The sequence below is a fragment of the Meriones unguiculatus genome (genome assembly GCF_030254825.1).
Source record: "Meriones unguiculatus strain TT.TT164.6M chromosome Y unlocalized genomic scaffold, Bangor_MerUng_6.1 ChrY_unordered_Scaffold_35, whole genome shotgun sequence".
NCBI classification, from domain to species: domain Eukaryota; kingdom Metazoa; phylum Chordata; class Mammalia; order Rodentia; family Muridae; genus Meriones; species Meriones unguiculatus.
Window position 1 is genome coordinate 1,147,662 of NW_026843712.1, and position 144,179 is coordinate 1,291,840.

Below are 144,179 nucleotides of genomic sequence, written 5' to 3' on the forward strand. Positions count from 1 at the left end.
CTATCTCCCAATGACATTAAGCATTCCCAGCCATAGAAAACAAGCAATCATCAATTCACATTCCCTGCCCAACCTAGGAAAATTTGACATCGTTCTCATGGATTTCTTTTAGCTGACATTTTGGACACACAGTATCCTGTTAGGGGACCCAAAGGATAATTGGGGAAAAATTGTTAATTAAGGAAGCATTAACATTTGTGGTCCATTCTTTGAATGTTGAGAAATTTCAAGCTTAATAGAAGTCCTGTTTGGAATAGTCTAAAATGCTGGACCAATTAATATTAGTAGCTTTTTTCAAAGCTCTTTTGAGTGCAGGCTTTGATGAGGAAAAGCAATTGAGGCAGAGACAAGCAGAATGCAAGATGCAAGAACATGCATGCAATATGCTGGAACAGATATGTCAATGTCGCAGCATGCTGGAAGGATTTGATCCAGTGTCAGGTTTGATCCAACGTCTCTAGGGTCCAATCCTTTGCAAACATATAATTTCTCAGTAGCATTTACACAGTTCTAAAATCATAAATGTATGAGATATTCAGTATGAAACTATACTGTAAACCATTTTTGTCTATTCTAATTAAAAGAATGGCATGGGGGATCCAAGGTGGCGGCGATCAGTGCGCACTGTTTATGAAAGGCAGAGGATTTGAAACTCTGAAAGTGGTGAGTGGAGGGGCAACTGAAATAGGAAAATCGACATTGTGGCTCCTGAAGGAGGGGGACACCACAGGAGCACAGAACTTTTTGATTCAGGTCAGACACAGACTTCTCTGTGAACAGAAAGGAGCACTTTCCTTCTTCAGGCCTCCCTCCCCACGTTGGAGGAGCTGAGCCACAGTGCCAGTGGCACAGATATCACTGCCTGAGAACTAAGACAGCAGAGGCAAGAATACTAGCACTGCAGCCTCACAGCCACCATCAACCGAGCCTGGAGCCCGAGATCCATGGTATAATCCTGCCTGAATCCCACACCTGTGAGTGGCTGGCCTTACTAACTCCATAGAGCCTGACTTGTAAGAGCTGCTCAGTCCCTCAGTGGCTGGGCATTCACCAAAGTCCAGCAGACCTTCAAAACCGACCAGGGGCACCAAGTACAAAGCTATGGTAGGGGCTACACAAGACTTCTTGGCAGACACCTAGATACACCAGTTCTGCAGCCACAACTGGATTCCCAGGTACAGTGGCTGCAATACCACTGAGCTGTCTGAGCACACATTTGGCTCAGCAGATCCAAACCTGCCAGTAGAGAACAGGAGGACCCCTGTGCATTTCAATTTGACCTGCTAGAGAGTGAGTGCACCCCTGAGTGCCTGCAGAGCCACAGATCCAGGGTGATTCTAAGCTAGCAGACAGACATCAGAAATCTCCCACTCACATATCCACGGTGTGAAACAGAGGGTTTCTTGGGACAAGGAAGCCCTGGCTCTGTGGAGGGACAAGGTTTTCTTGGGACAAGGAAGCCCTGGCTCAGCAGAGTTTAGACAAATAGCTCCTGGAGCTCAGTTAGAGATCATTACCTGTAGGCCACTGATGTACTTAGAGAATTTGTGCATGCAAATTCATCGCCAGCTCATGCAATAACTTCAGCACCCGCAACCCCATCAGTGACCACAAGGTCCCCCTCCCTCTCACTGAAGGCCTCTACATTCTCTAGCACCCTGTTCTGCAAGACAAACTTCTACACACACACACACAAACACACACTCACTCGCTTGTGTCCCTCTGCGCCTGTGGACTTTCCTCCCACAGGTACAGCTGAAGCACCAACACACAAGCTGATATCATTGGACCTCTCTCATCTTGAAGAATTCTTCAGATGCCAAAGAAAGATTGTACCAATCTGAACTGCAGAATCCAAGAACAAACAGTGCAGGATACTGTTAAGCAAATGGCCAGAGGTAGGTGAAAGAACACACCCAACAAAAATCAGGAAATAATGGTGTCACCAGCAACCCCCAAAATCAATGCATACTCCAATTCATCAGAAACACAGGAAAATGACCTTAAAGATACGCTTATCTAGTTATTAAAGTCACATTAAGAGGAAACAAATCTCTCACAGACATAGCCAAGCAAATCCAGACAGTTAAAAAGGAAACGAACATATCTCTAAAAGAATCGACTTCCCAGGTGGAGGCTAAGAAAGAAAAACTGAAGAAAGTTCACAAAGAAACACAGGCAAATATAGCCAAACAAATAGAGGGACAAATAGAGACAAAAAAAGAGGCAGATAGAGTAGAAATGAACAAAATTTGAGGTTATCATACAGAGATAGCATGCCACATTCAAACAGATGAAGGAAATGGTGCAAGGCATAAAAACAGAATTAGAATCAATAAAGAAAACACAAACGGTGAAATCCCTGGAGCTGGAGAACTTAGAGAGAAGATCAGGAATCACAAAAGTAAGCATCATCAACAGAATACAAGAGATGGAAAAGATAATCTCTGCTGCTGAAGATACACTTGCAGAAATTGATACTTCTCTCAGAAAAAAGTAAAATCAGAAGAGTCCCAAACACAAAACATCCAAGAAATCAAAGATGTCATGGAAAGGCAAAATCTAAGAATAATAGGAATTGATGAAAAAGAAGATTCCAGTCTCCAAGGTCCAGAAAATATTTTCAAGAAAATCATAGAAGAAAATTTCCCCAACTTAAAGAAAGAGATGTCAATAAACATACAAGAGGTCTATAAAACAACAAACAGACCAGTCCAGAAAGAAAATTCTCATGTCACATCATTGTCGAAACTAAACATACAGAACAAAGAAAAGATATTAAAAGCAGCAAGGGAAAAAAGGCTAAGTAACATGTAAAGGTAGACCTATTAGAATCACACCAGACTTCTCATCAGAAACTATGAAAGCCAGAAGGGCCTGGGCAGAGGTCATGCAGACTTTAAGGGACCACAGACGCCAACCCAAACTACTATACCCAGGAAAGCTTTCAATCAACATAGACGGAGATAACAAAATACTCCATGACAAAACTAAATTTGTACACAGCAAACCAGCCCTACAGAAGATACTAGAAGGAAAACTCCAATCCAACAAAAACAACTATACCCAAGAAATCATAGCATACAGATTATGTCCCTACAAAAAGTAAAAGAAAACAAGCAATGAATCACAGTAAGACCACCAACTCCACAATAAAAGGAACTAACGTTCATTGGTCACTATTATCTATCAACATCAATGGACTCAACTCTCCAATAAAAAGACACAGACTAACAGAATGGGTACAGAAACAGGATCCAACATTCTGTGGCATCCAAGAAAGGCACCTTTGCAACAAAGATAAACACTACCTCAGAGTAAAGGGCTAAAAAAATATTTTTCAAGCAAATGGACTCAAGCTGGGGTTCTCTGGATCTAAACTGGGACTCTAAGTTTATATAGCTATCCTAATATCTAATAAAATAGACTTTCAACAAAATTAATCAAAAAATATGTGGAGGGTCATTACATTCTCATCAAAGAAAAAATTCACCAAGAAGACATCACAATTCTGAACATCTATGCCCCAAATACAAGCACGCTTACATTTGTAAAGGAAACATTGCTAAAACTTAAATCATACATCGATCCCAACACCTCAATAGTGGGAGACTTTAACACACCACTCTCACCAAAGGACAGATCATCTAGCCAGAAGCCAAATAGAGAAATAAAGCCACATACAGAGGCCCTAATTCAAATGGACTTAATGGATTTCTACAGAACTATTCACCCAAACTTAAAGGAGTATACCTTCTTTTCAGCACCTCAGGGAACCTTATCCAAAATAGACCATATAGTTGGTCACAAAGCAAGCCTCAACAGATAAAGAAGATTGAAATAACCCTCTGTATTCTATCTGACCACCATGGACTAAGGCTGGATTTCAACAACAAAACAAATAACATAAAGCCTACACACACATGGAAACTGAACAACTTGCTACTCAGTGACTGCTGGGTTAAGGAAGAAATAAAGAAAGAAATTAAAAACTCCCTAGAATTCAATGAAAATGAAGGTACAACATAAACTAATTTATGGGACACAATGAAAGCAGTGCTCAGAGGAAAATTCAGCACTAAGTGCCTTCAAGAAGAAATTTGTAACATCTTATACAAGAAACTGGCCCTAGGGGGAAAAAAAAGAAGCAGATACACCCAAGAGGAGCAGACAGCTGAAAACAATCAAGCTCAGGGTTGAAATCAATTAATTAGAAACAAATTATTCAAAGAATCAATGAAACCAAGAGCTGGTTCTTTGAGAAAAATCAACAAGATAGACAAACCCTTAGACAAACTAACTAAAAGGCAGAGAGAAACTATCCAAATCAGCAAAATCAGAAATGAGAAAGGGGACATAACTACAGACATTGAGGAAATCCAAACAATCATTAGGTTGTACTACAAAAGCCAATATGCACAAAATTTAAAAATATAAAAGAAATGGACAATTTTCTTGATAGATTCCATCTTCCAAAGTTAAATCAAGGTCAGGTAGAAAGATTGATTAACCCTATATCCCTCAAGGAAATCGAAACACTTATCAACAGTCTCTTTCCAAAAAAAGCCCTGGACCAGATTGTTTTAGCGCAGAATTCTACCAGATCTTCAAAGAAGTGCTAATTCCAATACTCTTCAAACTATTCTACAGAATAGAAACAGAAGGAACACTACCACACTCATTCTATGAAGCCACGGTCATCTTGATTCTTAAACCTTGTAAAGACCCAACAAAGAAGGAGAACTTCAGACCTATCTCTCTTATGAACATTAATGCAAAAATACTCAAAGAAATACTTGCAAACTGAATCCAAGAACACATAAAAGATATCACTCACCATGACCAAGTACGCTTCATTCCAGGCATGCAAGGATAGTTCAATATACAGAAATCCATCAATGTAATCCACCATATAAACAAACTGAAGGAGAAAAACCACATGATGCTGAAAAAGCATTTGACAAAGTTTAACATTCATTAATATTTAAAGTCTCGGAGAGATCTGGAATACAAGGCACATACCTAAACTAGTAAAGGCAATAGACAGCAAGCCTGTAGCAAACATCAAACTTGAGTTTGATGGAGAGAAACTCAAATCAATACCACTGAAATCAAGGATAAGGCAAGCCTCCCTGTTCGCTCCATTTCTCTTCAATGTAGTTCTTGAAGTCCTTGCTAGAACAATAAGACAAGTAAAGGAGATCAAGGGGATACAAATTGGAAAGGAAGGGGTCAAAGTTCACTATTCACAGATGATATTATAGTATACAAAGTGACACCAAATATTCAACCAGAGAAAGAAATCAGGGAATCAACACCCTTCACAAATAACATAAAATACCTTGGGGTGACTTTAACCAAGCAGGTGAAAGACCTGTTTGAAAAACAAACAAACAAACAAACAAACTTCAAGTCTCTGAATTAAAAAAATTGAGGAAGATATCAGAAGTTGGAAAGATCATCCATACTCATGGATCAGTAGGATTAACATAGTAAAAATTGCCATCCTGCCAAAAGCAATCTACAGATTCAATGTAATTCCCATCAAAATACCAACACAATTCTTTACAGACCTTGAAAGAAAAATTTTCAATTTCATATGGAGAAACGAAAAACCCAGAATTGCCAAAACGACCCTGTACAATAACAGATCATCTGGAGGTATCTCCATCCCAGATCTCAAGCTGTACTACAGAGCAATTGTAATAAAAACTGCATTGTACTAGTATAGAAACAGAAAGGTGGATCAATGGAACCGAATAGAAAACTCAGAAATAAACCTGCACACCAATGAATACTTGTTTTTTGACAAAGAAGCCAAAACAATTCAATGGAAAAAAGACAGCATCTTCAACAAATGGTGCTGGTCTAACTGGATGTCTACATGTAGAAAAATAAAAATAGATCTATATTTATCACCCTGCACAAAACTAAAGTGCAAGTGGATCAAAGACCTCAACATAAAACCAGATACACTAAATCAGTTAGTAGAAAAAGTGGGGAAGAGCCTGGAACTCAATGGCACAGGAGACAACTTTCTGAACAGAACACCAACAGCACTAAGAGCAACAGTAGATAAATGGGACCTCATGAAAATGAAAACTTCTATAAAGCAAAAGGCACTGTTGTCAGAATAAAACGACAGCCTACAGACTGGGAAAGGATATTCATTAATCCTATATCTGACAGAGGGCTGATATCCAGAATATATAAAGAACTTAACAAGTTAAAAAGCAATAAATCACACAATCCAATTAAAAAATGGGGAACAGAGCTAAACAGAGATTTCTTGATAGAGGAATGTAGAATGGCAGAGAAATACTTAAAGAGATGCTCAATGTCCTTAGCCATCAGAGAGATGTAAAGCAAAACGACCCTGAGATTTCACCTTACACCCAGCAGAATGGCAAAGGTTAAAAACTCAAGTGACAACACGTGCTAGAGAGGTTGTGGAGAACTGGGAACCCTCCTCCACTGCTGGTGGGAATGTAAACTTGTACATCTTCCTCAAGATTAAGCTATACCACTCCTATATCCATAAGAAGTTCAAGTATACAACACGAACATTTGGTCAACCATGTTTGTAGCAGCTTTATTTGTAATAGCCAGAGCCTGGAAATAACCCAGATGTCCATTAATGGAGGAATGGATACAGAAATTGTGGTAATTTTACACAATGAATACTACTCAGGAATTAAAAACAAGGAAATCATGAAATTTGCAGGTAAATGGTGGGATCTAGAAAAGATCATCCTGAGTGAGGTATCCCAGGAGCAGAAAGACACACAAGGAATATACTCACTTATATAGACCTATAAGATAGGATAAACATGCTAAAAAATTGTGTACTTAAAGAAGATAAACAAGAATGAGGACCCAGAGTGAGATGATTAAATCCTCACTTAGAAAGACAAATGGGATGGACAGGGGAAGTAGGAGAAAACAAGTAACAGGACAGAAGCCTACTGAAGAGGGCTCTACCTAGCAGTGTATCAAAGCAGATACTGAGAGTCATAACCAAACCTTGGGCAGAGGGCAGAGAATGATATGAAAGAAGGGGGAGTTAGTATGACCTGGAGAGGACAGGAGCTCCACAAGGACAAAATATATCAGGGCACAGGGTCCCCCTATGAGACTGTTTCTCCAGCCAAGGATCATGTATGGATATAACCTAGAACCCCTGCTCGGATGTAGCCCATGGTAGCTCAGTAACCAAGTGGGTTTCCTTAGTAAGTGGAACAGGAACTATTTCTGACATGAACTCAAGGAATGGCTCCTTTACATCCCTCCCCTCCCTCGAGGGAAGAACAGTCTTGCTAGGCCACAGAGGAGGACATGGCAGCCCATCCTGAAGATATCTGATAAGATAGGGTCAGATGGTAGGGGAGATGGACCTCCTCTATCAGTTGACTTGGAAAGGGGCAGGGAGGAGATGAGGGAGGGAGGGTGGAATTGGGAGGAAAAGAGGGAGGGAGCTACGGCTAGGATACAAAGTAAATAACCTGTGAATAATAGAAAAATAAAAAATAAAAAACATAAAAGAATGGCATAATTAATTTTTTAAGATATTGTAGCATGGATTTATTGGCCACGTGTTGTTGAAGATCTGGCTGGAGACATTTTTTATGTCTCAATAAGTTTCAGATTTGTTCCCATGTAAAAGGATCAGCAATATAAGTTATCTCTGTTATTGAACCTACAATGATCTTCAATATTATCATATTGAAATCAAAACAAGGTTGCATATATCAAAATTTCTTTGTGTGTGTGTGTGTGTGTGTGTGTGTGCTCTTGGGCACCTGTTGTATTAGGCCAAGCTGCTACCTATTTCTGTAGAGAAGGCCTCCCATCAGGAAAACAAGCTGGTTGCCTTGAGCAATAGAAAAGGAATGTTTTCATTTATTTATTTATTTATTTTCTTTATTAATTATACTTTATTCCCTTTGTATCCCCCCTGTGGTTCTCTCCCTCCTCCCATCCCAATCCCTCCCTTCCTCCACCCTCTGCATGCATGCCCCTCCCCAAGTCCACTGATAGAAGAGGACTTCTTTTCCTTCCTTCTGGTCCTAGTCAATTAGGTCTCATCAGGAGTGGCTGCATTGTCTTCTTCTGTGGCCTGGTAATGCTGCTTCCCCCTCAGGGGGAGGAAATTAAAGAGCAGGCCAATCAGTTCATGTCAGAGACAGTTCCTGTTCCTATTACAATGGAACCCACTGGATACTGAACAGGAATGTTTTAAGTAAACTTTACATAAACTCCTTTATGATTTAGAGTTTAAACATACCCTAGCCATCTCATACCTGTTTAGAGATTGAGGCCAAGATTTTTATATATATTGTAGCTATTTTTGTCCTATCCTCTTTTTTATATAGAATGGGAAGTAATGCTTTCATAGAAAAAATTTTATATAAATTTCAGTTTACCTTTAGCATTTAAGTGTATCCTATGCATCTTGTATCTGGGCTTTACATTTGTTTGGGCTATCTTTGGCTTGCCCTATTTTTGATATGGGATGGAGGGTTCTGCATTTTAAACATATGAATTTTAAATGTGAGTTTTAAGGATTTAAATTGGCTGGTGTGTACTTTCCCCCTGTAAGCCTCCTGTGTCTTTTTTTTTTTTTTTTTTTTTTTTGCATCAGTCATGACTAACATTTGCACCCCATGAACATGTTTTACATTCTAAAGGATAAGCCAGTTTCCAGAGCAGTGTGGCAGCTTAAATTAGTCAGCATTTACAAGTTTTCTGACATGGGAGGCATGCAGTTTGCATGTTTGTCTCCCAGCCTAACTTTAAGTTCTTATATTGACCAACAAAACATATTTCTTGAGCCAAAATGTCCTTTGGCACCAGTGCTCCTGTAGAAGTCCCATTTTCTGAGATTGGCTGGCCTTTTCAGAGCAGTGTGACATCAGCTCTCATACATACAGCTAAAATTGATGTTTATCCAATCTTTAGAACAGTAAGGATATAATGTCTGTTATTAAGAAAATAGAGCTTACCTTAAGGAAAATTTTGTCATTTTGAATCTGAGGCTCTTTTTGCAAGTGGCTAAACAGCAGGAGTTGCTAACCTGGATTTTATTATGTAATTATGCTCATCTGGAACTCAGAGACCTGCTTGCTTATTTTTACTTTGTGTTGGGATTAAAGGCAAGTGCTTTTACCAACTTGTTCAAATATTCTTTTTCTCAAATCAATATTGCTGTAACTCAAAGCCTTGAAGTAAAAATCAAGCAAAGAGATAAGAAAATTTTTAGGTTTTGGGTCAGTTGTGCCAATTTAGGTTGTTACTAGCAAAACTCTGTTGGTTATATTTTGGAATTTACTTGTTATAGTAAATTGACAGGCCCTTACCAGAAAGAACTGACCAGTATCTTGCAGCCAAAGAGCTTTGAATTTTAGCTGTTATTAATCTGATTTTTATAAGGAAGAGTGCCCTTTCTATTGTCTGTAATTTAGCATTCTAATCCCTGGCTTTTTCCCCACTTTCTCATTGAACTTTCTTGGAGAAGATGTGGAGAAGAGCCATCACCTTTAAACATATTGCAACCAGATCCATGACTATGGCAACCAAAACAAAGCCAAAAGGGATTAAAATATCCTCTGCATGGCATTTCTTTTTTAATTTTAGATACAGTTTTAGGGCATGCTCTGTGTAGAGGTCTGTCTTCCTCCAGTTTCTTTCTTTCCATCTTTAGCTCCTGAAATTGTTATGACCTGAGCTGAGCCAGCCACAATATAAGGAAGCCATATTTGTGTACCCCTACTGTTAGACTGTAGTAGCAGCCAGTTTTGTTATGATAACTCTCAAGTCTGCCCAAAGTATCCTGTATTTCTCCAGGGCCTATTTAAGAGTCTTTTTTAAAGAGACAGTAATTGACATGTGAGTTTTTAGGTTTTAAGTTTGTGTTGTATCACTGGAAGCTTATTCCCCCCACCAAATTATGTTAAAAGCATGTAGATACTTAGATTAGTTGAGTGCCATTTGTTATTGCATATTAATATTTACTATTTATTTATTTTTATTAAATCAGCTGTTATTCTAAATAAGCTGAAACCCAAATCACAACACAGAGAGTAGGATGAATTTAATTAACCTAGAGCACAGTGCTGGGCAATAGTTATTCCATCCTAAACCTCCAAGCCCACATATTTTTCTGATTTCAGATTTTACCCATCATACTTGCTTTTAGTCATATCTTAGGTTCACTTTATCTCTCCATGTGGTTCCAAGTTCTCTCCTGTTGACCTCTCCCCTCCTCTCTTGATTCCTTCTCCTTCTCTCTGGGCAAAGAAGTTCCACCCTATTCTCTCCATTGCTCAGCATTGGGGCTGGTTGTTTTATTGACAACACAGAGAACAAATGGTGGCATGTTTACACAAACTTGAGACAGGTGATGCTTAGAATAAGCATCACAATGCAATGTCCAGATTGAAACCAGATAGTGGTGTGGAGAAATGAGCATTTGCATGTACAAGGGTACATTCCACAATAATATTATACCAGTACTCACCTGTGAGGGATCAACAAGGTTAGGTTAGTCTCTGGGAACACCTGTAGGGATCAACTAGATTAGATTAGTCTCTGGGCACACCTTTGAGGGATCACCCAAATTAGGATAGTCTTTGGGCCTACCTCTGAGGGATCATGTTTATTAAGCTAATTGAGGTTTGAAGGCCTTCTCTGAGCTCACCAACAGTTCTATTTCATTGCCTCTGGTCCAGGACTCAATGAAGAGAAAGCAAACTGAGCACACAGGTTCTGTCTCTCTGTTGCCCAACTTCAGATGTCATGTGACCAACCGCCTCAAACTCCCTCCATCATGGTATCTCTGACTTGGTGTGATGTCCTGTGAAATTAGGTGAGTCAGTCTAAACTCTACTCTTTTTTTTTTTTTTTTTTTTTTTTTTGAGACAGTCTAAACTCTTATGTGTTTACAATGACCTGCTCTGGGAACTTTTTCACAGTGGCAAGACAGATAACTCTTCCTTCTTCCCCTTTCCCTTCTCCTCTCTTCCCTCCCTCCATTTACTCCCCTTCCTCTTTCCTTTTCTTCTTCTTTTATTTTTGAATTTTTTAAGGCAGAGGCCCAGAGAACTGAAGTAAACAACTTAATTTGCCTTTAAGTTCCCATGCAGGTCCTTCACCCTATGCTATCAAAGTCCACAGTAACTGTACAAATTTGACTCTTAAGTGAGCTGCAGACACACACAAGCACACACATGAACATGCAAGCAGATACACATAGAGACACAAATATGTTGGCATTGAGAAACACAAATAGAGATACAGACACACACATGGACACACATAAACACACATACATGAACATGTGCACACACATATGCAGGAACACACACTGACACAAACACACATAGACACACACAGAGACACACAAATACAGACACACATGCATACAGGCTCCCACACAAAGAAACACAGTCATAGACACATATACACAGGGAAACACAGAGACATACCATTGCATGTGAACACAGACACTGATAATAAGACACTCACACAGAGAAACACAGGCACACAGATACACACACACACACACATACTCACACACACACTCTTAGAGGACAAAAGACACTATTGGATCCCCTGGAGCTGTAATTGTAGGTGCAGGTATGGCTGCTGGTACCCAACACAGAACCTCTGGAAGACTGCTCTTCCAGGCTAAAGTACCTCTCTAATCCCCCTGTCACTTTTCTAGCTCTTTGAGATAAGGTCTTCCTGAAGTTCAGGCTACCCACAACTGGCAGCAATCTTCTTTCTTTAGCATCCAAGTGTTGGAGTTATAATAATGCAAAACAGTGTTCTTGTCATAAAGATAGATCCAGGCTGGGGAGAGCATAGTCTTATATTCTGCTCTTTAACTCTCTACTATGATTCTTTTAGGTGGAGTTCAGTACTAATGAGGAAAGTGAAGTCAGAGAGGGAAGGTAACTTGTTCAAGGTCAGACAGCTGCTGCATTTCAAAGCAAAGAGAGCTAAGATTTGGATTCAAGCTCAGACTTAGCTCCCACAACAGCCATCCTGTCAGCTGGGCAGAACATGCTGTACTTTATAAAGTGTTAGATAAGGGCTGGCTCTACCCACAGGTGGCATATAGCCTTGGGCTGTGACCTGTCTGGCTGTCCCACTGCTTTATTTATAGGTGGCATGGATGTGACAGAACTGCACATAAGGTCCACTGCCTGTCAGTCATAGAAACATCCCACTGTACCCTCTCTGCATGCGCCTTCATGATCTAGTCTGTTGTCATGTGTCCCAAGTACACATAGGCACACTGGAAGAGAAGTGAAGCAGGTCTTGAGGGCTTGGAGAACTGTTTCCTTTTGGAGCACAATACCATGGAGGATGGGGGCCCCCATCCTCCCCAGCCCACTGCTGTCAAGTCAGAGCTGAACTGAACTCAGGATCACCAGTATTTCTCAGACTGCCAGGGAACTACCTTGGAGAGCTTACTATACCCCAGGAGAAGGATATATTGGTCCCCAGTGTGATTCCTATGTGTGTGTGTTGGGGGGGAGGGTACAGGGAAGTAGATGGTGTGTGACAAGACCAAAGGAGATGGGGAGCCCAATTTTCAATTACTCTGTGGTTGGAGATGTTAGCTGAGAAGTTTCTGACTTTCTGAAAACATTCTAGAATAAAGTAGGCAAGCTTCCTTCTGTTTGAAGAACCCCAGATAGGCTCAGGTGTTAATTCTCAACTTTCATTCACAGTGAAGCAGTTATAAGTCATTCAAAGCCCTGGATTAGCTTTTCCCTATCTTAACAACCACCTTCAAGTCCCAGAAGGCAGGTACATTCTACTCTGCAGATGCATAGGCAGAGGCCTTGGGAGCTGAGACAAACCACAACATTTGCCTCTGAGTTCCTATACAGGGACTTGAGCCTGTACTGTTCAACTTCATGTCTATAATGAGTTTACTGATACTAGGCCATAGTGTTAACCAGCACTTCCACAGCTCCTGTCATTTTAAACCTTAGCTACTTACCTTGCTGATGAATATCTAAATAGCTTTAAGTGGGGCTTAGTTCAATCAGAAAAGTCCTTGCTGTGGAAGCCTAAAGACCCAGGTTGGTCTTTAGATCCCACTAGAAAAAAACCAAAACAAACAAACAAACAAACAAACAAAAAACCAAACAAACCAGCCAAAACAAACCAAACAGCCAAACAACCCAGACATGGTGACCCGTGCTTGTAATTCTAGCACCTGGGAGGCAGAGACCTGGGTTTCTGGGATCATTGACTGATGAGGGACCCTATCTCAGACAATAATGTGATTGGTCCCTGAAGGAAAGACATCTGAGGATGACCTCTGCCCTCTACATGTGTATGTAAATATATATGTGCATACACATCCCCATGCATATGTACCCAGATGAATGTGCATACCTTCTCACACATGCATGTATGTGACACACACACACACACACACACACACACACACACCCCTCAGGTACTTGTTCATGAAGATAGAGGTAAGAAGGAGGGAGAGATGTGAAGTTTCTCAAAGGAAAGCTGCAAAGATTGGGTTTGAATACCATCTAACTGAAAGGCTCTGGGCCTTGCTCCAGCCAGGATAAAGGAGACAGGAGCCAACATAGACCAGTAGCTAGAGCCAACATCCAGGAAAGAATGAATAAACTCAAAGGAAAGAGTCTGGAAATCACATCTGGATTTAAAACAAAAATTAACTTTTATGCCATTCTAAGTAATCCAGGACTTCATTTGCAAAGCATAGGACTCCAGTGAGCACAGATCCATGACAGGGGCAAATCAGGAAGCCTCCTCCTGACCTGAGCCTCCACATCCCGCTGGAGATCTAACAAATGCCAAGGTTGTTGGGCTTTGCAATAAATTCCTGTTTTTGTCTCAGAAATTTTACTTGTCTAAGAGAACAAGCAGAAAGGACTGAATAACCCAGTGCTGCCATGCTTCCTGAGTCCTAGCCAAACATGCTGCAAAAGGGAAGGAGGTGTGCTTGTACCAAGTGGGTGGTGCTAGCATTTATGTGACTTTGTTTATTTGTTATTGATTAGACATGATCTCTGTGCTCAAAGCCCCCAATTATGAACACAGGCTGATATTATGAACAACCTGTGATTTATTCTTGGATTTTGTATCTCTGGCTCACAAGTCTTGGATCGAATATATTTAAAAAAATCTCCTGCTCTGTTCTAAATGTACTCATACATATTTCTTGTCAGTACTGCCTAAAATGTACAGCATGGCGATTATTTGTGTGGTGTTTATTTAGTATTTGCTAAGGTGTGTCACCTAGAGGGGATTCAATTGGGAAGATGTGTATAGGACCCAGACAAACACTATGCCTCTCTATATAGAGGAATGGAGCAGCTGCAGAATTCAGAAGCATTGAGAAGTGTTGGAACCAATTCCCATAGATGTCTGGGGCAACTGTCAACATTTTCTTCTGTTACACCTTTCTCAGGTCACACAGCCACTGGGGAAACAATAATATAGTTTTTGTTTAGTCTAACTTTACAGGAAGCCCTTACTGATTCATTTCTCTCTGTTAAGTTCTAATTTTAACTTCAAAACAGACATTTAAAATATATAGATATTTAAGTATACATATGATGACATTTTAAAGACTTTTTCTGAGAACATAGTAGGAGTGCATTTGTACATGCCTGTTGTGGAACTTTTGGTATGCCCTACAGACTAATGATAGATTTGTGAGTGAGGTATGATTTCTACTCTTAGAATAACATCAAATCAGTAAGAAGTAACAGTAGTGGCTATTACAATGTTTGCAGTATGTACTATGTGCTAGGAATGTCCTGGGGAAAGCTTCCCATATATATGTTAGTGGAATTTACAAAATATTTATTACTGCTATCACCCTTATTTTGCATTTCAAGGGTGCACTCATCCATCTAAGACCTTTTGTTTAGAGGAAGGTGGTGGAGGGGTAGACAGGTTTTATTAGTGTAGCAATGTCTGATCTAGAACTCACTCTGTGTTCCAGGCTGTTCTTGAACTCCCATAGATCCACATGCCTCTCTACCCTGTGTGCTGGGATTATGGGCGTGTGTCACCACCACCACCACTGGGCTGAGATCATAATTTTGAAATGGAAGAACTGATGGATAAGAGTGATTTGAAAGGGAGTAGATCTAGTTCTTGGAGTGGAACATGTCTTCATGGTCATAGAATGTAGTTTCTAAAGTGTAGTTGCTAAATGGGCAGTGCTAGCAAACCAAAGGAATGTATTAAAATGCAATTAATCAGTCATCCCAGAGAGAATCTGAACTGAGCACCTTGTACCTGCCTGTCTAACACATGCTATAGATAAGCAGCACTTAAAACCCCACTGTCAGGACGACACATGCTAAGCCAAATCCACAAGACACCAGGCCATACCATTAGCATGCTAAGTATGAGAGGGAGCCCATGGAAGGTTGCTTTAGATGCCCCACTTACTTCTGTTACAGTGAGGTCCATATCTCTTGGGGTCAGAGCAGAACTGACATTGGGAAAATGGAAGGTGTCCTCACTAATGCAGGTCCTATTTGCCACTATGAGCTATCTATGCACTAAGAGCAAAAGGAAGCCCCATAGCCCATTAGGATACATGTGGCAGTTACATTCTTGCTTTTCATTCATGGCTTGAATTTGAATTCAGGCCCAGTCCCATTTGAAGTGGCTTTGAATGCCTTGTGGGAGGTGGGGTCATCTTCTTTTCAGGTAAGATGTAAAAGCAGGTACCCAGCTTGGGCATCCAGATCTAGGACTTAGAACCTTAAGGGGCAAGGAGCAAGGGTGTATTGTGTGGCTGTATCCTCTGAACTAAAACATTCTGCATGTAGCAAGGCCCAGCATTCCAAAGGTTAACCAAATTGAGGAATCTCAGAACACACACACACACACACACACACACACACACACACACACACACACACAAAAACCACACAAGACTGGAGAAATCTAAACATTTATGACCCAAAGGGAGCCTCAAATTGTTTAGGTAAATAGCAAAAGCTTGCTGAGGCAAGAGGCTCTTCTTTGGGGTGGGAGGGTCTGACATTTGGGCAGGTAGTTCCTCAGTGTAGCACCTTTTGTGAGTCATGACTCTCCTGAGGTTGGTACTTTCTGTGATGTGGTTGCTCAGAGTCACTCCTTTTTTCTACAAGTTCTTTTCTTAAATTAATTTATTTGTATTGCAGTTTATTCATTTTGTAACCCAAATGTATCCTCCTCACTCTTCCCATCCCAATCCAACCATCCCTCTCAGCTCACCCCATGACCCTCCACAAACCCACTGATAGGTGTTTGCCTCCTCTCCTGTCATCTAACCCTAGCTTATCATTTTACTGGCTTAATATGCTCAAGTCTCTCAGTTTTTCTCCTGAATTGTGTATTTCACTAGATCATTCTCCCATAATTCTCCAGTTGCTTCTCATTTCATCTGGAGTAGGGGCTGTGTTCTCACCTTGACATTTGTCAGGACACACACTGATAATTTTAGGAGTGTTCAGCTATGGTAACCCTGATCATCTAGTCCCTCAAAAGAAGTCACTCTTTCCCAGTGACATTTACATAACAAACCATAATAATATAACACTGCCACTAGCACAACTAGAATTCTGGAGCTCTCAGGGAAAACTAGAGGCAGATGTCCTGAGGGAGTCTATAGAGTGGAGAAAGACATGGACACATGGCAGAAGGTGGAGGTTGTGGTGTTTTCCACTGCTCTGACTAAGTAGGCATAAGAGGCTTAGGTTTGTAGCATGCTTGAATGTACACAGGATCACATACCAAGAGCCTAATAATCAGGAGATTATCCTTTCAGTGAACATATTCTTCCACTATCAAGTCACAGGCTGAATAAATCTTTGCTGAGCCTGATTTCCCCCTTACTCAGCCTCTACTTTGTATTTGACTTTGGTCACTATGCCAGTGTATTATCTGTAAGTAATGACTATATATCTCAATTCCTCTGGTCCAGTTCTAGCTTACACCTGTTGTCTATTCATTCTCAAAAGTATCTTAGTGCAGATAATAAGGTACAATAGCTACATGCTGATAGTGTGACATATAGGGCTACACTACAGTAAGAATGCTGAGCTTTCTGCCAGTCACAAGGTCTAGAGGCAATGTTCATTAAGGCCCTGGGTAGGTCACAATGTGACCTTGAACAAGTCAGCCTCAATATCTCAGTGCTACCATGTTTCCCAAAAATAGAGCCTTGCAAGAAAAAAGATGGTCAGTTCCTGAATGACAGCACCATGTATATCAACATTGAGCTGTTATTATCATTCCATGTTCAGTTAGGACACAATCAATTTCCAAAAGCATTTTAGCCAATATTAAAAATAAAGTAGGTGTGCTTGAAAGAGCACTTTGTTTGAGTGTTGAAGTCGGGGTAACAATACAGTCTAGCTTCTATGTCACCTTGAGTCCTTTAACTGCTAAAGCTCAGTTTTTCTAAAAAAAAAAAAAGAAAAAAAAAAGAAAGATTAGCATGAATGCATTCTATAGCTTTGCTTCTACTAGAAGGAATCTCTCAATGAAAGAAAGACTCTCTCAATGGGAGAAGTCACTACTAAAGTCTAGTAAGTGTTGGGTTTATGACATAGGAAGAGAAGAAGGAAATGAATACAGGAACTCTCTGGTCATCACACTATTGTGTGTTAGGGTGCCCCATCTGGTTAGTGTCATTAGTGCCACCAAGCATCAGATAGATTGCTTCTATGTGAGATGGCTACTAGCTTTCACAACTCACTTCTCCTTTCTCACTTCCTTTTGATTAGTGTTGACTGTCGAGATAACTGAATTTTGAATCACTTAAGAGATGAGTGTTGAAGCATGCCTAAAGAGGATTGTCTTGACTAGTTAATTAATGTGGAAAGCCCCCTTTGAACAGTGGATTAGACCTTTTGCTGGGCTTGGGGTCCTGGATTGAACAAAATGGAGAAAGGGAGCTGGACACACAAATGTATTTGTCCATAGCTCTCTTCCTCTGACCACAAATGTTACATGGCCAGCTTCTTGTGCCTCAATATTTCTATCATAATGACCCGAGAATTAAAATCCACTCTTTCTCTTTTTAGCTAATTCTGTCAGAACTTCTTCATAGCAATGGGTAAATAAACTAAAACATGTCCTACTGTTTCATGTTAAATATATTTCAAGTCCTTTGGTGCCAGAAAGAGTGCTCTCTGCCAAATCATTAATATGACATAGAACTTTGTGAATTCAGTTCTTTTTGTTTCAGTTTCCTTCAAAAGAAATCTTAGAGCTTATAAGGCACACCTTCTGCTCCCATCACATTTATTTTTGTCTAGTTCAGTGATGGAGTACATGAAGGCTTGTCATCAACAGCCATGAAATGGTTTCTGGACTGAAACTGGGGTTCAGAGAGAAAAGAACTTTATTAAGGAAACACACTGCATAGTCAGCACTTGAAATGGGAAGATCCCCGGGGCTCTTCTCTGGAGATAAAGTTGAGTGATAGTAGTATCCTATGAAGAGAAGGAAACTTCCTATGTCGGAAATATTTTAGTCCATGAAAACTCTAGATGTGTAGAAGAGGTGAAAATTGCTATTTACTCTTCATAGTAATGGCATTGGTCATTTTTTTTTTTTTTTTTTTGCCTCAGAACAAAGAAGCCAGGCTTTATATTTTAGGTAGTCAGAAAGATCGCAGCTCTGGAGAAAAATAAAATCAAGGGCCAGGAGTAGTGTTGGTGCTGGCAAGTTTCTAGGTATAAACAGTCCTACAGACACAATGAGAGGCTATCAGTCTTTTTTTTTTTACTTTTTTATTTTTTATTAATTACAGATTATTCACTTTGTATCCCCCCATAAGCCTATCCCTCCTCCCCTCCCAGCTCTACCCTCCCTCCCCCTTCTTCTCACTTGCCCCTCCCAAGTCCACTGATAGGGGAGGTCCTCCTCTCCTTCCTCCTGATCTTAGTCTATCAGATCACATCAGGGATGGCTGCATTGTCATCTTCTGTGGCCTGGTAGGGCTGCTCTCCCCTCAGAGGGAGGTGATAAAAGAACAGGCCTATCATATTATGTCAGAGACAGTCCCTCTTCCCATTACTCTGGCACCCACTTGGATACTACTGTGCAGGGGTTCTAGGTTATCTCCATGCATGTTCCTTGGTTGGAATATGAGTCCCTGGGGAGACCCCCACTCTATTAGAATTGCTAATATCTGGGCCACAGAATGAGTGTCATGACTCACTAAGTTTAGGATTAAGAGCAAATCATATCATCTCTGGTCTCAGCTGCATCACATGCAATGGGACAATAATGCTGATGTCAACTCTCATCCCACAAACTAAGTTCCCAACTCAAATTTTGTATTAGATATGTCTCTGTGTCAAGTTTATCCCCTTGTCTTAGGCAATGCTTTGAGTGAGGGAAGACCAATGAGACCTTAACAGGCAAAAAAAACCCTAAAATCCTATATGTAGAAGTGGATTCTGAGATCATGCGGTAAGGAATATTTTAGGGGCTTATCCTCATGGGATCTCAGGAGCTTCTATGGTTCTTACCTATTTCCTTTTCTTCACCTGTTTCCTCCCTTTTCTTTGAGGCTAACTAAATGATGTCAGACTCACAGACCAAATCCTGAATCTTTTATCTATGAGCTATATGTTCTTGTCTTGTATTCCCAAGCCCCACAGAAATGAAGCTGATGATCTAGGTCCTTCCTAGATTTGATAGTAAATATTTATTTTGAAATCTTTAGGATCTAAAATATCCTAGAAGACAAGTCTCTGGGCATGCACATGAGGGATCATCTAGATTAATTAATCTAGATAATCTAGATCATCTAGGAAAAAATATATTCCTGAATGGGAACAGTACCATCCATGGGTTAGAATCCCAGACTACATAAAAATGAGAAAGCTAGCTAGCTAACATCTGGGCTTGGGGTCCTGGATTGAACAGAATGGAGAAAGGGAGCTGGACACACAGATGTATTTGTCCATAGCTCTCTTCCTCTGACCACAAATGTTACATGGCCAGCTTCTTGTGCCTCAATATTTCTATCATAATGACCCGAGAATTAAAATCCACTCTTTCTCTTTTTAGCTAAAAAGATCTAGAACTAGATCTCTGAACACTTATGCAATGTAAGAAGTAGCCTCATGCTGTTTTCCCTCCTGTGAAAACTGTGTCCCTTTGACCTGTGAGACAAAATGAATAACTCCTTTCTTAGGTTGCTTTTGTCAAGGAATTTTATCACAGGAACTAAAGAAGTAACCGTTGACCAGGGTTGCAGCACAGAGTGGATAAGATAATGTCTATCATGCAGCTATCATTGTGCTACCAAATTATTCTCCTGTTTTATGTTTAATAGTTACCCAAAGGATTGTGGGAAATGGCTGCATTAAGTATAACAAACTCTTGAGCACCAACACCTACTTAAGTGTAATGTTCTGCACTAGTAAGTATTTTCAAGTAGGAATTATGTTAATGATCTTGTCACTTTCCATATGATATAGTCTAATATTGAAAGACTTTCCCATTTGGGAAGGTCTTTCTTAAGAGGCAGAAATTTCTGTCATCTGTTTTTTTTTTTTAATACAGTATTTGGTGTATAACTAGAGATTGCTATACAAATGCATAAACACACATATATACATATAAATATATATGCTGAACTTCTCCAGTCAAAATACAAACCAATATCTTATTTATTTGTCCCATAATCCAGCAGTGTGACTAAGAGGCGATAAAACTTCAATAAACAACTGACAAATTCAATTTAGCAGAAAACATTTAATATACTTTCACTGTTACTTAATGAAATTTATTTTAAATCTTTTAATTTATTTACTTTTTAATTATGTGTATGTGTGTCTGTATGTGGGTACCCATGGAGACCAGAGGAGAGTTGGATGCCATGGAACTGGATTTACAGGTGGATATGAGCCACTTGACATTGCTGCTGGAAATTAATTTAAGTCCTCTAATGAAATGGCAGCCATGTCTCTTGCCTCTATTTTTTTTATTATTCGTTACATTTTATTAACTTTGTATCCCACTGTATGCAGCTCTCTCATTCCCTCCCAATCCAACAATCCCTCCCTCAACTATTCCCTACACCTTACCAAGTCCACTGATAGGTGAGCACCCCTCCCCTTTTATCTGACCCTGTTTCATCAGGTATCTTCGGGACTGGCTGCAAAGTCCTCCTCTGTAGCCTAGCAGGGCTGCTCCTTCTATGGGGGATGGGGAGGCCAAAGAGCCTGCCATTGAATTCATGTCAGAAGTAGTCCCTCTGCCCCTTACTAGGGAAACCCACTTGGTTACTGAGATACCACAGGCTGCATCCAAACAGAGGTTCTAGGTTATATCCATCCATGATCCTTGGTTGGAGAAACAGTCTCATATAAGACCCCTGTGCCCAGATATATTTGGTCCTTGTGGAGCTCCTATCCTTTCCACATCATACAAACTCCCCCTTCTTTCATATGATTTCCTGCACTTAGCCAAAGGTTTGGTTATGAGTCTCAGTATCTGCTTTGATACACTGCTAGGTAGAGTCTTTCAGAGGCCCTCTGTGGTAGGATCCTGTCCTGTTACATGTTTTCTCCTGTGTCCAATGTCCATCCCATTTCTGTTTATAAGTGAGGATTGATCATCTTACCCTGGGCCTTCTTTCTTGTTTATCTTATTTTGGGTGTATAGATTTCATTACGTTTATCATAACTTATAGGTCTATATAAGCTATAGAGTATATCTAAATATACTCTATACACACATGAGTATATAACATGTGTGTCTTTCTCCTTCTGGAATACCTCACTCAGAAGGATCTTTTCTAGATCCCACCATTTGCCTGAAAATTTTATGATTTCCTCATTTTTGATTGCTGAGTAACATCCCATTGTGTAAAAATACCACAATTTCTGCATCCATTCCTCCGTTGATGGACATCTGGCTTGTTTCCAGGTTGTGGCTATTACAAATAAAGCTGCTACAAACATGGTTGAGCAAATGTCCTTGTTGTGTACTTAAACAACTTTTGGATATGTGCTTAGGAGTGGTCTATCTGGGTTTGAGGAAGCACTATTCCTAATTGAGAAAGCACCAGATTGATTTCCAAAGTGGCTGTACAAGTTTACATTCCCACCAGCAATGGAGGAGAGTTCCCCCTTTCTCCACAACCTCTCCAGCAAGTGTTGTCATTTGAGGTTTTGATCTTCGTCATTTTGATGGGTGTAATGTGAAATTTCAGGGTCATTTTGATTTGCATCTCTCTAATAGCTAAGGGTGTTGAGCATCTCTTTAAGTATTTCTCTGCCATTCAATATTCCTTTACAGAGAATTCTCTCTTTAGCTCTGTAACCCATTTTTTAAATTGGATTGCTTGATTTTTAACTTGCTTTTTAACTTCTTTAGTTCTTTATATATTCTGCATATTAGTCCTCTGTCAGATAAAGGGTTGGTGAATATCCTTTCCCAGTTTGTAGGCTGTCGTTTTGTTCTGACAACAGTATCTTTTGCTTTACAGAAGCTTTTCAGTTTCCTGAGGTCCTATTTCTTGATTGTTGCTCTTAGAGCCTGTGCTGTTGGTGCTCTGTTCAGGAAGTTGTCTCCTGTGTCAGTGAGTTCCAGGCTCTTCCCCACTTTTTTTCCTAACTGATTTAGAGTATCTGGATTTACATTGAGGTCTTTGATACACTTAGACTTTAGTTTTGTTCAAGGCGATAAATATGGATCTGTTTTCATTTTTCTCATGTAGTCATCCAGATGGACCAGCATCATTTGTTGAAGATGCTCTCTTTTTTCCATTGAATGGTTGTGGATTCTTTGTCAAAAATTAAGTATCCATAGGTGTGTCAGTTTATTTCTGGGTCTTCTATTCAGTTTCATTGATCCACCTTTCTGTTTCTATGCAAATTCAATTTTTATTACTATTGCTCTGTAATACAGCTTGAGGTCGGGGATGGAAATACCTCCACATGATTTGTTGTTGTACAGGATAGTTTTGGAGATTTTTTGATTTTTGTTTCTCCAAATGAAGTTGAAAATTTTTCTTTCAAGCTCTGTAAAGAATTGTGTTGGAAAAAAAAAAGAATTGTGTTGGTATTTTGATGGGAATTGCATTGAATCTGTAGATTGCTTTTGGCAGGATGGCTGTTTTCAGTATGTTAATCCTACCAATCCATGAGCATGGGAGATCTTTCCATCTTCTGATTTCTTCTTCAATTTCTCTCTTCAGAGACTTGAAGTTATGGTCAAACATGTCTTTCACTTGCTTGGTTAGAGTCACCCCAAATTACTTTTTGTCTTAAATGGCTATTGTGAAGGGCATTATTTCCCTGATTTCTTTCTTGGCCCTTTTGTCTTTGATAGGCAGGAGGGAGTCTGATTTTTTTTGAGTTGATTTTTATCCAGGCACTTTGCTGAAGGTGTTTATCAGCTGAAGGAGTTCTCTGGTTGAATTTTTGGGGTCGCTCATATATACTATCCTATCATCTGCAAATAGTGACACTTTGACCTCTTCCTTTCCAATTTGTATCCCCTTGATCTCCTTTAGTTGTCTTATTGCTCTGGCTAGGACTTCAAGTACTATGCTGAAGAGATATGGAGACAATGGGCAGCCTTGTCATGTCCCTGATTTAAGTGGGATTGATTTAAGTTTTTCTCCATTGAGTTTGAAGTTGGCTATGGGCTTGCTGTATACTGCCTTTAGTATATTTAGGTATGTGCCTTGTATTCCTGATCTCTCCAAGACTTTTTTTTAATTTTTTAATTTTTTTTATTTTTTATTTATTTTTTATCAGTTACATTTTATTAACTCTGTATCCCAGCCGTGTCCCCATCCCACATTCCCTCCCAGTCCCTCCCTCCCTCATCTCCACCGTGCCCCTTTCCAAGTCCACTGATAGGGGGGACCCCCTCCCCATTCATCTGATCCTGTTTTATCAGGTATCTTCAGGACTGGCTGCAAAGCCCTCCTCTGTGGCCTAACAGGACTGCTCCTCCCTTCGGGGGTGGGGAGACCAAAGAGCCAGTCATTGAGTTCCTGTTAGAAATAGTCCCTGTTCCCCTCACTTTGGGAAACCAATTGGTTACTGAGCTACCACAGGCTACATCTGAGTGGAGGTTCTAGGTTATATCCATACATGGTCCTTGGTTGAATGTCAGTCTCAGAAAAGACCCTGTGCCCAGATATATTTGGTCCTTGTGGAGCTCCTGTCCTTTCCCCATCAGACTAACTCCCCTTCTTTCTTATGATTCCCTGTACTCTGCCAAAGGTTTGGTCATGAGTCTTTGCTTTGAAAACACTGCTAGTTAGAGTCTTTCAGATGCGCTCAGTAGACTCCTGTCATACGTTCAATGCACATCCCATCTGTCTTTCTAAACGAGGATTGATCATCTTACCCCATGTCCGCTCAATTGATTATCTTTTTTAGGTGTATAGATTTCATTATGTTTATCATATCTTATAGGTCTATATAAGTGAGTATATCCCATGTTTGTCTTTCTCCTTCTGGGATATTTCACTCAGAATGATCTTTTCTAGATCCCACCATTTGCCTGCAAATTTCATGATTTCCTCCTTTTTGATTGCTGAGTAGTATTCCATTGTACAAAAATACCACAATTTGGAGAGGGGCAAGATGGCGGCGCCGGGAGGACTCTCATTCTGAGCAGCAGCACAGCAGGAAACCAAGACTTGTGAAACTCAGAGCTACATTGTTGAGCTCTGGGGTCCTCATGGTCATAAGTGGTCTACAGGAATTTAGAATGTCTTCCTCAATGACAATCAAAAGGTAGGCTGGTTAGTATAATCAGGTCAGCACTTCCCTGAATCACATCTTTCTGAGTGCTCCTGCCTCTTCACATAGAGTCCATGACTCCTACATGTGATCCAGCCACTACAGAAGTCCCTGACCTGGATATTACCCATATTTCTGTCCCACAATATGCTTCTCTGATTCTCTCTTCAGAATGCTCATCCAGATATGCAGTGGATGACTCATTTGTCCAGTCTCCTCCTGCCTTAGCCCTCTTGACACTACCCAGGAGACCCTCAAACTCCATCTCTAAATGCTATCACTCCATTCCAACACTTTTATTCCAAGCACTCACCATTCCCTAGAATACTCTTTTATTTCCCATTTGTTTGTTTGCATATGGCAAGCTGCCTTGCAAATTCTAGGCAGAAACTCTACCACTGTGTGATTCTCCAGCCCTTTCATTTCAATATTTTGCATGGTGATTCTCCCAACTTCTCATATATTCTCTATAATCATAATCTCATTCCCTTGTTCAAACCAGAGACATCCGATAGATTGGTGGTAGAGTGGTAACAAATTCATAAGGTTTAGCAAATCAGAACACCCCTCCCTTGAGAAGTCACTGATCTCCTTGGGATACCCAAGGGCATCATATGTCTTTGGTACCTAAGTTTCTTTGGGCCTGACTGCAACCCATAGATTCTTGAATTTGTGTTCTGGAAATGGGCAGGTGAGTACAGCGCCTAGTTCTCACTGTTTCATGTTTATCTTTCTTAAGTCACACGGTAATGTTGCAAAATCCTTAGCCAAAAAGTGGCATAATGCTGGCCAGCTTTGCCAAGAATCAACAGATCTGTGAAAAAGGAGGTATCTTCTTCAGAGGAGTCTGGGCCTGGGGAGTGAAGCCAGGGATGATGTTGCTTAGTCTTGTCTTCCCTATAGTTCACCATGCGATCTTGGACAATTCAAAACTCTCTAGGCCTCACTTTCCAAATTGTGGATGATCCTAAGGGCTGAGATACTTAAAAACAATGATAATATTGGCCAGTGGTTGCTTTGTGTGTTTTTTTAAACCAACCTCAGAATCTAGCACATTGTAAAAGTCAAAGTTTAACTTTATTTGGAGGCAAAGAACAAACAAAGGAATCTAGAAGTAGCTGTGATCATGTAGAAAAACTATCAATCTGGGGATTTAATAGATCCACATATAAACTACATCTTTGCAAAGGGAAAGAAACACATGGATGACTTAGGAGGGATCTTACAAAAAAGTAAGAATAAGAGGATACTAGTACTAATTCCTGTGGTTTGGTAGTTAGTGGGGAAGACAGCAGTACCAATCTGGTCTTTCCAGGACTATACAGGCAGGAGAGCAAGAAAGCTTTACAATGGAGAAAAAACACTTCAGCATAGATCACAGCTCAGGAAGCAAGAGGATGGAGAGAGAAGACCCTGGTCTTAGAAGAAGGCCCCTGTCTACCTACTGCTATACCCTAAATATTATGTGAAGGGTCTCATTTTACATTTTAACCTTCTTATTCTAAGGAGATATAAATAGGTCCAGATAGAGTACTGACAACAAAATAAGGAAGAAAGGAAGGAAAGAGGGAGGAAAGGAATGAAGGAAGGAAAGAAGAAAAACAATTGAGTCAATCTTAGTGAAGCAATAACTTCATAATGTAGACAGCCAGAAGCAAGAGTGACTCTGAGCCACCACATCACAGAAAGTGCCCTCCCCAGCATGAGTCATGAGTCATGACTCACAAAAGCTGCATCCACTGAGGAACTGCCTGGCCAAATGTCAGACCAACCCAACAAAGAGCCTTCTGCCTTAGAAAGCTTTTGTTGCTTATATAAACTATTTGAGGCACCCTGTGGTTTATAACCATTTACCCTTGTTGAGACTTCTGTTTTGTGAGTTTCCTAGAAATTTTCTTGTTCAAGAACCACTGTTTTTTTTTTCTTTTTATTTTATTTTTTACTTAAAGAAACTGGGGTTTATAATATCAACTTTTGTTTTTCTGCTGTTTTGCAAAGTGTCTGTCTAATCAGGAATTTCCAAACTACACTTGCTTTGTTTATTATAAAAAAATATTTCAAGATTCTCTAGTTCCAGAAGTTCTCTAAGTTCCAGAATGTTTCAAACCTCGTAATACATCTTTCATTTTACCTGTAAACCTTTACACCTATGGCATGACACACATGAAATGCTGATTACTGGGGAATCACTCACCTCACATCCAAGGTTTTTTTTTTTTTTTTTTTTTTTTTTTTAATTGGAACCTGGTCATATAAATATCTGTGCTCAGGACCTAAAACCTCTGCTCAAATGTAACCCATGGACTCAGTGTTCAAGTGGGGTCCTTAGTAAAGGGAGCAGGGGCTGTCATTGTTATGAACTCAGTGGCAAGCTCTCTGAATATTCCTCTCCCCAAACCCTGCCATGGGTGCAGCCTTACTAGGCCATAAAGAAAGAGAATGCAGCCAGTCCTGATAAGAACTAATAGGCTAGATCAAATAGAAAGGAAACAGAACCTCCTCTATCAGTGGGCTCAGGGAGGAGTATAGTAAGAAATGAGGGAGGGAGGGTGGGGTTGTAATAAATTGTAATAAATAAGAAATAAACCCCCACACACATGCACACATGTACCCCCCCCCCCACACACAATGCCAAATCTGCGCCAGTGGTTTTCCTCCCTTAGGTACAACAACTTAAGCAGCAACACACACTCTCAAACCACTGGACCTCCCTGATTTTCCTGAAGAATACTCCAGAGACCAGAGAAAGAGTTCCAATTTGAAGTTCAGACTCAAGGAAAAAATAGCAAAGATCTCAGATAAGCAAATGACCAAAGTAAGAACTCACCCAACAAAAATCAGGACACCATGGACCCACCAGCAACCCCCAAAATCAATGGATATTTTAATTCAGCGGAAACACAGGAAAATGACTTTAAAGCTATACTTACTCAGTTATTAGAGGAACAAAAAGAGGAAATGAATGGAGCTCTCAAAGAATTACAGAAGACTATAACAGCCCATGTACAGGAACAATTAGAGACATATAGAGAAGAAACAACAACAACAACAAACAAGGAACCACATTCACTGAGATGAAGGAAATGGTGCAAAGCATGAAACCAGAATTAGAATCTATAAATAAAACACAAACAGAGAAAACCCTGAAACTGGAGAACTTAGAGAAAAGATCAGGAACCATAAAGGGTAAGCATCACCAGTAGAATGCAAGATATGGAAGAGAGAATCACAGGTGCTGAAGATACACTGGCTGAAATTAATTCCTCACTCAAAGAAAAGGTAAAATCAGAAAAGTTCCAAACACAAAACATACAAGAAATCAAGGACATCATGAAAAGACAAAACCTAAGAATAATAGGGATAGATGAAAGAAAAGACTTCAGGCTCCAAGGATCAGAAAATATTCTTAAGAAAATCATAGAAGAAAATTTTCCCAACTTAAAGAAAGAAATCATAAACATAAAAGAAGCTTAAAGAACACATAATAGGCTAGACCAGAAAAGAAATCCTTCACATCACATCATAGTCAAAACACTAAACCTACAAAACAAAGAAAAAATATTAAAGGCAGCAAGGGAAAAAGGTCAAGTAACATATGAAGATAGACCACTCATAATCACACAAGACTTCACATCAGAAACTGTGAAAGCCAGAAGAGTCTGAGCAAAGGACACGGAATCTTTAAGGGAATACAGAAGCCAACCCAGACTACTATAAACAGCAAAGCTTTCAATCAACATAGATGGAGAAAACAAAATATTCCATGACAAAACTAAATTTAATCAATACCTACACAGCAACCCAGCCCTAGAGAAGATACTAGAAGGAAAACTTCAGTCCAATGAAAACAACTACACCAAAGATAATATAGGTTACAGATAATTTCCCAACAAAAATTAAAAGAAAAAGCAATGAATCATAGTAAGACCACCAACTACACAATAAAAGGAACAAACAGTCATTGGTCACTATTATCTATCAACATAAGTGGACTCAACTCTCCAGTAACTCTCACAGACTAACAGAATGGGTGCGGAAACAGGATACAACATTCTGCTGCATCCAAAAAACACACCTATGAAAAAAAGATAAACACTACCTCAGAGTAAAGGGCTGGAAAAATGTTTTTCAAGCAAATGTACCCAGAAAAAAAGCCAGGGTAGCAATCCTAATATCTAATAAAATGCACTTTCAACCAAAATTAATCAAAAAAGATGAAGAAGGACACTTCCTTCTCAAAGGAAAATTACAACAGGAGGACATCACAATTTTGAACATCTATGCCCCAATTACAAGACCACCTACATTTATAATTGAACATTATTAAAGCAAAAATCACACATTGATCCCAACACATTAATAGTGGTAGATTTCAACACTCCACTCTCACCAAGGGACAGGTCATCCAGTCAGGAGCAAAACAGGGAAAGAAGGGCACTTACAGAGGCCCTAAATCAAATGAACTTAAAAGATGTCTACAGAACTTTCCACCCCAAATCAAATTGACAAATAATATTTATAGGGTAATATTACATTTTTACCTGTGAAATGACAAATTCAAGCTAATTAATGTCATTATTGATTCATTTACTTATTATTTCTTTGTGGGGTGACATAAAAATCTAGTATTAGCATTTTAAATGTACACGGGTTATTAGACTCTCTTGTATATAGTCCGGATATGTACTTAAACTAGGACTGACTTTTCTTAGATAACATAAAGTGTGTAACCTTGCCTGATCATTATTATATTTATGAGGATGAGCATTTCTTTAAGTGTTTCTCTGCCATTCGATATTCCTCTGTCGAGAATTCTCTGTTTAGCTCTGTTCCCCATTTTTTAATTGGATTACTTGGTTTGCTGCTTTTCAGCTTCTTTAGTTCTTTGTATATACTGGATATTAGTCCTCTGTCAGATAAAGGGTTAGTGAAGATTCTTTCCCAATCTGTAGGCAGTCATTTTGTTTTGATGACAGTGTCCTTTGCTTTACAGAAACTTTTCAGTTTCATGAGTTCCATTTATTGATTGTTGCTCTTAGAGCCTGTGCTGTTGGTGTTCTGTTCAGGAAGTTGTCTCCTGTGCCAATGAGTTCTAGGCTGATCCCCACTTTTTTTTCCAATTGATTTAGAGTATCTGGTTTTATGTTGAGGTCCTTGATCCACTTTGACTTTAGTTTTGTGCAGGGTGATAAATATGGATCTATTTTCATTTTTATACATGTAGACATCCAGTTGGTCCAGCACCATTTGTTGAAGATGCTGTCTTTTTTCCATTGAATGGATTTGGCTTCTTTGTCAAATATCGAGTATTCATAGGTGTGTGGGTTTATTTCTGGGTCTTCTATGTGGTTCCATTGATCCTCCTTTCTGTTTCTATGCCAATACCATGCAGTTTTTATTACTGTTGCCCTGTAGTACAGTTTGAGATCAGGGATGGAGATACCTCCAGATGATCTGTTGTTGTACAGGATCGTTTTGGAGATTCTGGGTTTTTTGTTTCTCCATATGAAGCTGAGAATCTTTCTTTCAAGGTCTGTAAAGAATTGAGTTGGTATTTTGATGGGAATTGCATTGAATCTGTAGATTGTTTTTGGCAGTTGGCCATTTTCACAATGTTAATCCTACCAATCCATGAGCACGGGACATCTTTCCATCTTCTGATATCTTCTTCGATTTCTTTCTTCAGAGACTTGAAGTTTTTCTCAAAGAGGTCTTTCACTTGCTTGGTTAGAGTCACACCAAGGTACTTTATGTTATTAGTGGCTATTGTGAAGGGTGTTGTTTCCCTAATTTCTTTCTCAGCCTTTTTGTCTTTGGTATATAAGAGGGCTTCTGATTTTTTTGAGTTGATTTTGTATCCTGCCACTTTGCTGAAGGTGTTTATCAGCTGAAGGAGTTCTCTGGTTGAATTTTTGGGGTCGCTCATGTATACTTTCCTATCATCTGCAAATAGTGACACTTTGACCTCTTCCTTTCCAATTTGTATCCCCTTGATCTCCTTTAGTTGTCTTATTGCTCTGGCTAGGACTTCAAATACTATGTTGAAGGGATTTGGGGACAATGGACAGCCTTGTCTTGTCCCTGATTTCAGTGGGATTGATTTAAGTTTCTCTCCATTGAGTTTGATATTAGCTATAGGCTTGCTGTATATTGCCTTTACTATCTTTAAGTATGTGCCTTGTATCCCTGATCTCTCCAAGACTTTAAACATGAATGGGTGTTGGACTTTGTCAAATGCTTTTTCGGCGTCTAAGGAGATGATCATGTGGTTTTTCTCCTTAGTTTGTTTATGTAGTGGATTACATTGATGGATTTCCATATGTTGAACCACCCTTGCATGCCTGGGATGAAGCCTACTTGGTCATGGTGGATGATATCTTTGATATGTTCTTGGATTCAGTTTGCAAGTATTTTATTGAGTATTTTTGCGTCAATGTTCATAAGAGAGATAGGCCTGAAGTTCTCTTTTTTTGTTGGGTCTTTGGGTGGTTTGGGTATCAAGGTGACTGTGGCTTCATAGAATGAGTTTGGTAGTGTTCCTTCTGTTTCTATTTTGTGGAATAGCTTGAGGAGAATTGGAGTGAGCACTTCTTTGAAGGTCTTGTGGAAATCTGCGCTGAAGTCATCTGGTCCAGGGCTTTTTTTGGAGGGGATACTGTTAATGACTGCTTCGATTTTCTTGGGAGATATAGGGCTATTCAGTCTTTCTACCTGATCTTGACTTAGTTTTGGTAGATGGAATCTTTCAAGAAAATTATCCATTTCATTTAGATTCTCAAATTTTGTGGCATATAGGCTTTTGTAGTATGACCTAATAATTGTTTTGATTTCCTCAGTGTCTTTGGTTATGTCCCCATTTTCATTTCTGATTTTGCTGATTTGGATAGTTTCTCTCTGCTTTTTAGTTAGTTTGGCTAAGGGTTTGTCTATCTTGTTGATTGTCTCAAAGAACCAGCTTTTTGTTTCATTGATTCTTTGGATAGTTTTATTTGTTTCTAATTGATTGATTTCAGCCCTGAGTTTGATTATTTCCAGCCGTCTGCTCCTCTTGGGTGTATCTGCTTCTTTTTTTTTTCTAGGTTTTTCAGTTGGGCCATTAAGTTGTTTGTATGTGATGTTACAAATTTCTTCTTGCAGGCACTTAGTGCTATAAAGTTCCTCTGAGCACTGCTTTCAATGTGTCCCATAAATTTGGGTATGTTGTGCCTTCCTTTTCATTGAATTCTAGGAAGTATTTAATTTCTTTCTTTATTTCTTCCTTAACCCAGCTGTCATTGAGTAGTAAGTTGTTTAGTTTCCATCTGCGTGTCGGCTTTTTGTAGTTTCTGTTGTTGTTGATTTCTAGCTTTAGTCCATGGTGGTCAGATAGTATACAAGGGATTATTTCAATCCTTTTGTATTTGTTGAGGCTTGCTTTGTGACCCACTATATGGTCTATTTTGGAAAAGGTTCCATGCGGTGCTGAAAAGAAGGTGTACTCTTTTGAGTTTGGGTGAAACGATCTGTAGACGTCTATTAGGTCCATTTGATTTAGGGATTCTGTGAGTGCTTTTATTGCCCTATTTGGTGTCTGTCTAGTTGATCTGTCCCTTGGTGAGAGTGGAGTGTTGAAGTCTCCCACTATTAATGTATTAGGATCAATCTATGATTTAAGCTTTAATAATGTTTCATTTACGAATGTCGGTGCTCTTGTATTTGGGGCATAGATATTCAAGACTGTGATGTCCTCTTGGTGGATTTTTCCTTTGATGAGAATATAGTGGCCCTCCTTATCTTTTTTGATTAACTTGGGTTGAAAGTCTATTTTATTAGATATTAGGATGGCCACTCCCGCTTGTTTTCTGGAACCATTTGCTTGAAAAACAGTTTTCCAGCCCTTTACTCTGAGGTAGTGTTTATCTTTGTTGCATAGGTGTGTTTCTTGGATGCAACAGAATGTTGGATCCTGTTTCCGTAACCATTCTGTTAATTGATGAGTTGAGTCCATTGATATTGATAGATAATAGTGACCAATGCATGTTAGTTCCTTTTGTAATGGAGTCGGTGATCTAACCCTGTTTCATTGCTTGTTTTCTTTTCATTTTTGTTGGAATATTATCTGTATGCCATGTTTTCTTGGGTGAATTTGTTTTCATTGGATTGGAGTTTTCCTTCTAGTATCTTCTGTAGGGTTGGTTTGCTGTGTAGATATTGTGTAAATTTAGTTTTGTCATGGAAAATTTTGTTTTCTCCATCTATGTTGATTGAAAGGTTTGCAGGGTATAGTAGTCTGGGTTGACATTTGTGATCTCTTAGAGTCTCCATGATACTTGCCCAGGCCCTTCTGGCTTTCATAGTTTCTGATGAGAAGTCAGGTGTGATTCTGATAGGTCTACCTTTATATGTTACTTGGCCTTTTTCCCTTCTGCTTTTAATATCTTTTCTTTGTTCTGTAGATTTAGTGTTTTGACTATGATGTGATGTGATGTGTTTCTTTTCTGGTCTACTCTATTTGGAGTTCTGTAGGCCTCTTGTATATTTATAGACATCTTTTTCTTTAAGTTGGGAAAATTTTCTTTTATGATTTTCTTGAAAAAATTTTTTGGACCTTGGAGCCTGGAGTCTTCTTTTTCATGAATTCCTATTCTTAGATTTTTGTCTTTTCATAGCATCCTTGATTTCTTGGATATTTTGTGATTGGAACTTTTCTGATTTTACTTTTTCTTTGAGAGAAGTATCCATTTCTGCAAGTGTGTCTTCAGCTCCAGAGATTCTCTCTTCCATCTCTTGTATTCTGTTGGTGATGCTTACTTTTGTGGTTCCTGATCTTTTCTCCAAGTTCTCCAGCTCAAGGGTTTTCTCATTTTGTGTTTTCTTTATTGATTCTAATTCTGTTTTCATGCCTTGCACCATTTCTTTCATGTGTTTGAATTTGGATTCCTGTCTCTCTACGATGGCCTCCATTTCTTTTTTCATTTCCTTTTTATATGCCACCAATTTTTCCTCTACTTGTGTATCTATTTGTTTGTCTATGTTTGCCTGTGTTTCTTTAAGGATATTGTCTATTTCTTCTTTCTTTGCCTCCAATTGACTGGCCATCTCTTTGAAAGACTTGTTCATTTCCTCCTTATGAGCCTCAAATAATTGGGCAAGCATAGCTTTAAAATCATTTTCCTTTGCTTCTGCTGAATTGGAGTATCCATCGATTTTGGGAGTTGCTGGTGAAGTCATGATGTCCTGATTTATGTTGGAAGTGTTCTTTTGCCTACCCCTGGCCATTGGCTTATCTGAAACCTTCCCTGTTTGTTTTTGGATTCTGCAGATCAGACTGGTGCTGTCTCTCTCTGGCATCTGCAGAGTTCTTCAGGAAGCTGAGAACTCTCAGCGTGTGCTGAGGACTAGCTGTACCTGTAGGAGGAAAGTACGCAGGTGCAAATGGGGCAAATGCAAATGTGTGTGTGCGCGCGTATGTGTGTGTGTGTGTGTAAGTGTGCGTGGACGTGTGTCTCGAGGGACAGAGTGATGGCTAATGTTGAACCCTTGAGTGTGTGGGAGGGGCTCTGCACTGTATATGTCACAGGCGCTAATGATGATTGCAGCACAATTTCTGGCATTAACTGCCTTAACTCAATTAGACCCATAGGGCAGGAACTTCAATGTTCCTAGTGCCCCTCTGTTTCCCAAAGTGGGTATGTGGGTGGGAGGGTGTTCGATGCCTGGCTTCTGTTTTAGAAGGACCCAGGATCTGGGGAACTGCAGATTCTCAAGGGTGCACTCACTTACAGGCAGGTCACTTGGCCGAGATCGTGGTATCCGGGGCTCTCTGCTCTCTGGTTTGGCCCTGCTTCTTTGATGTGCTCTGCCAGTTCTGTGCTGCTGTCACTGCCAGGTTCTGAGGTCTTGCTGCAGCTGGAGATTTCAGGGTGGTCACATCAGCAGGGATGGGGTTACGATGCTCTCTGTTTTCTGGTTTGGCCCTGGTTAGTCTTAAACTGGAGAGCTGTTGTGCCCCGCCAGCTCAGTGCTGCTCAGCCGCCAAGTCCCGCTGTAACTGGAGACTGGGTCGCTAGTCCTTATGCTTTCTGGGAAGCCCTGGAGTCTCTTCACTGTGCTCTCCAAGCTTGGGAGGCCCAGCGCCTGGTGTGTCCAGGTTGTATGATGTTTCTGCCTGGTTTTGGTGAGTATATAGGGTATTCTCTGTCACTTTGGGATTGGGCGGGCCGTACCGTCAGTGATGGTGATCCTGCGGAGCTAGTATGGCGTCTAGCAGATTCGCACCCTGGGAGGATGGTGCAGCCGCAGCAGGAATCTGGGACTCTGGGACACGTACTGCTGGCTTTTTCCTGCTGCTAAAGTGCTTGGGGCTTCGCCTCAGTGGCTGTATACCCCAGGCAGTTAGGTCTGCACTGAGAAAGATGAGTCTGCTGTGCTGCTGTGCCAAGGAGGAAGGAGGTCTGGGGGAAGGGAATGCCGCAAGATCAAAGGATCGTTTCTCTCCTTCCCCAAACAAGTCCCGGGGTGACCCGAGACCAAAGTTTTCACCTCCTGCGATGTTCCCTGTTGTTTAGAAAGCCTCACCGTGGTTTTCCTGGGTTGGGGTCCTTCCACTCACCAAGTCAGAAGTTCAGGTATCCCACCGCTCAGAAACTGTGTGTACTAGTCGCCATCTTGGCTCCGCCCCCCAGAAAATATTTTCATGAAAATTTTCCAAACTTAAAGAAAAAGATGCCCATAAACATACAAGAAGCCTACAAAACATTAAATAGAATACACCAGAAAAGAAACTATTCTCATTTCATCACATAATAGAGAAAACACTAAATCTACAAAACAAGCAAAAGATATTAAAAGCAGCAAGGGAAAAAGGCCAAGTAACATAAAAATGTAGACCTATCAGAATCACACCTGACTTCTCAACAGAAACTATGAAAGCTAGAAGAACTTGTGTAGATGTCATGCAGACTTTAAGGAACCACAGATACCAGCTCAGACTACTATACTCAGCAAAGTTTTTAATCAACATAAATGGATAAAGAAAATATTCCATGATAAAACTAAATTTAAACAATATCCACACAGCAACCCAGCCCTACAGAAAATACTAGAAGGAAAACTACAATCTACCACCACCAACAAAAAACTATACCCAAGAAAACAGAGGATACAGATAACTTCACAACAAAAAATTAAAAGAAAACAAGCAATGAATCACAGTAACATGACCAATTCTAAAATAAAAGGAACTAACATTCATTTGTCACTAATATCTATCAACATCAATGGACTCAATTCTCCAATAAAAATATATCTTCTTTAATTTTTTTTTAAAGTCCAAACATAACATGTCCAAAGGCAGACATGATCTGAGTGTGTACGAAAGGGAAGTTTTAGGAAGTTCTAAATATTTCTTCTCTTTCTAGACCTAAATAAATACTCTCCAGAGAATTTATTTTTACTTTCAAGATAGATACACAAGTGAAACTACCCTGACCTAAGAAGAGCAGGGAGATCTGACTTCAAACCTGGAGGAAATAGTGAATGTTAAAGAGCAGAAAAAGGACTCATTCTTAGAGCCTAATAACCAGGACATTATACTTTCAGAAGACATATTCTTCTATCATCAAGTCTCAGGTAGAATAAATCTTGGCTGAGCCTAATTTCCCCCTCACTCAGACTCCACTTGTCATTTGACATTGGTTTTGATGCCAGACAACCTGTGGTCATTATAGGTATGTAATGATCACTTGTCCCAGTTTGTTTGGTACAGTTTTAGCTTACACCTGTTGTCTGGCTGCTCTGTTCTCAAAAGTATCTTGGTGAAGATGATAAGGCTGCCACAGGAACAAGCTGATTAGTGCGGTGGGTAGGGCTGTGCAAAAGTACGAACACTAAGCTTACTGCCAGTCATGAGCTCTAGAATTAATGCTCTTTAAGGCTCTGGGTGGGTCACCATATGACCTTGAGTAAGTCAGCCTCTAGTGCTCAGTGACTCCATGGTTCTCAGAAATAGGGACTTGAAAAAGAAAACATAATCAGTTCCTGAATGACAGCACCACATATGTCTATGTTTAGCTGTTACTATCATTCTGTGACCAGTTAGAACATAGTCGGTTTCTAAGAGCATTTGAGCCCATAAATTAAAAATAAAGTAGGTATGCTAGAAAGAGCACATGACTTGAGTGTTGAAGTCTGGGTAGCAACAGAGAATAGAGTTTAGCTTCTATGTGACCTTGAATGAGTCCCTTAACTAGTAAGGGCCAGTTTTTCTCAAAAAAAAAAAAAAAAAAAAAAAAAAGATTAGCATGAATATCTTGTATAGCTTTGCTTCTACCAGAAAGAATCTCTCAATTGAAGAATTCACTTCTGAAGTCTGGTTACTGTTTGGTACATGACAAAAGGAAGAGAAGAATGAAACAAATACAGGAATTCTCTGGTCATTTTGTGCTTGTGTGATTAAGGTCTTCTATCTGGATAGCATGATTGGTGCCACCTAGCATGCAGATAGACTATGCTTCTACGTGAGATGGCTACTAGCTTTCACAACTCCCTTCTCCTTCTCACTTTCTTGTGACTAGTTTTGGGAATGTAGACATGACTGAATCTAGAATCACTTGGGAGATGGGTCTTGGGGCATGCGTGTAGAGGATTGTCTTGATTAATTAATGTGTAAAGCCCCATCTTAACGGTGAATGGGAACACTTCCTGGGCTCGGGTTCCTTGATTGAAGAGAATGGAGAAAGGGAGCTGGACACACATATGTATTTGTCCATGGCTCTCTTCCTCTGACCACAGATGTTACATGATCAGCTTCTTGTGCCTCAATATTTCTACTGTGATGAACTGAGAATTAAAATCCACTCTCTCTCTAGCTACATCTCAGAACATTTTTTCATAGCAATGGGTAATAATAACCAGGACATTATACTTTCAGAAGACATATTTTTCTATCAACAAGTCTCAGATAGAATAAATCTTGGCTGAGCCTAATTTTCTCCTCACTCAGACTCCATTTGGCATTTGACTTATTTACATTTAAATATGTAAAACATATTTAACTCCCTTAGGTGTCAGAAGGAGTGCTATCTACCAACTTGGCAATATGACCTAGAACTTTGTGAATTCAGTTCTTTTTGTTTCAGTTTCCTTCAAAAGAAATCTTAGAGCTTGCAAGGCACACCTTCTGCTCCTGTCATATTTTTTGTTTTGTCTACTTCAGTGATGGAGTACATTAAAGCTTGTCATCAATAGTCATGGAATGGTTTCTGGACTGAAACTGGGGTTCAGAGAGAAAAGAACTTTATTAAGGAAACACACTGCACATTCAGCACTTGAAATGGGGTCATTCTGTCTTCCCTGAGTATCTTTCCTGGAGATAAAGTTGAATGATGGCAATCTCACTATGAAGAGTAAGGAACTCCTCTGTCTGAGATATATTAGCCCCTGAAGGCTCTGGATGAATGGAGCAGGTAAAAATTGCTATTCTACTGTTCACTAGAAATGGCATTGGCAAATCAGAACAAAGAAATCAGGCTTTATATTTAAGTAGGCATAAAGATTGCATCTCTGGAGAAAAATAATATCAAGAACCAGGAGCAGTGTTGGTGCTGGCAAGTTTCTAGGTATAAACAGTCCTACACACACAATGAGAGGCTGTCAGGCTTACTGCATAGTATGAGCTGGATGAGATACATCCATACACTCACTTGGGAGCCAGAAGGAACCTGCTCCTGCTTGCTCTCTGAGGGTGAAACAGCTTTCTAAACAAAAGCAGAAAGTAGACTAGTTGATTTTTCTATTATAATTTGGCTTATTTTAGCTTTAGAGTAAGCCATTATGTAGCTGAAAACTCCTTATGTATAGTTTTCAAAGTAACAATATTCAGGAGGCCATATAACCTTACGGTTTTAATAATTTCCCATTATAACAACATTGTTTTTTAAAAATCACCTAAATTGAATAGGAGTTCAATTTAAAAAGTAAAACTACTTTTCAACAACAGCAAGTTTTCAGAAAATTCAAGCAAGACTTGTATTTGTGAGAAAAAAAATCCTTTCTAAGACTCCGGGGACCTGGCCTGTTCCTTGAAAACCCTTAGAAAAATCCTATGTGCTTAAAATGTGTTGACAACATGAGACATAGCAAGCATCTAATTTTTAGAAAAGGATTTGTTTATTTGTATGTATTTTATGTATATGAGTGTTTTGCATGCATGTATGTATGTATGTGCATCTCATATGTGCAGTACTCCAGACACCAGAAGAGGGAATCAGATTTCCTGGAAATTACAGATCATTGTTAGCCTCCATGTGGGTATCTAGAAGTGAACTTGTGTCCTCTAAAAGAACAGTGTGTGTGTGTGTGTGTGTGTGTGTGTGTGTGTTTTCCCCTTTGGCACTTCCAGAATGAAAGGTGTATCTGAAGGTATTCTAGCAAGGATTATATCAGGGTCAGCACAGCAGTGTGGCTGAGTCTGCCTGTACCAGAGTAGGTGTGCACCTGCAAGTCTGTTGCTTAGTGTCACTAGTCACAATGTTTAGGATCAGGACCTAGAACATGCTTTACAAGACTCAGAGTGATTCCTGACTACCTTGGGGGCCTGTGAATCACTGTTTTTAAAGAACTGGGCAGTTCTCACCTTCCTCATTCTGTGTTATCAATCAATCAATCAATCAATCCATTATCTATATCTATATCTATCTATCTATCTATCTATCTCTCTCTCTCTCTCTCTCTCTCTATCATCTCATCTACCTATCTATTGTCTATCACCTATCTATCAATAAATGTATCTATCATCTGTTTATATTATCAATCATCTATCTATCTCCTTATCTGTTTTTTTTTTTGTTTTTTTTTTTTTGTATGGAGAAATGTCAGAATGGTCTGGTACAGTGCATTGGTAACTGGGATACTATACCTCTGGAGAAAGGAGGTAGTAGAGGATGTCAGCCTTCATGTTATGCAATTCTTTATAGCTTGGGAAAAAAGGATATATAGACCACCAAAGCTATCCTCATCTAGGGCATATCCAACATTGGTTTCCTGAATTTGAAAAATTAAACAGTCTTTATTGAAAATAATAATTGAAGTAGTTACTTGAAAACTATTTAAAATTGATATATCTGCTGATTTTACAGAGAATTTGACTCCATATACAAAATGTACATACCTCTAATAAAAATCTGAACTTGCGAGGGGCAAGATGGTGGCGCCGGGAGGACTCTCATTCTGAGCAGCAGCACAGCAGGATCAGCACAGTGAACAGCAATCAGAACTCTCGGCCATAAAACACAGTCATTGTGTTTCCCAGGTGAGAGGATACCCCACGGTGGGGGATTCAATCAGCTTTTAACTCACCAGGCTAAACCGTGGAAGAGATCCCGGTTCGTTCCGCCAGACGCTTGGCTGCCGGCCGCCAGCCCCAGCCCCAGCCCAGAGCCACAAGTCAGTGTCTCTGGTCACGGTCCCAGACTGAACCTTGGGTACCACACTATCAGAGACTGGAATTTTCAGTCGAGAGATAACCCCAGGGTACAGGAAACGATTGGGACCGGCCTTAGGTCACCCAGACATCCCCTGGAAAAGACTCGGGCGGGTTCCACGGGCACCCCAGGAGCCAGCCCGGAGCCAGAGCCGGGGATCCAGGTTCTGGCACAGAGCCCTGCCTGCCTGCGCGCCTGATTCGCCGCCAGAGATAGAAACGGCGGGTCTGATCTCAGAGCACTCAGCTCACCCCCAACCTGAAAAGGTCCCCGGAAAATTACCCAGCTTAGGGAGCCACTCGGGCTCCCAAAAGCCACAAAGGCAGACACAGGCAGTTTCTGCGCACCAGACAGCTGGCAGAGACTGAGCCACCATCACACAGCTGTGCTCCAGGCACAGGCAAATTTCTGTGGCCAGCCAGCTGGCGGACACTGAGCAGTGTGCACCAGGGCAAAAAAAGACACTAGGAGTCCGTGTCTCCAGAGAATCCACGGGGAAGGAAGGAAACTGTACTGATCTAAATCACCCAATCCTTCCCTAGAAAAAGTCTAGCAGTCTAGTGGGGCCGAGGCGCCAGCACTCAGCTGTGCTCCAGACACAAGCACAAACAGTTGAGGCACGCCTGATGTCCAACTGGGTCACAGCAGCTGATCATTAAATTTGCAACAAGAAACCCAGAAACAGGGCAGCTGCCCGCAGGACTTCCCTGGGTGAGAGGAGAACCCTCTCGACTAACAAAGACCACAGTTACCACTCAGGTCTATATCCCTGAGGTGAGCAACTCCTGAAAAAACACCAGCCATCCAGGGACTATACCCAAAAAGCTGAGAAGACATCCTCACGCTATGACTTTCTTCAGACAGAAAAGGGATCTTGGAACTACAGCCACCATTGTTACTACCATCTCATTGACGGCTGTTGGAGCTACCACCAGGGCATTAGCCATGAGTCATACTGGGCAGACTGCTCAGACCCTGAATAATCATTTAGCCAATGTAGCTCATGCCTTAGTTGTACATAAAGGAATTAACGCTCAACTAAAAGGAAGCTTGATGGTGTTCAATCAGAGGATTGACCTCTTGCAGGAGCAAATTGATACCCTATGGCAAATCGCTCAACCTGGCTGTCAATGAAAGTATGCTGGACTTTGTGTCACTAGCATACAACATGAGATTTTTTCCTGTGCTGCAAATCTGTCTAAACAATTGTCGAGCTATATTTTAGGTAATTGGACTGGAGAATTCGATACTACGATGGAGCAGCTGAGAGTGGCCATTGTCACAGTAAATTCTACCGGAGTGGACGCAGGACTAGCCAGAGGATTATCAACATGGATTGCTGCAGCCATGAATCATCTGAAGGAATGGGCGGGCATGGGAGAGTTAGCAGGCCTTCTGGTGTTGGTCTCCTTGGTTTGCCTGTGGTATATATGCAAGATTAGAGTCTCACAACAGTGTGATGCAGCCATGATCATTCAGGCCTTTACAGCCATTGAAGCAGGACATTCTCCCCAAGCATGGTTGGATACCATAAAAAGCTAAAATGATACGCTCAGGATGCGAGGCTAAGCACTGCACTCAGGGTCAGCCACTTTGGACCCAGAGAAGAGCATGTCTGATTGCATGCGGGTTGATGCCCCAGGTCCCGCCTCTGAGAAAAAGTTATCGGACGGTCTGATGCTCTTTTGGTGGATGACACCTAAATGAACATCTGTACAAAGTCCCAATTTATTTCTAATATCAGAGATCAGACCTCTACTCTTGCCTGATGCGTCTAAAACAAAAAGGGGGAACTGTAGAGAGCTGCGGAATGCTATGCCTTAAAGATGGAGCTGGTTTCCGCCTTCCACCTTCCCGATGGTGAGTGCTCTCTGTCACGAACAACTCCACATTTGGCTAAGGCCGAGGATCTGGCTTGCTTCCATGTATGTGGACCTATCTGCATTGCCCCCGTGGCACGCCTGGGTTGGCTACCCAGAGGCTATTTAAGCTGTGGGCTGGCTTTCCCCGGGGTCCGAGGATTGTTCAATGTTCCTGAATAAACTGCATTGAAAAAAAAAACAGTAAAAAAAAAAATACTGATGTGATTCTAAGATAAAAAAAAAAAAAAAAAGAAAATAAAGTTTGAGAATAGATGAATGAAAAAAAAAATCTGAACTTGCCGTATCTTGGCCATAGTATTGTCATTATGGTTTGCTGAAAAGAGAGATAAAAATAATAATTAAGGGAATATTAGACTTCATGTTAAGAGACATGGCAGAGTTAAAATGAAAGTGTGAGTATGTATAAAAGGACCAAGTCGACTGCTATAGAGTTTTGACTGTTTTGATATAACCAGTCATCTGATCTGTGAATTCTGTATCAGTCTCTGGCCATATCAGACAGGTCAGAAAGAAGAAAGTCATTATGATTATGAGTGTCCTCCAGGAATCACAAGGCATGACACCAGGCAGAGTTGTCTGATATGGCCATAAGTGAAATAAAAAAAAAAAAGATTCATAAGCCTTCTTTCATCCCAGCATGCCTTCCTTTCTCTCTGAAGAAATACTGAATCACCAATTGAAACTGTACAAATCATCCTGCTTGAGACCCTCCTTATAAAACTTTCTTTTTGGTTGTATCTCTCTAGGCAGCTAAGAAGTTAGACATGGATTGACCTCACTTGTACCTGACTTGCCTCACTTGGTGGTGGCTCTCAAGTGTGTGCTCTACCTTGTACATGGCACTATTGAGGATATGCCCCAGCCTATCTGAAGCAACTATGTTCCACTGGATAATTTTCTTTCACTTTTTTGCTTCTGTAAAGTTTGAGCTTTGGTTGGTTGTCTTAAATACCAAAGAAAAAATTAATATGGTGTTCTAGAAAGAAAGATTCTGGAATTACAAGCCAGAAGTCCTGTGGCTATGAGACTTTGGAGAAATCACATGATGTTATATGAGGATGAAAGTGTCTGCTTGGGCCATTTGCTTGGTTTCCAATAAGTTCAGTGACATCACTGATGAATATCACATGTAAATTTTGGGCAGATCAGTGTATGCTCCCCTCCAATAAGTTGCAAGTGCCAACAATTCAAATGATTGTTAATATATCTCTTGCTTTAATACAGTGTTTCTAAATCTGTGAGTCATGACCCCTTTGGGGTTCTAACAACTCTTTCACAGGGGTCACATATCAGCTATACTGCATAAGAGGTATTTAGATTACAATTCATAACAATAGCAAAATTATAGTTACAAAGAAACAACAAAGTAACTTTGTGGTTGGGGGTCATCACATTGAGGTATTGTATTAAAAGGGTGCAGCTTTAGGATTATTGAAAACCACTGCTTTAATATATTACAAAAAGAAGGTGGGCAATACATGCATTTGTTGAGTGTGTAATGGTATGAATTGCTTTTTCCTTTCATGTAACTCCTAAGAATTACAGACAATAAATATGAATGAATGAATACATTAATACATGAATATATGTGTATCTGTGTCACATATATAATGCTCTAGCATATCTGTCATCCATTCTCACACTCATAGCATAGTGATTGTTGTCACTCAGACCCACACCAGAACCCTGGCTCAGATTTTTTTTCTGTGACCTTTCCACTGCCAATAGGAAAAACAATTATTCTGATGAGACCTCTTTTCCTGATTTTGTTTTTTACTTAACACAAATGAAGATTTATGCTTGTACTTATCACAGAAAGAACACTCATTTCTCTGCCAGATATTGACGGGAAATACCATGAAGAGCTCAGGACACAACCTAAACATGCTCACCTCTTAATCACATGTCACCAGTTTAGTCAAAAAACAAAAAGTTTGTGAAGAAAAATGAGGTAGTCTGATTAAAAAAAAATAACTGACAGAATAGATGGAGAAAATGGATCAATGCCAGCAACCCCTACCAAACACACTCTATTTTTGTAAAAGGAATGCTGATGGTTTAGAACCAGGGCTTTTAGGAAGTGGGCTCAGGGCACTTTGGCTTCATGGTGGTGACAAACCAGCCTGCCTTCATCTTATAGCCTTTCATCTGAAAGCCACCTTATAGTGAGGACAAAGTAGATTCATTACTCTAGTATTATCTGTTTCCTAAATATTGGGCTATAACCAACCTCTAACCTTAACCACAAATGGTACTATATTGCCTGTTCCAGGAAATGGCAACCATGATTGTTTCGAAAGGTTATTATGAACACCTATTGCTTTTATTTTTAATTTTTATTTTATTTGAGCTTATTTACTTTACATGACAAGGGTGTCCCCTCCCTTCTCTCCTTCCAGTCCTCCCACTGCCTCCATCCCCCTCCCTTTTTTTTCCCTGTGGAAAAGGACAATCCCCCCCAGCAACCTTCCACAGTACATCAAGTTACATCAGGACGGAGCATATCCTCATCCACTGAGGGCAGTCAAGGCAGCCCTGTCAGGGGGAAGTGATACAAAAACAGGCAACACAGTCCATGTGAAAAACAGCTCCCCCCCTCAACTCACCAGACAACCCACATGAAGAGCAAGCCATCCATTGGTCACATATATGCAGGGGGCCTAGGTTCAGACCATGCATGCTCCTTAGTTGATGTCTCAGTCTCTTTAGCCTCCATGGGTCTGGGTTAGTTGTTGCTGTTAGTCTTCTTATGGGGTTTCTGCCCCTTCAGGCCCTTCCATTTCCCCTCTCCCCCCCAACACTTCCAAAAGACACATGGAGCTCCTCCCCTTGCTTGGCTGCCATTGGCTGGGTCTCAGGTTGGGGCAATCATTTGTTGAACATACTCTCAAACTCTGTTCCCTCTTTATCCTTGCACTTTTTGTAGCTGGGTCCTGAGGTAAAACTATTCTCAGTTTACTGAGAAAGCACAAAGCTGATTTCCATAGAGGTTGTACAAGTTTGCACTCCCATCAGCACTGGAGGAGTGCTTTCTTTCCTTTCTCCACATCCTTGTCAGCATGTGTTGTCACTTGAATTTTTTGTCTTAGCCATTCTGACTGGTGTAAGATGGAATCTTAGAGTCATTTTGATTTATATTTCTCTGATGACTAAAGACATTGAGCATTTCTTTAAGTGCTTCTCAGACATTGAGATTCCTCTGTTGTGAATTCTCAGTTTGGCCCTGTACTACATTTTTTAATTGGATGATTTGATTTGTTGGTGTGTAAATTTGTTTTTTAATATTAGTTACAGTTTGTTAACTTTGTATCCCTGCTGTATCCGGCTCCCTCTTTCCCTCTCAATCCCACCCTCTCTTCCTCATCTCCTCCATGCCCCTTTCCAAGTCCACTGATAAGGGAGGACCTCCTCCCCTTTCATCTGATCCTGGTTTATCAGATATCTTCAGGACTGGCTGCAAAGTCCTCCTATGTAGCCTAACAGGGCTGCTCCTCCCTTGGTGGGGGGTGGGGAGTCAAAGAGCCAGCCACTGAATTCATTTCAAAAACAGTCCCTGTTTCCCTTATTAGGGAACCTACTTGGATACTGAGCTACCATGGGCTACATCCAAGCAGAGTTTCTAGCTTATATCCATTCATAGTTCTTGTTTGGAGAAACAGTCTCATAAAAGACCCATGTGCCCAGATATATTTGGTCCTTGTGGAGCTTCTGTCCTCTCCAGGTCTTACTAACTCCTCCTTCTTTCTTATGATTCCCTGCATTCTGCCAAAGGCTTGGTTATGAGTCTTAATATTTGCTTTGATACACTTCCAGGTACTCTTTCAGAGGCCCTTTGTGGTAGCTCCTATCATGTTGCTTGTTTTCTCCTATATCCAATGTTCATCCTATTTGTCTTTCTAAATGAGGATTAACCGTCTTACCCTGGGACCTCTTTCTCATTTATCTTTTTTAGGTTTATCTTATTTTATAGGTCTATATAAGTGAATATATACCATGTGTGTCTTTCTGGCTTTTGGGATACCTCACTCAGGATGATCGATTCTAGGTTCCAGCATTTGCCTGCAAATTTCATGATTTCCCCCTTTTTAATTGCTGATTAGTGTTCCATTGTGTAGATGTATCACAATTTCTGTACCCATTCCTCAACTGAGGGACATCTGGGTTGTTTCCAGGTTCTGGCTATCACAAATAAAGCTGCTACAAACATGGTTGAGTAAATGTCCTTGTTGTGTACTTGAGCATCTTTTGGATATATGCCTAGGAGTGGTATAGCTGGATCTTGAGGAATTGTCTGAGAAAGCTCCAGATTGATTTCCAAAGTGGTTGCACAAGTTTACATTCCCACCAGCAATGAAAGAGGGTTCCCCTTTCTCCACAACCTCTCCAGCATGTGTTGTCACTTGAGTTTTTGATCTTAGCCATTCTGATGGGTGTAAGGTGAATTCTCAGGGTTGTTTTGATTTGCATCTCTCTGATGACTAAGGGCGTTGAGCATTTCTTTAAGTGTTTCTCTGTCATTCTGTATTTCTCTACATAGAATTCTGTTTAGCTCTGTTCCCCATTTTTTAAATTGGATTGCTTGATTTGCTGCTTTTTAGCTTCTTTATTTCTTTATATATTCTGGATATCAGTCTTCTGTCAGAAATAGGGCTGGTGAAAATCCTTTCTCAGTCTGTAGGCTGTCGTTTTGTTTTAAGGACAGTGTCTTTTGCTTTACAGAAGCTTTTCAGTTTCATGAGGTCCCATTTATTGATTGTTGCTCTTGGAGCCTGTGTTGTTGGTGTTCTGTTCAGGAAGTAGTCTCCTGTACCAATGAGTTCTAGGGTTTTCCCCACTTTTTCTTCTAACTGATTTAATGTGCCTGGTTTTATGTTGAGGTCTTTGATCCACTTGCACTTTAGTTTTGTGCAGGGTAATAAATATGGATCTATTTTCATTTTTCTTCATATAGACATTCCGTTGGACCAGCATCATTTGTTAAAAATGCTGTCTTTTTTACATTGAATGGTTTTGGCTTCTTTGTCAAAAATCAAGTATCCATAGGTGTAGAATACCTATTGCTAATTCCACCTTGAATCCATGTCTTTGTTTCATAAGGTTGTTCTAACCACCATATTATGGTTATGTTTTACTTCTATAACCCTGTTATTTGCCTGCCAATTCCCACATTTGAAATCCCATTACTTCTGAATTATAACACTCCTTATCTCTGTACTCCATTTTTTAAACTGGATTCCTTGATTTGTTACTGTTTTTTAGTTTGGATATTAGCCCTGTGTCAGACATATGGTTGGTAAAGATCTTTTTCCATTTTGTAGCCAGTCATTTTGTTGTGATAATAGCGCCCTTTTGCTTCATAGAAGCATTAGGTCCCATTTGTTGATTTTGGTATTAGAGACTGTGCTTTTGGGAAGCTCAGTTTCCACATATGTTCTTTAGAGAGAACAGGGACAGTCACTTGCATGAACTCTGTTGCTTGCACTGTGATCACTTCCCCCATGGTTTAGTGGCCTTACTAGACTTCAGAGAAAGAAGTTCCAGCAAATCCTGGTAAGACCTCATAAGATAGGGTCAGATAGTAGAGGAGGAATTCCCCTTTCAGTGTACTAAGGAGGGACATAGCAGGGAAATAGAGGAAGAGTGAGATTAGAAGGAAAGTAGTCCGGGCGCTAAATCCAGGATACAAAGTGAATAAACTGTAATTAATAATGATAATAATAATAATAGTAATAAAATAAACTGAAGAAAAGGTTTGTAAATTGGTTTGTTCATAATGAATGGTTTCATGCAGGATAATTAGGATTAATAAATCATATTTATTGCTCAGAAAAACCTCAACTCCTAATTGATAAAAGATCTCAACATAAAGACAAATATTCTTTGTTTGCTAGAAAAAAATGGGGAATAAGTGCAACCTTTTTAGCCCAGGAAACTACTTTTTTTAAGATAAGGACTTATAGCATAGGCACCAAGAAAAGGAGTGTGACTTGGTGAAGCTTCACAGCTTCTGTCTAGCAAAAGACTATATTGTTCAAGCTAGGAAGCAGAATGTAAAAAGATATTCTTAGAAATTATCCTTTAAATAGACAATTAAAACCTATAGTATTTCAAGAATATAAAAACTGAACATCAATAAAGCAAATACTATAATTAAAGTGTTATAAAACTAAACATAGGTCTTGAAAGATAAAACAAAAATGACTAAGAAACACCAAAGAAAATATATTTTTGCCATCACAGAGATAAAAATTAAAACTAATTTTTAATTTTGAATATTTTATTTCTTCAAAATATATTCATTATCTATCACCATTGAACCCCCTTCCTCAACTACCTACAGTCCCACCACCAAAACTCCTTGTTCCTCCTATCTCCTTCTCCTAGTCCACTGGAATGGGGAGGTCTCCACTGTTATGATCTGCCCAAAGCTTGTCTCATCAGGACTGACTGGATACTCTTCCTCTGTGGCCTGGCAAAGACACATCATCAGGCTGGGGTCAATGATCAAACAGCAGTCAGCTGAGATAGTGACAGAGTCAGGCCCTGTTCACCTCACTCAGAGATGGCCATGGAGATTGAGCTGTCAATCAGCCACATATGTCCAGAGAGTCCCAGTCCTTTCCACTAATGGTCCTCCTTTGGTGCATCAGATTTAATCTCATGACAGGCAGATTGTTCACGATTAGTAAAACAAGCTACAACATATTCAGATGGTTTACAGTTGCATCTTTAAGCATAACCTCTTTCCCTAATGTGGCATGCTTATGGTGAAATACCTTAGGCAGGAAGAATGTCTAAGAGGAGTAGTAGGAATGTCATCCAGGAAACTACAAGTCCAAAAGGGCAGAGAAGAAAGAATTCACATAAGAGATAAATAGATACTCTTTGCTCAACCTCTGCTTGCCATGCTAACTCTAGTAGGTAGTTAGATAACAGGAAGAAAGAGATAATTTTTGAAATAAAACAAGATTATGTTTCTGTATATGATTAAACTTGTTTGCATGTTCCTGTGATGTTGTTGGTTGTGCTAGCTGTGGCAAAACCTGTTATTTCAGTGATCCTAGCAGCAAAGGGAAACATATAAGTATTGCTGGTAGGGGAGCATACCAGTTCAGTCACTATGAAACTTGTTGTGTAATTTCCTCATAACCTAAAAATAGATCTATTACATAATACAGTTATACCACTATCACCAATATATTGAAATGACCATAACATATGGAAAAACTACTAGCTTATCTATGTTTATTAGTGGACTACTCACATTAGCCAGAATTGAAAACAGAATTGATACAATCCATCAAGTAACAAATGGATATGAAAAATAATGTACAATTATGCAATAAAATATTATTCAACTTAGGAAAATGATATTTGCCAATAGATGGAGCTAGAAATAGTAATTACACTCTTCCTACTCTCCTTTCATTGCCTCAGGTACTTCTTCAAAATCTGGTGGAAACCCATCATACTTAGTGTCTTTAGAAACTTTCAGCCCCAACTATTACCTCATTTAATATCACTTTGGGTCAGGTGCTAATTCTGAGAAACGCTTTCATCCTGACATCCAAGCCAGGAAGGCTACACCTAGTTGGGACACAGATAGTTTAAAAGATCGTTCTAGTCATCCATTACCATCTCACTCACAGATCTGTGACAACCTTATTATAGATGTCAATCCTCCAGTCACAAATTGATTCATTTATGATGCTAACTCTTGGTTCAGACTTGAGTGCTCCAAGCCAGTTCTTCCCTCTTTTCCTGATTATTCTGTCTTTATCTTAATTACAAAGCTTCCCGGCCCACCACATCTCAAACTCCATGGAGGACCTGCCTTTTTTTTTTTTTTGACAGGGTCATCTTAGATCTTTCTAACATCCTTTGGGATTTTCACCATTGCCTTTTCTGATTACTTCTTTCATTTATCAACTCACAGAATGAATATCTACCAAGGATCGCATATATCTCCCACTTCCCTGAAAATCAGAGAGGACAATAAACACAAAGGATAAGAGCACACACACTGGGGGAGGCAGAGCCAAGATGGCAACTAGCACACATAGCTTCTGAGCTGTGGAAGAGCTGAACATCTGAGTTGGTGAGTGGAAGGACCTCTGAACCCAGGAAAACAACAGTGAGGATTTCTAAACAACAGGGAACATCACATGAGGTGAGAAGTTTGGTCTCAGGTCACCTGGAGACTTGATTGGGGAAGGAGAGAAATGATCCTTTGATCTCCCAGAACTCCCCTCACTCAGACCTCTTTCCTCATCAGCACAGTGGACTCATTGAGATTCTCAGCACAGACCTAACTGACTGGAGTCTGTAGTGGCTGAGGCAGAGCTCCTAGCTCTTTAGCTGCAACTGCCAATGGTACCGGTCCCAGACCTGCACTGCAGCATCATCCTCCCAGGGCCCGAATCTTCTAGCTGCCATACTGACTCTGCAGGATCACCCAATCACTGACTGTATGGCCTGCCCAATCCCACAGTGACAGAGAATATGCTATGTACTCACCAAAACCAGGCAGAAACACCATACAAGCTAGGTACACCAGGCGCTGGGCTTCCCAAGCTAGGAGAACACAGTGGAGAGCCCCCAGGACTTCCCAGAAAGCATCTGGACTGGCAACCCAGTCTCCAGCTACAGTGGGACTTCCTAACCTGGCGATGGAGCAGTGCTGAGGTTGTGGGGCACATCAATCCTCCAGCTTAAGACCAACCAGGGCTAAACCAGAGAACAGAGAGCCTGGTTACCCCAATCCCTGCTGATGTGACCACTTTGAGAGTGAGTACGCCTTTGTGTGTCTGCAGAGCCCCAGATCCACGTTCCTTCTAAAGTAGAAGCCAGGCATTGGTCCCCTCCCACCCACATCCCCACTGTGGAAAACAGAGGCTTACTTGGGACATTGAGGCCCTGCACTGGGGGTCCAGACCCATGGCACCATCATTCCAGAGTCTTGGGTCTGCTAGCCAACATACTGGCCCCACAGGGTCGCTCAGACACTGACTGCATGGCCTGTCCAATCCCTCAGTGACAGATATTACTCTATATACCCACCAAAGCCAAGCAGACCTGCCATACAAGCTAAGCACACCAGGGCTGGGCCTCCCAGTCTTGAAGAGTATAGTGGAGGGCCCCCAGCTCTTACCAGAAAACCTCTGGACTTACAGCTCTTACAGAAAACCTCTGGCAACCCAGTCCAGCTATAGCAGGACTTCCTAACCTGGCAGTGGCAGCAGCACTGAGCTGGCGGAGAACATCAAACAAGCCAGGCCAAACCAGAGAGCAGAGAGCCCGGATACCCTGACCCCTGCCAAGTGACCTGCCTGAGAGTGAGTGCACCCTTGAGAATCTGCAGATCCCCAGATCCAGGGTCCTTCTAAAACAAAGGCCAGGCATCAACACATACCCACTTTGGGAAACAGAGGGTCACTTGGGACATTGAAGCCCCTGATCTGTGGGTCCAATTGAGGAGTTAAGGCAGTTAATGACAGAAATTGTGCCCTGAACATTACTAGCACCTGCTACATATACAGTGCAGAGTCCCTCCTACTCACTCAAGGGTTCAAAATTATCTATCGCTCTGTCCCCCGAGACACACTTCCACGCACACTTCCACACACACACACACAAACACACACAAAGACACACACACACATGCCTGAATTTGCCCCATTTGCTCCTGTGTACTTTTCTTCCACAGGTACAGCTAGTCTTCAGCACACACTGAGGACATGGGACCTCTCTCAGCTTCCTGAAGAATTCTCCAGATGCCAGAGAGAGACAGTACCAGTCTGAACTGTAGAACCCAAAAGATAAGGCCATTTCAGATAAGCCAATGGCCAGGGGTAGCAAAAAGAACACTTCCAACATAAATCAGGACATCATGACTTCACCAGCAACCCCCAAAATTGATGGATACTCCAATTCATCAGAAGAACAGGAAAATGACTCTAAAGCTATACTTACCCAAATTATTTGAGACTCATAAAGAGGAAACAAACAACACTCTCAGAACAATAACCATGCAAAGTCAGTCAGTTAAAGAGGAAATGAACAAAACTTTCAAAGATTTGGCCAGTCAATTGGAGGTAAAGAAAGAAGAAATAGACAAAATACTTAAAGAAACACAGACAAACATAGCCAAACAGAGGCACAAGTTGAGATAAAATTAGTGGCATGTAGAAAGGAAATGAACAAAAAAAAATAGAGACATCATAGAGACAGGAATCCACATTCAAACAGATGAAGGAAATGGTGCAAGGCATGAAAACAGAATTAGAATCAATAAAGAAAACACAAAATGAGAAAACCCTTGAGCTGGAGAACTTGGAGAAAAGATAAGGAACCACAAAGGTAAGCATCACCAACAGAATACAAGAGATGGAAGAGAGAATCTCTGGAGCTGAAGATATGTTCTCAGAAATTGATACTTCTCTCAGAGAAAAAGTAAAATCAGAAAAGCCCCAAACACAAAATATCCAAGAAATCAAGGATTCCATAAGAAGATGAAAACTAAGAATAATAGGAATTGATTCAAAAGAAGACTCCAGGTTCCAAAGTCCAGAAAATATTTTCAAGATAATCATACAAGAAAAATTTCCTAACTTAAAGTAAGAGATATCCATAAAAATACAAGAGGCCTACAGAACACCAAATACACTAGACCAGAAAAGAAACACATCACATCACATCATAGTCAAAACACTAAATCTACAGAACAAAGAAAAAATATTAAAAGCAGCAAGGGAAAAAAGTCAAGTAACATACGAAGGTAGACCTATCAGAATGACACCGGACTTCTCATCAGAAACTATGAAAGCCAGAAGGGCCTGGGCAGGTGTCATGCAGACTCCAAAAGACCACAGATGCCAACCCAGACTACTATACCCTCCAAAGCTTTCAATCAATATAGATGGAGAAAACAAAACATTTCATGACAAAACTAAATTTATGCAATATCTACATAGCAAACCAGCCCTACAGAAGATACTAGAAGGAAAACTCCAATCCAATGAAAACAACTTCACCCGAGAAAACATGGCATACAGATAATATTCCAACAAAAATGAAAAGAAAACAAGCAATGAAACACAGTAAGACTACCGATTCCAATACAAAAGAAACTAACATTTATTGGTCACTATTATCTATCAATATCAATGGACTCAACTCACCAATAAAAAGACAGACTAACAGAATGGGTGCGGAAATAAAATCCAACATTCTGCTGTATTCAAGAAACACACCTATGCAACAAAGATAAACACTACCTCAGAGTAAAGGGCTGAAAAAATGTCTTTCAAGCAAACGGACCCAGAAAACAAGCGGGAGTGGCGATCCTAATATCTAATAAAATAGACTTTCAACCAAATTAATCAAAAAAGATGAGGAGGGGCACTACATTCTCATAAAAAAAATTCCACCAAGAGGACATCACAAATCTGAACATCTATGCCCCAAATACAAGAGTGCCAAATACATTCATAAATGCAACATTACTAAAACTTAAATCACACATGGATCCCCAACACCTTGATAGTGGGAGAATTCAACACTGCACTTTCACCAAGGGACAGACCATCTAGACAGAAACATAATAAGGAAATAAAGGCACTTGCAGAGGTCCTAAATCAAATGGACCTAATAGATGTCTACAGAACTTTCTACCCCAAATCAAAAGAGTATACCTTCTTCTCAGAACTTCATGGAACCTTCTCCAAAACAGACCATATAGGAAGTCATAAAGCAAGCCTCAACAGATACAAAAATATTGAAATAATCCTTTCTATCCTATCTGACCATCTTGGTCTAAAGCTGGACCTCAGCCATAACAGAAAGAGCAAAAAGCCTGCACATACATGGGAACTGAACAACTCACTACTCAATGACAGCTTGGTTAGGGAATAAATAAAAAAAGAAATTAAAGACTTCCTAGAATTCAATGAAATTGAAAGCACAACATAACCAAACTTAGGGGACAAAATTAAGGCAGTGCTAAGATGAAAGCTCATAGCACTAAGTGCCTTCAAGAAGAAATTTAAAACATTATATACAAGCAACTTAATGGCCCAACTGGAAGCCCTAGAAAAAAAAGAAGCAACTTCACCCAAGAGGAGCTGATGGCTGGAAATAATCAAACTCAAGGCAGAAATCAATCAACTAGAAACAAATAAAACTATTCAAAGAATCAATGAAACCAAGAGCTGGTTCTTTGAAAAAATCAACAAGATAGAAAAACCTTTAGCCAAACTAACTAAAAGGCAGAGAGAAACTCCCCAAATCAGCAAAATCAGAAATGAAATGGGGGACTTAACTACAGACACTGAGGAAATCCAAATATTCAGTAGGCCTATATGCCACAAAATTAAAAAATCTAAAAGAAATGCCAATTTTCTAGATAGAATTCATCTAACAAAATTAAGTCAAGATCAGGTAGAAAGATTGAATAGGCCTATACCTCCCAAGGAAATAGAAACAGTCATCAACAGTCTCCCTTCCAAAAAAGCCCAGGTCCAGATGGATTCAGTTAGGGAATTTGCAGGTAAATGGTGGGATCTGGAAAAGATCATCCTGAGTGAGTTGTCTCAGATGCAAATTATACCAAACCTTCAAAGAAGTGCTAACTCCAATTCTCTCCAAACTATTTCACAAAATAGAAACAGAAGGAAAATTACCAAACTCATTCTATGAAGCCACAGTCACCTTGATACCTAAACCACAAAAAGACCCAACAAAAAAAGAGAACTTCAGACCTATATTTCTTTTTTTTTATTCTTTTTTTAAAATTTTTCATCAATTTCACTTTATTCATTCTGCATCCCCCCTGCCTCCTCCCTTTGCTTGCATGCCATTCCCCAAGTCCTCTGATAGGGGAGGTTCTCCTCTCCTTTCTGATATTAGTCTATCAGTTCACATCAAAAGTGTCTGCATTGTCCTCTACTATGGCCTGGTAAGGCTGCTCCCCCCCAGGGGGAGGTGATCAAAGAGCAGGCCAATCAGATTATGTCAGAGGCATTCCCTCTTCACATTACTATGTAACCCAATTGGACTCTGAACTGCCCTGGGCTACATCTGTGCAGGGGTTCTGGGTTATCTCCATGAATAGTCCTTGGTTGGAGTATGAGTCTCTGGGAAGTTCCCTGTGTTCAAATTTTCTTGTTCTGTTGGTCTCCTTGTGGAGAACCTGTCCTATCCAGCTCTTACTATTTCCCAGTTCTTACCTAAAATTCCATTCACTCTGCCCAAAAGTTGCCCTTCAGGCTCAGCATCTGCTTTGATAGTCTGAAGGGCAGAGGCTTTCAGAGGCCCTCTGTGGTAGGTTCCTATGTTGTTTCCTGTTTTCTTCTTCTTCTGATGTCCATCCTCTTTGCCTTTCCGGATGGGGATTGGACATTTTTGTTAGGGTCCTCTCTCTTGCTTAGTTTCTTTAGATGCACAGGTTTTAGTGGGTTTGTCCTATGTTGTATGTCTATATGAGTGAGTATATACCATGTGTGTCTTTTTGCATCTGAGACAACTCACTCAGGATGATCTTTTCCAGATCCCACCATTTACCTGCAAATTTCATGATTTCCTTATTTTTCATTGCTGAGTAATATTCCATTGTGTAGATGTACCACAATTTCTGCATCCATTCTTCAGTTGAGGGGCATCTGGGTTGTTTCCAGCTTCTGGCTATTACAAATAAAGCTGCTACAAACATGGTTGAGCAAATGTCCTTTTTGTGTACTTGAGCCTCTTTTGGATATATGCCCAGTAGTGGTATGGCTGGATCTTGAGGAAGCGCTATTCCTAGTTGTTTGAGAAAGCGCCAGATTGCTTTCCAGAGTGGTTGTACAAGTTTACATTCCCACCAGCAGTGGAGAAGGGTTCCCCTTTCTCCACAACCTCTCCAGCATGTGTTGTCACTTGAGTTTTTGATCTTGGCCATTCTCATGGGTGTAAGCTGAAATCTCAGGGTTGTTTTGATTTGCATTTCCCTAATGGCTAGTGAAGTTGAGCATTTCTTTAAGTGCTTCTCTGTCATTCGATATTCCTCTACAGAGAATTCTCTGTTTAGCTCTGTTCCCATTTTTTAAGTGGATTACTTGGTTTGCTGCTTTTCAGCTTCTTTAGTTCTTTATATATACTGGATATGAGTCCTCTGTCAGATAAAGGGTTGGTGAAGATTCTTTCCCAATCTGTAGGCAGTCGCTTTGTTTTGATGACGGTGTCTTTTGCTTTACAGAAGCTTTTCAGTTTCATGAGGTCCCATTTATTGATTGTTGCTCTTAGAGCCTGTGCTGTTGGTGTTCTGTTCAGGAAGTTTTCCCCTGTACCAATGAGTTCTAGGGTATTCCCCACTTTTTTTTCAAGCCGATTTAATGTGCCTGGTTTTATGTTGAGGTCTTTGATCCACTTGGACTTCAGTTTTGTGCAGGGTGACAAGCATGGATCTATTTTCATTTTTCTACATGTAGACATCCAGTTAGACCAGCACCATTTGTTGAAGATGCTATCTTTTTTTCCATCATATGGTTTTGGCGTCTTTGTCAAAGATCAGGTGTCCATAAGTGTGTGGGTTTATTTCTGGGTCTTCTGTTTGGTTCCATTGATCCACCATTCTGTTTCTATGCCAGTACCATGCAGTTTTTAAAACTGTTGCTCTATAGTACAACTTAAGATCAGGGATAGAGATACCTCTGGAAGGTCTTTTATTATAGAGGATTGTTTTAGCAATTCTTGGTTTCTTGTTATTTCATATGAAATTGAGACTATTTCTTTCCAGGTCTGTAAAGAATTGTGTAGGTAATTTGATGGACACTGCATTGATTCTGTAGATTGCTTTTGGTAAGATGGCCATTTTTACTATGTTAATCCTACCAAGCCATGAGCATGGGAGATCTTTCCATCTTCTCATATCTTCTTCTAATACTTTCTTCAGAGATTTGAAATTTTTTGCATAGAAAAATTTTGACTTCCTTGGTTAGGGTTACTCCGAGGTACCTTATGTCATTTGTGGCTATTGTGAAGGGTGTTGTTTCCCTAATTTCTTTCTCAGCCCTTTTGTCTTTTGTATATAGGAGGGCTACTGATATTTGGAGTTAATTTTGTATCCGGCCACTTTGCTGAAGGTGTTTATCAGCTGCAGGAGTTCCCTGGTAGAGTTTTTGGGGTCACTCATGTATATTATCATATCATCTCCAAACAGTGATAATTTGACTTCTTCTTTTCCAATTTGTATCCCCTTGATCGCCTTCAACTGTCTTATTGCTGTAGCAAGGACTTCCAGCACTATGTTGAAGAGATATGGAGAGAGTGGGCAGCCTTGTCTTGTCCCTGATTTCAGTGGGATTGCTTTAAGTTTCTCTTCGTTCAGTTTGATGTTGGCTATCGGCTTGCTGCATATCGCCTTTACTATGTTTAGATATGTGCCTTGTATCCCTGATCTCTCCAATACTTTGGACATGAATAGATATTGGATTTTGTCAAATGCTTTTTCATCATCTAGGGAGATTATCATGTGGTTTTTTTTCTTTCAGTTTGTTAATATGGTGGATCACATTGATGGATTTCCGTATATTGAACCACCCCTGCATACCTGGGATGAAGCCTACTTGGTCATAGTGGATAATATCTTTGATGTGTTCTTGGATTCGGTTTGCAAGCATTTTATTAAGTATTTTTGCATCAACGTTCATAAGGGAGATTGGCCGGAAATTCTCTTTCTTTGTTGTGAGGTTTAGGTACCAAGGTGACTGTGGCTTCATAGAATGAATTTGGTAATATTCCTTCTGTTTCTATTTTGTGGAACAGTTTGAAGAGAATTGGTATTGGCTCTTCTTTGAAGGTCTGGTAGAATTCTGCGCTGAAGCCATCTGGTCCTGGGCTTTTTTTGGATGGGAGACTTTTGATGACTGCTTCTATTTTTTGGGGGGATATAGGACTATTTAGTTGATTTACCTGGTCCTGATTCAGCTTTGGTAAGTCAAATCGATCAAGAAAATTGTCCATTTCATTTAGATTTTCAAATTTTGTGGCATATAGACTTTTGAAGTAAGTCCTAATGATTGCTTGGATTTCCTCAGTGTCTGTAGTTATATCCCCCTTTTCATTTCTGATTTTGTTGATTTGGGTGGTGTCTCTCTGCCTTTTAGTTAGCTTGGCTAAGGGTTTGTCGATCTTGTTGATTTTCTCAAAGAACCAGCTCTTGGTTTCATTGATTCTTTGAGTAGTTTTGTTTCCAATTGATTAATTTCAGCCCTGAGTTTGATTATTTCCAGCTCTCTACTCCTTCTTGGTGTCTCTGCTTCTTCTTTTTCTAGGGTTTTTAAGTGAGCCATTAGGGTGCTTGAATGAGCTGTCTCGATTTTCTTCTTGAAGGCACTTAGTGCTATGAACTTTCCTCTTAGCACTGCTTTCATTGTATCCCACAAGTTCGGGTATGTTGTGTCTTCATTTTCATTTAGTTCTAGGAAGATTTTAATTTCTTTATTTCTTCCCTGACCCAGCTATCATTTAGTAACAAGTTGTTCAGTTTCCATATGTGTGTAGGCTTTTTGTTATTTCTGTTATTGTTGAGGTCCAGCTTTATTCCATGGTGATCAGACAAGATACATGGGATTATTTCAATCTTCTTGTATCTGTTGAGGCTTGCTTTGTGACCCACTATATGGTCTATTTTGGAGAAGGTTCCATGAGGTGCTGAGAAGAAGTTAAATTCTTTTGTGTTTGGGTGTAAAGTTCTGTAAATGTCTGTTAGGTCCATTTGATTCATGACCTCTGTTAGAGATATTGTTTCTTTGTTTAATTTCTGTTTCGTTGATCTGTTCTTTGTTGAGAGTGGGGTGTTGAAGTCTCCCACTATTAGTGTGTGGGGATCTATATGTGGTTTAAGTTGTATCAATGTTTCTTTCACAAATGTGGGTGCCCTTGTATTTGGGGCATAGATGTTCAGGATTGTGATGTGTTCTTGGTGGAATTTTTCCTTTATGAGTATGAAGTCTCCTTCTCCATCTCTTTTGATTAATTTTGGTTGAAAGACTATTTTATCAGGTATTAGAATGGCTACTCCTGCTTGCTTCTTGTATCCATTTGCTTGAAAAGTGGTCTTCTATCCCCTTACCCTCAGGTAATGTCTATCTTTGTGACTCAGGTGTGTTTCTTGTATACAACAGATTGCTGGGATTTGTTCAAGCATCCATTCTGTCAGTCTGTGTCTTTTTATTGGAGAATTAAGTCCATTGATATTGAGAGAGATTAATGACCAGTGCCTGTTAGATCTTTTGAATTTCATGTTGGCTGTGGTCATACAGTTGTGTGCTTGGTCGCTTTTTGTTTTACTGTAGTGGGGTTATTTATTTCCTGTGTTTTCTTGAATGTAGCTAGTTTTCTTGGGTTGTATTTTCCCTTCCAGTGTATTCTGTAATGCTGGATTTGTATGTAGGTATTGTTGAAATTTGTTTTTGTCAAGCCTATATGCCACAAAATTTGAAAATCTAAATGAAATGGATAATTTTCTTGAAAGATTCCATCTACCAAAACTAAGTCAAGATCAGGTAGAAAGACTGAATAGCCCTATATCTCCCAAGGAAATCAAAGCAGTTATTAACAGTCTCCCCTCCAAAAAAAGCCCTGGGCCCGATGGTTTCAGTGCAGAGTTCTATCAGACCTTCAAAGTAGTGCTCACTCCAATTCTCCTCAAGCTATTCCACAAAATAGAAACAGAAGGAACACTACCAAACTGATTCAATGAAGCCACAGTCACCTTGATACCTAAACCACACAAAGATCCAACAAAAAAGAGAACTTCAGACCTATCTCTCTTATGAACATTGATGCAAAAATACTCAATAAAATACTTGCAAATCGAATCCAAGAACATATCAAAGATATCATCCACCATGACCAAGTAGGCTTCTTCCCAGGCATGCAAGGGTGGTTCAACATACGGAAATCCATCAATGTAATCCACTATATAAACAAACTGAAGGAGAGAAACCACATAATCATCTCCTTAGATGCCGAAAAAGCATTTGATAAAGTCCAACACCCATTCATGTTTAAAGTCTTGGAGAGATCAGGGATAAAAGGCACATACCTAAAGATAGTAAAGGCAATATACAGCAAGCCTATAGCTAACATCAAACTCAATGGAGAGAAACCTAAATCAATCCCACTGAAATCAGGGACAAGACAAGGCTGTCCATTGTCCCCATATCTCTTCAACATAGTACTTGAAGTCCTAGCCAGAGCAATAAGACAACTAAAGGAGATCAAGGGGATACAAATTGGAAAGGAAGAGGTCAAAGTGTCACTATTTGCAGATGATAGGAAAGTATACATGAGCGACCCCAAAAATTCAACCAGAGAACTCCTTCAGCTGATAAACACCTTCAGCAAAGTGGCAGGATACAAAATCAACTCAAAAAAATCAGAAGCCCTCCTATATACCAAAGACAAAAAGGCTGAGAAAGTAATTAGGGAAACAACACCCTTCACAATAGCCACTAATAACATAAAGTACCTTGGTGTGACCCTAACCAAGCAAGTGAAAGACCTCTTTGAGAAAAACTTCAAGTCTCTGAAGAAAGAAATCGAAGAAGATATCAGAAGATGGAAAGATCTCCCGTGCTCATGGATTGGTAGGATTAACATTGTGAAAATGGCCATACTGCCAAAAGCAATCTACAGATTCAATGCAATTCCCATCAAAATACCAACTCAATTCTTTACAGACCTTGAAAAAAAGATTCTCAGCTTCATATGGAGAAACAAAAAACCCAGAATCTCCAAAACGATCCTGTACAACAACAGATCATCTGGAGGTATCTCCATTCCTGATCTCAAGCTGTACTACAGTGCAACAGTAATGAAAACTGCTGGGTATTGGCATAGAAACAGAAAGGAGGATCAATGGAACCGCATAGAAGATCCAGAAATAAACCCACACACCTATGAATACTCGATATTTGACAAAGAAGCCAAATCCATTCAATGGAAAAAAGACAGCATCTTCAACAAATGGTGCTGGACCAACTGGATGTCTACATGCAGAAAAATGAAAATAGATCCATATTTATCACCCTGCACAAAACTAAAGTCCAAGTGGATCAACGACCTCAACATAAAACAAGATAGCCTAAATCAATTGGAAAAAAAAGTGGGGAACAGCCTAGAACTCATTGGCACAGAAGACAACTTCCTGAACAGAACACCAACAGCACAGGCTCTAAGAGCAACAATCAATAAATGGGACCTCATGAAACTGAAAAGTTTCTGTAAAGCAAAGGATACTGTCATCAAAACAAAACAACTGCCTACAGATTGGGAAAGAATCTTCACTAACCCTTTATCTGACAGAGGACTAATATCCAGTATATACAAAGAACTAAAGAAGCTGAAAAGTAGCAATCCAAGTAATCCAATTAAAAAATGGGGAACAGAGCTAAACAGAGAATTCTCGACAGAGGAATATCGAATGGCAGAAAAACACTTAAAGAAATGCTCATCCTCATTAGCCATCAGGGAAATGCAAATCAAAACGACCCTGAGATATCACCTTACACCCATCAGAATGGCCAAGATGAAAAACTCAAGCGATAACACATGCTGGAGAGGTTGTGGAGGAAGGGGAACCCTCCTCCAATGCTGGTGGGAATGTAAACTGGTACAACCACTCTGGAAAGCTATCTGGCGCTTTCTAAGACAAATAGGAATAGTGCTTCCTCCAGACCCAGCTATACCACTGCTAGGTATATACCCAAAGTTTGTTCAAGTACACAAAAAGGACACTTGCTCAACCATGTTTATAGCAGCTCTATTTGTAATAGCCAGAACCTGGAAACAACCCAGATGTCCATCAACGGTGGAATGGGTACAGAAGTTGTGGTATTTTTATACAATGGAATACTACTCAGCAATCAAAAAGGAGGAAATCATGAAATTTGCAGGCAAATGGTGGGATCTAGAAAAGATCATTCTGAGTGAAATATCCCAGAAGGAGAAAGACAAACATGGGATATACTCACTTATATAGACCTATAAGATATGATAAACATAATGAAATCTATACACCTAAAAAAAATAATCAATTGAGCGGACATGGGGTAAGATGATCAATCCTCGTTTAGAAAGACAGATGGGATGTGCATTGAACTTATGACAGGAGTCTACTGAGCGCATCTGAAAGACTCTAACTAGCAGTGTTTTCAAAGCAAAGACTCATGACCAAACCTTTGGCAGAGTACAGGGAATCATAAGAAAGAAGGGGAGTTAGTCTGATGGGGAAAGGATAGGAGCTCCACAAGGACCAAATATATCTGGGCACAGGGTCTTTTCTGAGACTGACATTCAACCAAGGACCATGTATGGATATAACCTAGAGCCTCCACTCAGATGTAGCCTGTGGTAGCTCAAAAACCAATTGGTTTCCCATAGTGAGGGTAACAAGGACTATTTCTAACAGGAACTTGATGACTGGCTCTTTGGTTTCCCCACCCCCGAAGGGAGGAGCAGTCCTGTTAGGCCACAGAGGAGGGCTTTGCAGCCAGTCCTGAAGATACCTGATAAAAGAGGATCAGATGAATGGGGAGGAGGTCCCCCCTATCAGTGGACTTGGAAAGGGCACGGTGGAGTTGAGGGAGGGAGGGACTGGGAGGGAATGAGGGATCGGGATACGGCTGGGATACAGAGTTAATAAAATGTAACTGATAAAAAAAAAGAAATTTGTTTTTGTCATTGAATATCTTGTTTTCTCTGTCTATGAGGACTGAGAGTTTTGCAGGGTATTGTAGCCTGGGCTGACATCTGTGTTCTCTTAGGGTGTGCATGATATCTGTCCAGGCCTTTCTGGCTTTCATAGTCTCTGTTGAAAAGTCAGGTGTAATTTTAATGGGTTTGCTATTATATGTTACTTGGCCTTTTTCTCTTGCAGCTTTTAGTATTTTTTCTTTGTTCTGTATACTTACAGTTTTGATTATTATGTGGCGGGAGGATTTTCTTTTCTGGCCTAATTTATTGGGTGTTCTTTTTTTTTTAATTTATTTTATTTTATTGTTATCAGTTACATTTTATTAACTCTGTATCCCAGCCGTGTCCCGATCCCTCATTCCCTCCCAGTCCCTCCCTCCCTCCCTCCCTCCCTCATCTCCACCGTGCCCCTTTCCAAGTCCACTGATGGGGGGGACCTCCTCCCCATTCATCTGATCCTGTTTTATCAGGTATCTTCAGGACTGGCTGCAAAGCCCTCCTCTGTGGCCTAACAGGACTGCTCCTCCCTTCGGGGGTGGGGAGACCAAAGAGCCAGTCATCGAGTTCCTGTTAGAAATAGTCCCTGTTCCCCTCACTTTGGGAAACCAATTGGTTACTGAGCTACCACAGGCTACATCTGAGTGGAGGTTCTAGGTTATATCCATACATGGTCCTTGGTTGAATGTCAGTCTCAGAAAAGACCCTGTGCCCAGATATATTTGGTCCTTGTGGAGCTCCTATCCTTTCCCCATCAGACTAACTCCCCTTCTTTCTTATGATTCCCTGTACTCTGCCAAAGGTTTGGTCATGAGTCTTTGCTTTGAAAACACTGCTAGTTAGAGTCTTTCAGATGCGCTCAGTAGACTCCTGTCATACGTTCAATGCACATCCCATCTGTCTTTCTAAACGAGGATTGATCATCTTACCCCATGTCCGCTCAATTGATTATCTTTTTTTAGGTGTATAGATTTCATTATGTTTATCATATCTTATAGGTCTATATAAGTGAGTATATCCCATGTTTGTCTTTCTCCTTCTGGGATATTTCACTCAGAATGATCTTTTCTAGATCCCACCATTTGCCTGCAAATTTCATGATTTCCTCCTTTTTGATTGCTGAGTAGTATTCCATTGTATAAAAATACCACAACTTCTGTACCCATTCCACCGTTGATGGACATCTGGGTTGTTTCCAGGTTCTGGCTATTACAAATAGAGCTGCTATAAACATGGTTGAGCAAGTGTCCTTTTTGTGTACTTGAACAAACTTTGGGTATATACCTAGCAGTGGTATAGCTGGGTCTGGAGGAAGCACTATTCCTATTTGTCTTAGAAAGCGCCAGATAGCTTTCCAGAGTGGTTGTACCAGTTTACATTCCCACCAGCAGTGGATCAGGGTTCCCCTTTCTCCACAACCTCTCCAGCATGTGTTATCGCTTGAGTTTTTCATCTTGGCCATTTTGATGGGTGTAAGGTGATATCTCAGGGTCGTTTTGATTTGCATTTCCCTGATGGCTAATGAGGATGAGCATTTCTTTAAGTGTTTTTCTGCCATTCGATATTCCTCTGTCGAGAATTCTCTGTTTAGCTCTGTTCCCCATTTTTTAATTGGATTACTTGGATTGCTGCTTTTCAGCTTCTTTAGTTCTTTGTATATACTGGATATTAGTCCTCTGTCAGATAAAGGGTTAGTGAAGATTCTTTCCCATTCTGTAGGCAGTCGTTTTGTTTTGATGACGGTATCCTTTGCTTTACAGAAACTTTTCAGTTTCATGAGGTCCCATTTATTGATTGTTGCTCTTAGAGCCTGTGCTGTTGGTGTTCTGTTCAGGAAGTTGTCTTCTGTGCCAATGAGTTCTAGGCTGTTCCCCACTTTTTTTTCCAATTGATTTAGGGTATCTGGTTTTATGTTGAGGTCCTTGATCCACTTTGACTTTAGTTTTGTGCAGGGTGATAAATATGGATCTATTTTCATTTTTCTGCATGTAGACATCCAGTTGGTCCAGCACCATTTGTTGAAGATGCTGTCTTTTTTCCATTGAATGGAATTGGCTTCTTTGTCGAATATCGAGTATTCATAGGTGTGTGGATTTATTTCTGGGTCTTCTATGCGGTTCCATTGATCCTCCTTTCTGTTTCTATGCCAGTACCATGCAGTTTTTATTACTGTTGCCCTTTAGTACAGCTTGAGATCAGGAATGGAGATACCTCCAGATGATCTGTTGTTGTACAGGATCGTTTTGGAGATTCTGGGTTTTTTGTTTCTCCATATGAAGCTGAGAATCTTTTTTTCAAGGTCTGTAAAGAATTGAGTTGGTATTTTGATGGGAATTGCATTGAATCTGTAGATTGCTTTTGGCAGTATGGCCATTTTCACAATGTTAATCCTACCAATCCATGAGCACGGGACATCTTTCCATCTTCTGATATCTTCTTCGATTTCTTTCTTCAGAGACTTGAAGTTTTTCTCAAAGAGGTCTTTCACTTGCTTGGTTAGGGTCACACCAAGGTACTTCATGTTATTAGTGGCTATTGTGAAGGGTGTTGTTTCCCTAATTTCTTTCTCAGCCTTTTTGTCTTTGGTATATAGGAGGGCTTCTGATTTTTTTGAGTTGATTTTGTATCCTGCCACTTTGCTGAAGGTGTTTATCAGCTGAAGGAGTTCTCTGGTTGAATTTTTGGGGTCGCTCATGTATACTATCATATCATCTGCAAATAGTGACACTTTGACCTCTTCCTTTCCGATTTGTATCCCCTTGATCTCCTTTAGTTGTCTTATTGCTCTGGCTAGGACTTCAAGTACTATGTTGAAGAGATATGGGGACAATGGACAGCCTTGTCTTGTCCCTGATTTCAGTGGGATTGATTTAAGTTTCTCTCCATTGAGTTTGATGTCAGCTATAGGCTTGCTATATATTTTCTTTACTATGTTTAGGTATGTGCCTTGTATCCCTGATCTCTCCAAGACTTTAAACATGAATGGGTGTTGGACTTTGTCAAATGCTTTTTCCGCGTCTAAGGAGATGATCATGTGGTTTTTCTCCTTCAGTTTGTTTATGTAGTGGATTACATTGATGGATTTCCGTATGTTGAACCACCCTTGCATGCCTGGGATGAAGCCTACTTGGTCATGGTGGATGATATCTTTGATGTGTTCTTGGATTCGGTTTGCAAGTATTTTATTGAGTATTTTTGCGTCAATGTTCATAAGAGAGATAGGCCTAAAGTTCTCTTTTTTTGTTGGGTCTTTGTGTGGTTTAGGTATTAAGGTGACTGTGGCTTCATAGAATGAGTTTGGTAGTGTTCCTTCTGTTTCTATTTTGTGGAATAGCTTGAGGAGAATTGGAGTTAGCACTTCTTTGAAGGTCTTGTGGAATTCTGCGCTGAAGCCATCTGGTCCAGGGCTTTTTTTGGAGGGGAGACTGTTAATGACTGCTTCGATTTCCTTGGGAGATATAGGGCTATTCAGTCTTTCTACCTGATCTTGACTTAGTTTTGGTAGATGGAATCTTTCAAGAAAATTATCCATTTCATTTAGATTCTCAAATTTTGTGGCATATAGGCTTTTGTAGTATGACCTAATAATTGTTTGGATTTCCTCAATGTCTGTGGTTATGTCCCCATTTTCATTTCTGATTTTGCTGATCTGGATAGTTTCTCTCTGCTTTTTAGTTAGTTTGGCTAAGGGTTTGTCTATCTTGTTGATTTTCTCAAAGAACCAGCTTTTTGTTTCATTGATTCTTTGGATAGTTTTATTTGTTTCTAGTTGATTGATTTCAGCCCTTAGTTTGATTATTTCCAGCCGTCTGCTCCTTTTGGGTGTATCTGCTTCTTTTTGTTCTAGGGTTTTCAGTTGGGCCATTAAGTTGTTTGTATGTGATGTTACGAATTTCTTCTTGCAGGCACTTATTGCTATAAATTTTCCTCTGAGAACTGCTTTCAGTGTGTCCCATAAATTTGGGTATGTTGTGCCTTCCTTTTCATTGAATTCTAGGAAGTCTTTAATTTCTTTCTTTATTTCTTCCTTAACCCAGCTGTCATTGAGTAGTAAGTTGTTTAGTTTCCATGTGCGTGTCGGCTTTTTGTTGTTTCTGTTGTTGTTGAGGTCGAGCTTTTGTCCATGGTGGTCAGATAGTATACAAGGGATTATTTCAATCCTTTTGTATCTGTTGAGGCTTGCTTTGTGGCCCACTATATGGTCTATTTTGGAAAAGGTTCCATGGGGTGCTGAAAAGAAGGGGTACTCTTTTGAGTTTGGGTGAAATAATCTGTAGACGTCTATTAGGTCCATTTGATTTAGGGATTCTGTGAGTGCTTTTATTTCCCTATTTGGTGTCTGTCTAGTTGATCTGTCCCTTGGTGAGAGTGGAGTGTTGAAGTCTCCCACTATTAAGGTATTAGGATCAATGTATGATTTAAGCTTTAATAATGTTTCATTTACGAATGTTGGTGCTCTTGTATTTGGGGCATAGATATTCAAGATTGTGATGTCCTCTTGGTGGATTTTTCCTTTGATGAGAATATAGTGGCCCTCCTTATCTTTTTTCATTAACTTGGGTTGAAAGTCTATTTTATTAGATATTAGGATGGCTACTCCAGCTTGTTTTCTGGAACCGTTTCCTTGAAAAACAGTTTTCCAGCCCTTTACTCTGAGGTAGTGTTTGTCTTTGTTGCATAGGTGTGTTTCTTGGATGCAACAGAATGTTGGATCCTGTTTCCTTAACCATTCTGTTAGCCTGTGTCTTTTTATTGGTGAGTTGAGTCCATTGATATTGATAGATAATAGTGACCAATGCATGTTAGTTCCTTTTGTAATGGAGTCGATGATCTAACCCTGATTCATTGCTTGTTTTCTTTTCATTTTTGTTGGGATATTATCTGTATGCCCTGTTTTCTTGGCTGAATTTGTTTTCATTGGATTGGAGTTTTCCTTCTAGTATCTTCTGTAGGGATGGTTTGCTGTGTAGATATTGTATAAATTTAGTTTTGTCATGGAATATTTTGTTTTCTCCATCTATGTTGATTGAAAGCTTTGCAGGGTATAGTAGTCTGGGTTGACATTTGTGATCTCTTAGAGTCTCCATGATACTTGCCCAGGCCCTTCTGGCTTTCATAGTTTCTGATGAGAAGTCCGGCGTGATTCTGATAGGTCTACCTTCATATGTTACTTGGCCTTTTTCCCTTGCTGCTTTTAATATCTTTTCTTTGTTCTGTAGATTTAGTGTTTTGACTATGATGTGACGTGATGTGTTTCTTTTCTGGTCTAGTCTATTTGGAGTTCTGTAGGCCTCTTGTATATTTATGGACATCTCTTTCTTTAAGTTGGGAAAATTTTCTTCTATGATTTTCTTGAAAATATTTTCTGGACCTTGGAGTCTGGAGTCTTCTTTTTCGTGAATTCCTATTATTCTTAGATTTTGTCTTTTCATAGCATCCTTGATTTCTTGGATATTTTGTGATTGGAACTTTTCTGATTTTACTTTTTCTTTGAGAGAAGTATCCATTTCTGCAAGTGTGTCTTCAGCTCCAGAGATTCTCTCTTCCATCTCTTGTATTCTGTTGGTGATGCTTACTTTTGTGGTTCCTGATCTTTTCTCCAAGTTCTCCAGCTCAAGGGTTTTCTCATTTTGTGTTTTCTTTATTGATTCTAATTCTGTTTTCATGCCTTGCACCATTTCTTTCATGTGTTTGAATTTGGATTCCTGTCTCTCTACGATGGCCTCTATTTCTTTTTTCATTTCCTTCTTATATGCCACTAATTTTTCCTCTACTTGTGTATCTATTTGTTTGGCTATGTTTGCCTGTGTTTCTTTAAGGATATTGTCTATTTCTTCTTTCTTTGCCTCCAATTGACTGGCCATCTCTTTGAAAGACTTGTTCATTTCCTCCTTATGAGCCTCAAATAATTGGGCAAGCATGGCTTTAAAATCATTTTCCTGTGCTTCTGCTGAATTGGTGTATCCATCGATTTTGGGGTTTGCTGGTGAAGTCATGATGTCCTGATTTATGTTGGAAGTGTTCTTTCGCCTACCTCTGGCCATTGGCTTATCTGAAACCTTCCCTGTTTGTTTTTGGATTCTGCAGATCAGACTGGTGCTGTCTCTCTCTGGTGTCTGGAGAGTTCTTCAGGAAGCTGAGCACTCTCAGCTTGTGCTGAGGACTAGCTGTACCTGTGGGAGGAAAGTACGCAGGCGCAAACGGGGCAAATGCAAGCGCGTGTGTGTCTGTGTGTGTAAGTGTGCGTGGATGAGTTTCTCGAGGGACAGAGTGATGGCTAATGTTGAACCCTTGAGTGTGTGGGAGGGGCTCTGTACTGTATATGTCGCAGGCGCTAATGATGATCGCAGCGCATTTTCTGGTATTAACTGTCTTAGCTCCTCAATCAGGCCCACAGGGCAGGAACTTCAATGTCCCTAGTGCCCCTCTGTTTCCCAAAGTGGGTATGTGGGTGGGAGGGGGGTTCGATGCCTGGCTTCTGATTTAGAAGGACCCAGGATCTGGGGAACTGCAGATTCTCAAGGGTGCACTCACTTACAGGCAGGTCTCTTGGCCGAGATCGTGGTATCTGGGGCTCTCTGCTCTCTGGTTTGGCCCTGCTTCTTTGATGTGTTCCGCCAGTTCTGTGCTGCTGTCACTGCCAGGTTCTGAGGTCTTGCTGCAGCTGGAGATTTCAGGGTGGTCACCAGCAGGGATGGGGTAATCAGGCTCTCTGTTCTCTGGTTTGGCCCTGGTTAGTCTTAAACTGGAGGGCTGTTGTGCCCCGCCAGTTCAGTACTGCTATGCTGCCACGTCCTGCTGTAACTGGAGACTGGCTTGCTAGTCCCAATGCTTTCTGGGAAGTCCTGGGATCTCTTCGTTGTGCTCTCCAAGCTTGGGAGGCCCAGTACCTGGTGTGTCCAGGTTGTATGACGTTTCTGCCTGGTTTCGGTGAGTATATAGCGTATTCTCTGTCACTGTGGGATTGGGCGGGTCGTACCGTCAGTGATGGCGATCCTGTGGAGCTAGTATGGTGTCTAGCAGATTCGCGCCCTGGGAGGATGGTGCAGTCGCTGCGCGAATCTGGGACTCCGGGGTACGTACTGCTGGCTTTTGTCTGCCGCTAAAGTGGTTGGGGCTCCGTATCAGCGGTTGTATACCCCAGGCAGTTAGGTCTGCGCTGAGAAAGATGAGTCCGCTGTGCCGCTGTGCCTAGGAGGAAGGAGGTCTGTGGCAAGGGAGTGCAGCAAGAACAAAGGATCTTTTCTCTCCCTCCCCAAGCAAGTCTCCGGGTGACCGGAGGCCAAAGTTTTCACCTCCTGCGATGTTCTCTGGTGTTCAGAAAGCCTCGCTGTGGTTTTCCTGGGTTGGGGGTCCTTCCATTCTCCAACTCAGAAGATCAGGTATCCCACTGCTCAGAAACTGTGTGTGCTAGTCGCCATCTTGGCTCCGCCCCCCAAGGACTATCTTATTGGGTGTTCTATAGGCCTCTTGTATTCTTATTGGCCTCTCCTTTAAGTTGGGGATATTTTCTTCAATAATTTTGTTGAAAATATTTTCTGGGCGTTGGTGCAGGGAATCTTCTTTTTCCTCTATTCCTATTATTCTTCGGTTTATTTTATTTTTTTTATGTTGTCTTGAATTTCTTGGATGGTATGTGTCAGGAATTTTTTAGATTTAGCATTTTCTTTGACAGATATATCTATTTCTTCCATTGTATCTTCCACACCTAAGATTCTTTCTTCCATTTCTTGTAGCCTATTGGTTATGCTAACCTCTGTAGTTCCTGCTTTCTTCCCTAAGTTCTTTCTCTGCACAATTTCTTCCATTTGTGTGTTTTTTTTTAATTTTTCCAATTTTATCTTCAGGTCTTGACCTATTTTGTTGGTTTCCTTTCCCTGTCTGATTGTATTTTCATGTTTTTCTGTCAATTCCTTCAGCTGTTTGTTTGAACAATCCACTGTTTCTTTTATTTCATTCAGTGATTTAAGCATTTCCTCTCTAAAGGCCACAGACTGTTTGGCTGCAGCTTCCTCTATTTCTTTTCTTATTTTACTTGTTTCCTCTGTTATCTTCTTCATGAGCATAGATGTTACATCATCTAATTGAATTTCATTTATGCTGGGGTGTCTAGGGCTATTTGCCCCTGGATAACTGTGTTCTGGAGATGCCATATTGCTCTGGCTTTTGTTGGTCGAACTTTTACGCTGTCCTCTACCCATTGGGCTATCTTAGTTGTTTGAATTTAGTTTCTGGTTGTTCCTGGACTCTTGTAGTGGAGAGAATCTCTTTGGCAGGAAGATGGTTTTTCCTCAAGGGAGCCTTCCCAGGTTTTTGGGTTTAGTCCCTGGATGTCTGGTTTTTTTCAGGAGTTGCTACAGCTCACCTCAGGCATAGAGACCTGGGCGGAAACTGTGGTCCTGATTAGTCAAGAGGGCTCTCCTCTCACCGGGAGAAGTCCTGGAGACAGCTGCCCTCCTTCTGGGTTTCTTGCTGTAAATTTAGTGATCAGCTGCTTTAACCTGTGTGTCCTGTGGTTTGGTTGGTTTTGTTAGGGATAACTGGTTGCCCCTTGTAGCAGTATCTAGGGGTTGATCTCAGGGTTCCCGGTCTTTTGTAGGTCTGAGGTTGGGGCTCTGTGCCCCAGAATCCAAGAGGTAATCTGTGGCAGGTGAGTACTGCTCTGGTGTCTTGGGGCACACAGTTCTGCCTGTAAGGAGTAGTTGGTATGAAGCAGGCCTCTGGGCTGGCGGAGCGTGCACCCACCTGCTAGTCTGCAGGAGCTGAGTCTCCAATCACTCTGTGCTCCCTGTTTGGGCCCAGACCTGTGATGGCTGGGTGTACTCACCTGTTTACGATCTGCAGTCTGCTAGACTTTCCCTAGGTGACCCCAGCAGCACGGTTTCTTCCTTCCCTGTGGGGTCTTCTCTGGACAGGGGTTCCCAGTTCCTGTTGTACCGGGGCACGCAGCTTGTCTGTACTTCTGAGCTGAGCATGCAGCTCTCTGCAGGGCAGGAGCTCAGTTTGATGGGGGCAGGTACCCGCCGTCATAGAGACCTTCCCCGGAAAGACTGGGTGACCCATGATCAGACTGGCAACTTTGCTTTTCCGTGGGGTTTTCTTGCGATTGGGACTCCCAGTCTCAGGCACCCTTGTGCCCATGGATCAGCCTGGAAAAGTGATTGGGACATGTACACTTGCGGCTCCAGCCCGGAGACCCAAAGCCCGCGTTACCCGGGATATCTTCCCGGTTCTGGCTGGGTAGCTGTGAGTGGACCCGACCAATTCCCCCACTGTGGGAGCCTCCCCTCACCTGGGAAACAGGATCGATGTAGTTTCAGGGCCCTGAGTTCAGTCTCCTGGTCGCTGCAGGGAGAGTGCTGTCATGCTTCTCAGAGGCAGTGCTCTCTCGGCACCGCCATCTTGGCTCCCTCTTGATTAGTTTCTTTAAGTGTACAGATTTTAGTAGGTTTATCCTATATTATTGTCTATATGAGTGAATGTATACCATGTGCATCTTTCTGCTTCTGGGACAGATTACTCAGGATGATCTTTCCAGATCCCACCATTTACCTGCAAATTTCATGATTTCCTTTTTTTTTTTTAATTGCTGAGTAATAGTCCATTGTGTAGATACAGCACAATTTGTGCATCCATTCTTTGGTTGAGGGGCAACTGGGTTGTTTCCAGCTTCTGACTATTACAAATAAGGCTGCTACAAACATGGTTGAGCAAATGTCCTTATTGTGTATTTGAGCCTCTTTTGGATATATGCCAAGGAGTGGTATAGCGGGATTTTTAGGAAGCACTATTCCTTGTTGTCTGAGAAAGCGCCAGATTGATTTCCAGAGTGGTTGTACAAGTTTACCTTCCCACCAGCAGTGGAGAAGTGTCCCCTTTCTCCACAACCTCTCCATCATATGTTGTATCTTGAGTTTTTTATCTTAGCCATTCTGATGGGTGTAAGGTGAAACTTCAGGGTGGTTTTGATTTGCATTTCCCTGATGGCTAATGACAGTGAGCATTTCTTTAAGTATTTCTCTGCCATTCCATATTCCTCTGCAGAGAATTCTCTGTTTAGCTCTACCACATTTTTTAATTGCATTACCTGATTTTTTGCTGTTTAACTTCTTTAGTTCTTTATATATACTGGAGATTAGCCTTGTGTCAGATATAGGGTTGGTGAAGATCCTTTCCCAATCTGTAGGCAGATTGTTCAGAGAACAGTGTCCTTTGCTTTACAGAAGCTTTTCAGTTTCCTAAGGTCCCATTTATTGATTGTTGCTCTTAGAGCCTGTTCTGTTGGTGTTCTATTCAGGAAGTTGGCTCCTGCGCCAATGAGTTCAAGGGTATTCCCCACTTTTTCATCTAAGAAGTTTAGTGTGTCTGGTTTTATCTTGAGGTCTTTGATCCACTTGGACATAAGTTTAGTGCAGGGTGATAAGTATGGAACTATTTGCATTAATCTACATGTAGACATCCAATTAGACCAGCACCATTTATTGAAGATGCTGTCTTTTTTCCATTGAATGAAATTTGGAATCTTTGTAAAATATCAGGTGTCCATAAGTGTGTGAATTTATGTCAGGGTCTTCTATTCAATTCCATTGATCCACTAGTCTGTTTCTATGCCAGTGCCATGCAGTTTTTAGTATTGTTCCTTTGTGGTATCGCTTGAGATCAGGGATGGAGATACCTCCTGAAGATCTTTTCCTGTAGAGAATTGTTTTAGCAATTCTGGGTTTCTTGTTGTTCAATATGGAGGTGAGAATTTTGTTTTCAAGGTCTGTAAAGAATTGTGTTGGTAATTTGATGGGAATTGCATTGAATGTGTAGATGGATTTTGGTAAGATGGCCATTTTTTTTTCAGTGCAGTTTATTCAGGAACCTTGAATAATCATCTGACCCTGGGGAAAGCCAGCCCACAGCTTAAATAGCCTCTGGGTAGCCAACCCAGGAGTGCCACGTGGGCAATGCAGATAGGTCCACATACATGGAAGCAAGCCAGATCCTCAGCCTTAGCCAAATGTGGAGTTGTTCGTGACAGAGAGCACTCACCATCGGGAAGGTGGGAGGCAGAAACCAGCTCCATCTTTAAGAGACGGCATTACGCAGCAATCTACAGTTCTCGCTTTTTGTTTTAGATGCATCAGGCAAGAGTAGAGGTCTTATCTCTAATATATTTCTAATTTATTTATTTCTAATATATTAGAAATATAATATAATATAAATATAATATTAAAATATATTATTTCTAATATATAAATTTCTCTAATTTATTTCTAACATATTAGAAATAAATTAGGACTTTGTACAGATGTTCATTTAGGTGTCATCCACCAAAAGAGCATCAGACCCATCCAATACCTTTTTCTCAGAGGCAGGACCTGGGGCATCAACCCGCATGCAATCAGACATGCTCTTCTCTGGGTCCAAAGTGGCTGACCCTGAGTGCAGTGCTTAGCCTCGCATCCTGAGCGTAACATTTGAGCTTTTTATGGTAGCCAACCATGCTTGGGGAGACTGTCCTGCTTCAATGGCTGTAAAGGCCTGAATGGTAATGGCTGCATTATGCTGTTGTGAGACTCTAATCTTGCATATATACCACAGGCAAACCAAGGAGACCAACACCAGAAGGCCTGCTAACGCTCCCATGCCCGCCCATTCCTTCAGATGATTTATGGCTGCAGCAATCCATGTTGATAATCCTGTGGCTAGTCCTGCGTCCACTCTGGTAGAATTTACTGTGACAATGGCCACTCTCAGCTGCTCCATCATAGTATTGAATTCTCCAGTCCAATTACCTAAAATATAGCTAGACAATTGTTTAGACAGATTTGCAGCACAGGGAAAATTCTCATGTTGTATGCTAGTGACTCAAAGTCCAGCATACTTTCATTGACAGCCAAGTTGAGCGATTTGCCATAGGGTATAAATTTGCTCCTGCACGAGGTCAATCCTCTGATTGAACACCATCAAGCCTCCTTTTAGTTGAGCATTAATTCCCTTTTGTACATCTAAGGCATGAGCTACATTGGCTAAATGATTATTCAGGGTCTGAGCAGTCTGCACAGTATGAGTCATGGCTAATGCCGCGGTGGTAGCTCCAACAGCCGCCAATGAGATGGCAATAACAATGGCAGCTGTAATTCCAAGATCCCTTTTCTGTCTGAAGAGAGTCATAGTGTGAGGGGCATCAACGGGCACAGGTACCCAGCGAGGCATGCGAGTAACCAGCTAGTAAATTTACTAGCGTTCCAGCATTGGGCAAAAAGCAAGTATCATTACCACAATTACTTGGTTCTATCTGGCTAATAATGAATAAAAATGGGGGATATAAAAAACAGGTGTGGGCTTATAGGAAATATTATGAGAAGCCTTAACCCCCTCGTTGGAACATCCTGCATCAGTTCTAGAACTAGCAGTGGTGGTGTCCGAGGTCTGAGTAGGTTTAGGAGACCATTGCCCCCAGGGGCGAGACATGTTCCATGTAAATTGACTAACTCCATGTTTTTCCCCACTTTTGAAAGTCATTTAAGGTTCTTAAATTATTTTTTCCCTTTTTTTAATAAATTTTTCATCAATTACACTTTATTCATTCTGCATCCCTCCATAACCCCATCCTCCTCCCCTTCCTAATCCCACCCTGCTTCCTCCCTCTGCATGCATGCCACTCCCCAAGTCCACTAATAGGGGAGGTTGTCCTCTCCTTTCTGTTCAGTTCATATCAAAAGTGGCTGCACTGTCCTCTACTATGGCCTGGTAAGGCTGCTCCCCCCACAGGGAGAGGTGATCAAAGAGCAGGCCACTCAGATTATGTCAGAGGCAGTCCCTCTTCACATTACTATGTAACCCAATTGGACTCTGAACTGCCCTGGGCTACGTCTGTGCAGGGGTTCTATGTTATCTCCATGCATGGTACTTGGTTGGAGTATGAGTCTCTGGGAAATTCCCTGTGTTCAAATTTTCTTGTTCTGTTGCTCTCCTTGTGGAGACCCTGTCCTCTCCAGCTCTTACTATTTCCCAGTTCTTACAAAAAATTCCATTCACTCTGCCCAAAAGTTGCCCATCAGGCTCAGCATCTGCTTTGATAGTCTGTAGGGCAGAGGCTTTCAGAGGCCCTCTGTGGTAGATTCCTATGTTGTTTCCTGTTTTCTTCTTCTTCTGATGTCCATCCTCTTTGCCTTTCCGAATGGGGATTGGACATTTTAGTTAGGGTCCTCTCTCTTGCTTAGTTTCTTTAGATGTACAGGTTTTAGTGGGTTTGTCCTATGTTGTATGTCTATATGAGTGAGTATATTCCCTGTGTGTCTTTTTGCTTCTGGGACAACTCACTCAGGATGATCCTTTCCAGGTCCAACCATTTACCTGTAAATGTCATGATTTCCTTATTTTTCATTGCTGAGTAATACTCCATTGTATAGATGTACCACAATTTCTGCATCCATTCTTCAGTTGAGGGGCATCTGAGTTGTTTCCAGCTTCTGGCTATTACATATAAGGCTGCTACAAACATGGCTGAGCAAATGTCCTTTTTGTGTACTTGAGCTTCTTTTGGATATATGCCTAGGAGTGATATGGCTGGATCTTGGGGAAGCACTATTCCTAGTTGTCTGAGAAAGCGCCAGATTGCTTTCTAGAGTGGTTTACAAGTTTACATTGCCACCAGTAGTGGAGAAGGGTTCCCCTTTCTCCACAACCTCTCCAGCATGTGTTGTCACTTGAGTTTTTGATCTTGGCCATTCTCATGGGTGTAAGGTGAAATCTCAGGGTTGTTTTGACTTGTATTTCCCAAATGGCTAGTGAGGTTGAGCATTTCTTTAAGTGCTTCTCTGCCATTCAGTATTCCTCTACAGAGAATTTTTTGTTTAGCTCTGTTCCCCATTTTTTAAGTGGATTACTTGGTTTGCTGCTTTTCAGCTTTTTTAGTTTTTTGTATATATTGGATATTAGTCCTCTGTCAGATAAAGGGTTAGTGAAGATTTTTTCCCAATCTATAGGCAGTCGTTTCTTTTGATGACAGTGTCTTTTGCTTTGCAGAAACTTTTCAGTTTCATGAGGTCCAATTGTGCTGTTGGTGTTCTGTTCAGGAAGTTGTCTCTTGTGCCAATGAGTTCTAGGCTGTTCCCCACTTTTTCGTGTAACAACTTTAGAGTATCTGGTTTTATGGTGAGGTCTTTGATCCACTTGGACTTTAGTTTTGTGCAGGGCGATAAATATAGGATATATTTTCACTTATCTGCATTGGACATCCAGTTGGACCAGCACCATTTGTTGAAGATGCTATCTTTTTCCATTGAATGGTTTTTGCTTCTTTGTCAAAAATCGAGTATTCATAGGTGTGTGGGTTTATTTCTGGGTCTTCTATGCGATTCCATTGATCCTCTTTTCTGTTTTTATGCCAATACCATGCAGTTTTTATTACTATTGCTCTGCAGTACAACTTGGGATCGGGGATGGAGATACCTCCAGATGATCTGTTGTTGTACAGGATTGTTTTGGAGATTCTGGGTTTTTTGTTTCTCCATATGAAGCATATGAGATTTTTTTTTTCATGGTCTGTAAAGAATTGGGTTGGTATTTTGATGGGAATTGCATTGAATCTGTAGATTGCTTTTGGCAGGATGGCCATTTTCACAATATTAATCCGACCAATCCATGAGCAAGGGAGATCTTTCCATCTTCTGATATCTTCTTCAATTTCTTTCTTCAGAGACTTGAAGTTTTTCTCAAAGAGGTCTTTCACTTGCTTGGTTAGTGTCACCCAAGGTACTTTATATTATTAGTGGCTATTTTGAAGGGTGTTGTTTCCCTAATTTCTTTCTAGGCCCTTTTTCTTTGGTATACAGGAGGGCTACTGATTTTTTTGAGTTAATTTTGTATCCTGCCACTTTGCTGAAGGTGTTTATCAGCTGGAGGAGTTCTCTGGTTGAATTTTTGGGGTCGCTCATATATACTATCATATCATCTGCAAATAGTGACACTTTGACCTCTTTCTTTCCAATTTGTATCCCTTTGATCTCCTTTAGTTGGCTTATTGCTCTGGTTAGGACTTCAAGTACTATGTTGAAGAGATATGGAGAGAGTGGGCAGCCTTGTCTTGTCACTGATTGGACAAGTGGAATTGATTTAAGTTTCTTTCCATTGAGTTTGATGTTGGCTATAGGCTTGCTGTATATTGCCTTTACTATGTTTACATATGTGCCTTGTATCCCTGATCTCTCCAAGACTTTAAACATGAATAGGTGTTGGAGTTTGTCAAATGCTTTTTCAGCATCTAAGGAGATGATCACGTGGTTTTTCTCCTTCAGTTTGTTTATGTGTTGGATTACATTGTTGGATTTCCATATGGTGAACCACCCTTGCATGACTGGGATGAAGCCTACTTCGTCATGGTGGATGATATCTTTGATGTGTTCTTGGATTTGGTTTGCAAGTATTTTAGAGTATTTTTGCAGCAATGTTCATAAGAGAGATAGGCCTGAAGTTCTCTTTTTTTGTTGGGTCTTTGTGTGGTTTAGGTATCAGGTTGACTGTTGCTTCATAGAATGAGTTTGGTAATGTACCTTCTGTTTCTATTTTGTGGAATAGTTTGAGGAGAATTGGTGTTAGCACTTCTTTGAAGGTCTAGTAGGATTTCGCAGTGAAACCATCTGGCCCAGGGCTTTTTTTGGAGGGGAGACTCTGAATGACTGCTTCAATTTCCTTGGAGAATATAGGGCTATTCAGTCTTTCTACCTTATCTTGACTTAATGTTGGAAGATGGAATCTATCAAGAAAATTGTCCATTTCATTTAGATTTTCAAATTTTGTGGCAAATAGGCTTTTGTAGTATGACGTAATGATTGAATTTCCTCAGTGTCTGTAGTTATGTCACCCTTTCCGTCTCTGATTTTGTTGATTTGGATAGATTCTCTCTGCTTTTTAGTTAGTTTGGCTAATGGTTTGTCTATCTTGTTGATTTTCTCAAAGAACCAGCTCTATTTGTTTCTAATTGATTGATTTCAGCCCTGAGTTTGATTATTTCTAGCTGTCTGCTCCTCTTGGGTGTATCTGCTTCTCTTTTCTCTAGGGTTTTTCAGTTGGACCATTAAGTTGTTTTTTTATGTGATGTTACGATTTTCTTCTTGCAGGCAGTTAGTGCTATAAAATTTCCCCTGAGCACTGCTTTCAATGTGTCCCATAAATTTGGGTATGTTGTGCCTTCATTTTCATTGAATTCTAGGAAGTATTTAATTTCTTTCTTTATTTCTTCCTTAACCCAGCTGTCACTGAGTAACAAGTTGTTCAGTTTCCATGTGCGTGTAGGCTGTTTGTTAGTTCTGTTGTTGTTGAGGTCCAGCTTTAGTCCATGGTGGTCAGATAGAATACAAGGGATTATTTCAATCTTTTTGTATTTGTTGAGGCTTGCTTTATGACCAACTACATGGTATATTTTGGAGAAGGTTCCATGCGTAGCTGAAAAGAAGTTATACTCTTTTGAGTTTGGATGAAAAGATCTGTAGACATCTGTTAGGTTCATTTGATTTAGGGTCTCTGTAAGTGTTTTTATTTCCCTATTTGTTTTCTGTCTAGTTGATCTGTCCCTTGGTGAGAGTGGAGTGTTGATGTCTCCTACTATTAGGGTATTAGGATCAATGTGTGATTTAAACTTTAATATTGTTTCATTTATGAATGTTAGTGCTCTTGTATGTGGGGCATAGATATTCAAAATTGTGATGTCCTCTTGGTGGATTTTTCCTTTGATGAGAATATACTGGCCCTCCTTATCTTTTTTATTAACTTGGGTTGAAAGTCTATTTTATTAGATATTAGGATCGCTACTCCTGCTTGTTTTCTGGAACCATTTACTTGAAAGACATTTTTTCTAGCCCTTTACTCTGAGGTAGTGTTTATCTTTGTTTCATAGGTGTGCTTCTTGGATGCAACAGAATGATCGATCCTGTTTCTGCAACCATTCTATTAGTCTGTGTCTTTTTATTGAGAAGTTGAGTCCGTTGATGTTGATAGATACTAGTGACCAACAATTGTTACTTACTTTTGATGTGGGGTTGGTGGTGTCACTGAGTTTCATTGCTTGTATTCTTTTGGTTTTTTTGTTGTGTAGTTATCTATTTCCTCTGTTTCCTTAGTTGTAGTTGTTTTCTTTGGTTTGGAGTTTCCCTTCTAGTAACTTCTGTAGAGCTGGGTTACTATGTAGATATTGTTTAAATTTGGTTTTGTCTTGGAATATTTTGAATTCTCCGTCTATGTTGATTGAAAGTTTTGCTGGGTATAGTAGTCTGGGTTGCAGTGTGTGGTCCCTTAAGGACTGTATGATTTCTATCCAGGCCCTTCTGGCTTTCATAGTTTCTGTTGAGAAATCTGGTGTGATTCTGATAGGTCTACCTTCATATGTTTCTTGGCTATTTTCCCTTGCTGCTTTTAGAATCTTTTCTTTGTTCTGTAGGTTCAGTGTTTTGACTATGATGTGACATGAAGAATTTCTTTTCTGGTCTAGTCTACTTGATGTTCTGTATGTTTATGGCCATCTCCTTCTTTAAGTTGGGAAAGTTTTCTTCTATAATTTTCTTGAAAATATTTTCTGGACCTTTGATCCTGATGTCTTCTTTTTCTTCTATTCCTATTATTCTTAGGTTTTGTCTTTTTATGGTGTTCTTGATTTCTTGGATGTTTTGTGTTTGGAACATTTCTGATTTTATTTTTTCTTTGAGAGGTGTGTCAATTTCCGTAAGTGTATCTTCTCCTCCTAAGATTCTTTCTTCCATCTCTTGTATTCTGTTGGTGATGCTTACCTTTGTAGTTCCTGATCTTTTCTCTATGTTCTCTAGCTCCTGGTTTTTTGCTATTTGTGTTTTCTTTATTGATTCTAATTCTGTTTTCATGTCTTGCACCATTTCCTTCATCTGTTTGAATGTGGAGTCCTGCTTTTCTTTTCTTTTTTATTTTGTTTTTTATTCATTTGGATTAGTTTTCTTTCTTTTTTTTTTTTTTTCAATGCAGTTTATTCAGGAACATTGAACAATCCTCGGACCCCGGGGAAAGCCAGCCCACAGCTTAAATAGCCTCTGGGTAGCCAACCCAGGCGTGCCACGGGGGCAATGCAGATAGGTCCACATACATGGAAGCAAACCAGATCCTTGGCCTTAGCCAAATGTGGAGTTATTCGTGACAGAGAGCACTCACCATCGGGAAGGTGGAAGGCGGAAACCAGCTCCATCTTTAAGGCATAGCATTCCGCAGCTCTCTACAGTTCCCCCTTTTTGTTTTAGATGCATCAGGCAAGAGTAGAGGTCTGATCTCTGATATTAGAAATAAATTGGGACTTTGTACAGATGTTCATTTAGGTGTCATCCACCCAAAGAGCATCAGACCGTCCGATACCTTTTTCTCAGAGGCGGGACCTGGGGCATCAACCCGCATGCAATCAGACATGCTCTTCTCTGGGTCCAAAGCGGCTGACCCTGAGTGCAATGCTTAGCCTCGCATCCTGAGCGTATCATTTTAGCTTTTTATGGTATCCAACCATGCTTGGGGAGAATGTCCTGCTTCAATGGCTATAAAGGCCTGAATGACCATGGCTGCATCACACTGTTGTGAGACTCTAATCTTGCATATATACCACAGGGAAACCAAGGAGACCAACACCAGAAGGCCTGCTAATACTTCCATGCCCGCCTATTCCTTCAGATGATTCATGGCTGCAGCAATCCATGTTGATAATCCTGTGGCTAGTCCTGCGTCCACTCCGGTAGAATTTACTGTGACAGTGGCCACTCTCAGCTGCTCCATCGTAGTATCGAATTCTCCAGTCCAATTACCTAAAATATAGCTCAACAATTGTTTAGACAGATTTGCAGCGCAGGAAAAATTCTCATGTTGTATGCTAGTGACACAAAGTCCAGCATACTTTCATTGACAGCCAGGTTGAGCGATTTGCCATAGGGTATCAATTTGCTCCTGCAAGAGGTCAATCCTCTGATTGAACACCATCAAGCTTCCTTTTAGTTGATCGTTAATTCCTTTATGTACAACTAAGGCATGAGCTACATTGGCTAAATGATTATTCAGGGTCTGAGCAGTCTGCCCAGTATGACTCATGGCTAATGCCCTGGTGGTAGCTCCAACAGCCGTCAATGAGATGGTAGTAACAATGGTGGCTGTAGTTCCAAGATCCCTTTTCTGTCTGAAGAGAGTCATAGCATGAGGGGCATCAATGGGCACAGGCACCCCGTGAGGCATGCGAGTAACCAGGGCATACCTAACTTTACTAGCATTCCAGCATTGGGCAAAAAAGCAAGTATCATTACCACAATTACTTGGCTCTATCTGGCTAAAAATGAATAAAAATGGGGGATATAGACAAACAGGTGTGGGCTTATAGGAAATATTATGAGAAGCCTTAACCCCTCGTTGGAACATCCTGCGTCAGTTCTAGAACTAGCAGTGGTGGTGTCCGAGGTCTGAGTAGGTTCAGGAGACCATTGCCCCCAGGGGCGAGACGTGCTCCATGCCAATTGACTAACTCCATGTTTTCCTCCACTTTTGAAAGTCATTTAAGGTTCTTAAATTATTTTTTCCCTTTTTTCTTAAATTTTTCATCAATTACACTTTATTCATTCTGCATCCCCCCATAAGCCCCTCCCTCCTCTACTCCCAATCCCACCCTCCCTCCTCCCTCTGCTTGCATGCCACTCCCCAAGTCCACTAATAGGGGAGGTTCTCCTCTCCTTTCTGATCTTAGTCTGTCAGTTCACATCAAAAGTTGCTGTATTGTCCTCTACTATGGCCTGGTAAGGCTGCTCCCCCCCAGAGGGAGGTGATCAAAGAGCAGGCCAATCAGATTATGTCAGAGGCAGTCCTTCTTCCCATTACTATGTAACCCAATTGGACTCTGAACTGCCCTGGGCTACATCTGTGCAGGGGTTCTAGGTTATCTCCATGAATAGTCCTTGGTTGGAGTATGAGTCACTGGGAAGTTCCCTATGTTCAAATTTTCTTGTTCTGTTGCTCTCTTTGTGGAGACCCTGTCCTCTCCAGCTCTTACTATTTGCCAATTCTTACCTAAAATTCCATTCACCTGCCCAACAGTTGCCCATCCGGCTCAGCATCTGCTTTGATAGTCTGAAGGGCAGAGGCTTTCAGAGGCCCTCTGTGGTAGGTTCCTAGGTTGTTTCCTGTTTTCTTCTTCTTCTGATGTCCATCCTCTTTGCCTTTCTGGATGGGGATTGGACATTTTAGTTAGGGTCCTCTCTCTTGCTTAGTTTCTTTAGATGCACAGGTTTTAGTGGGTTTGTCCTATGTTGTATGTCTATATGAGTGAGTATATACCATGTGTGTCTTTTTGCATCTGAGACAACTCACTCAGGATGATCCTTTCCAGATCCCACCATTTACCTGCAAATTTCATGATTTCCTTATTTTTCATTGCTGAGTAATATTCCATTGTGTAGATGTACCACAATTTCTGCATCCATTCTTCAGTTGAGGGGCATCTGGGTTGTTTCCAGCTTCTGGCTATTACAAATAAAGCTGCTACAAACATGGTTGAGCAAATGTCCTTTTTGTGTACTTGAGCCTCGTTTGGATATATGCCCAGTAGTGGTATGCCTGGATCTTGAGGAAGCGCTATTCCTAGTTGTCTGAGAAAGCGCCAGATTGATTTCCAGAGTGGTTGTACAAGTTTACATTCCCACCAGCAGTGGAGAAGGGTTCCCCTTTCTCCACAACCTCTCCAGCATGTGTTGTCACTTGAGTTTTTGATCTTGGCCATTCTCATGGGTGTAAGGTGAAATCTCAGGGTTGTTTTGATTTGCATTTCCCTAATGGCTAGTGAGGTTGAGCATTTCTTTAAGTGCTTCTCTGCCATTCGGTATTCCTCTACAGAGAATTCTCTGTTTAGCTCTGTTCCCCATTTTTTAAGTGGATTACTTGGTTTGCTGCTTTTCAGCTTCTTTAGTTCTTTATATATACTGGATATGAGTCCTCTGTCAGATAAAGGGTTGGTGAAGATTCTTTCCCAATCTGTAGGTGGTCGCTTTGTTTTGATGACGGTGTCCTTTGCTTTACAGAAGCTTTTCAGTTTCATGAGGTCCCATTTATTGGTTGTTGCTCTTAGAGCCTGTGCTGTTGGTGTTCTGTTCAGGAAGTTTCCCCCTGTACCAATGAGTTCTAGGGTATTTCCCACTTTTTTTTCAAGCCGATTTAATGTGTCTGGTTTTATGTTGAGGTCTTTGATCCACTTGGACTTCAGTTTTGTGCAGGGTGACAAGTATGGATCTATTTTCATTTTTCTACATGTAGACATCCAGTTAGACCAGCACCATATGTTGAAGATGCTATCTTTTTTCCATTGTATGGTTTTGGCATCTTTGTCAAAGATCAGGTGTCCATAAGTGTGTGGGTTTATTTCTGGGTCCTCTGTTTGGTTCCATTGATCCACCATTCTGTTTCTATGCCAGTACCATGCAGTTTTTAAAACTGTTCCTCTAGAGTACAACTTAAGATCAGGGATGGAGATACCTCCAGAAGATCTTTTATTGTAGAGGATTGTTTTAGCAATTCTGAGTTTCTTGTTATTCCATATGAAGTTGAGAATTTTCCTTTCCAGGTCTGTAAAGAATTGTGTTGGTAATTTGATGGGCATTGCATTGAATCTGTAGATTACTTTTGGTAAGATGGCCATTTTTACTATGTTAATCCTACCAAGCCATGAGCATGGGAGATCTTTCCATCTTCTTATATCTTCTTCTAATTCTTTCTTCAGAGATTTCAAATTTTTTTCATACAAGTCTTTGACTTCCTTGGTTAGGGTTACTCCGAGGTACCTTATGTCATTTGTGGCTATTGTGAAGGGTGTTGTTTCCTTAATTTCTTTCTCAGCCCTTTTGTCTTTTGTATACAGGAGGGCTACTGATTTTTTTGAGTTAATTTTGTATCCTGCCACTTTGCTGAAGGTGTTTATCAGCTGTAGGAGTTCCCTGGTAGAGTTTTTGGGGTCACTCACGTATACTATCATATCATCTGCAAATAGTGATAATTTGACTTCTTCCTTTCAAATTTTATCCCCTTGATCTCTTTCAACTGTCTTATTGCTCTAGCAAGGACTTCCAACACTATGTTGAAGAGATATGGAGAGAGTGGGCAGCCTTGTCTTGTCCCTGATTTCAGTGGGATTGCTTTAAGTTTCTCTCCATTCAGTTTGATGTTGGCTATATGTTTGCTGTATATCGCCTTTACTATGTTTAGATATGTGCCTTGTATCCCTGATCTCTCCAATACTTTGAACATGAATGGATGTTGGATTTTGTCAAAGGCTTTTTCAGCATCTAGGGAGATTATCATGTGGTTTTTTTCTTTCAGTTTGTTAATATGGTGGATCACATTGATGGATTTCCGTATATTGAACCACCCCTGCATACCTGGGATGAAGCCTACTTGGTCATAGTGGATAATATCTTTGATGTGTTCTTGGATTCGGTTTGCAAGTATTTTATTAAGTATTTTTGCATCAATGTTCATAAGGGAGATTGGCCGGAAATTCTCTTTCTTTGTTGTGAGGTTCAGGTACCAAGGTGACTGTGGCTTCATAGAATGAATTTGGTAATATTCCTTCTGTTTCTATTTTGTGGAATAGTTTGAAGAGAATTGGTGTTAGCTCTTCTTTGAAGGTCTGGTAGAATTCTGCGCTGAAGCCATCTGGTCCTGGGCTTTTTTTGGATGGGAGACTTTTGATGACCGCTTCTGTTTCTTTGGGGGATATAGGACTATTTAGTTGATTTACCTGGTCCTGATTCAGCTTTGGTAAGTCAAATCGATCAAGAAAATTGTCCATTTCATTTAGATTTTCAAATTTTGTGGCATATAGACTTTTGAAGTAAGTCCTAATGATTGCTTGGATTTCCTCAGTATCTGTAGTTATATCCCCCTTTTCATTTCTGATTTTGTTGATTTGGGTGGTGTCTCTCTGCCTTTTAGTTAGCCTGGCTAAGGGTTTGTCGATCTTGTTGATTTTCTCAAAGAACCAGCTCTTGGTTTCATTGATTCTTTGAATTGTTTTATTTGTTTCTAATTGATTGATTTCAGCCCTGAGTTTGATTATTTCCAGCCGTCTACTCCTTCTTGGTGTGTCTGCTTCTTCTTTTTCTAGGGTTTTTAAGTGAGCCATTAGGGTGCTTGAATGAGCTGTCTCGAATTTCTTCTTGAAGGCACTTAGTGCTATGAACTTTCCTCTTAGCACTGCTTTCATTGTGTCCCACAAGTTTGGGTATGTTGTGTCTTCGTTTTCATTGATTTCTAGAAAGACTTTAATTTCTTTCTTTATTTCTGCCCTGACCCAGCTGTCATTTAGTAACAAGTTGTTCAGTTTCCATGTGTGTGTAGGCTTTTTGCTATTTCTGTTATTGTTGAGGTCCAGCTTTATTCCATGGTGATCAGACAAGATACATGGGAATATTTCAATCTTCTTGTATCTGTTGAGGCTCGCTTTGTGACCCACTATGTGGTCTATTTTGGAGAAGGTTCCATGAGGTGCTGAGAAGAAGGTAAATTCTTTTGTGTTTGGGTGTAAAGTTCTGTAAATGTCTGTTAGGTCCATTTGATTCATGACCTCTGTCAGAGACATTGTTTCTTTGTTTAATTTCTGTTTGGTTGACCTGTCCTTTGTTGAGAGTGGGGTGTTGAAGTCTCCCACTATTAATGTGTGTGGATCTATATGTGCTTTAAATTTTATCAATGTTTCTTTCACAAATGTGGGTGCCCTTGTATTTGGGGCATAGATGTTCAGGATTGTGATGTCTTCCTGGTGGAATTTTCCCTTGATGAGTATGAAGTGTCCTTCCCCATCTCTTTTGATTAATTTTGGTTGAAAGTCTATTTTATCAGATATTAGAATGGCTACTCCTGCTTGCTTCTTGGGTCCGTTTGCTTGGAAAGTCATCTTCCAACCCTTTACCCTCAGGTAATGTCTATCTTTGTGTCTTAGGTGTGTTTCTTGTATGCAACAGATTGCTGGGTTTTGTTTACGTATCCATTCTGTTAATCTGTGTCTTTTTATTGGAGAGTTGAGTCCATTGATGTTGAGAGAGATTAATGACCAGTGGCTGTTAGATCTCTTGATTTTGATGTTGGCTGTGGTCATCAGGTTGTGTGCTTGGTTGCTTTTTGTTTTACTGAAGTGAGGTTATTTATTTCCTGTGTTTTCTTGAATGTAGCTAGCTTTCTTGGGTTGTATTTTCCCTTCCAGTGTCTTCTGTAATGCTGGATTTGTTTGTAGGTATTGTTGAAATTTGTTTTTGTCATTGAATATCTTGTTTTCTCCATCTATGAGGACTGAGAGTTTTGCTGGGTATAGTAGCCTGGGCTGACATCTGTGTTCTCTTAGGGTCTGCATGATATCCGTCCAGGCCCTTCTGGCTTTCATAGTCTCTGTTGAAAAGTCAGGTGTGATTCTAATGGGTTTGCCATTATATGTTACTTGGCCTTTTTCCCTTGCAGCTTTTAGTATTTTTTCTTTGTTCTGTATACTTACTGTTTTGATTATTATGTGGAGGGAGGATTTTCTTTTCTGGTCAAATTTGTTGGGTGTTCTGTAGGCCTCATGTATTCTAATTGGCCTCTCCTTTAGCTTGGGGAAATTTTCTTCAATGATTTTGTTGAAAATATTTTCTGGGCCTTGGAGAAGGGAGTCTTCTTTTTCCTCTATACCTATTATTCTTAAGTTTTGTCTTTTCATATTGTCTTGCATTTCTTGGACGGTCTGTGTCAGGAATTTTTCGGATTTAACATTTTCTTTGACAGATACATTGATTTCTTCCATTGTATCTTCTACACCTGAGATTCTTTCTTCCATCTCTTTTAGTCTGTTGGTTATGCTTACCTCTGTAGTTCCTGTTTTCTTCCCTAGATTCTTCCTTTCCATTATTTCTTCCATTTGTGTTTTCTTTAATTTTTCCAATTCTATCTTCAGGTCTTGAGTTGTTTTGTTTACTTCCTTCACCTGTCTGATTGTACTTTCCTGTTTTTTTTTTAGTTCCTTCAACTCTGTTTCTATCATTTCATTCAGTGTTTTAAGCATTTCCTTTCTAAAGGCCATAAACTGTTTGGCTGCAGCTTCCTCTATTTCTTTACGGATGGCAATATTCTGTTTGAGTTTATCTTCCTCTATGTCTTTACGAATCTTATTTGTTTCCTCTGTTATCATCTTCATGAGCATACTTGTTAGGTCATCTTCTTGGTTTTCAGTTATGGTGGGGTGTCCAGGGCTACTTGCCCCTGGGTAACTGGGTTCTGGAGATGCCATATTGCTCTGTCTTTTGTTGCTTGAGCTTTTACGCTGGCCTCTACCCATTGTGTTATCTTAGGAGTTTGGGGTTATTTTCTGGTGGTTCCTGGGGATCCTGTGGTGGAGAGAATCCCCTTTGCAGAAAGCTGGATTTTCCTGAAGGATGTCTTCTCAGCTTTTTGGGTATAGTCCCTGGATGGCTGGTGTTTTTTCAGGAGTTGCTCACCTCAGGGATATAGACCTGAGTGGTAACTGTGGTCTTTGTTAGTCGAGAGGGTTCTCCTCTCACCCAGGGAAGTCCTGAGGGCAGCTGCCCTGTTTCTGGGTTTCTTGTTGCAAATTTAATGATCAGCTGCTGTGACCCAGTTGGACATCAGGCGCGCCTCAACTGTTTGTGCTTGTGTCTGGAGCACAGCTGAGTGCTGGCGCCTCGGCCCCAGTAGACTGCTAGACTTTTTCTAGGGAAGGATTGGGTGATTTAGATCAGTACAGTTTTCTTCCTTCCCCGTAGATTCTCTGGAGACATGGACTCCTAGTGTCTTTTTTTGCCCTGGTGCACACTGCTCAGTGTCCGCCAGCTGGCTGGCCACAGAAATTTGCCTGTGCCTGGAGCACAGCTGTGTGATGGCGGCTCAGTCTCTGCCAGCTGTCTGGTGCGCAGAAACTGCCTGTGTCTACGCCTTTGCGGCTTTTGGGAGTCTGAGTGGCTTTCTAAGCTGGGTAATTTTCCGGGGACCTTTTCAGGTTGGAGGTGAGCTGAGTGCTCTGAGATCAGACCCGCCGTTTCTATCTCTGGCGGCGAATCAGGCGCGCAGGCAGACTGGGCTCTGTGCTGGAACCTGGGTCCCCGGCTCTGGCTCCGGGCTGGCTCCTGGGGTGCCCGTGGAACCCCCCCGAGTCTTTTCCAGGGGATGTCTGGGTGACCTAAGGCCAGTCCCAATCGTTTCCTGTACCCTGGGGTTATCTCTCGACTGAAAATTCCAGTCTCTGATAGTGTGGTGCCCAAGGTTCAGTCTGGGACCGTGACCAGAGACACTGGCTTGTGGCTTTGGGCTGGGGCCGGCAGCCAAGCGTCTGGCGGAACCGGGATCTCTTCCGTGGTTTAGCGGGGTGAGTTAAAAGCTGATTGAATCCCCCACCGTGGGGTATCCTCTCACCTGGGAAACACAATGACTGTGTTTTATGGCCAAGAGTTCTGATTGCTGGTCACTGTGCTGATCCTGCTGTGCTGCTGCTCAGAATGAGAGTCCTCCTGGCACCGCCATCTTGCCCCTCCCGCGAGTCCTGCTTTTCAATGACAGCTTCTATTTTTTTGTCCGTTTCCTCTCGATGTATCACTAATTGTGCCTCTACTTCTTTGGGTATAATTGCCTGTATTTCTATGAGAGCTTTGTTTATTTCTTCTTTATTTGCCTTCATTTGTGTGGACATTTCTTTGAGAGCTTTGTGCATTTCTTCTTTGTTTACCTCAATTTTCTTGGTCATTTCTCTGAGAGCATGATTTGTTTCCTCTTGGTTCGTCTGGATTTCTTTGGTTATTTCTCTGAGGGCCTTGTTCATTTCACCTTTATGGGCCTCTAATAGCTGGAGAAACATAGTTTTGAGGTTGTTTTCTTGTATATCTAGTGAATTGAAGTGTCCATTGTTTTGTGGAGTTGCTGTTGAGGTCATTATGTCCTGATTTTTGTTGGGAGTATTCTTACGTCTGCCTCTAGCCATCTGGTTATTGATAATCCTCACTGTTTGTTCCTCGAGATTGTAGTTCGGGCTATGATCCTCTCTTTCTGTTTTCTGGACTGTTTTTTCAGGAAGATGAGAGAGGTTCACTGGTTTGGGAGTGTGCACTGTGGCTTCAGTTTTGCCTAAGTAAGGAATGTGACGTTGGCGCTCTTCGTGTGTGCTTTTAGCAGACACAGTGTGCATGCGCAGATTCTCTGACTATTGCAGTGGCCTGCCAGCCACTATTATGCAGTTCTGTCTGAGATCCAGGGATTGTTTGCCTGGATTACACTGGTGGACCCTCAAGGCAGAGGCTTCAATGTTGGGGTCGCTATCCGAAGAATCCCTATGATGCCCACACTAGGGGTGTGGGTGGCAGGGATCTTGTCTTGTTACTTCTGTGGAGAGGCCCTGGGTCTGGGGAAAACTCTCCCTAAAAGGCTCTCTTGTAGGACCAGTTGGAATGCACAGGGGTTCCCCTTGCTCACTACTCTCTGATTTGGTCCTCCTGTGGAGAATGCACGGGAAGCATAAAAGTCAGCTCTTTGACACTGTGGCCACAGGACTCGGTGTCCACCTTTCCTGTGTCCTTCCTCTCTGTCCTTTCCCTCTGCCTGGAGGGGTTATGTTGACTGGTCCCAGGATGGCACGGGAAAGAGTTAGGTTGAGTGTTCTCAATCCCAGATCCTGAGCCCAGATCTCTCTGCCAGAATCAGCCTGGTGGTAGAACCTATGCTGATCCCAAGAGAGTACCAGGTAGGGTTGAATGTGCTTAGATCCAGAGCTTGGGTTTCTCTGCTATGGGCGGCTGGGTGAGCTGGAGAGAGGGTGCCGTGTCCTTGGCAGGCTGTCTCTCTGTCCTTCCCCTCTGACCTTCCCCTCTGCTAGGGCAAGCTTATGGAGGTGCTCTTAGGGGAGTGCCAGAAGGGGTTGGGGCTTCTCAGTCTGATCCTGAACTGGGGTTTCTCTGCCAGGGGTCGGGGTGGGGTGCCGGTGATATAAATTGCTGCTAGACCTTATTGTGCTGGACCCAGGAGAATCTCAGGACATGTAGAATGACCACAGTCCCAGATCCTGAGCTGTAGTTTGTTTGCTAGGAGCAGCTGGCAGCCCTGGAGTTCTGGCACTGTGAAGCTGCCGTTTGCCTCTTTATCCTTCTGCTCCACTGTGGCAGAAAAAAAAAAAAAAAGCAGGGTTATGGCAACGTTTGGGGGAGTGCCCAAAAGGATTGGGTTTTCTCAGCCCCAATTGGGGTACAGACAATGGTCTGTGGCAGATTCTGCTGGCCGCCTCCTGTCTCCTCCCAAGAGGGAATAGGGATTTTGTTCTTGGTGGGCAGCTGTTCTCTGCACGTGGCGGGAGCTCAGTTGTGATGGCGGCAGGTACCCATGGTCTGAGAGACCTTCCAGGGCAAACTCGGTGACCTGTGATCAGACTTGCAACTTTGCTTCCCCATGGGGTTTTCTTGTGACTAGGACTCCCAGTATCTGGCACCGTTGTGCCCACCAATTAGCCTGGGAAAATGATTGGGATATGCAGGCTTGTGGCACCAGCCCGGAGACCCAAAGCCCACATTAGCCGGGTTCTCTTCCGTTTTCTGGCTGGGCTGCCGAGAGTGGGTCCAACCAATTCCCACGCCGTGGGAGCCTCCCCTCACCTGGGAAACATGACAGCTGTAGTTTTAGGAACCAGAGTTCAGTCTCCTGGTCGCTGCACGGAGTGTGTTGTCAGGCTTCTCAGACACAGTGTTCTTCCGGCGCCGCCATCTTGGCCCCCCTGTACCAATGTTGAGCATTTCTTTGTTTCTCTGACATTCAATGTTCCTCTATTCAGAATTCCCTGTTTAGCTCTGTATACAATATTTTAATTGGATTACTTGATTTCCTGCTCTTTAACTTCTTAAGTTCTTTATATATTTTGGATATTAGTCCTTTGTCAGATAAAGGCTTGGTGAAGATCCTTTCCCAGTATGTATCCTGTCATCTTGTTCTGATGATAGTGTCCTGAAAAAAGCTCTTCAGTTCCATGAGGTACCATTGATCTCAGAGCCTGTGCTGTTGGTGTTCTGTTCAGGAAGTTGTCTCCTGTGCCAATGAGTTCGAGGATCTTTCCCACTTTTTCTTCTAAGTGGTTTAGTATGTCTTGTTTTAAATTGAGGTCTTTGATCCACTAGGATGTTAGTTTTGTGCTGGGTGATATGTATGGATATTATTTACATGTTTCTACATGTAGACTTCCATTTAGTCTAGCACCATTGTTGAAGATGTTATCTTTTATCCATTGTATGGTTTTGGTATGTTTGTCAAAAATCAGATGTCCATAAGTGTATGGGTTTATCTCTGGGTCTTCTTTTCGATTCCATTGATCCAGCATTCTGTTTCTTTGCTAGTACCATGAAGTTTTTATTACTGTTGCTCTATAGTATACAGCTTAAGATCGGGGATGGAGATACCTCCAGAAGTTTTTTTATTGTGGAAAATTGTTTTAGTGATTCTGGACTTCTTGTTATTCCATATGAAGTTGAGAATTTTTCTTTCAAGGTCTGTAAACAATTTTGTTGGGTCTTTTGATTGGAGTTGCTTTGAATCTGTAGATTGCTTTTTGTAAGATGACCATTATCACTATTTTAATCCTGTATAAGCCATTTGCATGGGAGATCTTTTCATCTTCTAATATCCTCTTCTATTTCTTTCTTTAGAGACTAAAAGTTTTTTTCATACAAGTCTTTGACATGCTTGGTTAGAGTTATACCAGGGTGCTTTTTGTCCTTTGTGGCTATTTTAAAGAGTATTTTGTCCCTCATTTCTTTCTCAGCCCTTTAGTCTTAAGTATAGAGGAGGGCTACTGATTTTTTTTGAGTTAAATTTGTATTCAGCCACTTTGCTTAAGGTGTTCATCAGCTGTAGGAGTTCCCTGGAAGAATTTTTGGAGTCACTCCTTCCATTCAGAACTGAATTCCCTTGTTCTCCTTTAATTGTCTTCTTTCTGTAGCAAGGAATTCAAGCATTATGTTAAAGGGGTATGAAAAGAGTGGGCATCCTTGCCTTGACTCTGATTTCAGTGGGATTGATTTAAGTTTCTCTCCATTTAGTTTAATGTTAGCTCTAGGCTTGCTGTACATTGCCTTTACTATGTTTAGGTAAGTCCTTGTATTACCTAATCCCCCCAATACATTAAACATAAATGACTGTTGGATTTTATCAAATGCTTTTCCAGCACCTAAGGAGCTTATCATGTGGTCTTTTTCTGTCACTTTGTTTATATGGTGGATTTGAAAACAACCCTTCAACAAAGTGAGGATGAAATCTGTTCTCTTTTAATTGCAAGCAATAAAATGTGGGCCTAGGACAATGCAATCAATTTCTATACTTTGTGTTTGAAATTGATACTCTGATGTACTGGACATAACCAATTGGTTGAACAGATGCTACACAACTTTGAAAACAGCTGTTTGATTATCTTCTTTATGTAAATAGATACAAAAAGTGATTCTTTTTTATTTTTTATTTTTGAATTTTATATTTTTCTTATCAGTTACATTTTATTAACTTTGTATCCCAGCCGTGTCCCGATCCCTCATTCCCTCCCAGGCCCTCTCTCCCTCCCTCATCTCCACTGTGCCCCTTTTCAAGTCCACTGATGGGGGGACCTCCTCCCCATACATCTGATCCTGTTTTATCAGGTATCATCAGGCCTGGCTGCAAAACCCTCCTCTGTGGCCTAACAGGACTGCTCCTCCCTTAGGGGGTGGGGAGGCCAAAGAGCCAGTCATTGAGTTCCTGTTAGAAATAGTCCTTGTTACAAAGTGATTCTTTAAAGAAGCATGAAATAGAATCATCATTTGCATACAAGCAGTGTGTAAGAGTCACTGAATCTTGATTCTTGGTTTCCTACTGCTTTTGTTTCCATTTCTCACAAGGCCAACAGGTTTCCATGACTATGGTTCCTTTTAGTAATGTCCTTTATTTTTGCTTGCACTACTGTAAATACTGTCATTTGGGAATAAGAAACCAGTTTCACAAGAAAACTTACCTGCTTGGAGCTACAAACATACATCATCCATGTGACATCAAATGAATGATCCCAAGCACTTCATATTTCAAAGGCAGAACAGAAGAAGTTGATCTCAGATCTATCTGTCATTTCCTCCCAACCAAATTGCTTTTTAGAATATATCAATTTGTGTTGTGTGATTAACAGTATAGTCTTTGGTTGTGTTCCTTTTGACTTGTTGAAATAAAGGATTAATGTGGGTAAATATCTATTCCTATTTCTGGATGTCATAGATAATTGGATTTTTTTTATCTATCTCCCAAAAGCAAGCGTCTACTAAAATCTACCATAACTCAAATTAATTTATTCATGAATCTCATTAGTAAAAACTGTGGTTTTGAGCTCAATAGTATAGAGTATGTTCAGCATCTATGGTGACTTGGGTTCAGGTGTCAGAACTGCAAAGTTAAAGTGAATGCTAATTTGGCTGCAGTCTAGGTCATCAATTTTGTATATGTGAAATATTTGCCTCTCTGTGCAACTTAATGTACTTAGTCCTATTGTAAACCAATAGATAGTTTTCTCAAGTATGATTCTGGCTAAAATAGTTCCTCAAACTTTCAAAATTTGTTTTTATTCTGTTTTATAATAACTGAGCTCTCAATAAGTTTATTTATATCCTGTGTTATGATGTGAACTTTTTATCTGTATATGTTTCTTCATATGAAACAGTAATGGAATAAAACACTTTAAACATCCCACAATTAAAAAAAATCTTTACTGAGTAGATTCTAAGGGTAGAATCTACAGTTGAAAAGATCCATCCTCTATGTATATGTTACTGGCAGTTGAAGCTTCATGGAGGAGGTGCTTTCCAGAAAATATACCTGCTGAAAGAAGAGGCAGGTGCTTTCCTGGGTCTCTCCTTTACGTAGGAGTTCATGGTAGCAGATTGTCAGGAAGAAAATTATTTGCATTCCCTGTCTCTTCCTGTGGAGCTTTTCACACTTGGAGCTGTCATGTCAGATGATCTCCAGGTCCTTTTCCTCACTGTGTAGATATAAGGAGTTTAAAAACTGTGTTCAGGTACTCTCCAGGCCCTCTAGCTTACCTAGGAGTGCTGGCTTGCGGTTATTGGATTGCTTAGCTGGCTTTCTTAGTGCACACAGGACCAAATGTCCAGTTTAGCATTTTCCACAATGGTCAGAACCCTGCAATATTAGTTTTCAAAAAAAAAAATGTCCCCAGGGGTTGTCCACAGGCCAGTCTTATGGATGTGTTTTTAAACTGAATTTTCTTCTTCTCGGATGACACTATCTTGTGTCATTTTAACAAAACACTAGCCACTACAGTCTTTATCCCCTCATGTAGAGATTTTTCCAGTTGAAGTTGCAATTGGTGATGTTCTCTCCAGGCACTACTCTTTATTCGAGAATTATTAACTGTTGAAATTGCCATCAAATATGCTCTTCAGCTCTTTTGCATAACTGAGGAGTTTTGATAATTGATACTGTCTTAAATGAGACATTGTACGTGCTCTATTCCTTATTGAGTTGCTACTGGCAACTGAAGCTATGATAGGAAGGTACTCTCCAGGGCTTCCCCTTATTGAGGAGTTAAAGGCAGTTGAAGATACCATGAAAGACTTGCTCAACAGGGCTTATTCTTTACTAAGGAGATAGTGGCAGTTCAAGTTACCATGGAGGAGGTGCCCATAATCCAAGCTGAATCTGCTACAGGGAAATATTCTGCGAAGTCCACACTTGAAAGAGGAGCTACTAACATCAGGGTAATTTAGCTTCAGGCTCTGTCTTAGGGTTTCTCTTGCATAAACACCATTACCAAAATCAACTTGAGGAGGAAAGCAATGATTTATATCTTACAACTTATACTCCATCATCCATGGAACTCAGGGCAGGAACTCAGGACAGTAATATGGAGGGAGGAACTAGATAGAGTAGAGGCTGTGGAGGGATGATGCTTCCTGGCTAGCTGCCCATGGCTTGATGTCTTATTTTTTCCCTTCTACTTATTTACATTTATGTAGTAGTAGTAGTTAGGAGTTTTATTGTTTTGATGAAACATCATGATCAACTCTTTTGCTTTATTTTGATTTTTTTTTTAATTTTCAAGACAGTGTCTCATGTATAGCATTGACTGTCTTGGAATTATCTCTGTACACCAAGCTGGCCTTGAATTCACAGCAAACCACCTTCCTCTGCCTCCTAAGTGATAGATTAAAGGTGTGTGCAACTTCTGCCTGACAGACCATAGCAACTTTTATAAGGGACAATTAAATTGGGCAGGCTTACAGTTTCTATTATCTTCTTGGTGGGGAATATGGCAGCATGAAGGCAGACATGATGCTGGAGAACAAGCTGAGAGTTCTACATCCTGATCTACAGGCAGCAGAAGAACATGTGCCACACTAGGCATAGCTTGAGCATAGGAGACCCCAAGGCCATATATTCTCCAAAGGCCATACCTCCTAATAGTATTGCTCCCTATGGCCAAGCATTTAAACACATTGAGTGTATGGTGGCCATTCTTATTAAAACCACATCAATGTCCTATGCCATATAGAAGGTTGTCAGTTCCACGAGGTCTCATTTATTGATTCTTGATATTCAATACTTTAAACATGAATGGATTTGGGATTTTGTCAAATGCTTTTTCAGCATCTACAGAGATTATCATGTGTTTTTTTTTTCTTTCAGTTTGTTAATATGGTGGATCACATTAATGGATTTCTGTATATTGAACCACATCTGCATACCTGGGATGAAGATTACTTGGTCATAGTGGATGATATCTTTGATGTGTTCTTATATTAAGTTTGCAATTATTATTTTTTTAGTGTTATTGCATTGATATTCATAAGAGAGATTGGCCTGAAATACTCTTTATTCTTTGGGTCTTTGTGTGGTTTAGGTACCAAGGTGACTGTGGAGTCATAGAATAAGTTTGGTGGTGTTTCTATTTTGCAGAATAGGTTGAAGAGTATTTGTGTTAGCTCTTCTTTGAAGATCTGAGAGGATTCTGTGCTGAATCCTGGGCTTTTTTTTTTTTAAATGGGAGACTTTTGATGACCATTTCTATTCCCTTAGAGGACATAGGACTATTTAATTGATTTACCTGGTCTTGATTCAGGTTTGGTAAGTAGAATCAATCAAGAAAATTATCCATTTCATTTAGATTTTCAAATTTTGTGGCATACAGACTTTCGAAGTAAGTCCTAATGATTCTTCAGATTTCCCCAGTGTCTGTTGTTATGTCCCTCTTTTCATTTCTTATGTGTTAATTTTGATACTGTTTCTCTGCCTATTAGTTTTTCTCTGTCCTGTTGATTTTCTCAAATAAACATCTCTTGGAATGGTTGATTTTTTTTTATCTTGTATTCTTTTTTTCTTATTTATTAATTTCAGCCCTGAGTTTGATTATTGCCTGTCATCTATTCCAATTGGTTATGTCTGCTTCTTTTTTTCTATAGCTTTTAGGTTTGCTTTATATTTCTAGTATGAGATTACTCCAATTTCGTTATTAAGGCACTAACTACCATTATGAATCAAATGGACCTAACATTCTTTAGATCCATTATAGTTTCTATTCCAATGGCCTACTCATTGTTGAGAAAGAGGGCTTAAAATGTGCTTCTACTAATGTGTAAATTTCAATCTGTGACCTTAGCTTTAGTACAGTTTCTTTTGCTAATTTGGGTGCCCATGCATTTGGGGCATATATGCTTAGAATTGAGAATCTTCGCCGAGTATTAAGTATCCCTTCCATCTTCTTTGATTAATTTTTTTTTCAATGCAGTTTATTCAGGAACCTTGAACAATCCTCGGACCCTGGGGAAAGCCAGCCCACAGCTTAAATAGCCTCTGGGTAGCCAACCCAGGAGTGCCACGTGGGCAATGCAGATAGGTCCACATACATGGAAGCAAGCCAGATCCTCAGCCTTAGCCAAATATGGAATTGTTGGTGACAGAGAGCACTCACCATCGGGAAGGTGGAAGGCAGAAACCAGCTCCATCTTTAAGGCATAGCATTCCGCAGCTCTCTACAGTTCCCCCTTTTTGTTTTAGAAGCATCAGGCAAGAGTAGAGGTCTGATCTCTGATATTAGAAATAAATTGGGACTTTGTACCGATGTTCATTTAGGTGTCATCCACCCAAAGAGCATCAGACCCATCTGATACCTTTTTCTCAGAGGCGGGACCTGGGGCATCAACCCACATGCAATCAGACATGCTCTTCTCTGGGTCCAAAGCGGCTGACCCTGAGTGCAGTGCTTAGCCTCGCATCCTGAGCGTATCATTTTAGCTTTTTATGGTATCCAACCATGCTTGGGGAGAATGTCCTGCTTCAATGGCTGTAAAGGCCTGAATGATCATGGCTCCATCACACTGTTGTGAGACCACAGGCAAACCAAGGAGACCAACACCAGAAGGCCTGCTAATGCTCCCATGCCCGCCCATTCCTTCAGATGATTCATGGCTGCAGCAATCCATGTTGATAATCCTATGGCTAGTCCTGCGTCCACTCTGGTAGACTTTACTGTGACATTGGCCACTCTCAGCTGCTCCATCGTAGTATCGAATTCTCCAGTCCAATTACCTAAAATATAGCTCGACAATTGTTTAGACAGATTTGCAGCGCAGGAAAAATTCTCATGTTGTATGCTAGTGACACAAAGTCCAGCATACTTTCATTGACAGCCAGGTTGAGCGATTTGCCATAGGGTATCAATTTGCTCCTGCAAGAGGTCAATCCTCTGATTGAACACCATCAAGCTTCCTTTTAGTTGAGCATTAATTCCTTTATGTACAACTGAGGCATGAGCTACATTGGCTAAATGATTATTCAGGGTCTGAGCAGTCTGCCCAGTATGACTCATGGCTAATGCCCTGGTGGTAGATCCAACAGCCACCAATGAGCTGGTAGTAACAATGGTGGCTGTAGTTCCAAGATCTGAAGAGGGTCATAGCATGAGGGGCATCAATGGGCACAGGCACCCAGTGAGGCATGCGAGTAACCAGGGCATACCTAAATTTACTAGCATTCCAGCATTGGGCAAAAAAGCAAGTATCATTACCACAATTACTTGGCTCTATCTGGCTAATAATGAATAAAAATGGGGGATATAGACAAACAGGTGTGGGCTTATAGGAAATATTATGAGAAGCCTTAACCCCTCCTTGGAACATCCTGCATCAGTTCTAGAACTAGCAGTGGTGGTGTCCGAGGTCTGAGTAGGTTCAGGAGACCATTGCCCCCAGGGGCGAGACGTGCTCCGTGCCAATTGACTAACTCCATGTTTTCCTCCACTTTTGAAAGTCATTTAAGGTTCTTAAATTATTTTTTCCCCTTTTTTCTTAAATTTTTCATCAATTACACTTTATTCATTCTGCATCCCCCCATAAGCCCCTCCCTCCTCCCTCTGCTTGCATGCCACTCCCCACGTCCACTAATAGGTGCGGTTCTCCTCTCCTTTCTGATCTTAGTCTATCAGTTCACATCAAAAGTGGCTGTATTGTCCTCTGCTATGGCCTGGTAAGGCTGCTCCCCCCCAGAGGGAGGTGATCAAAGAGCAGGCCAATCAGATTATGTCAGAGGCAGTCCCTCTTCACATTACTATGTAAACCAATTGGACTCTGAACTGCCCTGGGCTACATCTGTGCAGGGGTTCTGGGTTATCTCCATGAATAGTCCTTGGTTGGAGTATGAGTCTCTGGGAAGTTCCCTGTGTTCAAATTTTCTTGTTCTGTTGCTCTCCTTGTGGAGACCCTGTCCTCTCCAGCTCTTACTATTTCCCAGTTCTTACCTAAAATTCCATTCACCTGCCCAACAGTTGCCCATCCGGCTCAGCATCTGCTTTGATAGTCTGAAGGGCAGAGGCTTTCAGAGGCCCTCTGTGGTAGGTTCCTAGGTTGTTTCCTGTTTTCTTCTTCTTCTGATGTCCATCCTCTTTGCCTTTCTGGATGGGGATTGGACATTTTAGTTAGGGTCCTCTCTCTTGCTTAGTTTCTTTAGATGCACAGGTTTTAGTGGGTTTGTCCTATGTTGTATGTCTATATGAGTGAGTATATACCATGTGTGTCTTTTTGCTTCTGGGACAACTCACTCAGGATGATCCTTTCCAGATCCCACCATTTACCTGCAAATTTCATGATTTCCTTATTTTTCATTGCTGAGTAATATTCCATTGTGTAGATGTACCACAATTTCTGCATCCATTCTTCAGTTGAGGGGCCTCTGGTTGTTTCCAGCTTCTGGCTATTACAAATAAAGCTGCTACAAACATGGTTGAGCAAATGTCCTTTTTGTGTACTTGAGCCTCTTTTGGATATATGCCCAGTAGTGGTATGGCTGGATCTTGAGGAAGCGCTATTCCTAGTTGTCTGAGAAAGCGCCAGATTGATTTCCAGAGTGGTTGTACAAGTTTACATTCCCACCAGCAGTGGAGAAGGGTCCACAACCTCTCCAGCATGTGTTGTCACTTGAGTTTTTGATCTTGGCCATTCTCATGGGTGTAAGGTGAAATCTCAGGGTTGTTTTGATTTGCTTTTCCCTAATGGCTAGTGAGGTTGAGCATTTCTTTAAGTGCTTCTCTGCCATTCGGTATTCCTCTACAGAGAATTCTCTGTTTAGCTCTGTTCCCCATTTTTTAAGTGGATTACTTGGTTTGCTGCTTTTCAGCTTCTTTAGTTCTTTATATATACTGGATATGAGTCCTCTGTCAGATAAAGGGTTGGTGAAGATTCTTTCCCAATCTGTAGGTGGTCGCTTTGTTTTGATGACAGTGTCCTTTGCTTTACAGAAGCTTTTCAGTTTCATGAGGTCCCATTTATTGGTTGTTGCTCTTAGAGCCTGTGCTGTTGGTGTTCTGTTCAGGAAGTTTTCCCCTGTACCAATGAGTTCTAGGGTATTTCTCACTTTTTTTTTCAAGCCGATTTAATGTGTCTGGTTTTATGTTGAGGTCTTTGATCCACTTGGACTTCAGTTTTGTGTAGGGTGATAAGTATGGATCTATTTTCATTTTTCTACATGTAGACATCCAGTTGGACCATCACCATTTGTTGAAGATGCTATCTTTTTTCAATTGTATGGTTTTGGCATCTTTGTCAAAGATCAGGTGTCCATCCGTGTGTGGGTTTATTTCTGGGTCCTCTCTTCGGTTCCATTGATCCACCATTCTGTTTCTATGCCAGTGACATGCAGTTTTTAAAACTGTTGCTCTATAGTACAACTTAATATCAGGGATGGAGATACCTCCAGAAGTTCTTTTATTGTAGAGGACTGTTTTAGCAATTCTGGGTTTCTTGTTATTCCATATGAAGTTGAGAATTTTTCTATCCAAGTCTGTAAAGAATTGTGTTGGTAATTTCATGGGCATTGCATTGAATCTGTAGATTGCTTTTGGTAAGATGGCCATTTTTACTATGTTAATCCTACCAAGCCATGAGGGAGATCTTTCCATCTTCTCATATCTTCTTCTAATTCTTTCTTCAGAGATTAGAAATTTTTTGCATGCAAGTCTTTGACTTCCTTGGTTAGGGTTACTCCGAGGTACCTTATGTCATTTGTGGCTATTGTGAAGGGTGTTGTTTCCTTAATTTCTTTCTCAGCCCTTTTGTCATTAGTATACAGGAGGGCTACTGATTTTTTTGAGTTAATTTTGTATCCTGCCACTTTGCTGAAGGTGTTTATCAGCTGTAGGAGTTCCCTGGTAGAGTTTTTGGGGTCACTCACATATACTATCATATCATCTGCAAATAGTGATAATTTCACTTCTTCCTTTCCAATTTGTATCCCCTTGATCGCCTTCAACTGTCTTATTGCTCAAGCAAGGACTTCCAGCACTATGTTGAAGAGATATGGAGAGAGTGGGAAGCCTTGTCTTGTCCCTGAATTCAGTGGGATTGCTTTATGTTTCTCTTCGTTCAGTTTGATGTTGGCTATAGGCTTGCTGTATATCACCTTTACTATGTTTAGATATGTGCCTTGTATCCCTGATCTCTCCAATACTTTGAACATGAATGGATGCTGGATTTTGTCAAAGGCTTTTTCAGCATCTAGGGAGATTTTCATGTGGTTTTTTTCTTTCAGTTTGTTAACATGGTGGATCACATTGATGGATTTCCGTATATTGAACCACCCCTGCATACCTGGGATGAAGCCTACTTGGTCATAGTGGATAATATCTTTAATGTGTTCTTGGATTCGGTTTGCAAGTATTTTATTAAGTATTTTTGCATCAATGTTCATAAGGAAGATTGGCCGGAAATTCTCTTTCTTTGTTGAGTCTTTGTGAGGTTTAGGTACCAAGGTGACTGTGGCTTCATAGAATGAATTTGGTAATATTCCTTCTGTTTCTATTTTGTGGAATAGTTTGAAGAGAATTGGTGTTAGCTCTTCTTTGAAGGTCTGGTAGAATTCTGCGCTGAAGCCATCTGGTCCTGGGCTTTTTTTGGATGGGAGACTTTTGATGACCACTTCTATTTCTTTGGGGGATATAGGACTATTTAGTTGATTTACCTGGTCCTGATTCAGCTTTGGTAAGTCAAATCGATCAAGAAAATTGTCCATTTCATTTAGATTTTCAAATTTTGTGGCATATAGACTTTTGAAGTAAGTCCTAATGATTGCTTGGATTTCCTCAGTATCTGTAGTTATATCCCCCTTTTCATTTCTGATTTTGTTGATTTGGGTGGTGTCTCTCTGCCTTTTAGTTAGCCTGGCTAAGGGTTTGTCGATCTTGTTGATTTTCTCAAAGAACCAGCTCTTGGTTTCATTGATTCTTTGAATTGTTTTATTTGTTTCTAATTGATTGATTTCAGCCCTGAGTTTGATTATTTCCAGCCGTCTACTCCTTCTTGGTGTGTCTGCTTCTTCTTTTTCTAGGGTTTTTAAGTGAGCCATTAGGGTGCTTGAATGAGCTGTCTCGAATTTCTTCTTGAAGGCACTTAGTGCTATGAACTTTCCTCTTAGCACTGCTTTCATTGTGTCCCACAAGTTTGGGTATGTTGTGTCTTCGTTTTCATTGATTTCTAGAAAGACTTTAATTTCTTTCTTTATTTCTGCCCTGACCCAGCTGTCATTTAGTAACAAGTTGTTCAGTTTCCATGTGTGTGTAGGCTTTTTGTTATTTCTGTTATTGTTGAGGTCCAGCTTTATTCCATGGTGATCAGACAATATACATGGGATTATTTCAATCTTCTTGTATCTGTTGAGGCTCGCTTTGTGACCCACTATGTGGTCTATTTTGGAGAAGGTTCCATGAGGTGCTGAGAAGAAGGTAAATTCTTTTGTGTTTGGGTGTAAAGTTCTGTAAATGTCTGTTAGGTCCATTTGATTCATGACCTCTGTCAGAGACATTGTTTCTTTGTTTAATTTCTGTTTGGTTGACCTGTCCTTTGTTGAGAGTGGGGTGTTGAAGTCTCCCACTATTAATGTGTGTGGATCTATATGTGCTTTAAATTTTATCAATGTTCCTTTCACAAATGTGGGTGCCCTTGTATTTGGGGCATAGATGTTCAGGATTGTGATGTCTTCCTGGTGGAATTTTCCCTTGATGAGTATGAAGTGTCCTTCCCCATCTCTTTTGATTAATTTTGGTTGAAAGTCTATTTTATCAGATATTAGAATGGCTACTCCTGCTTGCTTCTTGGGTCCGTTTGCTTGGAAAGTCGTCTTCCAACCCTTTACCCTCAGGTAATGTCTATCTTTGTGTCTTAGGTGTGTTTCTTGTATGCAACAGATTGCTGGGTTTTGTTTACGTATCCATTCTGTTAATCTGTGTCTTTTTATTGGAGAGTTGAGTCCATTGATGTTGAGAGAGATTAATGACCAGTGGCTGTTAGATCTCTTGATTTTGATGTTGGCTGTGGTCATCAGGTTGTGTGCTTGGTTGCTTTTTGTTTTACTGAAGTGAGGTTATTTATTTCCTGTGTTTTCTTGAATGTAGCTAGCTTTCTTGGGTTGTATTTTCCCTTCCAGTGTCTTCTGTAATGCTGGATTTGTTTGTAGGTATTGTTGAAATTTGTTTTTGTCATTGAATATCTTGTTTTCTCCATCTATGAGGACTGAGAGTTTTGCTGGGTATAGTAGCCTGGGCTGACATCTGTGTTCTCTTAGGGTCTGCATGATATCCGTCCAGGCCCTTCTGGCTTTCATAGTCTCTGTTGAAAAGTCAGGTGTGATTCTAATGGGTTTGCCATTATATGTTACTTGGCCTTTTTCCCTTGCAGCTTTTAGTATTTTTTTCTTTGTTCTGTATACTTACTGTTTTGATTATTATGTGGCGGGAGGATTTTCTTTTCTGGAAAAATTTGTTGGGTGTTCTGTAGGCCTCATTTATTCTAATTGGCCTCTCCTTTAGCTTGGGGAAATTTTCTTCAATGATTTTGTTGAAAATATTTTCTCGGCCTTGGAGAAGGGGGTCTTCTTTTTCCTCTATACCTATTATTCTTAGGTTTTGTCTTTTCATATTGTCTTGCATTTCTTGGACGGTCTGTGTCAGGAATTTTTCGGATTTAACATTTTCTTTGACAGATACATCGATTTCTTCCATTGTATCTTCTACACCTGAGATTCTTTCTTCCATCTCTTTTAGTCTGTTGGTTATGCTTACCTCTGTAGTTCCTGTTTTCTTCCCTAGATTCTTCCTTTCCATTATTTCTTCCATTTGTGTTTTCTTTAATTTTTCCAATTCTATCTTCAGGTCTTGAGTTGTTTTGTTTACTTCCTTCACCTGTCTGATTGTACTTTCCTGTTTTTCTTTTAGTTCCTTCAACTCTGTTTCTATCATTTCATTCAGTGTTTTGAGCATTTCCTTTCTAAAGGCCATAAACTGTTTGGCTGCAGCTTCCTCTATTTCTTTACGGATGGCAATATTCTGTTTGAGTTTATCTTCCTCTATGTCTTTACGAATCTTATTTGTTTCCTCTGTTATCATCTTCATGAGCATACTTGTTAGGTCATCTTCTTGGATTTCAGTTATGGTGGGGTGTCCAGGGCTATTTGCCCCTGGGTAACTGGGTTCTGGAGATGCCATATTGCTCTGTCTTTTGTTGCTTGTGCTTTTACGCTGGCCTCTACCCATTGTGTTATCTTAGGTGTTTGGGGTTATTTTCTGGTGGTTCCTGGGGATCCTGTGGTGGAGAGAATCCCCTTTGCAGAAAGCTTGTTTTTCCTGAAGGATGTCTTCTCAGATTTTTGGGTATAGTCCCTGGATGGCTGGTTTTTTTTCAGGAGTTGCTCACCTCAGGGATATAGACCTGAGTGGTAACTGTGGTCTTTGTTAGTCGAGAGGGTTCTCCTCTCACCCAGGGAAGTCCTGCGGGCAGCTGCCCCGTTTCTGGGTTTCTTGTTGCAAATTTAATGATCAGCTGCTGTGACCCAGTTGGACATCAGGCGTGCCTCAACTGTTTGTGCTTGTGTCTGGAGCACAGCTGAGTGCTGGCGCCTCGGCCCCACTAGACTGCTAGACTTTTTCTAGGGAAGGATTGGGTGATTTAGATCAGTACAGTTTCCTTCCTTCCCCGTGGATTCTCTGGAGACATGGACTCCTAGTGTCTTTTTTTGCCCTGGTGCACACTGCTCAGTGTCCGCCAGCTGGCTGTCCGCAGAAACTGCCTGTGACTGCCTTTGTGGCTTTTGGGAGCCTGAGTGGCTCCCTAAGCTGGGTAATTTTCCGGGGACCTTTTCAGGTTGGGGGTGAGCTGAGTGCTCTGAGATCAGACCCGCCGTTTCTATCTCTGGTGTCGAATCAGGCGCACAGGCAGGCAGGGCTCTGTGCTGGAACCTGGGTCCCCGGCTCTGGCTCTGGGCTGGCTCCTGGGGTGCCCGTGGAACCCCCCCGAGTCTTTTCCAGGGGATGTCTGGGTGACCTAAGGCCAGTCCCAATCGTTTCCTGTATCCTGGGGTTATCTCTCGACTGAAAATTCTAGTCTCTGATAATGTGGTGCCCAACGTTCAGTCTGGGACCATGCCCAGAGACACTGGCTTGTGGCTCTGGGCTGGGGCTGGGGCTGGTGGCCGGCACCCAAGCGTCTGGCGGAACCGGGATCTCTTCCACGGTTTAGCGGGGTGAGTTAAAAGCTGATTGAATCCCCCACCGTGGGGTATCCTCTCACCTGGGAAACACAATGACTGTGTTTTATGGCCGAGAGTTCTGATTGCTGGTCACTGTGCTGATCCTGCTCTGCTGCTGCTCAGAATGAGAGTCCTCCCGTCTCTGCCATCTTGCCCCTCTCCTTCTTTGATTAATTTTTAAAATCTATTTTATTAGATATTGGAATGGTTACTTTAGCTTGATTCTCAGGTCTGTTTGCTTAGAAATCTCTTTTCTAATCTTTACTCTTAGGTAATGGGTATGTTTGTTTATTGTATGCAGTAGAATGATAGAACCTGATTTCATATTTATTATTTTATCCTGTGTCTTTTCATTGAGGACTTGAGCCTATTGATATTGAGAGATAATAATGAACAATGATTGGATTCCTGTTATTTTACTGTTACTGGTGTTAGTGTGTTAGGTGTATGTGTTCCACTTCTTTTGGTTTTGCTGGTAGGGAATTACTTATTTCCTGTTTTTTACTCAATTAAGTTAACATCCTTGTGTTGTAGATTTACTGCCAGTTTTTTTTCCTATATGGGTGGACCTATGGATAGATATAATTTAAATTTGGTTTTATCTTAGAATATCTATTTTTTCCTGTGAGAGTTTTGTGTGGTATAGTAGTCTAGGTTTATATCTTTGGTCTTTTAGAGGCAGCAAGACATATATGTCCAGGCCCTGCTAGCTTTTTATCTCTATTGAGATGTCAGGTGTAATTCTGATAGCTCTGCTTTTGTAAGATACTTGGTAAATTTTCCCTGCAGCTTTTAATATTCTGTAATTTTTCTATAAATTTAGTGTTTTAATTATTATGTTGTTGGAAGGACTTTCTTTTCCAGTTCAATATAATTGTTGTTCTGCATATTTCATATATCATTATACACATATCTTTCATTCTGTGGAAGAAATTATCTTCTATGATTTTGTTGAAATATTTTCTTTAAAAAAGGCATGTATAGTTGTGTGTGCCTTTAATTCCATCACTCATGTGCATATCTGACTCTAAGGCTGGCCTGGTCTACAGGGTGAATTTCAGGACAGCAGAGTGTTGCAGAGAAACCCTGATCTCAAGCTGTACTATAGAGCAACACTTATAAAAACTGCATAGTACTGGCATAGAAACTGGCTGGTGGATCAATGGAATCAAATAGAAGACACAGAAATAAACCCACACACTTATGGACACCTGATCTTTGACAAAGATGCCAAAACCATACAATTGAAAAAAGATAGCATCTTCAACAAATGGTGATGGTCCAACTGGATGTCTACATGTAGAAAAATGAAAATAGATCCATACTTATCACCCTGCACAAAACTGAAGTCCAAGTGGATCAAAGACCTCAACATAAAACCAGACACATTAAATCGGCTTGAAAAAAAGTGGGAAATACCCTAGAACTCATTGGTACAGGGTAAAACTTCCTGAACAGAACACCAACAGCACAGGCTCTAAGAGCAACAATCAATAAATGGGACCTCATGAAACTAAAAAGCTTCTGTAAAGCAAAAGACACTGTCATCAGAAAAAAAAAAAAACAAAACGACAATCTACAGCCTGAGAAAGGATATTCACCAACCCTCTATTGGACACAGGGCTAATATCTAGTATATATAAAGAACTAAATAAGCTGAAAAAGAGTAAACCAAGTAACACAATTAAAAAATGGGAAAGAGAGCTAAACAGAGAATTCTTTGTAGAGGAATATCAAATGGCAGAAAAACACTTAAAGAAATGTCCAACATCATTAGCCATCAGGGAAATGCAAATCAAAACCACCCTGAGATTTAACCTTACATCCATCAGAATGGCCAAGATCAAAACCTCAAGTGACAACACATGCTGGAGATGTTGTGGAGAAAGGAGAGCCCTCCTCCACTGCTGGTGGGAGTGTAAACTGGTACAACCACTCTGGAAATCAATCTGGTGTTTTCTCAGACAACAAGAAATAGGGTTTCCTCAAGATCCAGCCTTCTCCACTGCTGGTGTGAATGTATACTGGTACAACCACTTTGGATGTCAATCTGATGCTTACTCAGACAATTAGGAATAACGCTGCCTCAAGATCCAGCTATACCACTGCTACACATATATACAAAATTTGCTCAAGTACACAAGAAGGACACTTGCTCAACCATGTTTGTGGCAGCTTTATTTATAATAGCCAGAAGCTGGAAACAGCCCAGATGCCCCTCAACTGAAGAATGGATACAGAAATGTGATACATCTACACAATGGAATATTACTCAGCAATGAAAGACACGGAAATCATGGAATTTGCAGGTAAATGGTGAGATCTAGAAAGGATCATCCTGAGTGAGCTATCCTAGAAGCATAAAGACATACACGGTATATACTCACTCATATAGATAAATAATATAGGATAAACCTACTAAAATCTGTACACCTAAAGAAACTAATCAAGAGGCTAAATGCTCTGGCTAAAATGCTCAATCCCCACTCCAAAAGGCAAAGAGGATCTACACCAGAAGAAGAAGAAAACAGCAAACAAGTTAGGAGCCTCCCACAGAGGGTCTCTGAAAGGCTCTGCCCTGTAGACTATCAAAGCAGATGTTGAGACTTACCGGCAAACTTTGGGCAGAATGCAGGGAATCTCATGAAAGTGGGAAATAGTAAGAGCTGGAAAGGACAGGAAGTCCACAAGGAGAGCAACAGAACCAAAAAATTTGAGCACAGGGGTCTTGCCAGAGACTCATACTCCAACCAAGTACCAGGCATGGAGATAACCTAGAACCCCTGCACAGATGTAGCCCATGGCAGTTCAATGTCCAAGTGTTCCATAGTAACAGGAACAAGGACTGCTTCTGACATGAACTGATTGGCCTGCTCTTTGATCACCTCCCCCTGAGGGGGGAGCAGCCTTACCATGCCACAGAGGAAGACAGTGCACCTACTCCTGATGAAACCTAACAGACTAGGATCAGAAGGAAGAAAAAGAAACTCTCCTCTACCAGTGGACTTGGGGAGGGTAGTGTGTGGAGAAGGGAAAGAAATGGAAGGTTTGGGAGGGGAGGAGGAAGGGAACTAGAGAGGGGATACAAAGTAAATAAAGTATAATTAAGAATAAAAAAGAATAAAAGATTTGGAAAGAAAAAAAAGAATCAACATTTCATTCATGCTTTACATAAATTAAAATAAATATTTTGGTTCCAGAAAAAAAAAACAAAAAACATGTATAGTTGTGTGTGCCTTTAATCCCAGCATTCAGGAGCCCAAGGCAGGTGGATCTCTGACTCTGAGGCTGGTCTGGTCTACAGGGTGAATTTCAGGACAGCAGAGTGTTGCAGAGAAACCCTGTCTCAAAAGGCCAAAAATTAAAAAAAGAAAGATTTTTCTGGTTCATAGAGCAGCGACATGTCACCATCTTTTATTCTTATTATTCTAAAGTTAAGTGTTTTAATAGTATACTAGATTTCCTGGATTTTTTTGTGCTAGGAATTTTTTAGACTTAATATTTTCTTTGGCTAATGTATCAATTTCTTCTGTGGTATCTTCTACCCCTGATATTCTCTCCTGAATCTCTTTTATTCTGTTGGTGATACTTGTGTCTGCTTTCCTGTTCTCTTCCTCATGTTCCCCATCTCCAGGATTCCCTCAGTTTGTGTTTTCCTTACACAAATTCATTTTCAGCTCTTGACCAGTTTTATTCATTTCCTTTACCTGTTGAATTGTGTTTTCTTTTACTCCTCTGAGGTATTAATTATTTTTCTATTTAAAGCCCTGTCTCTTCTTTATGAGGTTGGATTTAATGTCATTTTCTTGTGGTTCAGTTGTATCAGGATATCATGGGCTGGCTGTAATAGGATAGCTGTGCTCTGAAGGTCCCATATTGCCCTGGATCTTGTTTATTGTGATCTTTATTTCTAATCCCACGTTCCCTCCCCTTTCTGTATGCATGCCCCTCCCCAAGTCCACTGATAGGGTAGGTCCTCCTCTCCTTCCTTCTGATCTTAGTCTATCAGATCTCATCAGGAGTGCCTGCATTATCATCTTCTGTGGCCTGGGAAGGCTGCTCCCCCCTCAGGGGGAGGTCATCAAAGAGCAGGCCAATCAGTTTATGTCAGAGTCAGTCCCTCTTCCATTACTCTGGAACCCACTTGGACACTAAACTGCCATGGGTTACATCTGTGCAGGGGTTCTAGGTTATCTCTATGCCTGGTACTTGGTTGGATTATGAGTCTCTGTTCAAATTTTCTGGTTCTGTTGCTCTCCTTGTGTAATTTCTGTGCTCTCCAGATCTTACTATTTCCCACTTCTTTCATAAAATTCCATGCACTCTGCCCAACAGTTGGCCATAAGGCTCAACATCTGCTTTGATAGTTTGCAGGGTAGAGCCTTTCAGAGGCCCTCTGTGGCAGGTTCCTAACATTTTTCTGGTTTTCTTCTTCTTCATTCTCTGTGCCTTTCAAGATGGGGATTGATCATTTTAGTCAGAGTCCTCCCTCTTAATTAGTTTCTTTAGATGTACAGATTTTAGTAGGTTTATCCTATATGATATTTCTCTAAGAGTGAATATATACCATGTGTGTCTTTTTACTTTTGGGACAGCTCACTCAGAATAATCCTTTCTAGTTCGTATCATTTACCTGAAAATTTCATGATTTCCTTGTTTTTCATTGCTGAGTAATATTCCATTGTGTAGAATGGAATATTTCTGTACCACAATTTCTGTATACATCTTCAGCTGAGGGGCATCTGGTTTGTTTCCAGCTTCTGGCTATTATAAATAAAGCTGTTAAGAATATGGTTGAGCAAATATCCTTACTGTGTACATAACCTATTTTGGACATATGCCTAGGAGTGGTATGGCTGGATCTTGAAGAAGCACTATTTCTAGTAGTCTAAGAAAGCACCAGATTGATTTCCAGAGTGGTTGTACCAGTTTACATTCCCACCAGCAGTGGAGAAGGGTTCCACTTCCTCCACAGCCTCTCCAGCATATGTTGTCACTTCAGTTTTTCATCTTGGCCATTCTGATGGGTGTAAGATGAAATCTCAGGGTCGTTTTGATTTACATTTCCATGATGCCTAATGACGTTGAGCATTTCTTTAAGTGTTTCTCTACCACTCAACATTCCTCTATAGAGAATTCTTTGTTTAGCTCTGTTCCACATTTTTTTTAAATTGGATTACTAGGTTTGTTTCTTTTCAGCTACTTTAGTTCTCTATATATACTGGATATTAGCCCCTGTGTCAGATCAAGGGTTAGTGAAGATGCTTTCCAAAAGTATAGGCATTCGTTTTGTTGTGAGGATGGTGTCCATTGCTTTACCAAAGTTTTTCAGCTTCATGGGTTCCCATTTACTGTTGCTCTTAGAGCCTGAGCTGTTGGTGTTCTGTTCGGGAAGTTGTCTCCTTTGTCAATGAGTTCAAGGGTATTCCCCACTTTTCCTTCTAAGCGGTTTAATGTTTCTGGTTTTCTGTTGAGGTCTTTGATCCACTTGGACTTTAGTTTTGTGCAGGGTGATAAGTAGAGATCTATTTGCATTTTTCTACATGTAGACATCCAGTTAGAGCAGCAGCATTTATTGAAGATGCCATCTTTTTTCCATTTTATGTTTTTGGCATCTTTGTCAAAGATTAGGTGTCCATAAGTGTGTGGGTTCACTTCTGGGTCTTCTGTTCCATTCCATTGGTCCACAATTCTATTTCTATGCCATTATCATGCATTTTTTATTACTTTTGCTTTATAGTGCAGCTTGAGATCAGGGATGGGAATACCTCCTGAAGATCTTTTATTGGAGAGGATTGTTTTAGCAATTCTGGGTTTCTTGTTATTCCATATGAGGTTGAGAATTTTTCTTTCCAGGTCTGTAAAGAATTGTGTTGGTAACTTGGTAGGAATTGCATTGAATCTGTGGATGGATTTTGGTAAGATGGCCATTTTTACTATGTTAAGCCTGCCAAGCCATGAGCATGGGAGATCTTTCCATCTTCTGATATCTTCTTCTAATTCTTTCTTCTGAGACTGGAATTTTTGTTTCATACAAGTCTTTGACTTGCTTTGTTAGATTCACACCAAAGTACTTTATGTCGTTTGTGGCTATTTTGAAGTGTTGCTTCCCTAATTTCTTTCTCAGCCCTTTTGTCTTTTGTATACAGCAGGGCTACTAATTTTTTTGAGTTAATTTTGTATCCGGCCACTTTGCTGAAGGTGTTTATCAGCTGTAGGAGTTTCCTGGTAAATTTTTTGGGTCACTCAGGTATACTATCATATCATCTGCAAATAGTGATAATTTGACTTCTTCCTTTCCAATATGTATCCCCTTGATCTTCTTCAACTGTCTTATTGTTCTAGCAAGGACTTCCAGAGCTATGTTGAAGAGATATGGAGAGAGTGGTCAGCCTTGCCTTGTCCCTGATTTCAGTGAGTTTGCTTTAAGTTTCTCTCTGTTTAGTTTGATGTTGGCTTTAGGCTTGCTGTATATTGTTTTTACTATGGATAAGTGTGTGCCTTGTATTCCTGATCTCTCTAAGACTTTAAACATGAATAGACTTTTTTTTTTCAATGCAGTTTATTCAGGAACCTTGAACAATCATCAGATCCTGGGGAAGCCAGCCCACAGCTTAAATAGCCTCTGGGTAGCCAACCCCAGCGTATTTTTTTTTTAATATAGCCATAATATGGTAGGTTTCTTTATTATAGGCAGTACAAAAGGCAGTAATTTGTTTATATCTTAAACAATATATCAACTTATCTCTTAACTTTTCATCATTTGTATATTTCTTTTTTTTCTTATCAGTTACATTTTATTAACTCTGTATCCCAGCCATGTCCCTCTCCCTCATTCCCTCCCAATCCCTCCCTCCATCCCTCATCTCCATTGTGCCCCTTTCCAAGTCCACTGATAGGGGGGACCTCCTCCCCATTCATCTGATCCTCTTTTATCAGGTATCTTCAGGACTGGCTGCAAAGCCCTCCTCTGTGGCTTAATAGGACTGTTCCTCTCTTGGGGGGTGGGAAGGTCAAAGAGCCAGTCATTGAGTTCCTGTTAGAAATAGTCCTTGTACCCTCCCGATGGGAAACCAATTGGTTACTGAGCTACCACAGGCTACATCTGAGCAGAGGTTCTAGGTTATATCCATACATGGTCCTTGGTTGAATGTCAGTCTCAGAAAAGACCCTGTGCCCAGATATATTTGGTCCTTGTGGAGCTCCTATCCTTTCCCCATCAGACTAACTCTCCTTCTTTCATATGATTCCCTGTACTCTGCCAAAGGTTTGGTTATGAGTCTTTGTATATGCTTTGAAAACACTGCTAGTTAGAGTCTTTCAGATGCTCTCAGTAGACTCCTGTCATACGTTCAATGCACATCCCATCTGTCTTTCTAAATGAGGATTGATAATCTTACCCCATGTCTGCTCTCTTGATTATCTTTTTTAGGTGTATAGATTTCATTACGTTTGTCATATCTTATAGGTCTATATAAGTGAGAATATCCCATGTTTGTCTTTCTCCTTCTGGGATATTTCACTCAGAATGATCTTTTCTAGATCCCACCATTTGCCTGCAAATTTCATGATTTCCTCCTTTTTGATTGCTGAGTAGTATTCCATTGTGTAAAAATACCACAACTTCTGTACCCATTCCACCGTTGATGGACATGTGGGTTGTTTCCAGGTTCTGACTATTACAAATAGAGCTGCTATAAACATGGTTGAGCAAGTATCCCTTTTGTGTACTTGAGCAAACTTTGGGTATATACCTAGCAGTAGTATAGCTGGGTCTTGAAGAAGCACTATTCCTAATTGTCTTAGAAAGCACCAGATAGCTTTCCAGAGTGGTTGTACCAGTTTACATTCCCGCCAGCATTGGAGGAGGGTTCCCCTTTTTCCTCAACCTCTCCAGCATGTGTTGTCACATGAGTTTTTCATCTTGGCCATTCTGATGGGTGTAAGGTGAAATCTCAGGGTCGTTTTGATTTGCATTTCCATGATGGCTAATGAGGTTGAGCATTTCTTTAAGTGTTTCTCTGCCATTCTATATTCCTCTACAGAGAATTCTCTGTTTAGCTCTGTTCCCCATTTTTTAAGTGGATTACTTGGATTGCTGCTTTTCAGCTTCTTTAGTTCTTTGTATATACTGGATATTAGTCCTCTGTCAGATAAAGGGTTAGTGAAGATTCTTTCCCAGTCTGTAGGCAGTTGTTTTGTTTTGATGATGGTATCCTTTGCTTTATAGAAGCTTTTCAATTTCATGAGGTCCCATTTATTGATTGCTCTTACAGCCTGTGGTGTTAGTGTTTTGTTCAGGAAGTTTTCTCCTATGCCAATGAGTTCTAGGCTGTTCCCCACTTTTTATTCTAACAGATTTTCAGTATCTGGTTTATGTTGAGGTCTTATGATCCACTTGGACTTTAGTTTTGTGCTGCGTGATAAATATAGATCTATTTTCATTTTTCTGCATGTAGACATCCAGTTGGACCATATCATGTTTCCATTGAATGGTTTTTGCTTCTTTGTAAAAAATCGAGTATTCATAGGTGTGTGGGTTTATTTCTGGGTCTTCTATTCAGTTCCATTGATCCTCCTTTCTGTTTTCATCCTGATACCATGCAGTTTTTATTACTATTGCTGTGTAGTACAACTTGAGATCGGGGATGGAGATACCTCCAGGTGATCTGTTGTTGTACAGGACTGTTTTGGAGATTCTGGGTTTTTTGTTTCTCCATATGAAGCTGAGAATCTTTTTTTCAAGGTCTGTAAAGAATTGAGTTGGAATTTTGATGGGAATTGCTTTGAATCTGTAGATTGCTTTTGGCAGAATGGCCATTTTCACAATATTAATCCTACCAATCCATGAGCAAGGGAGATCTTTCCATCTTCTGATATGTTTTTCAATTTCTTTCTTCAGAGACTTGAAGGTTTTCTCAAAGAGGTCTTTCACTTGCTTGGTTAGTGTCACCCAAGGTACTTTATGTTATTAGTGGCTATTGTGAAGGGTGTTGTTTCCCTAATTTCTTTTTCGGCCCTTTTGTTTTTGGCATACAGGAGGGCTTCTGATTTTTTTGAGTTGATTTTGTATTCTGCCACTTTGCTGAAGGTGTTTATCAGCTGGAGGAGTTCTCTGGTTGAATTTTTGGGTTCGCTCATGTATACTATCATATCATCTGCAAATAGTGACACTTTGACCTCTTCCTTTCCAATTTGTATCCTCTTGATCTCCTTTAGTTGTCTTATTGCTCTGGTTAGGACTTCAAGTACTATGTTGAAGAGATATGGAGAGATTGGGCCGCCTCGTCTTGTCACTGATTGGACAAGTGGAATTGATTTAAGTTTCTCTCCATTGAGTTTGATGTTGGCTATAGGCTTGCTGTATATTGCCTTTACTATGTTTAGATATGTGCCTTGTATCCCTGATCTCTCCAAGACTTTAAACATGAATGGGTGTTGGACTTTGTCAAATGCTTTTTTAAGTATCTATGGAGATGATCATGTGGTTTTTCTCCTTCAGTTTGTTTATGTGGTGGATTACATTGATGTATTTCCGTACATCAATGTGGATTACGCTGCATGCCTGGGATAAAGCCTACTTGGTTGTGGTGGATGATATCTTTGATGTGTTCTTGGATTCAGTTTGCAAGTATTTTATTGAGTATTTTTTTATCAATGTTCATAAGAGAGATTGGTCTGACGTTTTCTTTTTTTGTTGGGAATCTTCCAACATTAAATATGGCTACTCCCGCTTGTTTTCTGGAACCATTTGCTTGAAAGACATTTTTCCAGCCCTTTACTCTGAGGTAGTGTTTATCTTTGTTGCATAGGTGTGTTTCTTGGATGCAACAGAATGTTGGATCCTGTTTCCTCAACCATTCTTTTAGTCCGTGTCTTTTTATTGGGAAGTTGAGTCTGTTGATGTTGTTAGATACTAGTGACCAACAATTGTTCCTTACTTTTGATGTGGGGTTGGTGGTGTCACTGAGTTTCATTGCTTGTATTCTTTTGTTTTTTTTTTTTGTTGTGTAGTTATCTATTTCCTCTGTTTCCCTAGTTGTAGTTGTTTTCTTTGGTTTGGAGTTTCCCTTCTAGTAACTCCTGTAGAGCTGGGTTACTATGTAGATATTGTTTAAATTTGGCTTTGTCATGGAATATTTTGGATTCTCAGTCTACGTTGATTGAAAGTTTATATATAGTAGTCTGGGTTGGAATCTGTTGTTCCTTAAGGATTGTATGATTTCTATCCAGGCCCTTCTTGCTTTCATAGTTTCTGTTGAGAAATCTGGTGTGATTCTGATAGGTCTACGTTCATATGTTTCTTGGCATTTTTCCCTTGCTGCTTTTAGCATTTTTTTCTTTGTTCTGTAGGTTCAGTGTTTTGACTATGATGTGACGTGAAGAATTTCTTTTCTGGTCTAGTCTACTTGGTATTCTGTAGGCCTCTTGTATGTTTATGGCCATCTTCTTTAATTTGGGAAAGTTTTCTTCTATAATTCTCTTGAAAATATTTTCTGGACCTTTGAGCCTGATGTCTTCTTTTTCTCCTACTCCTATTATTCTTAGATTTTGTCTTTTTATGGTGTCCTGATTTCTTGGATGTTTTGTTTTTGGAGCTAACTCTAATCTCTTCAAACTATTCCACAAAATAGAAACAGAAGCAACACTACCAAACTCATTCTGTGAAGCCACAGTCACCTTGGTACCTAAACCTCACAAAGACCCAACAAAGAAAGAGAATTTTAGGTCAATCTCTCTATGAACATTGATGCAAAAATACTCAACAAAATACTTGCAAACCGAATATAAGAACACAACAAAGATATTGTCCACTAGGACCAAGTAGGCTTCATCCCAGGTATGCAAGGGGTGGCTCAATATACAGAAATCCATCAATGTGATCCACCATATTAACAAACTGAAAGAAAAAAAAACACATGTTTATTCTCTCTAGATGCTGAAAAAGCATTTGACAATATCCAGCATCCATTCATGTTTAAAGTATTGGAAAGATCAGGAATACAAGGCACATATCTAAACATAGTAAAAGTGATATACAGCAAACCTACAGCAAACATCAAACTGAGTGGAGAGAAACTTAAAGCAATCCCACTGAAATCAGGGACAAGACAAGGCTTCCCACTCTCTCCATATCTCTTCAGCATAGTTCCTGAAGTCCTTGCTAGAGCAATAAGACAGTTGAAGGAGAACAAGGGAATACAAATTGGAAAGGAAGTCAAATTATCACTATTTGCAGATGATATGATAGTATGCATGAGTGACTCCAAAAACTCTACCAGGGGATTCTGAGAGCTGATAAACACCTTCAGCAAAGTGGCTGGATACAAAATTAACTAAAAAAAATCAGTAGCCCTCCTGTATACAAAGGACAAAAGGGCTGAGAAAGAAAGTAGGGAAACAACACCCTTCAAAATAGCCACAAATGACTTAAGTACCTTGGAGTAACCCTAACCAAGGAAGTCAAAGACTTGTATGAAAAAAATTTCAAGTCTCTGAAGAAGGAAAAAGAAGATATCAGAATATGGAAAGACCTCCCAAGCTCATGGCTTGGCAGGATTAACATAGTAAAAACGGCCATCTTACCAAAAGTAATCTACAGATTCAATGCAATTCGCATCAAATTACCAACACAATTCTTTATAGACCTGGAAAGAAAAGTTCTCAAGTTCATATGGAATAACAAGAAATCCAGAATTGCTAAAACAATCCTCTCCAATAAAAGATCTTCTGGAGGTATCTCCATCCCTGATCTTAAGTTGTACTATAGACCAACAGTTATAAAAACTGCATGTACTGGCATAGAAACAGAATGGTGAATCAATGGAACCAAAGAGAGGACCCAGAAATAAACCCACACATCTATGGACACCTGATCTTTGACAAAGATGCCAAAACCATACAATGGAAAAAAGATAGCATCTTCAACAAATGGTGCTGGTCCAACTGGATGTCTACATGTAGAAAATGAAAATAGATCCGTACTTATCACCATGCACAAAGTTCAAGTCCAAGTGGATCAAAGACCTCAAAATAAAACCGGACACACTAAATCAGTTAGAAGAAAAAGTGGGGAATACCCTTGAACTCATTGGCACAGGAGACAACTTCCTGAGCAGAACACTAACAGCACAAATAGCACAGTCTCTAAGAGCAACAATCAATAAATGGGACCTCATGAAACTGAAAAGCTCTGTAAAGTAGAGGACACCATTATCAAAACAAAACGACTGCTTACAGAATGGGAAAGAATCTTCGCTAATCATTTATCTGACAGAGTGCTAATATCTTGTATATATAAAGAACTAAAGAAGTTGAAAAACAGCAAACCAAGTAATCCACTAAAAAATGGTGAACAGAGTTAAACAGAGAACTCCCTGTAGAGGAATATCGAATGGCAGAGAAGTACGTAAAGAAATGTTCAATGTCATTAGCCATTCAGGAAATGCAAATCAAACCACCCTGAGATTTTACCTTACACCCATCAGAATGGCCAAGATGAAAAACTCAAGTGACAACACATGCTGGAGTGGCTGTGGAGAAAGGGGAACCCTCCTCCACTGCTGTTGGGAATGTAAACTCCTTCAACCACTCTGGAAATCCATCTGGCGCTTTCTCAGACAACTATGAATAGCACTTCCTCATGATCAAGCCATACCACTCCTAGTATATAACCAAAAGTGGCTCCAGTACACAATAAAGACATTTGCTCAACCGTATTTGTAGCAGCTTTATTTGTAATAGCCAGAAGTTGGAAACAGCCCAGATGCCCCTCAACTGAAGAATGGATGCAGAAATTGTGGTCCATCTACACAATGGAGTATTACTCTGCAATGAAAAATAAGGAAATCATGAAATTTGCAGGTAAATGGTGGGAATTGGAAAGGATCATCCTGAGTGAGCTGTCCCAGATGCAGAAAGACACACACGGTATATACTCACTCATATAGACATATAACAGATTAAATCTACTAAAACTCTGAACTTCTAAGGAAACTAATCAAGAGAGCGGACCCTTACTAAAACGCTCAATCCACATCCCTAAAGGCAAAGAGGATAGACATCAGAAAAAGAAGAAAACAGGGAACAACCTAGGAACCTTGCACAGAGGGCCCCTGAAAGGCTCTGCCGTACAGACTATCAAAGCAGACACTGAGACTTAAGGCCAACTGATGGGCAAAGTTCATGGAATCTTAGGTAAGAAGTGAGAAATAGTAAGATCTGGAGAGGACAGGAACCCCATAAGGAGAGCAACAGAACCAGAAAATTTGAACACAGGGGTCTCCCTAGGGACTCATATTCCAACCAAGGAACATGCATGGAGATAACCTAGAAGCCCTGCACAGATGTAGTTCATGACAGCATAGTATCCAAGTGGGTTCCATAGTAATGAGAAGAGGAACTGCCTCTGACATAATCTGATAGGCCTGTTTTTTGATCAGCTCCTCCTGAGGGGAGAGCAGCCCTACCAGGCCACAGAAGATGACAATGCAGCCATTCCTGGTGGGATATGATAGACTAAGATCAGAAGGAAGGAGAGGAGGACCTCCCCTATCAGTGTACTTGGGAGGGGCAAGTGAGAAGAAGGGGGAGGTAGGTGGGCCTGGGAGGGGTTGAGGGAGGAGCTTATGGGGGATATAAAGTGAATAAACTGTAATTAATAAAAAATAAAAAAAGATTAAAAAAAAAGTCTGCCTTCCAAAAATACCCCCCCAAAACCAAACCAAACCAAACAAAACCAAACAAAACAAAAAAAATCAAAAAAAAAAAAAAAAAAAAAACAGCCACGGGCCACATGGTTTCAGTGCAGAATTCTACGAGACCTTCATAGAAGAGCTAACTGAAATTCTCTTCAAATAATCCCACAAAATAGAAACAGAATGACTGTTACAAAACTCATTCTATGACAACACATTCACCTTGACACCTAAACCACACAAATACCCAACAAAAATAGAGAAATTCAGACTCTCTTATGAACATTGATGAAAAATATTCAATAAAATACTTGCAAATCCAAGAACACTCAGAAGTTAAATTCTATCATGATCAAGTAGACTACATCCCAGGTATGCATGAGTTATTCGATATATGGAAATCCATCAATGCAATCCACCATATAAACAAACTGAATGCAAAAACCCATATGATGATCTCTTTCAATGCCAAAAATGCAATTGACAAAATTCAACATCCATTCATGTTTAAAATCTTGGAGAAATGAGGGATACAAATCACTTGCCTAAACATAGTAAATACAACATACAGGAAGCCTAGATCAAACTAAACAGAGAGAAAATTAAATCAATCCCACCGAAATCAACAAGACTGGGCTGCCCACACTTTCTGTATCTCTTCAACATAGTTCTTGAAGTCCTAACTAGAACAATAAGATAGCTAAAGGAGATCAAGAAGATATAAATCAGAAAGTAAGAATTCAACATACCACTATTTGCAGATGACATGATAGTATACATGAGTGACCCCAAAATTTTAACCAGAGAATTCTTTCAGCTGATAAACACCTTCATCAAATTGGCTGGATACAAAATAAACTCAAAAAAATCAAGAGCCCTTTTGTATATGAAAGACAAAGGGCTGAGAAAGAAACTAGATAAACAACACCGTTCACAATAGTCACAAATTATATAAAGTAACTTGGTCTAACTGTACCAAGCAAGTGAAAGACCTGTTCAAAAAAAACAAACAACAAAACAACAACAACAAAAAACAAAAACAAAAACAAACTTCAATTCTCTGTAGAAAGAAATCAAAGAAGATATTTGAAGATGTCAAAATCTCCCATGCTCATGGATCAGTAGGATTAACATAGTGAAAATGGCTATTCTGCCTTAAGCAATCTACAGGTTCAATGCAATTCCCATCAAAATACTAACACCATTCTTACAGACTTTGAAATAACAATTCTTAATTTCATATGGAAAAACAAATAATCAGAACTGCAAAAATGAAACTCTACAATAACAGATGTTCTGGAGGTGCCTCCATCCCTCATCTCAAACTGTACTACAGTGCAATAGTAATAAAAAAATTCATAGTAGTGGCATAGAAAACAGAATGATGGATCAATGGAACTGAATAAAAGATCTAGAAATAAACCCACATACCTACTGATACTTGATATTTTGATAAAATATCCAAAAGCAACCACTGGAAAAAAGATAGCATCTTCAAGAAATGGTGCTGCCCTAAGTGGATGTCCATATGTAGAAAATGAAATAGATCCATATTTATCACACTGTACAAAACTGAAATCCAAGTAGATCAAAGATTTCAACATAAAACACGTAAAGACTGTTAGAAGAAAAAGTGGGGAAGAGTCTAGAACTCATTGGCTAGTATCCACTATATATAAAGAATTCATCAAACTAGCAATTAACTATCCATATAACCGAGTTTAAAAGTTAGATACAGATCTAAACAAAAAATTCTCAACAGTAATTTCAAGTGGCCAAGAAATGATTAACATCTCTAGCCATCAGATAAATACAAATAAAGATGACTCTAATATTCCATATTAAACATGTCAGAATATGTAAGATAAAAAACACAAATGACAACTAATACTGGTGAGGATGTTACTGTAAATGCAAACTTACATATCCACTCTGGAAACCAGTATGGTAGTTTCTCAGAAAATTTGGAATCATTTGACCTTACAACCCAGAATCACCACTTGTTGGCATATACTCAAAGGACACTCCAGTTTAGGAAACTTGTTCAACTATACTCAACAGAAGCTTTATTCATGATGGCCAAAACCTGGAAACAACCTAGATGTCCCTCACCCAAAGTTTGTAAATATGTGCTTTTACACAATGGAATATTATTCAGGTATTAAAAACAATGACACCATGAAACTTCCAGCCAAATGCATGTAACTAGAAAATATCATCCTGAGTGATGTGACTCACACCCAGAAAGATACATGTGGTGAATAATCACATTAGTTTGCTTGTTTTAAACAAACAAATAAAGAGAAAGAAAGAATATAAAGTCATTGGGACAGGAGGAATAGTTAAGTGTGCTTGGCAACTGGTTGAGGATCTTTAAGTACCTGTTGGAGAGGCACTAGTTTGCCAGGATGCTTTAAGTTTTCACCCTGGCCTTCACCTAGAGGCAACAATAGACAAGATGTGTTGCCAAGTTCACTTCCTTTTGTTTCTGTGAAGATCACACAGAGAGGTGGGCAAGGTAAACAAGTTTGACTTTTCAATGAACTTCATTGTACCAAAATTCTTCATTCTGACTATGAAAGGGGAATGTGGATTAAACCCAGTGCCTAGTTTCTACTAGAAGCCCTCTGGAATAGATCCTATGTGTAATTTTTTTTTAAATTTTCTTTTAATCCTCACTCCCCACTCAAGAACTATTTGACTCTGCCAGTGGTCTCCGGCAGTGTGGCATCCAAACAGGGACTTGAGATAGGGAGAAGTAGTGAAGGACTCCACAGTTGTTGGATCATAAAGAGAAAAGGGTGCCTAGAGCCAAATACCAGAGTAAAAATGGGACAAGTCAAAAAGAAACAAGTCAAGTATTCCAATTAAAAAATGGGATACAGAGCTAAAAAGAGAATTCTCTGCAGAGGAATATACAATGGCAGAAAACACTTAAAGAAATGCTTAACACCCTTAGTCAGGGAGATACAAATAAATCTCTAAGATTTCACCTTTCACACATCAGAATTACTAAGATCAAAAACTCAAATGACAAAAATGCTGGAGAGTATTTTTGTGAGAAAGGGGAACCCTACTGCTTTGCTGGTCAGAATGTAAACTTGTACTGATGGGACCTAGCTTAAGAACACCTAAGAAAACTGGGAACTTTCCACTAATTTCCAAGTGCAGAATATACTTTCTTTCCTCTTCCTCCACTGGGACTCAAACCTTACAGACAGATGCTGGAAAAACCCCAAGGACATAGGTGGGGTAGGCAATCCTTGTAACTGCAACGTGGGTGGCTTGACCTTGATCACACTGTCTGCCCACCCTACTTGAATGTCCCAAGCACATAGTTAGACCCCAAATATCTGCCAATGAAAAACTGCCCTGTTGCTATTTTCAAAGTTTGTCCTCTCCAGCTCTTACTATTTCCCAGTTCTTACCTAAAATTCCGTTCACCTGAAGTTTGTCTATGTCTGAATGTATAAAAGCTTTTTTTTTCCTTTGGAGTTGCCTTTCCTTATTTGCAGGATGACACCAATTCATTGGCTTCAATAAACCTGTTGCTGTTTGCATCGATCCTGGTCTCCATGCCTCACTTGAGGGCCTTCCCTTTAAAGTAGGACTCCCTCAAGTCTTACATTTGGTTCCCAGTCAGGGAATCGAAGGCTTGAGAGTTCAAATGGACCCAGTGATCCGAGGACCCATCTGGGCCTGGAAGCAGGAACCATGGTTGTCTTTGTCCTCGTCTTTGTTTTTACCTTTGTATGCCAGCTGTCTCTTCTGATTTCGGTTTGCTTGCAAGGTCTGGGGAAACTTGGAAAGTTTCCAGTCTGGTCAGCAAAGGCAATGGGCAGACAACACCATTCATCGTAGCGGAGGGAAATCTGGAGGATGCTCCAGTTACCGTGAAGGGAACTGAAAGGTCTCTGCTTCTTTTGGAACCTGCAGTACTTGTGCCTGGTTGGGGCTAGCCAAGTCCTAGTTTCTGGATATCCTGGTTGCTCCGACAGTGACAGTGTCAGATTTCTGCGTTCCTTGTATGTTTGTTTCTCCATGGGTATTTCTTTTGTTGTGAACTTGGACTGACAAATTTTTGGACATGGGCCAGTCTGAATCTCTACCTTTGAGTTTGGTCATGGATCACTGGAGTGACATTAGAACTAGAGCTCACAATTTATCCAAAATAGTTAAGACAGGGAAAATGGACACTCTTTGTTCTGTTGACTGGCCCTCCTTTGGCATAGGATGGCTGGCCACAGGAACTTTTAGCCTAGAAACCACCATGGTAGTAGAAAGAAAAATTTTTGGAATAGGGTCTGCTGGTCATCCTGACGAGATCCCCTATACTGTTGTCAGGAAAGAACACATTACTGATCACCCTTGTTGGGTCCGGCCTTTTGTCCCTCCTCCCTCACAGGCCTTGAAAGTCCAAGAATGAAACCAAAAAGATCTTGCAGGACTCTTCAATTACTGACCTCCTCCTTCTAGATCTTCCACCCCCTTATTTTTCTGCCTTACCTCCTGCTCCATTGACTCCTCCTGAAGGGGCCAAGGTCAGGGACCCTGCCCTCTCTCTCATCGGCTCCTTCTTGAGGGGCTGAGACTGGCATGCATGTGCCTGAATCTATGCCTTCTTGGTTGGCAGATTCTACCCCCATGACTGGAATATAGCCTGCCTTACCCAAACAAACCACTGGGTGAGCCAGGGCCTGCCATGGGAACACAGAGCCTCAACAGCATTTCCCTCAATAGTGTGGTAATGCCACTTTGGGCTATTGGGCCTGGCAACCAGATGCAATGTTGGCCCTTTAAATAGGCTGACCTCTACAACTGGAAGTCACAACACCCTCACTTTTCAGTTGATCTCCAGGCCCTCACTAACATTTTAGAATCTGTTTTGTTGTTTACTCACCAGCTCACCTGGGATGAATGTCAGCAGCTCTCCCAGGTGTTGTTCACAACATAGGAAAGAGAACAAATTCTACTGGAAGCCCAAAAGAATCTACTGGGCAATACTGGAGTCTCCACCCAGAACCCCGCTGACATTGACACTGTATTTCCCCTAAAAAGACCAGAATGGGGTTACAACACAGCAGAAGGTAGGGAGTACCTGAAAGCCTATCACCAGGCTGTGTTGGCGGGTCTCAAAGGAGCCACTAAATGGCCCACCAATTTGACTAAAGTAAGAGAAGTTAGACAGGGCCCCAAGGAATCTCCAGCAGCCTTCTTGGAGAGACACACAGACACATTTTGGCAGTGTACTCCTTATGGTCCTAGCAAATATGAATACAGGCCAAATTCAGTTATATCTTTTGTAGAATGATCAAGTGCAGATATCAAAAGGAAGCTGCAAAGGATGGATAGATTACAGGGTAAGTCTTTGAGAGAATTAGTGCAATTAGCAGAGAAAGTGTATCACAGCAGGGAAACTCAAGAAGACAAGAAAGAGAGGGAAAGAAAGGGACAGGATGAGAAGGAATTAAAGAGAGACACCGGGATCAAAGCTTGCAAAAGATTTTGCCCACAGATGTTAGTGAAACCAGGGAAGACAAACCAAGAAAACAATTACAATTGAGTAAGGATCAATATGCTTATTGCAAGGAAAAAGGCCATTGGGCCTGGAAATGCCCAAACGAGAGACAACAAGGAGCTAAAAATTGGAAAAAGCACCATCCACAACTGAAAATATTGGCCTTGAAAGAAGACAGTGATTAGGAGGGGGTCAGAGTTTGGAGGCCCTCCCCAAACCTAGAGTAACTCTCCGAGTGGAGGGAAAAACAACCCAGTTGTTGGTAGACACAAGGGCCCAATATTCCATGCCACTGCAGGTGGATAGTTCTATATCAAGTAAAAGAACATGGGTGCAGGGTGCAACTGGGACCAAACAATATGCATGGACTACCCGAAGATCTGTAGATCTAGGAATGGGCCACATATCCCATTCTTTCATGGTTAATCCTGAATGCTCCTACTCACAATTAGAATGGGAATTAATAACCAAAATGGGGCCCAAAAAATTTTCTCCCAGAAGGGCTACAACTCAAGAGGCCATATGGGGAACCATGGCACATTTTAACCCGCAAAGTGGACAATGAATACAAGCTTTTTGAACCAGGTCAGTTGAGGGCTAAGAAAGAACTCAATATGGAGGTCTGTGGCACAATTCCCACAGGCTTGGGCAGAAATGGCAGGAATGAGAAAGACAGTCTATTGGCCTCCAGGTATCAAGTAAAAGAACATGGAAATAAAGGCACTTGTGGAGGAGCTAAAGAATACTGTTGTAAATCTTGGGACTGTGATTCAGCTTGTCTAAGACTTCAATGGGGTGAGATGGGAGCTCCTTTCTATGGAAAGGGCCCATATTGGACCCCTGGCTGTTATCAAGACCTCTTAATCTTCTCCTGGCCCAGGTATCAGAATAATTATCTCTGTGGGCCTAAGTTGTCAAATAAGAAATGTAAGGATCCTTTGTTCTTGAAATTCATGAAGGCTGGAATGGCACTCAGGCATGGGAAAGGGGAAAACAATGGGGATTGAGACTACATGATGAATTTGGTCCCAACTATGGAGGATTATTTAGTGTTTAGTTCCTTCTCCATTCCTTTGAGGCAAAGGCCATTGGCCCTAACCAGGTCCTGGTGTCCCCTACTCCAATGTTATGAACTATCACCATTCCCCCTATTGATATAGCTTCCAGCACTCTGACTTCTAAAGGAACTCTCTCAGAGTTAGGTATTCTAGAATCAAAAGACCTACTTTGGACTGTCATGCAAAACACCTTTAAGGTCCTAAACCAAACTAACCCTAATGTTACTCAATCCTGCTGGCTTTGCTATGATGTAGTTCACCCTTACTAGGAAGGGTTAGCCTTTAATGCCTCTGGTTCTAATATAACCAGTACCACTGAGGTATCCCAATGTCATTGGCAACAGACTGGAGCAAAACTCACTCTTCAGTCCATTTCAAGGTCTGTGCTATGTATGGAAAAAATTTCCCCAACCCATGCTGGGTTATGTTCTACTGAATAGGGATCCATCGAAAGCACAGCTATGTACTTTACCACATACTAATGGTTGGTGGACTTGTTCCTCAGTGCTTATTCCATGTGCGCACTCACAAGTATTGAAGAAACACTTTTGTGTACTGATTTAACTAATCCCTCGCATCACCTACCATCATGCTAATGAATTATTAGACATTTGGGATAATGGGTTGCACAGACAGTAGAGAATTTTTTTCTGCAATAACCATATCCTTGCTCTTAGGCATGGGATTAGGCATAGCAGGTACAGCCACCAGAGTGTCCTCCCTGGTACTTCAAAGCAAGAGCTACCATGAAATTAGAACGGCTATTGATGAAGACATTAAAAATATAGAAAATTCCATCATCCACTCCAATAAATCAACTTCCTTGTCTAAGGTTGTTCACTAGAACAGACAGGGACTCAACTTGCTGTTTTTACAGCAGAGTAGATTATTGCAACCCTTAAGGAGGAATGCTGTTTTTATCCAGTCCACTCAGAGGTAGTCAGAGATGGTATGGCCAAAGTCTGCAAAGGACTAGCTAAAAGGAAGCAATAGCAAGAAGCAAGCCTAGGATGGTTTGAATCATGGTTTAATGACTCCCCCTTGTTTAAAACCTTAATTTCCACTCTGCTTGGCCCTCTGTTGATTTTATTGTTACTGCTAACCTTTGGTCCCTGAATTCTGAATTGTGTGGTTGCTTTTATTAAGGAACACATTAATACAGTTCAAATTTTAGCCTTAAGACAGCACTATGAAAACCTAGAGAGATGAGACTCCCATCCCATGACTGCTTTAGGATTGAAGCAGTAACACAAAAAAGGGGGAATAATGGGACCTAGCTTGAGAACACCTCCCCTAAAAAACTGGGAACCTTCTTCTAATTGCCAAGTGCAGAGTATACTCTCTTACCTCTGTCCCCCGACCCTGGGACTTAAACCTTACAGACAGACTGCTGGAAACTCCCCAAGGACACAGATGCAGGCAGTCCTTAGACTATCCACACAGACGGATGCTGGAAAAACCCCAAGGACATAGGTGGGGTAGGCAGTCCTTGTAAAAACTGCAACATGGATGGCTTGACCTTGACCACACTGGCTGCCCACCCTACTGGAATGTCCCAAGCACATAGCCAGACTCCAGATATCCACCCATGAAAAAATACCCTGTTGCTGTTTTCAAAGTTTACCTATGTCTGAATGTAGAAAAACACAAAGCTTTTGTTTCTCAGGGTTACCTCTCCTTATGGTGCAGGATGACCCCAATGCATTGTCTTCAATGTATTTCTTGCTGTTTGTATCAATCCCGGTCTCAGTGCCTCACTTGTGGGCCTTCCAGGTAAGGTAGGACTCCCCCGAATCTTAAAGTTCAACCACTCTGGAAATCAATCTGGCACTTTCTCAGACAATTAGGAATAGTGCTTCTTTAAAATCCAGCTATATCACTCTGGGCATATAGCCAAAATATGCTCAAGTTCAACCATGTTCATAGCAGTCTTATTCATAATAGCCAGAACCTGGAAAAATTCATTCTGGTGAGGAATGAATACAGAACTTGTGATGCATTTACACAATGAAATACTACTCAGCAATTAAAAAAAAGGAAATCATGAAATTTGGAGGCAAATGGTGGGATCTAGAAAAGATCGGTTTGAGGTATCTCAGAAGGAGAAAGAAACACACAGTATATACTCACTTATAAGTGGATACTAGACTTACAATAAAGGATAAATATACTAAAATCTGTACACCTAAAGAAGCTAATCAGGAAGGATCCTGGTCCCTGGGTAAGATGATCAATCCTCACTCAAAAAATAATGGGATGGACATTGGAAGAGGAGGAAATGGGAAACAGGACAGGAGCCTCCCACAGAGGGCTCCTGAAAGACTCTACCAGACAGGGTATCAAAGCAAATGCTGATACTCTTAACCAAACTTTGGGCAGAGTGCAGGGAATCCTATGAAAGAAGGGGAGATAATGGTATCTGGAGAGGACAGAAGTTTTACAATGAGAGCAACAGAACCAACATATCTGAGCACAGGTTTCTTGTCTGAGACTGATATTCCAGGCAAGAACCATTCATGGATATAACCTAGAACCCCTTCTCAGATGTAGCTCATGACAGCTCAGTGTTCAAGTGGGTTCCCTAGTAAGGGGAACAGGGACTGTCTCTGACATGAATTCAGTTTCCACCCCTACCTATTGGGGGAAGCATCATTGCAAGGTCATAGAAGAGGACAGTGTAGCCAGTCCTGATGAGTTCTGATAAGCTAGGGTCAGATGGAAGGAGAGGAGGACCTCCCCTATCAGTGGACTTGGAAAAGGGAATGGGAGGAGATGAGGGAGGCAGGGTGAGATTGGGAGGGAATGATGGAGGGGGTTACAGCTGGGATATAGAAAGTGAATAAACTGTAATTAATATAAAATTAATTAAAATAAAGAAAAACATCACTTACTCAGACTATGTAAACTAAATTAATAAAACAAATGTGCATTTTTACATCATTTACTTTATCTTGTATTTTTTTCATGAATAGTACATTATGTGCATGAGGAAATTAGAATAATTATACTAATATGAAAGGTCAAGTAACTAGACAAGATGTCTTGGAATTACATGAATATCATGTAGAAAGTTGAAAAAAATTGGAAAAATTAGTAGCTTCATGCTTTTTGTAAGGAATTTAAGTAGAAATCGTTTGTATCTGTGGCAAGGTACTAAGAAAGTGAAACATTCAGGGTTATATAGAAAGAGGAAAGAAAGATGGGAGACTTTGGGACAAAATCAGATGAAGCAATTGGCTCCTCCAGAAGAGTTATATGTCTCTCCTAATGATAATTTCTTGTTAGAAGAAGACTTTGAGGACACCTTAGATCCTGATGAGGTTGAAGAGTTAGAGGAAGAACAAGCTAGACAGAAAGAAGAATATATAATTGAGTTTTATGGTTTTCCAATTATAGAGCAACCTGATGAACAGGGTAATATGATGAGAATCCATGCTCCTATACCTTTTAAATTATTAAATGAATTGAATACTGAATGCTTTCAATATGTTGCTACAGCAATTTTTACTCAGGCTCTATTAAAGTCCTTGTCTACTGAGGTCCTCTGCCTAGGGGACTGGAAACAATTAGCAAGAGAATGTTTGACAGGAGGATGCCACATATTATGGAAGTCAAAATTTGCTAAGCAGTGTTGCAACAGCTACAATCACTTGAGTTAATAAGAAAAAAATGGGGGAAGCTGGAAGAAATCAAATGGTTAATTCTGCTACAAAACTTCTATGTCCATAAAAAAATAAATTCAACAAATAGCAAGATGTTTGTCTGTCAATTTTTTATTTATTTAATTTTATTTTTTGTCTTATCAGTTACATTTTATTAACTCTGTACCCAGTCATGTCTCGATTCCTCAATCCTTCCCAGTCCCTCCGTCCCTCCCTCATCTCCATTGTGCCCCTTTCCAAGTCCACTGATAGGGGGGGACCTCCTCCCCATTCATCTGATCCTGTTTTATCAGGTATCTTCAGGACTGGCTGCAAAGCCCTCCTCTGTGGCCTAACAGGACTGCTCCTCCCTTCGGGGGTGGGGAGGCCAAAGAGCCAGTCATTGAGTTCCTGTTAGAAATAGTCCTTGTTCCTCTCACTATGGGAAACAAATTGGTTACTGAGCTACCACAGGCTATATCTGAGTGGAGGTTCTAGGTTATATCCATACATGGTCCTTGGTTGAATGTCAGTCTCAGAAAAGACCCTGTGCCCAGATATATTTGGTCCTTGTGGAGCTCCTATCCTTTCCCCATCAGACTAACTCCTCTTCTTTCTTATGATTCCCTGTACTCTGCCAAAGGTTTGGTTATGAGTCTTTGCTTTGAAAACACTGCTAGTTAGAGTCTTTCAGATGCGCTCAGTAGACTCCTGTCATACTTTCAATGCACATCCCATCTGTCTTTCTAAACAAGGATTGATCATCTTACCCCATGTCCGCTCTCTTGATTATCTTTTTTAGGTGTATAGATTTCATTACGTTTGTCATATCTTATAGTTCTATATAAGTGAGTATATCCCATGTTTGTCTTTCTCCTTCTGGGATATTTCACTCAGAATGATCTTTTCTAGATCCCACCATTTGCCTGAAAATTTCATGATTTCCTCCTTTTTGATTGCTGAGTAGTATTCCATTGTGTAAAAATACCACAATTTCTGTACCCATTCCACCGTTGATGGACATCTGGGTTGTTTCCAGGTTCTGACTATTACAAATAGAGCTGCTATAAACATGGTTGAGCAAGTATCCCTTTTGTGTACTTGAGCAAAGTTTGGGTATATACCTAGCAGTAGTATAGCTGGGTCTTGAAGAAGCACTATTCCTAATTGTCTTAGAAAGCACCAGATAGCTTTCCAGAGTGGTTGTACCAGTTTACATTCCCACCAGCATTGGAGGAGGGTTCCCCTTTCTCCACAACCTCTCCAGCATGTGTTGTCACTTGAGTTTTTTATCTTGGCCATTCTGCTGGGTGTAAGGTGATATCTCAGGGTCGTTTTGATTTGCATTTCCCTGATGGCTAATGAGGATGAGCATTTCTTTAAGTGTTTCTCTGACATTCGATATTCCTCTGTCAAAAATTCTGGTTAGCTCTGTTCCCATTTTTTAATTGGATTACTTGGTTTGCTGTTTTTCAGCTTCTTTAGTTCTTTGTATATACTGGATATTAGTCCTCTGTCAGATAAAGGGTTAGTGAAGATTCTTTCCTAATCTGTAGGCAGTTGTTTTGTTTTGATGACAGTGTCCTTTGCTTTACAGAAGCTTTTCAGTTTCATGAGGTCCCATTTATTGATTGTTGCTCTTAGAGCCTGTGCTGTTGGTGTTCTGTTCAGGAAGTTGTCTCCTGTGCCAATGAGTTCTAGGCTGTTCCCCACTTTTTCTTCTAATAGCTTTAGAGTATCTGGTTTTATGCTGAGGTCTTTGATCCACTTGGACTTTAGTTTTGTGCAGGGTGATAAATATAGATCTATTTTCATTATTCTGCATGTGGACATCCAGTTGGACCAGCACCATTTGTTGAAGATGCTATCTTTTTTCCATTGAATGGTTTTTGCTTCTTTGTCAAAAATCGAGTATTCATAGGTGTGTGCGTTTACTTCTGGGTCTTCTATTCGGTTCCATTGATCCTCCTTTCTGTTTTTATGCCAATACCATGCAGTTTTTATTACTATTGCTCTGTAGTACAACTTGAGATCAGGGATGGAGATACCTCCAGATGATCTGTTGTTGTGCAGGATTGTTTTGGAGATTCTGGGTTTTTTGTTTTTCCATATGAAGCTGAGAATCTTTTTTTCAAGGTCTGTAAAGAATTGAGCTGGTATTTCGATGGGAATTGCATTGAATCTGTAGATTACTTTTGGCTGGATGGCCATTTTCACAATGTTAATCTGACCAATCCATGAGAAAGAGAGATCTTTCCATCTTCTGATATCTTCTTCAATTTCTTTCTTCAGAGATTTGAAGTTTTTCTCAAAGAGGTTTTTCACTTGCTTGGTCTTGCTTGGTTAGTGTCACCCCAAGGTACTTTATGTTATTAGTGGCTATTGTGAAGGGTAACAAGTTGTTCAGTTTCCATGTACGTGTAGGCTATTTGTTATTTCTGTTGTTGTTGAGGTCCAGCTTTAGTCCATGGTGGTCAGGGATTATTTCAATCTTTTTGTATTTGTTGAGGCTTGCTTTATGACCAACTACATGGTATATTTTGGAGAAGGTTCAATGCGTAGCTGAAAAGAAGTTATACTCTTTTGAGTTTGGATGAAAAGATCTGTAGACATCTATTAGCTCCATTTGATTTAGGGTCTCTGTAAGTGTTTTTATTTCCCTATTTGTTTTTTGTCTAGTTGATCTGTCCCTTGGTGAGAGTGGAGTGTTGATGTCTCCTACTATTAGGGTATTAGGATCAATGTGTGATTTAAACTTTAATATTGTTTCATTTATGAATGTTAGTGCTCTTGTATGTGGGGCATAGATATTCAAAATTGTGATGTCCTCTTGGTGGATTTTTCCTTTGATGAGAATATACTGGCCCTCCTTATCTTTTTTATTAACTTGGGTTGAAAGTCTATTTTATTAGATATTAGGATCGCTACTCCTGCTTGTTTTCTGGAACCATTTACTTGAAAGACATTTTTTCTAGCCCTTTACTCTGAGGTAGTGTTTATCTTTGTTTCATAGGTGTGCTTCTTGGATGCAACAGAATGATCGATCCTGTTTCTGCAACCATTCTATTAGTCTGTGTCTTTTTATTGAGAAGTTGAGTCCGTTGATGTTGATAGATACTAGTGACCAACAATTGTTACTTACTTTAGATGTGGGGTTGTTGGTGCCACTGAGTTTCATTGCTTGTATTCTTTTGGTTTTTTTGTTGTGTAGTTATCTATTTCCTCTGTTTCCTTAGTTGTAGTTGTTTTCTTTGGTTTGGAGTTTCCCTTCTAGTAACTTCTGTAGAGCTGGGTTACTATGTAGATATTGTTTAAATTCAGTTTTGTCTTGGAATATTTGGGATTATCCATCTATGTTGATTGAAAGTTTTGCTGGGTATAGTACTCTGGGTTGGAATCTGTGGTCCCTTAAGGACTGTATGATTTCTGTTTAGGTACTTCTGGCTTTCATAGTTTCTGTTGAGAAATCTGGTGTGATTCTGATAGGTCTACCTTCATATGTTTCTTGGCCTTTTTCCCTTGCTGCTTTTAGAATCTTTTCTTTGTTCTGTAGGTTCAGTGTTTTGACTATGATGTGACGTGAAGAATTTCTTTTCTGGTCTAGTCTACTTGGTGTTCTGTAGGCCTCTTGTATGCATCTCCTTCTTTAAGTTGGGAAAGTTTTCTTCTATAATTTTCTTGAAAATATTTTCTGGACCTTTGAGCCTGATGTCTTCTTTTTCTTCTACTCCTATTATTCTTAGCATTTGTCTTTTCATGGTGTCCTTGATTTCTTGGATGTTTTGTGTTTGGAACTTTTCTGATTTTATTTTTTCTTTGAGAGACATGTCAATTTCCGTAAGTGTATCTTCTGCTCCTGAGATTCTTTCTTCCATCTCTTGTATTCTGTTGGTGATGCTTACCTTTGTAGTTCCTGATCTTTTCTCTATGTTCTCCAGCTCCTGGTTTTTCACTATTTGTGTTTTCTTTATTGATTCTAATTCTGTTTTCATGTCTTGCACCATTTCCTTCATCTGTTTGAATGTGGAGTCCTGCTTTTCAATGACAGCTTCTATTTTTTTTTCTTTGGTTATTTCTCTGAGGCCCTTGTTCATTTCATCTTTATGGGCCTCTAATAGCTGGAGAAACATAGTTTTGAGGTCATTTTCTTGTATATGTAGTGAATTGAAGTGCCCATTGTTTTGTGGGGTTGCTGGTGAGGTCATTATGTCCTGATTTTTGTTGGGATTGTTCTGATGTCTGCCTCTAGCCATCTGGTTATTTATAATCCTCACTGTTCCTAGAGATTGTAGTTTGGGCTATGATCCTCTCTTTCTGTTTTCTGGACTGTTTTTTCAGGAAGATGAGAGAGGTTCACTGGTTTGGGAGTGTGCACTGTGGCTTCAGTTTTGCCTAAGTAAGGAATGTGACGCTGGCACTATTTGCATGCACTTTTATTGGGCACAGTGTGTATGCATTTATTCTCTGCCTATTGCTCTGGCCTGCAAGCCACTATTATGCAGTTCTGTCTGAGATCCAGGGATTGTTTGCCTGGATTACACTGGTGGACCCTCAAGGCAGAGGCTTCAATGTTGGGGTCGCTATCCCAAGCATCCCTATGATGCCCACACTAGGGGTGTGGGTGGCAGGGATCTCATCTGGTTGCTTCTGTGAAGAGGCCCTGGGTCTGGGGCAAACTCTCCCTAAAAGGCTCACTCACTCTCTTGCAGGACCAGTTGGAATGCACAGGGGTTCCCCTTGCTCACTACTCTCTGATTTGGTCCTGTTGTGGAGAGTGCATGGGTAGGCTAACAGCTCAATGACACTGTGGCTGCAGGACTCAGTGTCCACCTTTCCTGTGTCCTGCCTCTCTGTCCTTTCCCTCTGCCTGGAGGGGTTATGTTGACTGGTCCCAGGGTGGCATGGGAAAGAGTTAGGTTGAGTGTTCTCAATCCCAGATCCTGGGCCCAGATCTCTCTGCCAGAAGCAGCCTGGTGGTAGAACCTATGTTTGCTGATCCCAAGAGAGTACCAGGTAGGGTTGAGTGTCCTCAGATCCAGAGCTTGGGTTTCTCTGCTAGGGGCCGCTGGGTGAGCTGGAGAGAGGGTGCTGTGTCCTTGGCAGGCTGCCTCTCTGTCCTTCCCCTCTGACCTTCCCCTCCATTAGGGCAAGCTTATGGCGGTGTTCTCAGGGGAGTGCCAGAAGGGGTTGGGGCTTCTCAGTCCGAATCTGAGCCGGGGTTTCTCTGCCAGGGTTTGGGGGAGGGGGTGTCGGTGATAGGACTTGCTGCTAGACTTTATTGTGCTGGACCCAGGAGAATCTCAGGACGTGTAGAATGACCACAGTCCCAGATCCTGAGTTGTAGTTTGTTTGCTAGGAGCAGTTGGCAGCACTGGATTTCCAGCACTGTGAAGCCACTGTGAAGCCGCTGTGTGCTTCTCTAACCCTCTGCTCCGCCGTGCCAGGGTTATGGCAGCGTTTGGTGGAGTGCCCGAAAGGATTGGGTTTTCTCAGCCCCGATCTTGGGGTACAGACAATGTGGTCTGTGGCAGATTCTGCTGGCCACCTCCTGCATACTCCCAAGAGGGAGTAGGTATTTTGAGCTAGGTGCTCAGCTGCTTTTCTTGTGGTGGGAGCTCAGTTGTGATGGCAGCGGGTACCTGCAGTCAACAAGACCTTCTAGGAAAAGACTGGGTGAACCGTGATCAGTCTTGCAACTTTACTTCCCTGTGGAGTTTTTTTTGTGACTGGGACTCCCAGTCTCTGGCACCGTTGTGCCCACTAATCAATCAGCCTGGGAAAGTGATCGGGACATGCATGCTTGCGGCACCAGCCGGGAGACCCAAAGCCCGTGTTAGCCGGGTTCTTTTCTGGGTTCTGGCTTTGTGGTCCGAGAGTGGACCCGACCAATTTCCACACTGTGGGAGCCTCCCCTCACCTGGGAAACACGACAGCTGTTGTTTCAGGGCCCAGAGTTCAGTCTCTTGGTCACTGCACGGAGTGTGCTGTCCCACTTCTTAGACACAGTGTTCTCCCGATGCCACCATCTTGGCCCTCTTTGTCTGTCAATTTTGACTGTCTAAGTTTACCATGTTCATTACATTTTGGTTATAGACTATTGGTCACTGGGTATATTTAAAATCTGTAGCATAAAGTTAACTTGCTTAAAACCTAGGGTTGGAACTATTCTAAACAACAAATGGATATAAATCATATCCCATATTTGGAAAACTAAAATATGTTCATGTAACAATTGATACTTTTTCAGGATTCATGACAACTCCCTTACCAGGAGAAACCACCAAACACACTATAATCCATTGCCTAAAATGTTTTGCTACAATTGATATTCCTTCCATTACAAAAACTGATAATGGTACTGCATATATTAGTCAAGCTTTTTTGTGTTTTTGTGCATAAATGAGTATAAGTCATAAGGCATATATTCCATGTAATTCTCAAGGTCAAGGAATTATAGAGCTTGCCCAATGATCTCTTGAGAACCAATTACAAAAATGGGAAGTCATATCCCCAAATTTTAATCATGATTTATTTTGAAATTTTTGAATGTGGGTATACAAGGCTGTTCTGTGGCTGATCAGTTGTGGCAACCTAATATCAAAGATTATTATGCCCAAGTTAAATGGAATGATCCAATTACTGGCATATGGTAGGGCCCTGACCCTGTAGTAATATGGGGAAAAGGGCATGTTAGTGTTTTTCCACAGTTCACAGAAGGAGCCAGGTGGGCCCCAGAAAGGCTGGTGAGATTTGCAGGAGATGTTCCCAAGAAGGAAGATATACCTGCTGCTGTCCTTGGTGAATTCTGTCATTATGGTAAATGAAGAGCTTTATCAGGCTTATGTTCCTCACTCACCTTTATTTCATTCTGCTTCTGAGAAAATGTAGTGAAACTTTTTAGCTAAAATGTGATTGGACTTGATCGATCTGATAATGAGGTCAATGCTCAACAAAATCAGGAAGGATGGAAAAAAAGAAGACTGAATATGGGACTTTGGTCTTATTCTGGTTTTCAGCAGGCACTTATTTGGAAATCTTCCTACAGAAATTTCTGTATGAGTTCTGGGAGGCCCTGTAACTGCCTATGTGTACTCTCTGAATGCTTTTTTTTTGTTTGGGAAATATTAGCATTTTTATTCAAGATTGAAACTAATGTTTCTTGCCATCAATATAAACTAACAATTTCTAAGCTTTCAACTGAAACTTTAATGTTTCTTGCTGTCAATATAAACTAACAAACTATTTCTAAGCTTTCAATTGTACAACAGGTTCTGGTTGTTCGACAGCCTTCTTTTATTATGGTTCCTGTGACTGTTTCTCAGGCTTGGTTTTTTGAGAAGGGTTCATCTTCTAAGTCACTTTTATGGAATGTTACAGGACTTAGCATATTACTCTTACTAGGAGTATGTCTCCTATCAATGATAATTAATTTAATCTGTATAAGATTAAATTCCAGTATCTACCATAGTGGAGGTTGGTAGTCAAGGATGTGTAAAATCTCTCTGAAGAATATTCAGCCTAAGAGAGGGCATGAATGATGGAATTCATGTAGCAATGATGGGTAAGAATATATCTTTCAAGAAAGCCAACCTAAAAATGGCACAATCTTCTGCCCCATAACTGTTAATTTATGGTGAGTTTTTAAAATATAAAAAAAGACCTGTGGAGAGTGGCTTGTTTGTCAGGATGCTTTTTATTGAGCTCTCAGTGAAAACATGTTGAAAACATGTTGGCCTTCACCTAAAGACAGGGAAGGAAAGGATGCCTTGCCAAGTTTACTTTCTTTTGTTTGTGACAGTAGGCAGGATGTTTTTTCCAAGTCTGCTTCTTTTTGTTTGTATGAGGCTGGCACAGACAGGTGGTCAAAGTAAACAAGTGAACTTCATTGTATCAAAGTGCTTTGCTCTGACCATAACAAGGGACTGTGGAAGAAACCAAGTAACTAGTTTCTACTAGAAGGCTCTTGAACAGTTCTCAAGTTTACTGTCTTGTATATTATTATTAATTATTATTATTATTATTTTCTTTCAATTCTCACACCCACTTAAGAAGTGTTCCACTATGCAGGAGGGCTCTATCAGGTAGCTGAGAAAAAAAAAATGAGTTCATATTATGTAATATAAAAAGGAGTTATTCAACTAAGAAAAATCTTTCAAGTGCTATCATAATTAAAAAACACAGGAAGAACACAGAATTGACTTTTGCCCTATTCGTTTTATGTGGCGTTTTTGTTTGTTTTATTTTCTTTTATTTGAAAAATCTTTAAGTTGATATGAATTGTTGCAAAATTTTGCTATACATATATAAACTTTATTATCTTGGGATACATGCCCTTCAGTTCGGGTCTCTTAACAATTTTCTTCATAAAAGTATTTTGAATTGTGTTCAAAGGCTTCATTTTAAGATTTTAGTATTTCAATAGAACTCAGTGCAGGTCCTATGCTCCTGATTTGGATGTCACCTAGTATTAGTAATGTCTTGGAACATGGAAGGAAGTTGCAATGCAGAAAAAACAATGTTGTTAGCAATATGATTTTTCTGAAACAATGGTAATGTTAGGATATTTAAAGAAGTGACATGTGACTTTAAACTGAAAGGTGGGTATTATTGGAGACCTGAGACAGAGGTGTTGCAAAACCTGCACTCCCGGTGCAGGGTCCGTACTGCTCCCTCCCCCAAAGTGACTCACAGACCGTGGTTCTGAAAGGGTTAGGCTAACTTTGTAACCTATATGTCTTCAAAAGCTTATAGTTTTGAGTTTTAGGTCCAGGTTAAGCTAAAGCCTCTTAGTACCTTTCCAGAGAGTGAAGAAATGTGACCCTATCTGTGAGGACAGATATAAAAAAAGGGCAAGCAAACAATGACCTTCACTCACCAAAAGAAGGACCAGACCCTTGTCCTTGAGATAGCGTTTCTTAGCAACGAACCTAGACTTCTTCTGATTAGCTTTTGACCTCCAGCCAAGAGCCCGCAGCCCTAATTTTCAAGGATGAGCTACCCCCACCTTCAATTGCAGCTGCATCCACACTTGGCAGGACTGGCCAAGCTTGAACACCTAAGACTAACCAATTATCTTACTTTATAGCTTCCTCATCCAATCCTAAATTGCCAAAACTAGAACTTCAAATCTCCCGCAATTTTTCTTTTAAAAACCTTTGTCTCCTGGTGCCACTCTTTGCTGACCAGCAAGGGTGACCCCGTTGTACAATGGTTAATAAACCTCTTGCTTTTGCAACGAGTCTTGGTCTGGGGGAGTTTCTGGGAAGGGCGCGATTGAACTCCTGAGCTGTGAGACCCCAGGTCTTACATTTTGATGCAAAAGCAAGAGGCAGTTTATTCCGATCACGATGGGGGTCATCCCTTTAAAGCAGGAGACGACCCCGAGCATACAAACCACAGAGTTTTTATTCCTAAAAAATCAGGCCTTTACATTGATTAGTTAGCAGAAACGATAGCAGTTATGCGGTTGGCAGCTGTAGCGGGGAACTCACAGCTCCAAGGACAGTCCTCCCCTCTTCTCCCATCTCTCGGTTTTGTAGCAGGCCGCTTACAGCTTCAAGGACAGTCCTCCCCTAAATTGCCTGACTTGCTCTTTCTTTTTAGCTGGCCCTTATTCAAAGTCCAGTTGTTTTTCTTTCTAATTTGGGATGGTCCCATTTCTCAGTGTCTTCAATCTTTGCCCTAAGACATCAGAGATCAGTGTGTTGGAGAAAGAGATATTGCCTGTATTCTGCTGTTTTAACTCTGTTTGGGTCCTGAGCTAATGGGAAATAGTTTCAATCTCGGTTTTGAAGTACATACATTAATAGTATTGAAGAAAATTATATATGTCCTCTGACAAATGAGAACAATGTTGTTGGAAGGAAGAACATATATTAGCAAATTTCATTTGTTCTGGAAGTAGCCTCTGAATTTTTGAGAGAATGTCATTAGAGATCTGGGGAAATAAGTGGCCTACAACCTTAGCAACTGAAGGAACTGAGAATGGCAGGGGTGGTGTAAGACCAGGGGTCTCACAGCTCAGGAGTTTAAGATTGCACCCTTCCCAGAAACTCTCCCAGACCAAGACTCTTTGCAAAAGCAAGAGGTTTATTAACCATTGCACAATGGGGTCACCCCTGCCAGTCAGCAAAGAGTGGCACCCGGAGACAAAGGCCTTTAAGTTTTTAAAAGAAAAATTGCAGGAGATTTGAAGTTGCAGTCTTGGCAATTTAGGATTGGACGAGGAAGCTATAAAGTAAGATAATTGGTTAGTCTTAGGTGCTCAAGCTTGACCAGTCCTGCCAAGTGTGGATGCAGCTTCAATTGAAGGTGGGGATGATTAGCTCATTCTTTGGGTGGAGGTCAGGAGCTACTCAGAAGGAGGATTGAGGCCAAATAGGTTCGTTGGTAAGAAACACTATCTTTAAGACAAGGGTCTGGTCATTCTTTTTGCTGAGTGAAGGTCATTGCTTGCTTACTTTTTTTTTATATCTGTCCTCACAGATAGGGTTACATTCCTCCATTCTCTGGAAAGGTACTAGGAGGCTTTAGCTTAACCTGAACCTAAAACTCAAAATTATAGGCTTTAGAAGACATACAGGTTACAAAGTTAGTCTAACCCTTTCAGTGGCTCCATTTTGTTTCTTAGACTCTATCTTAAGTTGACTGACTTTGGAGTAATTTAACCCCCATCTCTGGGTTCCAAAAAGGGCCACACAGCCCTCCACTCTGCAGGTTATTGTGAATACCACAGAATGTGTAAATAGATAACTGTAATCAGGCCTCCACCCCACAGGTTTTCAGGTTTTCATAAATACCACAGATTGGGTTAGTGGGTCCTCTATCCTACCCAGCAGGCTATTGCATAGATATCTTTGATATCTGTCAATTTGGCCAGATTGCTTGGAACAGTTAGCTTAAAGGTCATTGCCTACAAGAACAAAGAACTTACTTAACACTATAGAAAATCTGGGCTATCAAGCCTTGGCTAAAAAAAAAAAAAAGCCCAAATATGCAGGTTGGAATTACGATACCTCAGCTACGTCTTAGAAGAAGGTAAAAGATGGCTGTCAGATGCCTGCAAGGAAACAGTCCTCCAGATTCTGACCCCCACAAGTCAGAGACAGGTGTGGGAATTCATAGAGTCAGCTTGATTTTGTAGGCTCTGGATACCAAATTTTATGGAACTTGCTAAGCCATTTTATGAGGTCACCAAAATCAGTCAGGTGTCTTCCTATGGACAGCTGAACATCAGCAGGCCTTTGAAGCCATAAAAGGGTCAATTATGTCAGCCCTAGCCCTCAGGTTGCCTGATGTTACCAAACTGGTTTATTCCAATTGTTTATAGATGAAAAAAAAAGAAATAGCAAAGGGGGTCCTCACTCAGATGCTCAGACCATGGAGGAGACCAATAGCCTACTTATCCAAGAAGCTAGACTCTGTGGTGGCTGGATGGCAGCCATGTCTCCATATAATTGCTGTAGTAGCATTTCTGGTCAAGGATGCTAACAAACTGACTCCAGGGAAGGACTTGGTTATAACCACCCCTCAGATCATAGAAGAAGTGCTGAAACAACCCCCATATTGATGGCTGAGCAACACTTGCCTGATTACCAAGCACTGTTGCTGAATCCTCTTACACTTTTCAGATGCCAACTTCCTTGAATCCAGCCACTCTGCTGACAGACCCAGATCTGGATGTCCCTCTGCATGACTGGGCTGGGATCTTAGACCATGTGCACAGCATTTGGGTCTATCTCCAAGATGCTCCCCTGACTAATGTGGATGAGACTTTGTTCACAGATAGAACCAGCTTTGTCAGGGATGGAAAAAGGTATGCAGGGGCTGCTGTGGTGTTACTGACTGAGATAATATAGGCAGAGCCCCTCCCTCCTGGGAATTCAGCTCATAGGGTTGATCTGATAGCAATGACTAAGGCACTGATTCTGGGAAAAGATCTAAACCTTAACATGTATACTGATAGTGGATATGCCTCTGCAACTGCACATGTGCCTGGCACCATTTACCAGGAGTGAGGCCTGTTAACAGCTGAAGGGAAAACTACTAAAAACAAAGAATTTGGCATTATTAAAAGCTCTCTGGCTCCCCAAAAGACTGGCTATCATACACTATTCAGGACATCAGAAGGGGGACACTTCAATCTCCAGAGGCAACAACTGAGCAGACCAAATGGCAAAGGCAGTTGCATTAGAGACGGAGTTCATTTTTACTCTGGTAGACCCTGGAGACCCAGTCCTTCCTAAGGAACTGGACTATTCTCCAGAGGACACTGAATGGGTCAAAGTATTGCCCATGTCTTATAACTTAGATGAATGGTGGAGATCAAATGAAGGAAACTTAATTCTTTCTGAAAAGCTAGGAGAAAAAAATGTTAAGGAAAATCCATCATTCTTCCCATCTAGGTATCCAGAAGATGCAAGATTTAATCAGACAATCAGGAGTTAGAATTAAAAATACTAACTCTAAGTTTGAGGACATTGTTTCCAACTGCAAGGTATGCAAATTGACAAATGCTGTGCCCAACAGTAAAAATACAGGTACCCAACTGAGAGGTAAGAAACCAGGAGATTACTGGAGAATAGACTTTACAGAAGTGAAGCCTGGTAAATATGGTTACAAGTATTTTCTAGTTTTTATAGACACTTTCTCAGGATGGACTGAAGGCTTTCTGACAAAGTACAAAACAGCATGAATTGTAGCCAAGAAGTTAGTAGAAGACATCCTTTCAAGGTATGGCTTTCCTCAGATGATAATGTACCGGCTTTTATGTCCAGGATGAGTAAGAGTTTGGCCACTGTTCTGGGGATTGATTGAAAGTTACATTGTGCTTACAGACCCCAGAGTTCAGGCCAGGTAGAAAGGACGAATAGAATTCTAAAAGAGATCTTAACTAAATTGACCTTAGAGACTGGCAGGGACTGGGTGGCTCTCCTTCCACTTGTGCTCTACCAGGTGTGCAATTTTCCTTATCATATGGGACTTACTCCTTTTGAGATTATGTTTGGAGTCCCTACCCCTACAAGCTAAGGTCATTGCTCAATTTGAAGACCTAGACTTCCTGAATGAACTTAAGGGGATACAATGGTCCAGTAAACATGTTTGGCCTAAATCAAGAGATTATTTTGAATCAGGTCCTCCTCCAGAACCTCATCACTATAGACCAGGAGATTTGGTCTATGTCAAGAACCATGCTGGAAGAGGCCATACATGGTGCTGTTGACAACACCAATTGCCTAGAAGGTTGACTGTTGCCACCTGGATCCTCTGCACCCACACCAGACCTAATAGTTCCGTAGAGACTAAGGAGGACTTCACCAACCATCAGACAACATGGAAGGCAGCAAAAGACCCCAAGAACCCATTCAAGCTCAAACTTGCCTTATCATGAGACTGGTAATTGTATTTCTCTGCTTCCCTTAATAACTGCTTCTGCTCCTGCAAATCCACACCAGCCCCTCAACCTCACCTGCAAAATTATAGTTACAGCAACTGGGGAAATCATTAAGCAACCTCCAGACTAGCCCCTAGGAATACCTGGTAGCCCCAACTAGAATTTGATCTATGTGACCTGGCACTTGCATCAGGCGCCTGGGACCACGAGAACCCTGAAGAAGGATATGGCTGTAAATACCCTGGGTACTGGGCTAGCCTCTGGAACCATCATTTCTATGTATGTCATGGCCACAATAAGACTAAATCATGGAGAGAAGAGTGCAGAGGGGAGGGGGTAGGGGATCAAACAATACTTCTCTGACAGCTGGGGATGCAAGAGCACAGAACACATTTGGTGGCAAGCTAATTAGAAGGATCTAATCACAGTACATAGGGAATGCAACTGTGGGCCTAATGCCAGTAATAATGTCAACTATGCCACTCACTTCCCAGGGTTAGGAATGATATGTATAAAAGGAAAAAACAAGGGAATAGGTGGCCCACAACATCTAGCTATAGGAGGAACACCCAGAGGAGAGATATTATCAAGTTACTGTCACCTTTACTGAATTTGGGAAACAAGCCACATGGAAATCAGGAAAAACATGGGGATTATATAGGCCAGGCTCCACCGCCTATGATCCAGGGTTACTTTTTACCATCCGGCTTTTTGTAAGTCATATCAAAGAACTGGATCAATAGGCAATAGGCCCCAATCCAGTTTTGAGGCCTAAAACTCAAAGCCCTCATAGCCCAACAGAAGCCTCAGGGTCTTCACCAGGTCAAAAAGTGAGTTTGACTACACCAGGGCTATTACAAGCCACACTATGGCACTTGCAATGCCAGCAGCCCCCTACCTTGACAAGGAGCCAATCTGGACCCTAATGCA